This window comes from Rattus norvegicus, chromosome 1 (assembly GCF_036323735.1).
Source record: "Rattus norvegicus strain BN/NHsdMcwi chromosome 1, GRCr8, whole genome shotgun sequence".
NCBI lineage: Eukaryota > Metazoa > Chordata > Mammalia > Rodentia > Muridae > Rattus > Rattus norvegicus.
The window spans coordinates 143506987-143640101 of record NC_086019.1 but is presented as its reverse complement, the minus strand read 5'-3'; the positions used below and the strand labels follow the sequence as shown (position 1 = coordinate 143640101).

General features: G+C 47.5%; 6 protein-coding genes and 3 long non-coding RNA genes across 36 annotated transcripts in view; 3 read left to right on the top strand and 6 right to left on the bottom strand.

Annotated features, from left to right (window-relative positions):
• Positions 1-6935, bottom strand: part of Vps33b (VPS33B, late endosome and lysosome associated) — a 23062-nt gene extending 16127 nt beyond the window's left edge. Inside the window, exons 1-3 of one of the 4 annotated variants that reach the window (XR_010057140.1) lie at positions 6468-6935; positions 1874-1954; positions 1361-1422 (exon numbers count right to left, since the gene is read on the bottom strand). Coding sequence is in view for 2 of the 4 variants with exons in the window: in XM_063272731.1 (XP_063128801.1) it covers positions 1361-1422; positions 1874-1954; positions 6468-6563 (239 nt within the window). In the remaining 2 variants the exon portion in view is untranslated. Of the gene's footprint in view, positions 1-1360; positions 1423-1873; positions 1955-6467 lie in introns of those variants that run through there. The other 3 variants (XM_063272731.1, NM_022286.2, XM_063272729.1) reach the window with 3 other exon arrangements.
• Positions 6936-11492: 4557 nt separating this feature from the next.
• On the bottom strand, positions 11493-17608 carry Ngrn (neugrin, neurite outgrowth associated). 6 transcript variants are annotated; one of them, XM_039087627.2, is made up of 4 exons: positions 17157-17608; positions 16635-16745; positions 12745-12905; positions 11502-12498 (listed from the first exon to the last, which is right to left on the bottom strand). In XM_039087627.2, exons 1-4 carry the CDS (start codon positions 17318-17320, stop codon positions 12407-12409), a joined length of 528 nt encoding a protein of 175 aa, XP_038943555.1. In that variant the 5' UTR covers positions 17321-17608; the 3' UTR covers positions 11502-12406. The 6 variants fall into 6 exon arrangements, 3 of the variants coding, with proteins under 3 accessions (NP_001029072.2, XP_038943555.1, XP_038943558.1); XR_005490669.2 differs by having other exon boundaries at positions 12375-12498; positions 12735-12882; XR_005490672.2 differs by having other exon boundaries at positions 12375-12498; positions 12745-12882.
• Positions 17609-17757: 149 nt separating this feature from the next.
• Positions 17758-38325, bottom strand: Ttll13 (tubulin tyrosine ligase like 13). Of its 10 annotated transcripts, none has more exons than XM_063262665.1 (15): positions 32929-38325; positions 32177-32444; positions 31559-31599; positions 30251-30369; positions 27532-27662; positions 27003-27159; positions 26480-26623; positions 26049-26134; positions 25509-25740; positions 24521-24705; positions 21664-21849; positions 20224-20404; positions 19762-19941; positions 18876-19194; positions 17758-18498 (listed from the first exon to the last, which is right to left on the bottom strand). In XM_063262665.1, exons 2-15 carry the CDS (start codon positions 32431-32433, stop codon positions 18239-18241), a joined length of 2478 nt encoding a protein of 825 aa, XP_063118735.1. In that variant the 5' UTR covers positions 32434-32444; positions 32929-38325; the 3' UTR covers positions 17758-18238. The 10 variants fall into 10 exon arrangements, with proteins under 10 accessions (XP_063118735.1, XP_063118734.1, XP_063118733.1 ...); XM_063262664.1 differs by having other exon boundaries at positions 32941-38325; XM_063262663.1 differs by having other exon boundaries at positions 32945-38325.
• On the bottom strand, positions 37560-46723 carry Gdpgp1 (GDP-D-glucose phosphorylase 1). 6 transcript variants are annotated; one of them, XM_063262687.1, is made up of 4 exons: positions 46416-46537; positions 44064-44210; positions 40952-41060; positions 37560-40224 (listed from the first exon to the last, which is right to left on the bottom strand). In XM_063262687.1, exon 4 carries the CDS (start codon positions 40213-40215, stop codon positions 39058-39060), a length of 1158 nt encoding a protein of 385 aa, XP_063118757.1. In that variant the 5' UTR covers positions 40216-40224; positions 40952-41060; positions 44064-44210; positions 46416-46537; the 3' UTR covers positions 37560-39057.
• Positions 46724-46948: 225 nt separating this feature from the next.
• Cib1 (calcium and integrin binding 1) lies at positions 46949-52511 on the top strand. Of its 3 annotated transcripts, NM_031145.2 has the most exons (7): positions 46987-47083; positions 47214-47248; positions 49220-49328; positions 50928-51078; positions 51195-51313; positions 51393-51481; positions 52276-52511. In NM_031145.2, the coding sequence occupies exons 1-7, from the start codon at positions 47033-47035 to the stop codon at positions 52295-52297; spliced, it is 576 nt and encodes a 191-aa protein (NP_112407.1). In that variant the 5' UTR covers positions 46987-47032; the 3' UTR covers positions 52298-52511. The 3 variants fall into 3 exon arrangements, with proteins under 3 accessions (XP_038948276.1, XP_038948271.1, NP_112407.1); XM_039092343.2 differs by having other exon boundaries at positions 46985-47083; positions 51393-52503; XM_039092348.2 differs by lacking the exons at positions 47214-47248; positions 49220-49328 and having other exon boundaries at positions 46949-47083; positions 52276-52503.
• Positions 52512-53064: 553 nt separating this feature from the next.
• On the bottom strand, positions 53065-94375 carry Sema4b (semaphorin 4B). Of its 3 annotated transcripts, XM_039105603.2 has the most exons (15): positions 93720-94375; positions 81128-81369; positions 66619-66782; positions 66285-66347; positions 63778-63876; positions 63020-63131; positions 62623-62736; positions 62366-62517; positions 60301-60482; positions 60025-60175; positions 59047-59257; positions 58822-58937; positions 58421-58587; positions 55236-55318; positions 53070-54709 (listed from the first exon to the last, which is right to left on the bottom strand). In XM_039105603.2, the coding sequence occupies exons 2-15, from the start codon at positions 81237-81239 to the stop codon at positions 53970-53972; spliced, it is 2466 nt and encodes an 821-aa protein (XP_038961531.1). In that variant the 5' UTR covers positions 81240-81369; positions 93720-94375; the 3' UTR covers positions 53070-53969. The 3 variants fall into 3 exon arrangements, with proteins under 3 accessions (NP_001163933.1, XP_038961531.1, XP_038961534.1); NM_001170462.2 differs by lacking the exon at positions 93720-94375 and having other exon boundaries at positions 53065-54709; positions 81128-81305; XM_039105606.2 differs by lacking the exons at positions 53070-54709; positions 55236-55318 and adding an exon at positions 55328-55510 and having other exon boundaries at positions 93720-94201.
• Positions 94376-94565: 190 nt separating this feature from the next.
• On the top strand, positions 94566-95497 carry LOC134483744 (uncharacterized). Its single transcript, XR_010060629.1, has 2 exons — positions 94566-94617; positions 94959-95497. It is a non-coding gene; the product is annotated as an uncharacterized LOC134483744 (long non-coding RNA).
• Positions 95498-102338: 6841 nt separating this feature from the next.
• On the top strand, positions 102339-109716 carry LOC102548889 (uncharacterized). The gene is made up of 4 exons (XR_590356.4): positions 102339-102587; positions 104482-104622; positions 105362-105451; positions 109539-109716. It is a non-coding gene; the product is annotated as an uncharacterized LOC102548889 (long non-coding RNA).
• Positions 109717-120213: 10497 nt separating this feature from the next.
• Positions 120214-122343, bottom strand: LOC102548818 (uncharacterized). Of its 2 annotated transcripts, none has more exons than XR_350522.4 (3): positions 122254-122343; positions 121375-121539; positions 120214-120561 (listed from the first exon to the last, which is right to left on the bottom strand). It is a non-coding gene; the product is annotated as an uncharacterized LOC102548818 (long non-coding RNA). The 2 variants fall into 2 exon arrangements; XR_010060627.1 differs by having other exon boundaries at positions 121375-121700; positions 122254-122340.
• Positions 122344-133115: the final 10772 nt, after the last annotated feature.

The following is a 133115-nucleotide window of genomic DNA, read 5'->3' as shown; positions in this document are numbered from 1 at the left end:
TGGCAGATCCAGGAGTTGCTTGCTGTTCTTAAATATTTGATGATCCAATGAGCCAAAATTATATATTTTTTATTTATATATTATATATAAATGTATATAATATATTAGTATAATTTCTAAGTTTCTAATTCATAAATTATATATGTATATATTATCAATTAAGTACTAAAAATAATAAGAACTGGAATGTGTGTAGTAATTTTTACATATTTAGAAGTTTTTCAGGAAAACCTTAAGAAATGTATACACTACTCAAGTTTGGGCAATGTGTAAAAGAAATCAAAGCCCTGGAGATAGAGTGTAATGGTAGATGCTGCTCGAAGTCCTGGTTTGATTTCCTGCACAGCAGACTGTGAGTGCCTGGCATGCGACAGGACAATACAAAATGCCCTGGAGGAAAACCAACCTGGTCTGGAAGGGAGCTCCATGAAGCGTAGGAAGGGGCTGAAAGCCTGGTGCTCTTTATAGGAGTGAGGGGCAGGAGAGAACTCTAGGTAGAGTAAGTGGAGTGATGAAGGGCAGAGGCATGTTCTAGTCTGTGTGAAAGGAAGCACATATCCACAAAGGCCTGAAAGGATACATGGGGAACAAGACTATACGAGTAGCATCAGGCCTTGGAACCCATGATGTTCAACTGGACTACATGCAATCAATATGTATTATCTTGGAAGGCTTTCCCTTTTAACATTTATGTGTGTGTACACACACACGTGCCACAGCTTGTGCAGTCAGAGGACAACTTATGGAGTAGGTTCTCTTCTTCACTCTATGGGTAAAATTCAGGCTGTCTGCTAGCCATGCTGGGGAATATCTTTACCTGTTAAGACATCTCACTGGCCCCAGAGGTTCGTTTTATTTGTTTACTTACTTATTTATCTATCTGTTCACTAATACTGTATACGTGTGAGTGCAGGCACACATGTAGAAGCCAGAGGACAACTCTGCGGAAGATTCTCTCCTTCTACCTTTCCATGGACTCCAAAGGTGGAACCCTGACCACTGGGCTTGCACAGCGAGCGCTTTATCCATGAGCTGTCTACCAGCTACCAACCTTGGAAGTGGTTGATAGTGAAGGAATAATTTTTGGAGAAGGAATACTTTGAATTGTAGATAATAACATGGAGTAGAGAGGGGAGAAGGCAGAGTGAAAGAAACTGCAGAAAGGCGGACTAACAATCTGAGTGTGGTATGTGTAACAATCTGTGCATGCATGATGCTGTGAACACTCAGGGAACCGGGTCACACCACAGGCACTGTGGTTGCAGATCTCAGGCCAGAACAAAGCAAGGCAAACAAACATACCCCTCAGGGCCTCCTCAGGACCAGCCTGGAAGTCACACAGATGCTCCCAGACACTTACTGTTCATTGGAGCTGAGAGTAAGTTTGTTTTCCACCTTGTACAGCTTGTCTACTTCATGTTGCTACAAAGAGAACCAAACACAACAGTGAACAGGAGAGTTAGAAAAGCCCAGGCATGACGCAAAGGCAGGAACACTTAAAGGGTTAATCCTAGAAGTCAATATGTTTCCATCCCACTAAAATTTTTTACCTTACTGTCAACAGAAAAACCAAAAGTAAAACACAAGAAAACATCACCACCGGGTTGGGGATTTAGCTCAGTGGTAGAGCGCTTGCCTAGCAAGCGCAAGGCCCTGGGTTCGGTCCCCAGCTCTGAAAAAAAGAAAAAAGAAAAAAAAGAAAAAAGAAAAAAGAAAGAAAACATCACCACCATCCCTTGTGTGCCCACCCAGGTGAGCTGACTGTCTTCACCCTGTCGAGGGCACCATTCTTTAGGAATTAGCTATGTTTGTTAAAAGAAAAACTGTTCAAAGAGGAAAAGGGGCAAGGAGTTGCCCTGAAAATGGCTGATACCTTCAGGATAGAGACGTTAGCAATTCGATCCAAAGGGCTCATGAGATCTGCCTCAATGAACAAATCCTTTTTCCCAGGAAGCTGAAGGAGAGAAAGAATGATTGATCACTCAAAGGTCACACAAGCTTCCTTCAGCTGGGAATTTATGCAGTCACTCATTTAACAAAAACTTGGATCTTGAGTTAAAAGGCACCAGATATCTCGCTAAGCATCTTACTTACTGTCTGTATTCACCACTGACACTTCTTTGTATGTAAAAAATATTCTTTCTCAGCTTGGCTCCTTGTCAGTCAATTGTGAGTTTGGACACAATTATACTCCGCCTCATAACAGTTTCTCATGTCCCAATGAAGACAAAGTCAACAAACACCCACCTTGCATCCTGCAACCCCTCAACTAACTGCTAAATATCTTTTCCAGGAGCATTTTCCTTTTAGTTACAAATATGACACACTTAATGAAGAACTTTGAAAATCAGGGGAGGGCTGGATGTGTGTGTGACTCAGTGAGGTAGCGTTTGTGTTGCAAGCACGAGGCCCTGATTTCAATCACCACCCCAGCAGTGCTCACCCTATCTCCTCCCCCAGCAACCACCTCATGACACCACCTCGGGAAGTCAGCACCAACACTCTGCATCTGCTCTCTCATTTGTACATGAGAAGGAGGTCACAATTAGTGATATGGAGGGCTAAGTCCCTGGAAGCTTCCTTCCTTTTTTTTTTTTTTTTTTTTTCTGGAGCTGGGGACTGAACCCAGGGCCTTGCGCTTGCTAGGCAAGCGCCGTACCACTGAGCTAAATCCCCAACCCCGGAAGCTTCCTTTCAACTTGACATAAGGTTGAGAGTCGTTAGTGATGTTTATGGGACACCCAGCAAGGGTAGGTGTTGAGGAAGAAGGCTGAGCAAGCAATCCCGTTGGATTGACACATTTGGTGAGTGATGGCAGCAGTTCTCAGCTGGGACATTTGGCAATGCCAGCACACATTTTGGTTTATCTGGAACAGGATGTAGGGAGATATTGGCATCCGATGCATAGAGGTTTGAATGCTGCTAAGCCATCCATAGTATACAGGACAGGCCCTACAACACAGAGTTACTGCACACAGCATGTCTGCGGTGCCAAGGATTAATAATACTGATGCAAAAGAAATGGTGGGAAATAGGTTTGAAACAGTTGACTGGAGCTGAGCAATAGGTAGGGAATTTGGATTTGATCCTTTAAGAAAGAAGGAGAACTTCTTTTTGTATATTACAGCACAAAGCAGCCAGGAATTTTAGATGGAATGGACAACTATTGATAAAATGAAGAGATGAGAAACTGAAGGTAGGGGCTCATTTGAAAAGGTAATGGGGGCTGGAGAGATGGCTCAGCGGTTAAGGGCACTGACTGCTCTTCCAGAGGTCCTGAGTTCAATTCCCAGCAACCACATGGTGGCTCATAGCCATTTGTAATGGGATCCAATGCCCTCTTCTGGTGTCTGAAGACAGAGTGTACTCATATTCATTAAGTAAATAAAATCATTTAAAAAAAAAAAGAGGTAATAGAACAGACCAACCAAATATATATATGCATTTGGTTGCTTTTTTTTCGAGGCAATGTTTCTCTGTATAGCCCTAACCATTCTGGAACTTGATCTGTAAACTAGGCTGGCCTCGAAATCAGAGATCCATCTGCTTCAATGCTGATATTAAATGTGTGTGGCACCACTGCCCAACTGTTTTTTGTTTTAATATTTTCCCCTACACTTCCTAGAGTGTATGAATGTTATTTGCAAAGCCATGTTTGATAAAGTACCCACAGGACTCTGCCAGCCACCCAGTTAAGTATAAGGGAAACAACAGTCAAATATGACTTTGATTATGAAGCCTGAATAGCGGTATTCAGTAAAAAAGACATAAACCAGGGCTAAGTGGCTCAGATAAAGTATTTGCTGTGTAAGTATGAAGACTGGACTCCCAGCACCCATGGAAATGGCAGGTGGGGATGTTGGGCCACTTGTAGTCCCAGTACTCTCTAACAGAGGAAGGATCCTTCCAGCAAGCTGCCTTGCTAGAAAGTCTGTACCAGCAAGTTCTAGGTTCCACTGAGAAAACTTGCTTCAATGAATAAGGTGGATGGTAATGCAGAAAGACTACAATAGTCAACCCCGGACCTCCCCACACATGGCACATGTGTGAGTACCCATACACAGTTTTTTTTTTCCTTTTCTTCGGAGCTGGGGACCAAGCCCAGGGCCTTGTGCTTGCTAGGCAAGTGCTCTACCACTGAGCTAAATCCCCAACCCTACCCATACACATTTAAACATGCACACATATATGCCCCATGCACAGACAAAAAGAAAAAAAATCAAATTAGTGTGGGAGGACAATATTGCCCTGAGTCCCTCCGACCTTGAGTTACCCTGTGGTGCCTCTTCTGCCACACTGCTCCACTAATAAAGTTCTATCCTTAGTCTCTCCTTCTCCCTAGTACCTGTCTTTTCCACTTCACATACTTTTTGAAACACTTTCATGTGCAAATCTCTATGTTAGCATTATGGGACATACAAACGAGAAACCATATGGTCCTGTGTCCCCTAAGGTTCTTCCACTTTCCAAGTTTCATCCTGTCCTTTCTACTAGTCAGTCGCTCTTCCCTCTTTCTTCCCTCTTCCCTTCTCTCTTCCTCCTCCTCCTCCTCTTCCTTTTTCTCCCCCCCCCCGTCTCTGTCTCTCCCTCCCTCCTCCCCTCCTTCCTTCTCTCCCTCTCTCTACTCCCTCTCCAACGTAGGATTGAACCTAGGTTTCCAAAGGAGAAGAACTATACACTAAGGAATATCCACAGCCCCTCACTACTACCACTTTAACTTCACATAAGCTCCAAATTAACCAACTTCCTCCGCTTAGCCTCTTCCAAAGTGTGTGTGTGTGTGTGTGTGTGTGTGTGTGTGTGTGTGTGTATGTGAGAGAGAGAGAGAGAGAGAGAGAGCATTCATGCAAGTGTGCTTTTCTATTTTTTTTTCTTTTTTTTAAGATTTTGTTTATTTCATGTATATGAATACACTGTAGCTGTCTTCAGACACACCAGAAGAGGGCATCAGATCCCTGTTACAGATGGTTGTGAGCCACCATGTGGTTGCTGGGATTTGAACTCAGGACCTCTGGAAGAGCAGTCAGTGCTCTTAACCGCTGAGCCATCTCTCCAGCCCGCAAGTGTGCTTTTCATTTTTGTTCAATGTTGATATGTGCCTGACTCTAAGCTAAGTACATGACATTGGGCAGAACATACACTATTCCTATACCTGAGAACCTTCCATGAACAATAAGCAAACCATTATAATGACAGTGGCAACATTATTTTCCTAAAAACCCACATTAAAAGGTCAATAAACTTTGTTCCTTCCTCAACATTTACGACTAACCAATGTCTCTCATTTTTCTTTCACTGTACTTATAAATCTATCACAAGTCAGGGGTGCTGGCAAATTCCTGCAATGCTAGCACTTGTTAGGCTGGGTCAGAGGGTATCCTGGACTACATAGTAAAACCCAAAGAGGTTGGGGATTTAGCTCAGTGGTAGAGCGCTTGTCTAGGAAGCACAAGGCCCTAGGTTCGGTCCCCAGCTCCGGAAAAAAAAAAAAAAAAAAAAAAAAACCAAAGAAACAAAGCCAACAGTCAAAACCCACCATTTCTCTCATTTCTACTGCCACCAAGTTTCTGTAGCCTTTTATTACTTATTAAATCAGTATTTTCCTAACTAGCCTGCTGTTCATTTACTCTACTTTACAAACCACGATTGCAAACATTAAGTACTGCTTCACACTGTAATGGGTGTGGGTTAGCCTGTGGTGTAATTTGTTTGTGTGATTTTGGTTTTTGATTTTTTGAGACAATTTTTCTCTATGTAGCCCTGGCTGTCCTAGAACTCATTCTATAGATCAGGCTGGCCTCAAACTCAGAGATCTGCCTGCCTCTGCCTGTGTATGAATGAATGTACTGGGACTAAAGGTGTGTACAACCACCCCTTTCATTTCCATGGGGTGCAATGGATGAAACCTAGGACCCTCCACAGGCATTTTTTTTTTTTTACGACTGACCTGTCTTTCCAGCCTACATTGTAACTTCTGATAGCCCTTCCTCTGCTCAGGCTTCAGTCTTTCCCTGCTAGACTTCACATCAAGCAGCCCGACTACCTGAATGACGCACACTGTTCCTACCCCAGAGAAAGCACGTTTATTCTTCAAACTCCACATCACCTCAGCTGTTGTTTATTCTGAACTTTTCAGGAAGTCTAGAGTTCACTTACCACCCGACACCTTTAGGGGTCATTATTTCATAGGGCACCTCCTGGAATGTAACCAGTGACAAAGGTATTTCAACTGTATTTCCATCTCCACGGCCTGGCACAAATGTGTCTTTTTCATTTGCACGGAGGCTGGCAATTTCCATTTATTCTCTGGCCAGGTCGCAAGCAATTTGTTACCACTCTGGTTTTTCCTGTTGACTGCCCCATTGTGGACCTGCCTCGGAAGCTCAAAGGGACTCAGCAAGTCAGAAGTCACATTGAAGGGCCACACTGTTGACGCAGTAAAGGCGCCAGCCATGGCAGGCACTGACCTGTTCTAGCAGATAGATGAGCTGGTCCCGAGCCAGCCTCTTGAGCATAGAGAAGTCGGGAAGCTCAGGGGCGTCCAGTCGATGGGGGAAAGCCATGGGAGAGGTCACCTGAGCCACCGTGTGAGAGCAGCAGGATGGCCCCTGTTCTGAAAAGGCCGGCGACAGCCCTAGGTGACACCGCAGGCTGGTATCCCGCTTGCCTGGGCTCTGGGTTCCAGGACCCCCGAGGGGCCCTCGCTCGTCTGCCGCACTAGACGGATGAATGACCACCTACTGCACAGACGGCCACAGCGTCGAGTGACTCTCCTTGGCGACCTACAGTCACTGGTCCTACCTGGGTCCACTCAGCCTGTCAGCAGGATTCCCTATAACATCCGCACACTCGGCAGCGTGCCGGGAGAACCCCGCCTCCTACCTAGAGAAAAGCGACTTCCTAGACATCCCGGAAATCCGGTTCCCCTAGTCAGCACTTAGAGCACTGGGAGAAGACGGCGTCCGGGAGGGGACATTTAAAAACACGAGGCGACGAGTTAATTTTTTTTATAGGTTTACTTTTTGTGAATGTGAGGGATATGTGTGCGTGTGTGCGTGTGTTATGGGAGAAATAATAAGCTTGTGGCATAACCATGCTACAAAACAACTGAACAAATTAAAGAGGCAAAATACTGAAGCAATCAGCTGGTGGTGGTGCATGAGTTTAATCCCAGCCATTGGGAGGAAGAAGCAGGTCAATCTTTTTTAGGTTTGAGGACAGCCTGGTCTACAGAGTGAACTCCAGGACTGCCAGGGCCACACAGATAAACCGTGTCTAGAGAAACCAAAAGAAAACCAAAAACAAACAAGTAAAAACACAGAAATACATCTATATAGTGCTATTTACATAGGATTTTTGTTTTTGAAACAAGGTCACAGTATGCAAGGTCACAGTATGTGGCAGATAGGAGTTGAGGAAATCCATAAATGAATCAATGGGAGAAAGGGTCAGGTATAATACTTTCCTGTTTAAAAAAAGAAAAAAGCAGTCTGTCATTTTGGTGGGCGTCTGCAATCTCAACCCTTGGATGGAGATAGGAGTATCAGGAATTCACTGCTACTATGGGTAATACGAGTCTCTGTCTCCACAGAAGAAAGGGAGGGAATAAGTTGAGGGAAGCTGGGGAACAGTTCAGTGGGTAAAGGGTGAAGACTGGAGTTTGGACCTCCAGCACCCACAAACATGCTAAGTGGGTGTGGCAGCTCCTTAGTAACTTCAGCACTCCAAAGTCAGAGGCTGGGGATCCCTTAGGCAAACTGTCTAGCTAGACTAACCTAATTACATGGTTCTGGGTTCATCATTAGACCCTGCCTCAAAAGATTAGCTGGAGAGCTATCAAAGACTCCACCTCAACCTCTGGCCAATCTGTTCCCTGCCTTCCCAACTCCCACTCTCTCAAAGCAGGAATCTAGGACAAATGACCTAGCTTCTAAAAATAAATAGCAAGGGGGAAAGGATGTGAGAGGTGAAACTTAAGGCATAAGAAATATATTGAGACCGGGTGTGGTAACAATTTTGGAATTTTGGACTCTTTAAAAAATAAACAGAAATGTTTTTGTTTTAACCCTAGGTGTGGGATATGGGGCTGCTTCAGACTGTCCACATCAATTATGATTTGCCTCATCGTGCTCTGGCAGGGGCAGGATTTTGCCAGCCGCAGATAGTTTCTGTGACTGTGTGACATTGGGATTATGGTGACCTTTCAGAGGGTATATAAATGCTAGGGCCCCGAGAGGCATGATGGGTTGTTGGTTGTGGTTTGTTTAGTCATGAGTGAAGAAATTAGATGTCCTGACAGTAAAGACCAAACTTGCCCTAAGGAACTCATCACCCCTAATCAGCAGGAAGTGGTCTAATCCCTTCTGACTGGACTTTATTCAGGCATCTTTCTTTTCCTCTCTATCCTTTTTTCTCTATTATCTAGTGTTTGGGAGGAGGAAAGCATGAGAAAGGAGTGGAGAAGGGCGAAAAGAAAGAATCGACAAAGTAACCAAGAATGACTACAGCCAGACTGAGCAGTGGGTAGACAAAGGCAGGATCTGTGTGATTTCAAGACCAGCATGGTCTCCACAGTTGCAGTACAGCTGGTGCTACGGAGGCACTATCGCAAAAAAATTCATTAAAATGAAAAGGTAGCTACACAAGGGGGTAGAGTCTCAAGCCTCAAAACTACTTATATTAAAAGGTCTTGCCTCTTAAGCAATTGGATGGGGATCTTGTGAAGGGGGTTATGCTAGACTGTGACCCCAAATGGTCCACGGGGCTGGGGGGCAGGACTTTTTCATAATCAGTTTAAAAATACCATCTGGCACCAAAGGGGGATATTAGCTATTTTTGCCTTTATCCTATGCTGTCATCCCGTTCTGTGGAATAGTAAAAATAACACTTGCTTCTTCCTATTCTCTCGAATTTGTTACCTTCCTCTCCACAAAGGGTTAAACCGAACATACCAACAAAATGTAGTGTTACTGGATATGAATCCTGTTTATAAAGCCAATGGGATAAGTCACTTATATAAAGGACTGGGTGGTTCACTCCAGCCCCAATACAATAAATAAATAAATAAAGTTTTTTTTTTTTAAAGGCCTGAGCCCATAGTGCTTCATGCTTTGTCGACCTCTGCCTGACCTCATACCGTCTTAACCAGCACTGAGGATGGAGGTGGCCTAAGATGCCTTCACCCTCATGCTCCTTCTTTAGAGCAGCGAAGTATGCCTCTGTGGTGCAGTCCTCTGTGTTGTGGTCCGCCAACTCATGTTGCTCAGGTCTCCAGTCCTCTGTGGCTTTTTCTTCCCGCTCAAGTGAAGCCTCATTACCCGTTTCTTCCTCTTGTGCTAAGTGCAGTTCTATCTCACTCAGTGTGATTGATGTTCACATCAGGAAACGAGACGACCCCCAAACGAGAACATGGAATCCTACAACTATAGATAGTGGGTACTGAAGGGGAGAGGGGCTGGAGATGGTTCAGTGGTTAAGAGCACTGGCTGCTCTTGTAGAGGACCGAGGTTCAATTCCCAGTACCAGTACCCACACGGCAGCTCACAACTGTCTGTAACTCCAGTTCCAAGGATCTATGGCAGCAGACATGCATGAGGTGCACATAAGATGTTCATGCAGGCAAAATACTCATACACATAAAATAAATCTAAAAAAAAAAAAAAAAAAAAACCAAAAATCAACAACAAAAAAAACCACCACCTGGAACTGTATTAGAGCCTACATTACAGCCTCCCAGCCTAGGCTGTTTCCAAACAGCAGTGAGTTAACATCTGAGACAACAGGAACAGTCAGTCTGGAAGCGTACGTGCTAAGGTCTAGATGGGTAAGAGGGCAAACCTAAAAGGTAGTGCTTAGCACCACAGTGGGTTCTGAGTGTGAGGAACTTCGAGTCTCCATGGAGAGCTGGTAGTAGTGGGACAGTGATAAATGCATAGGTCTCTTCCTTTCACGGGGTCTTTATTCAAAACGAGGGAAAGTGAAGGATGCTAGTATTAACTTCATCAATTGCAGAAAGTAAGTGTAGGGTCACAGAGCATGCAGGGTGGCTAGGGAGCCTCTAGGGAAATGACAGAAGCCTGCAATCTCAGTACTTCCAAGGCTGAGAAAAAAGGACTGCTGTTTCAGGCCAGCCTGGGCTAGTAAGATCGCTATTTCAAAAACAAAAGATGCCAATAAATATTATTATTATTACTGTTACCAGCATTTCAGAAGGCTAGACTAAAAGACAGTAATGTCAAAGTTGGGACGTCCATGCTTTAAGTGCCAACAGAAATTCAGATACCAATTTTAGCCGGCAAGGTGTTCAAGTAAAACATAGGTAAAAACTGTTACTGGATTCTTTTTTTTTTTTCCTTTTTTTTGGAGCTGGAGACCAAACCCAGGGCCTTGCGCTTGCTAGGCAAGCGCTCTACCACTGAGCTAAATCCCCAACCCCCTGTTACTGGATTCTTGTTCCTGACCTGTTTCGTTTTCCACTAAAACATTTTTAGTGTAACTCCTAAAACAATGAGGAATTAGGTCACATCATGCCATATTGCTAGAATTTTAGTGGAGGTGTGGGTTCAAGCCCCGGAACTACCATTTACCAGCAGCCATCTTAGGGTCTGTTCATTTGTGGGGGGCTGGGCTCCTATAAACTCACAGCATCGCTAGGAAAAACCTGGCATCAACCAGGGTATCAAATACAGTTCAACCTTAGCATGCAGTTTCCGAGACTATGTTAGGAACTCTAGGCCTTTGACCAGTAAAGTTTGGAGTTGATGTTTAGCGGCTTTGTTCCAAAACTACTTTGTTCCCACTCCCAAATTAGTTTCAGAACCCTAGCAACTCAAGAGTCCAAGTTTTGGTTGCCATGGAAGTTGGTGGCATGGCTCAGCAGGTACAGGTTCTTGCTGCCAACCTGAGTTCTATTTCCCAGGCACACAGGGTGGAAAGGGAAAACCAATTGCTACAAGTTGTCTTATGACTCAGCAATGTGCACTGTGGCACACATACAAAATCTAACTTTAAAAGGATAAGAATGTATCACTGAGAAGAGTGCTATATGCACGAAAGTCTTTTGTTGGTTAGGATTCTTTTTTTTTTAAGATTTATTTATTATATATGAGTACACTGTACATGTCTTTAAACACACCAGAAAAGGGCATCAGATCTCGTTACAGATGGTTGTGAGCCACCATGTGGTTGCTGGGAATTGAACTCAGGACCTCTGGAAGAGCAGTCGGAGCTCTTTTTTTTTTTTCTTTTCTTTTTTTCGGAGCTGGGGCCCGAACCCAGGGCCTTGCGCTTGCCAGGCAAGCGCTCTACCACTGAGCTAAACCCCCAACCCTGCAGTCGGAGCTCTTAACCACGGAGCCATCTCTCCAGCCCGTTGGTTAGGATTCTTCTGGTGACATGTACCAAAATTTAATTTAATGACAATACTTTTCCTTTCCACCTTTTCTATTCTATCCCTCTCCACAATTTTCAAGTAAAATCTGCCGCAAAGAACACCAAGCATCAAACCGCACCATTTTACTTTATTCTGCACATAAGGAAACCAACTGATTAGACAGAGCAAGAATAGTGTTCAGGAATTAGAAAGGAAAAGAGGTCAAGAGCAAGCTTTCAACTTCCTCCCAACACGGTATCACAAAAATCCATGACAGGATACCTAGAATTCTTGTTCTCAACAGAAAGACCTCCAAGGAACAAAGATGAATGAGTCCTTAGATCCACAGGGATCCATGGGGCTTACTCCAGGAAGTCTGACCTACCTATAAGTAAGCCATCCACCCTCATCCTGGCCTCATCGACTCTTACTCCAAAGTGGCCAATGGCTGCCCGATGCTGGCAGCTTCAAATCTACTTGTCCAGCTGTGTCTAGGCATTTCCAAAATCCAGGCCCAGGCTCAAATTCTGTAGAGGAAGTTTCCGTTACTGTCAAAGAACTCACGCCCCTTCTGTACTACTTTGCTGCTGAAGTTCTGGTCACCTGGCTCCCCAGCCTCCAACTCTTCCAGCTTCTCCACACTTGGTAATATATGATTGTTGGCTCTCCTGTCAGCCTCAGAGTCATGGGTGGTGTATTTCTGAAGCTCTCTCTGATGACCCAAGGCTGTGGTGGTAGGCACCAGGCTTTCTGCCAAGACTCGGATTCTTTTATTCTTTTCTTCCCGTTTCTTCTGTGCCTCTGCGCTGGGAGCGTTTGACTTTACTTTCAAAGCTCTGCTGTGAGTCTGACTGTTAGAGGAGACTTCATCCCCTGGCATCAGCAGAGGGCCAGACATAGGATGGCCTGCACTGAGCGGCTTCAACGTATCTTCAGAAACAGGGAGCTGCCAAACCACTCGGGTAATCCCCGCTTTTTTCAAGACCTTTTGGTCCTGCTTCAGTTTCTGCTCTAAAGTGGGTATAAACTTACTTTTTAAAACCCTTCGGATAACATCAGTGCTGACATCAAAGCCTTCTGCCAACCTGGGAACTGACCAGGACTCTGCAAATTCCTTATGTAAATACCTATGTGGAAAAAACAGCAGTTTTTCAAATTACAAATAAGTCTCCTATGAGAAGAGCAAATTGATAATGCTAGCATTGACAAACAAGAAACAAAGAGCTTGGAAAACTCAAATGCAGTCCTTGGACTGTGCCAATTAACTCTGTACCTGTGTACAGACAGCAATACCTGGCCACTGTTAACCAAGTGCTGTCTAATGAGAACAATGCTAGCTAGGTCTGGGTAATAGAGAACTGACCTTCACTTACAACAGTATACAGGTGGGTGGTAGAGAAAATAACTAAGCACTGTAGCAAAGATGGAGACCGAGGGAGACCAGGAGCAGGGAATCCTACACTTGCAGTCTGACCCAGGAATTGCCTGAGGAAGTCCAAGATAGAGATAATCTAAAAGGATAAGGAGTAGAAAGCTGAGAGAAAACAAAGACATTACTTGTAGAGCAAATAGCATGGGAAGTATACTTCATATCAGCAATCAGGTCAATTGGCAACTTACAGCCATAAGCAAGGTAACAGCAGCATTAAGAACAAACCAGGAGGGGTTGGGGATTTAGCTCAGTGGTAGAGCACTTGCCTAGGAAGCGCAAGGCCCTGGGTTCGGTCCCCAGCTCTGAAAAAAAAAAAAAAACAACAACAAACCAGGAGGGAGCTGGAGAGATGACTCAGTGGTTAAGAGCACTGGTTGCTCTTCCAGAGGTCCTGAGTTCAAATCTCAGCAACCACATGGTGGCTCACAACCATCTGTAATGTGATCCAATGCCTTCTTCTGGTTTCCTCTGAAAACAGCTACAGTGTTCTTATAGATAATAAATAAATATTTTTTTTCTATTCTTTTTTTCGGAGCTGGGGGCTGAACCCAGGGCCTTGTGCTTGCAAAACGCTCTACCACTGAGCCAAATCCCCAATCCCATAATAAATAAATATTAAAAACAAAAAAAACAAACCAGGAAGCTGACAGGTTTGCTTCATGACCTGTTTTGTTGTTAAAATAGGGCATGTATTGACTACCAAGTAGTAACAGCTGAAAAGTTGAACAGTTAGTTAAAAGCTATTATTCAAAGTGGTAGACAAGCCAGACATGGTGGCACACGCCTTTAATCCCAGGACTCAAGAGGCAGAGGCAGGCGGGTCTCTGTGAGGGCCAGCCAGAACTACATATTCAGACCTGGTCTTCAAAATGGAAAGGTATTTTATATATTTTTAGACACAGAGAGACAGACAAAAGTGTAGAGCTGATGAATGGGTTGTATCAATGGCAGAGTACTCACCTAGCATGTTTGAGGCTCAGAACAGGATTCCCAGAACCTTGGAGTTGGGAAATAGTATAGTTTCCTAGGTATCCAGGACATGGTACAAAGTCTTGACCATCTGCTCTATTAGAGTCTTTCCCATGGATATGGGAAATGGTGAATTATCTAACATGGGGCAATTTAGTTATATTTATCAAAATGTAAGTATCTTCCATCTGGTAGATATGCAGCATACTAAAAATATAAAGCTGTTTACTCAAAGAATCTTATTATTTTAATAAATAAAGATTATTTTAATAATCTTTTATTATTTTTTATTTTTTGGGTTTTTGGAGGGGTTTCTCTGTGTAGCCCTGGTGGTCCTTAAATTTGTTCTGTAGACCAGGCTGGCTTGGAACTCAGAGATCTACCTGCCTCTGCCTCCTGAGTACTGGGATTAATGGAATGCACCACTGACACCAAGCCACCCTTAATTCTCCTCCCCAGCTTGGAGAACTCTTTGTAAGGGAAAGAATGAAAAAAACTCAAATACCTGTCATAGAAGACAGGTAAACTAGACTATGGCTCACTGAGCAGCTATAAAAGAATTAAGTGTTAAGAGAAAAAAAAAATCAGTGTGTCCGCTTTAACCCCAGTACTTTCGAGGCAGAGGCAGGCAGATCTCTATGAATTCAAGGCCAGCCTGGTCTATAGAGTGAGTTCCAGGACAGCCAGGGATACACAGAGAAACCCTGTCTCAAAAACCAAACAAAATAGAATTGATTGGAACTTTTTTTCCAGGTCAGGACAGGAAGCTGTTAGTTTTCAGGACTGACCCTGGGCCTCATGCATACTAGGTAAATTAGCTGAGCTCTGCCCCAGCCCAAGAGCTCACTACTGAAATGGAAAAGGCAAGTCTATAGTGAGTGAAAAAGGAATGTCTGGAACAGAATTCACAGAATGCTGCTTGTGATTTAAAAAAGTGAAAAACTGATACCTATATTTGTGGCTAAGAAAATCTAGAAAGATACACGAAACCTATTAAAAATAAGTAGAACAAATAATTCTCACAGTGCACACCGTGTTCCAGGTAGAATACAGGTAAGAATAATAGCACCCAAGTGCAATTCCAGGATTGGAGGGTAAGGCGGGAGGAACATGAGTTTCAAACCGGCCCGAAATACGTAGTAAAGGCTAAAAAGGCAAAGCAAAAACAAACAAGCAACCTTCGAAAAGACAAAAAGGGGGAATTTTTCAAGATGTTCAGTTGGTATGGGTTTGCTTAGCATGCACAAAACCCCAAATTCTATCCTGAGCACTCTATAAACCAGATGTGGTGTGGTGATGCATTCCTGTCAACCCAGACTCAAGAGGTGGAGGCAAGAGAATCAGAAAGTCAGTCATTCTTACTGAGATAACACATTTAAGACCAACCTGGGATATGTGAGCCTGTCTCAAAAGTTTTGTTTTGAGACAAGTCTCACTATATTCCTGGCTGCCCCAAAACTCACCATGTAGACACCAGAGCTTTCTACCTGCCTCTGTTCCATTCCCCAGCGGTGGGATTTCAGTTGTACGAAGGCCAAACTCAGCTTAAATAGGAATTAAAAAATGTGTGTGTTCAAGTACAAAGGGTGCGTATATGTGTCTGGGTGCATGGAGGTCAGAGGACAATCAAGGTTGGCCTTCTGACGCCTTCTAGCCTTTTGAGATACGGCCTCTCATTGGCCTGCAACGTCACCATACAGGCTAACCTGCCATCTAGCTCCAGACCATGCAGGCTAACCAGTCTTCCAGCCCCAGGTATGTGCCTGATTTCTGCCTCCCATTTCACCACTGCTGGGATGAAATTACAAGAGCATGATGCCACATCAGGCTTTTCCCATGGGTGATGCGGAACCAATTCAGATCCCATACTTGCCGGTCAGGTTACCAAATAAGCTATCACCCCTAGCTCCTAAAAGAGGAGGGGAAGAAAACACTTAATACTTAAAGAAATTCTTTTAAGACCTCTTTTAGGAACAGTAGTGGCTCATACACAATGTAATCCCAGCACTTAGGAGGCAGAGGCAGGAGGATTGCCAAGAATTCCAGGTTAACCTGGTCCACAGAGTGGCCTTGTCAAAAAATAAATAATAAATAAAAATCCAGGAGAGGATTGGAGAAATGGCTCAATGGTTAATTAAGAACACTGACTGCTCTTCCAGAGGTCCTGAGTTCAATTCCCAGCAACCACATGGTGGCTCACAACCATCTGTAATGAGATCTGATGCCCTCTTCTGGTGTGTCTGAAGACAGCTACAGTGTACTCATATATATTAAATAAGTAAATCTTTTAAAAACTCCAATGGCAGAGGCAGGAAGATAGGAGTTCAAGACTGTCCTTGCCTAAAATGTACTGAAGGCCAGCTGGGCTACATGAGGTCTCAAAAGAAAAAAAGTTCCAAGACTTCTAAGTTATAGTTCTCTTTCAAAAACAATGCACAGGGGTTGGGGATTTAGCTCAGTGGTAGGGCGCTTGCCCAGCAAGCGCAAGGCCCTGGGTTTGGTCCCCAGCTCCGGGGAAAAAAAGCACAAACCATGGAAAATTCCATTTCAGGGTCTCAGATTGAAAATATAACATTCTATTTAGATGTTAGGTGTTTGAACACTATAAATAACAAAACGGTTACCAAAAAAAAAAATCAACTGTCCATAAAGTAACATACTAAATCCCAGCCCGGTATGTAGTTAGGAGGTGATGACCTCAGTTGACCATAAACAAGGCCCTGTGTTGATCCCAGAATCGCAAAATAAACAAACAAAATTCTGGACAGTTTAGGGAGTTCCTTATTATGACGCTTTCTATTTAAAAGGCGATAATACTAAAATCCCCAAAAGGTAAACTCCATTTTGTAAACAATGTCTTACCGGATCTGTTCCATGGCTTCCCATGTCAGTGTTCTAGGTGGGGCACCTGGAGCCTCCATTTGCCTTCGAATTTTCTGGAATCGCATTGCTTTTTTCTGTCGTTTCAAAGCGCTGGGGGAAAGAACCAATGGCAAAAGCCATGCGTGGAAGTAATACGAGTGTTTCCAAAAGTCTTGGACTAAATCTTGGAGAGCCCAGCTCTGGTCAGCGGCTAAGGCAGCTCGGCCATGTCTGCCAGGTTAAAGCACTCTGTGTACACCGCCCCAGAAATCCTACACCTACAACCACCTGAGCGTTTAAGCATGCCGAACTCTCTAACGGGTGATGAAACACGTCACTAAGCAACGGGACCTGGGGTCTCAAGGGAGCTGACCACTTCCCCCTGCGCCCTAGACAAAGGTTGAAAATAAACTAGAGCCTCTGCGGACCTGACTGCCGGATGCCCGGAGCTACCCGGTACCGCAAGGAGCGACAGGGCGCGAAGTCTAGCTTCAGGCTGAGGGCCCGCCAAGAAGCAGGTACCTCTCCACTTCCTGGAGTTCCCGCTCCTCCGGCTCCCAGTCGGAATCGGGATCTGGCTCGCGGCTGATAGAACCCGGACCCGCCACGCCCTGGGACGCAAACCCACAGCGAGCGACAGCAGCGCGGACACGACCGCCCAAGAAAAGGCTCAGAGACAGCGCCATTGCGATGCGAGGAGGTGATCTACAGCTCGCGACCGGAGAGCACCGGAAGCAGGTAGGCGAACCCGGAAGCAGAGAGGAAGAACCGGAAGTTAGGCGGTATCACGAGCCTTTAGTTTACTGGGTGGCCGGGCGATGTCCTGGTTACTGTTCGATTGTCCACCCTTTCCGACTTATTTTGGTTTTGCGGTGCTGGGAAGCGAAGGTAGGTCCTTGTACATGCTAAGCTAGCTATTGCCACTGAGCTATCTCCGTAGCCATTAAAAAGAAAAAAATTATGACGGTCTGAGTTGTTCTAGCCTTGAATTCATCATCTTGCCTCAGCTTCCTAAGTAACTGGGATTACAGGCCTTAGTCAACAGGCTGGGCTGGACTTCCCTACTGTAACTATGAGGAGAGCTTGCCTCAGACGGGAGGATCGAAAGGAGGTACAGCACGCGCCTGGAAAACGACATAAACTTTAATAAAAAGACGGGTTCGGTTGCCCAGAGCCGCCCCTCTGGCACAGGCTGCCCAGGCCTGCCTGATTCTGCCACTGTGGCAGGAAGGGCGAACCCTCATCCATCTTCTGATGGCGACTACACCATACCTTGGGCTTTTGACTCCTCTGGGAAAGGAACTCCTTGTTGCCCAGTGACCTCCAGCCCCAAGCCACACCCAGGGTTCAGACGCATCGCTTAGGGATAAACTCAGTCTAAGGCTTGATGAGCAGAGATGCAAACAAGCTGGCCTTAGCTCTTCATCTTTACCGATCCCCAAAGAATCTTAGAATGTTGAAGAATTCTCGGTGTCTCCGTGTTTTGCCTTTTGCAAACAAAGGTCCTGGCCAGAGCTTTTCAAACGGGAACTTGATGGCAGTCTTTCAATTAGCAAAGATTGAAGACCATTTACTCTTTGGTTGATTGCTGGGCTTTCCTTCTTTTACCTGTGTTGGATGATGTTGAGGAGTGGGCTGGAATGCTGCAGTACTGGTGCAGAGGCAGGGCATAGGGTGAGATCCCCAGCCTTGGTTCCTCTGTGTTCAGAGTTTACCATGCAGGGCAAGTTACAGCATTCAGTCCATGAGCCATTTTCCTGTCTTTCGGGTTGCAGAAGATAACCCTGCTTTGGGGTTAAAGTGGGTGGCACTGATCCTGACAGGGCTCTGTTTATGGCTTCTAGCCTTCTGCTGGCTTGGCCTTCTGCAGTAGAAACATGGGTCCCCACTAAGTTGTAGTACTTACAGAGGAGATGTTCTCACCTCTTTCCCATCTGTGGTCGTTACACAGAAGACTAGCAACCCATGCTTCCCTCCAGCATCTTTACTACACTGTATTGTAATTAGTCTGTTTACATGTCCATTTCCCTGTTAACCTTTGTTGAGGGCTAGGACTGTTTCTGTCATCTCTATCACCAGGGTCACTAGATAGAAGCAAGTAAATAAACCAGTCCACTGCCTTCCCCCATTCCTACACTACCAGGAGTGACACTTTGTATTTTAGGAGCAGCCCAGCTGTAACATTTGCTACTGGGAATTTACACCAGTCAAAAGTGACCAAGACTACTTTTGTATACTTACGGCTAGTGAGCCTGACTCTAGAGCTGGAAAAATAGTGCCTCCCAGATTTCTTCACTGACAATGAACAGGGGCCAGTGGCTGCTGAATCTCCTATCCAGTTGAAGTTCTTGGGCTGAAGATGGTAGCGAGAGTGCTGTGCAATTGCGGGATTCATGCTTGATAGTGGCCCTAAGATCCTGGGGATCAATTCGTGGGGCCGAAGTGGTTGCAGGAAATGAGGAGGGATATGCTCTGAGGCAGCCCCTCTCAGGAACACCAATGGGACCAAATTCACAGGTTGCAGTTCTTGACTGCTCAGCCCGTCCTGGTGAAATCTAGGCTAGAGGAGAAGATCAACCCCTTACCATATTTCTTGTGAGTCTGGATAGAGTGTTGGAAGAAATATGTAACTAAAAAATAAAACAATATCTCCTAAGCCATAGCCATTGTTTAACTAGTTATTCTTTTGGGGTTCATCAAAAACAGGAGACCCAGTAGGTTTGCTCCTTGCCCAGGGAATAGTGAAAACGGCAGCTGTTTTGTTGGCCCAAGATTGTTTACTTAGCTCCCATTAGAGCCAGGGCATTGGCAATACTAGGGCAATTACATAGAAGCCACAGAGCATGGTGGTGGCCTTGTTATTTGTCAGTCATGAGTTGTGGGTTACTGTGAAACAGGAATAGAGACAAGTCTCTTGCAATTGAGGGGGTTGGGAGCTGCACTTGGCTGGATTGCAATACCAAACCCAAGGGAGCCTGGGAACAGACATCATGGAACCAACAGACCCTCTCTCAGGCTCCAGTGACAGATGCCATCATATAAACCTCCTTTGGTGAAACCACCACCACGTGTTGGTATCACAGCCCTTGTTCCCTTGCTTTGTGAGAGACTTCGCAGGGACCCTCACCCGATACTCATGAAGCTTTCTGTGGCTCCGGTGGCTAGGGTACAGCATGCGAGTGAGCTGCTCTACAATGCCCAGGCTTCGGATGAGATTCTCTCTTTGTAGCAGGAGCTTCATTCGCTCAAGCTCTTCCTCTTCCACAATGTCCTGAGGCTGCATAGTGTCCAGTTGTACTGGTAGCAGCTACAAGGTACAGGAGAGATACAGGATGTCCAAGATGAGTCTCATACCACCAGCAAGGATGGCTGCAGAACTAACCCACTCTACCTCCTTCCCTCCCCCATCCCACTGTAAGATTCCCTTAGCTGTCCATTCTCTCACCTTCTGTTCCAAAAGGTCAGATCCAATTTACTAGTCAGAGACTCATCTCTCTCAAGCAAGGAGAGAAGGGACAGCAAGGGTTCCCTTCCCTAGTACTCCCAACTTAGTTTCCTGTGAGGAAGTAAGAGACACAGCCCCTGACACCTCTTTCTCCTGGTTCCGGTTCCTGTAAGCCAGGTTGGTGGCAAGGACCCGTGTAGCTACTCTGGATCGGCTTTTCTCCCCAGCTGATTCTCCCTGGTTCTGCTCCTTGTTCTCCTTGCGCTTCTTGGTGCCTGGGTTCTCCTGCTGTTCCTGCTTTAGGCGAATCTCTTCCAGTTGCTGCCTGACAAGACACAGAAGCTTCAGACATAGGCGAGACCATGTGGGGAGAATGGGGCTGGGGGTGGGGAGAGGGAAAACAGGATGGGCTAATGAGAGGAACTCATGATGCGTTGCTGGAATTGGGTATAGAAAACAGTGAAGGAAAGAATCATTGAGGCTCTGTCAGTGGATTGGACGATAGCACAGGCACTCAAGTCCCTGAAAGCTTGAGCACGAGTACAAAAAGCTCCCCTCACTGGGGAGACAAAAATAGGCAGGTCCCTGGCTTCTCACTGGTCAGGTAGCTTAGCCTTGTTGGTGAGCTTCAGGCCAATAAAAGATTCAAAAAGTAGGGCTGGAGAGATGGCTCAGTGGTTAAGAGCACCGACTGCTCTTCTAGAGGTCCTGAGTTCAAACCCCAGAAACCACATGGTGACTCACAACCATCTGTAATGGGATCTGATGCCCTCTTCTGGTGTGTCTGAAGACAGTGACAGTGTAGTCATATACATGAAATAAATAAATCATTTTTTAAAAAAAGATTCAAAAAGTAATAATAATAAAATAAAGTGGGCCAGACATGGCGGGGGGTTGGGTACTTTTAGTCCTAGCACTTGGGAAGCGCAGGCAAGCAGAGCAAGCCTCATCTACACAGCAAGTTCCAGGCGAGCCAAAGCTATACATGGAGACACACTTTTAAAAACACAAAACTCTAAGTATATAAAAGTAACAACAAAGTGGGACTGGCAAGATGGCTCAGCTGGTAAAGATGCTACCACCACACCTGACTGCCTGAGTTCATTTGCTGGAACCCACATGGTGGAAGGAGAGAACTGACTCCTGAAAGATCTTTCAACTTCCACATGTGCACGTGGTATCCATACTATATATACAATTAAGTAAATGTAATCTTCTTTTTTTTTTCGGAGCTGGGGATCGAACCCAGGGCCTTGCCTAGCAAGCGCTCTACTGTTGAGCTAAATCCCCAACCCCCAAGTAAATGTAATCTTAACCTATTTAAAAACATACAGGGGGAACAGCTACAGAACAATATCCAAGGTTGTCCTCTGGCCTCCACATACATATGTGTGCACACATGTATTGCATACATACACAGCATGAATTCAAGTGAAGGCATGCAGGTGTGTGCCTGCTCACAGAAAGGACCTGTTCGAACTTTTGCTCTTAAGTGTATGGCCTCCTCTTCCCTTGCTAGGGAGCAATTTGACTTCAGGAATTGCCCCTAACCCACTTGTATAGAGGAAAATGCAGCCAAGGTACCTGGCACACTCCTCCCTGGCCTTGGAGGCAGCAGTCTCCTGGAAGAGGGAGCCATTGTGCTTGAAGAAAGGTGCATATTTCTCTGAGTCAGGCCCTGGGTAGATTCGCCGGTATCCCCCTAGGTGGGAATCTTCATAAAGTTCCTGGTCATGCATGGCAGCCTGGGACGACTCAAGCTGTTCTCGCCTATGGAAACCAAGCTCAGGGAAGTCAGAGGAGGGGTGTGAGGGAAAGGAATATGGCTAAGGCGTTCAGTTTCAGTACCGCCTGCTGGCTGCCTGGTCTCCCTGGCCCCTGCCTTTGTAGGGAAGCGCCCAAGCTCATGGCCAGCCCCACCATGTAGGTGTGCTTTCCAGAATTCTTTTTTTTAAATAGGATTTTGTAATGCATCCCTGGATGGTCTGGTACTTTTTTTTTTTAATATTTATTTATTATATGTAAGTACACTGTAGCTGTCTTCATACACACCAGAAGAGGACATCAGATCTCATTACAGATGGTTGTGAGCCACCATGTGGTTGCTAGGATTTGAACTCAGGACCTCTGGAAGAGCAGTCAGTGCTCCTAACCACTGAGCCATCTTCCCAGCGCGCTTTCCAGAATTCTGATCCTCTTCCTAAGTGCAGAAAGTGATCTATTCATAAGCAAACACTCTAGTTACCACAGTCTTTTGGGTTCCCAATTGTAAGTGTAATACCCATACACTGCAGAAAATGTAAAAGACAAGGATTAAACTAGATGTGCTACAGGCTTATACTCCTAACACTGGGAAAGCAGAGGCAAAAGGAACTAGAGTCCAAATCCACCCTCGGCTCCACAGTGAGATCAAAGCCAGCCTCAAAAAAAAAAATCAAGCTGGGGGTATAGCACAGTGGTAGAGCACATGCTTATTATGTGCGAGACACAGGTTATTCCTCGACTGTAAAAATGAAAAACTCATAATTTAATGAGTTCAGCAATGAGTCGAAACAATTTCTGGCTAAGTTGAGTGGCTGGTCTTGAGCTCATGATCCTCCTGATTCTACCTCCTAAGTGCTGGTGGGATCACAGTCCTGTATCACCACTCCAGGACCACTTCTGGCACTTATGTGTGCATGCAGACAGAGCACACCTATACATAAAGTAAATGAATAAATAAATCCTTTTTAAAAACAAGGTGGGCTCTCTTGTTCTTACTCTGCTCTGCTTTGCTCTCATGCCCTCTTCCCCTTTGTCCCTTCTCTCCCCATCACCCCCTCCATGTGCTCATGCTGGCCTTTACTTCTCCCCTCTTCTACTCTTCTTCTCTCATTAAACCTTTCCATGTGGGGGGAAAAAAATTGGGAGGGTACATCTGGAAGGAGTTAAGAGTTGGAGTCGGGGGTGAATGTGATCAAAATACATTGTATGCATCTATGAAGTTTTGAAGAATAAAAATATTATAGTAAGAAAAAAAAAGTTATGGTGCACCACTAGTTCAAGGCCCACCTGTTCTACAGAGTTCTACCCTGAACTGTATATAGCAAGAATCTGTGTCAAAAAAAATAGGGGTTGGGGATTTAGCTCAGTGGTAGAGCACTTGCCTAGGAAGCGTAAGGCCCTGGGTTCGGTCCCCAGCTCCGAAAAAAAGAAAAGAAAAAAAAAAAAAAGAAAAGAAACAGAGCAAAACAACTAATCACACTACATAAAGTTCTGTATGCCCCCTGCAAGAAAAGCTACGGAGTGGGATTTACTTAACAGTCTGCATAGACAAAGAGAAAATATTTTTATTTTATTTAATGTATGAGTTGTCTGCTGCATTGTACACTTGTGTGCCAGAAGAGGGCATCAGATCCCTTTTTATAGATAACTGTAAGCCACCATGTGGTTGCTGGGAATTGAACTCAGGACCTCTGGAAGAGCAGCCAGTGCTCTTAACTGCTAAGCCATCTCTCCAACCCATTTTTTTTTTTTTTGGTTCTTTTTTTGGGAGCTGGGGACCGAACCCAGGGTCCAACCCATTTTTGTATAAACACATCTAGACTTTTAAATGTTTGCACAAGTCTAAGCAGTACTGTAGTAATGAGGACCAGCTAACAACTAACTCACTGACAATGGCATGGAAAGACTACTCAATTTATTTTTTTTAAATGTGTCTATATTGGGGCTGGAGAGATGGCTCTTCCAGAGGTCCTGAGTTCAATTCCCAAGAACCACATGGTGGCTCACAACCATCTGTAATGAGATCTGATGCCCTCTTCTGCTGTGTCTGATGACAGCTAGTCTCGGTGTACTCATATACATAAGATAAGTACATAAATAAATCATTAAAAAATTAAAAAGGGTTGGGGATTTAGCTCAGTGGTAGAGCGCTTGCCTAGGAAACACAAGGCCCTGGGTTCGGTCCCCAGCTCCGAAAAAAAGAACCAAAAAAAAAAAAAAAATTAAAGAGTATTTAAAAACTGATCAATGCTTTGTGGCCTCCTTATTCTCAGGAAAGTAATAAAAAAAGAAGTCAAGTTGTACAAGTAAACACCTACCAGAGCCTGCACGGCTCAGTGGGTAATAGCACTTACTGCCAAGCCTATGGACCTGAGTCCAGTTCCTAGGACCCAACACCGGTGGAAGGAGAGAACCAACTCCCACACATTTTCTTCTAACCACAGGTCTGACATGCCACATGTGCAGAAACACACACACACACACAGAATAAACATGTACTGTATTAGCTTAAAAATAAATAAACCGGGCATAGTGATACACACCTTTAATCCCTGCAGCCAAGAGGCAAAGGCAGTTAGATCTCTGAGTTTGAGACCAACCTGGTCTACACATGTAGTTCCAGGCCATCCAGAGACCTGTCTTAAATAAACAATCATTTATCAGATACCAGGCACACCTGGCTTCTCGTGGCTGTTGGTGGCACGGAAAAAGCCTCTCTTTGACTCGACGTTTCTCTTCTTCAATCACCTTCTTTTTGTCACAGCCCCGGAGGTTGATAAGGTTCATAGCATCACAGAGAAGTGCGTCTTTCACCTCTCGATCCAGGCGGGAGTCTGTGGTGAAGCTTGGGGAGTGGTTTACCTGCCAAGAGGAGTCCTTATTACCCCTTTCCTAGACCACCTGAGCCAGTGGTGGCCTCCTGCAGGTCTAACTAGGGGCCTGGGGGAGAAACAGCTCTGGCCTGTGGCCCCAGCCAACAACCAAGAAGAGATCTGACCGATATACAGGCAGGCTAGTGAGAGAAAAACCAGACAGTTTGACTGTGGATACAGGGTCCTTGAGGGCAAGACTTACTCAAGCAGCACTGGAGAACCCTAAACATGGATTGCTATGCTTGCTTGCTTGCTTGCTTTTCTTTTTTTTTTTTCTTTTTTTTTTTTTTTTTAAGACAGGATTTCATAAAAGCCAGGGTAGCCTCAGATTTACTCTGTAGCTGAGGCCTGGAGTCATGATCCTCCCCCCACCCCTTTTTGTAAGATTTATTTATTTCACATATGTGAGTACACTGTCACTGTCTTCAGACACACCAGAAGAGGGCATCGGATCCCATTACAGATGGTTGGGAGCCACCATGTGGTTGCTGGGCATTGAACTCAGGACCTCTAGAAGAGCAGTCAGTACTCTTAACCACTGGGCCATCTCTCCAGCCCTCCTTCCTTTTTCAAGGAAGATGACACCTGAGATGAGGTGCCCAGTCTAAACTACTGTTGAAAGACTATGAATGTTTGTCTCAGGAATTGATAGAAGTCTTATATTTTCACCTGGTTCTTCCCTACTATGAGATTTCTACATCCCCTGACCTCACTATTCTACCAGTTAGGTGTACTCCTTCCACGGTGAAGCCTCTGACTTTGACCTTGTTGAGTACAGGAAAGAAATCTTACCTCTAGAAGCCAGGGCTTGAGCTTGTGGTCCAGTAAGATGTCAAACCCCAGGATCTCAAAGCAGGCGCATGTACCTCCACACAGATATTGGGGGAAACAGGTTCGGTAGTTGTGGCGAAGCACAGAGTGGGCTGAGATGATGGTTTTGATGATGATGTCCTCGATGTCCCCCCACAGCTCTCGGGGATCATGGCTGTGCTCTCGCAGCCAGGCATTGAGTGTCGACAGCTTCCTGTGAGGCCCAGTGCTCAGAGGAAGGCCAGTCTCCATGCCAGCAGGGCCTGGCTGCAGGTACAAGGCTCCCTGACTTAACCCCACTTCCATTTCTGGGACCCTGGGCTTCAAAGCACTGCTAGCAGCTGGGAGCTGAGATTAATTATTAGGGTTATGGTTACAGAGTCTGCACTTAGAGCTCAGATACAGGATTAGGGTCTTCAAAAGCAGACATTCCTGGGAAATCAGCTTCCCAAGAGCCATAGAGGCTCCTGAGGCTGTGGGATTAAGGGTAGAGGAAGCAAGGAAAAACAGAATAGGGGATACCTCTTACTGCCCACAGCATCATCTCGGACAAAATTCTCATTGTGTTTATTGATGGCATAGTTGGTCAGGTGCATGCAGACCTCCTCCTGTGAAGTGAACAGCCCTATATTGGCTTACACTGCCTGTCTCTGCAGCTTCTCCAGCCCTTCAGTGACTTCTTATTACCCACTGCTCTGCCCCAAGATTGCTCAGTTCCTGGCCCTCTTCACCAGACTGTCCTGTACGATCCTGGCAAAGAAGAGGTGCTGGGTAACTCCCTTAGAACCATTCCTCAGTCCCACCCAGCAAGACCCTCCCTCCCCCCGGGGTGCTATGGCTTTCACTGGTTTTCTTCCTTGGTCTTAGCTGACAAACTTTTCCACCATGTTTGTGCCCAGAACCAAGGCACTCATGGCAATGGAAGAGAAGAGGGTGCCACGCCGCCTCCTTACCAGGTTGTTATGGCTAGGTTCCACATACGGCATGGTAGCAAAACGGGCCAGGCCTTCCTCGTACATGAAGATACGGAGAGGGTCACAGGAAGTGATCAGAACATAGATTCTCATGTCAAACTTGAAGCCATCAATGAGGAAGGGCTAAGAGCATGCAAACCCAGAGGGAATACTAATGAACTTATGAAGTGCTTTTTACATGCAATATATGGTTATTACAGATGCTTCTAATAGGTAACACATTGAATCCTCACAGTAATCATAATAATAATCGTGTTGCTACTTTCATTTAACAGTGATGAAACAAGGCCAGATAACTGCCCAAGATCATATGTCCAGGAAACAGGAAAGCTTTGAATCAAACCCAGGCTGGCTGGCTCTGAACGATGGCTATAGTCTGTCTGTAAGAGAATGAAGACAGCAGAGAGGGCAGGAACCTACAGTTGAATTCTGGCCCTGGTGTTTGTGGGATACGGCATCCCAGTGTGGGGAAAGGCCTGGGGGGTCCCGAGGTGGCCTTCACCTTGGTGATGTACTGCTGGCAGATCATATGCTCTCCTGGCTTGATTTCCTTGGGGGTTCTGGTGATAAAGATGCCACGCCCCTGACAGCCGCTATCTGGCTTGCAGATATAAGTGCGGGTTTTCCGCTGACGACCGTAGGCCTGGAAGTCCCCATAGCTACATGCAGAGAGAGGCTGGTCAAAGGGTTTCTGTGCATCCTGCCTGTCCTGGGACCCCCATGGCTATCTTCTTGTTATCTACCTCCAGGTTCTGCCTGGAGCAATTAGCTTTGGACCCACTTTGCTTTGGGCAGCTGAAACTTTCTCTGTTACCCTGGCTATCCTGTACTTGCTATGTAGTCCAGACTGGTCTCAATTTTACAGAAATCCACCTGCCTCTGCCTCCCAAGTACTGGGATTAAAAATCTGAGACACCACTCCCAGCCAGCTGAATCTTTCTTGGCCCAGTTCCAACCCTCTGGAACACTTCTGGGTCATTAAGACCAGAGAGTGACTCCTCGTCCTGCCCTCAGGACCTGGGCTCACTCACTCTGCAGGGAGGCACCAGGTGCGTGGGAAGATGTTGTACTCAGTGGGGTAGAGCTTCTGCATGCGGTTGAGGTTCCGAGCCAGCAGATCTTTGCGGCAGATTTCGGTCATGCCAGGGAAGTGGTTGATTTTCTGAAACAGAGTCAGTGGGTTTTTCAGCCCCCGCTGTGGCAAGTGGCAGTTCCTAGAGCCTGAGCATCCCAGGAAGCCATGAAAAGGGCTGGGAAGGAAAGGAAGATATCAGAGTAGATGGTGGCACTGTATCTAGTCAGCAAGGGTGAGACAGGAAGCTTCCGTAAGGCAGGAGGGAAATCCACCCAGCACATCTATGTTAAAGCTGAGAAAGGAAGGACAGTTGGAAAGGTGTCCAGTGCTAGGACCTTGTGCCCTCCAGCCACCTCACACCTCTCAGTCCACCAGAATAACTATGCTATAAGGCCCAGTGGTGGGAGTGCTTGCCTAGCAGGTATTAGGTTCTAGGTTCGATTCCCAGCAACACACACACTCACTCACATACACACCACACACAAACATATATTCACTCACACACATACTCATATACACACACCACACAAACACTCACACACATACTTATTCATACACCACACACACCTCACACACACATGATACACACACTCACTTGCACACAATGACACACACACCATACACACACTCATACACACACTCACCACCACCACCACCACACACACACACAAACATGCTCTCATACTTTTAAAAGAGGAATAATGAACATGATAGCACAAAGAAATAATAAGAAAACACATCTCCTTGAAAACACAAAGGAGTAAAGACAACTATAAGAAGACTGTAGGAGGTGCTGGAGAGATGGCTCAGAGGTTAAGAGCACTGACTGCTCTTCCAGAGGTCCTGAGTTCAATTCCCAGCAACCACATGGTGGCTCACAACCATCTGTAATGAGATCTGATGCCCTCTTCTGGTGTGTCTGAGGGCAGCCACAGTGTACTCATATACATGAAATAAATAAATAAATGTTTAAAAAAAAAAAGACTGTAGGTCTGCTGACATTGAGTCTGCTAATGGCTGTAGCTGTTCTAGCCCTCAGGGATGGAAGGCTAGCACAAGACAGCTGATGCATTCAGCTGGCTTCCTCAATCACTAGCTGTGTGACTTTGTGTTCTGAGTCTTCCTGTCCTCTTTTTAACACAACAGCTCTCTGCTACTCAGGAATGATAAGGATTTAATGAAGAAGCAATACAAAATCACCTAACAGTGTTTGACCAATGCACAAGAATCCCTCAGTAAAAGCTGTTAATTACTGGTCCTCGGTAATCCTTACCTGACATCTGCTCCCTGCATATTCCCTTCTTTGAAGCTTCTCCAGTGTTTAGAGCAGTTGCTCTCTCCCTCCCTTAAGACTAAGTTAGGACAAGTTACAGGGTCTGGATACCCATCCTGGATGTCCCCAAAGAAGCCCACAGGCCCTTTTTAATTAGCTGCATACCCGAGGGTAGTCTAGAAAACTTGAGCACCTGCATCTCGGCAGCCATTTGTTTAGTACACTTGTGATGTTCCCACAACAAAAGTGCTTACCAACCCATTCTTTACGACTCTGTTCTCATCAGCAAATGGGACATGACTTCACCAGACATGATAACATGCTCCTGTCTTTTTTTGTTGTTGTTGAGCCAGAGTCTTGACATAGCCTAAGGCATATAGCTTCAAAACCTCATCCTCTTCACTGAGTCTTCTGCTGGCTGGGATCACTGCCTTGTACCCATTCATACCGTGCCTAACCCCATGCAGGTGATTGCTGGCTGGTTTGCTCTCCTGCCCTCTTCTCTGTCAGATTCCCCACTTCTCCACCGTTTTTTGTTTGTTTGTTTGTTTGTTTTCTTTCTTGAAACTGATCTTTTTTTTTTTTTAATTTTTTTATATGAGTACAGTGTAGCTGTTTTGAGATGCACCAGAAGAGGGCACCAGATCCCATTTCAGATGGTTGTGAGCCACCATGTGGTTGCTGGGATTTGAACTCAGGACCTCTGGAAGAGCAGCAGTCAGTGCTCTTAACTGCTGAGCCATCTCTCCAGCCCTTGAAACTGATCTTATGTAGGATGGCCTTAACCCCTCCTGATCCAAGCTTGCTTCCACCATCACTTGACTGACTTCCACATTGTTTCTCACCAACTTGGTTCCTCGACACTTTCTTGGTAGATGTGTGATACTAAGCTGCTTAGATACTAAACCATCCAGATGACCTAAACTTTAGTCCTCCAACCCGCATTTTATAGATACGGGGAAATTGCCTTCTTACTGTAGGCAGGCACAGAGCATTGAGCACTGAGCTACAGGCCTAGCCTTCTGCTCTTAGCTCTGAAGCAGCTTTCCAGTCTTCGCTCCAAGGTGGCCACACCTGCTCTCAAGGTGGGCAGGCTGGTCAGATGTCACCAGTGAGAATAGATAAGGTGACAAGGGTGTGCCCACCAAACACTTCCCATAACACAAGCTCTAAAGAGCCAAGAGGAGTATATTTTTTTTTAAAGTCTTTTTTTTTTTCCGGACCTAAGGACCGAACCCAGGGCCTTGTGCTTGCTAGGCAAGCGCTCTACCACTGAGCTAAATCCCCAACCCCAGAGGAGAATATTTTTATTGACGCAGAAGACCTGGGGATGGCCTCCCTGTCTGTATAAGGTACAGCAATGGAAAAAAGCCAGGGTGGGAATGGGCCAGGACATTTGTACCTGAAACCTCTTCATATCCATGACTCGTTCCAGTGAGACAGAACAGTCCGTCCAGTACACAGTCCACTCTTCATCCTCTCCTACTTCCTTAAGGCCACACATTTGGGCTGCCCGGCGCACTGTAGAGACAGGGAGATCAATGCTGCCAGCCTGGGCACCAGCCACAAGCCACAAGGAACTCTAGCTGGAAGGAACAGACCTGACCAGAGAGCAGATTGTAAAGGCGTGTGGTTCTTATCTCAGCATCTTAGTTACCAGTTTGCAATTCTATGTTCATGAGGCTGGCAGAGAAAACAGGGCAGACCCTCTGCTGCTCTGGGTCAGGACTGTGTGGGTGTGCTGCTGATTCTAGGCCTGGAGCTCTCGGGCACCTAAGGCTCTGAGTGGCTCTTTGCACAGATGTCAGTGGGGAGAAGGGGGGAAAGATGGAAACCCTGACCTAGCTGGGGATATTGTAATCGTTGAAACCTTTTGTTTTTGTTTTTGAGGGGCTGGAGATCAGAGTTAGGGCCTTTTGCATGGTAGGCAAGCCCTTTACCAGTGAGATCTATTCTCAAGCCTCCAAAAGCAGCTGTTTTGTTTTTTCTTTAAGATTTTCATTATTTTTAATCATGTGTATGTAGGTGAGCACATAATTGCCAGATCATGCATGTGGAGGTCAGAGGACAATTTGTAGGAGTCTCCTTCTACCGTGTGGGTCCCCAGAACTGAAGCTGGGTTGTCAGCCTTGCTGGCAAGTGCATTTATACAATGAACTATCTTCCCAGCCCCAAAGGCAGTTTTAATTTTGCCTTATGTTCCTTATTTGAAGGACATTCAGTTTGTTTGTATGTATGCTTCTTTGCTGTTTTTACATGTAATCCAGGCTGTCTAGGATAATCTCAACTTCGCATCAACTGGCAGTCATCTTGCCTGTCATTCACTGTGAAGGCCAGGACAGCCTGGCACTCATAGAAATCTGCCTGCCTCTGCCTCCCAAATGCTTGGCTTGTGGTTTTGTTTTTAATTAGTAGTAGTAGTAGCAGTAGTAGTAGTAGTAGTTGTTGTTGTTGTTAGTTTTTTGTTTGCTTTTGTTTTGCTTTTTCTCTTTTGACCAGCTGACTCTGGCCCCTCCCTACCACTGAGACTGACTGCAACAGCCACATCTCAACTGTCAGCATCGAAGTCTGGGAAGACCCAGGAACCTTGGTTCAGTAGGAGGTCACCTAGGAAGGAGCCAGCAGCTGGGAGAACAGTTGTGACTGTCCCCGGAATAAGAACAAGGTCCCTCTTGCACACGACCTGTGAGCGCTGAACCATAGTGCTTACCACTCTCGTACTTGCAGTTGGTCAGGTTGATGGCCAGGGGTCTGAAATGGAGGAGGAATAGAAATCAGGCAGAGTGGGAGGGAAGCACAGGCGCCAGGCTCCCAGGAACCCAGGTGAAGAAATATCTAACAGACATCACACAAACTCATTTTCTCCAGAAGCATTTATAGACCAAACCAACATGCTAAAATTCCAAGTTTGGCAGACCCAAATGATCTGATTCTTTTTCTGTTGCAGCAAAGGTTAATACTGCTCCAGCCTTCTTTTTAGATTTCTTAGAGAGGATTTCTGTGTAGTCCTAGCTGCCCTGGAATTTGCTCTATAGACCAGGCTGGTCTTGAACTCAGAGATCTGCCTGCCTCTGCCTCCAGAGTGCTGGGATCAAAAGCATTGGCCACCACAACCGTCTTTGTTTTATTTTGTTAATGTGAGCACTGAGGATTCAAACTCAAGGCCCTCATTCTTGCGCAACAAGCCCCCTTCTCCAGCTGAGCCATCTCATCAGCCCATAGTCATTTGGGTTTTGATGGAGGATCTTACACTGTAGTCCAAGTTATCTAGAACACTCAGTAATTCTTTTGTTTCAGCTCCCCTAGTGATGGGATTATAGGCATATACCTTCGTTTCCGCTTTCTTTTCCTCCTCCCAACTTCCAAATCATCTGTGTCTGTTGTACTTAATATTTTCTTTGGAATATTCTTGGCTACAACAGATAAAGCAACCCCATTCTCAAATTCTTTATAGTCAGCCTTTCCAAGTGCCTGCTGGCTAGAGTTAGGGGTGGTAGATTCCTCTCTAACACACTCTTCCTCAGATTCTTCTTCCTCAATATCATCTTCCTCAGATTCACTGGTCTTACACGCATTGGGCTCCATCCTCTCAGATTCTAAGGGGAAAGGGATAGGAATAAATATTTATCAGACATTTTCTCAAGCACAGGAAGTCCTGCAGGAATTCACCCAGATCCCCTTTATGGTGCTACAAGGAAATGTTGCCCTTTCAGACAAACCCTACTGTAGAATAGGTTGTTTCCAAGTAGAGGGCTGTGGGAGGTATGGGTGCTGATAAGATGTAAAGTTCTTAACTAAAAGAAACCATCATCCAGGATCTCTCCGGACATACAACACCCTGCAGTGCATGCAGAATAGAACTGGCGGGAACCACCACCGCGGCTGTTTTGTTTCCTGAAGGGGAAGAGTGGTGGCTGACAAAACGAGAGAAGTCTTTACTTTAAAATACAGCTGAAAAACAAAGGTTATCGGACCGGTGATTTCCCTAAGGCAGAACTCCGTTTCTCTATGTGAACGCGTTGGGGTCGGACTTTTGATAGCTAAGACTCTTTGGGTTACAACAGAGGAAAGGAAACCCACGGCAGACACTGCCCACCCGAGGTTTTGAGGAGAGCTCAGGGGCTGCTGGAGCTGCCCCTAGCGGCCTGGGGCTGGACTCAGCTGGTCGCTCATGGCCGCCGCTCGTTCGCTGCGGCTCTTCCTGGGCGTTGCTGGACGTCGGGGACCGTCTCGTCGTTCCACAGGACTGTCTGTCCCCGCCGTCGCGAGGGGGAGCCCGCTCCCCCTCGGGGTTAACTCCTAGCTCCGAGATCCTGGCGGCGGCGGCGCCTTCTTAAGCAAGCCGACGGCCGCCGCCGCCACCGTCGCTATGGACACGAAGGCGGCCCCTATTGCAGTAGCGTTCTGGGGGCGTGGCTTTCCCGGGAACCACACCCACTTTGGCGCCAGCAGAAGCCATCTTGGTCCCCGGCTGTCTGCGTTTACCTGGTGCGTCTGGAGGTCCGCGTGTCTGGGAACCCGTGAATGGCCAAGACGTATTCTTCCAAGGCATTATGGGACTTGTAGTCCTCCCGTATTAGCTCGGGTTAGCACCTTTTCTGCTCCACTTTTCCTGGAATCCTATGGCCAACCCAAACAAGTCTGTGTTTGGGACAAATAGCTGCTTGTGTTTCTTCTACACTTTAGAAATGGTGCTATGAAAAAATTCCCGCCCTTAACAGGGACAGCAGTGATTAAAGCAAATGTCTTCCAAGGTTTCACCTGGATAAGCTGAACCAGCTCCATTAACTAATTACAGAATAAGGCCAGCAAGGTGGCCCAGCGGGTCAAAATGCTAGCTGACAATCCAGGGGATTTGAATTCGACCTCCAGAATCCACATGGTGGAAGAAGAAAACCAAGACAACAATTGTCCTCTCACTTCTACACCCACAACTTGACGTGGTACCCACAACTATAAATAATTACTTTTGTAACTTAAAGAGAAGGAAATAATAGAATGACCTCATTCAGTTGCTCTGTCATTGTCACTTTCCTATACTTGGCATCCCTGCCCCCTACTTTGAATTCCACAAGCTTTCTTTATCAAACCCAGTCCAACATGTAATTCAGATTATTTTGTTGTAGCAAAATCCAGAGAAGAATTGACACCCCCCCCCTTTTTTTTTTTGCAGAAGGTACATTGAAGTGGAAATTTCTGGTTTCTTTGGGGACTTAGTTACGTCATATGTTTTTGCTGAAGCAGAGACAGCTGAGAGAAGGTCTTTCTGAAGCAGACAGGGGAAAGGATGTGTGATGGTTGGAAAGAATATAAACATACTCCACAGACAGTGTGACAAGGCTCTTGCATTGGGTCGCCTTGCACTGAGTCGCTGATCTTCGCTTGTCTTGACTCCATAGGGACTAGCTTGCCAAAGAACTTCCTGGGACATCCAGGTGGCTTCTTGCCACTTCTGCTGACTCCTGCTGATCTGTGGCGCCTCTCAGTTTCTTCTGGATCTACTGCTGCTACTGATTCCTGTTTGATGTTTGCCCATTGGACTGGACTGCTGCTACTGACTCATGTCTGCTGTCTTAGACTGGACTGCTAATATCCTGACACAGAGATATCCCAATCTTCCTAAAGAACTACTTCTAAACCCTTCCATAACCCTCAATTCCTATTAGCCTTTCTTTTCCCTACCTTGGTAGTTGGACTAGAAGGATGTTGAAGCTTTCAAGAACCCTAATTAAAGTAGGTTTTGAAAAAAGTCTAAGCCTCCAGTACAAGGATATGAAATCTTCTTACTCTGTAGTACTGAAAGTTTGCTAAAGTAACCAGTTATACAGAAACAGGTTTTTCAGCCTTTCAAAAATTTAAAATATTTGTATTTTATGTGTATAAGCTTTTACCCACATGTATGTATGGGGACCACATTCTTGCTTGGTGCCTGTGTAAGTCAGAAGAGAGTGTCACATCCCTTGGGAGTGGAGTTATACATGGTTGTGAGCCACCATGGGAACTGATGGGAACCGAACCTAGGTCCTGTGCAAGTTCAACAAGTGCACTTAACCAGGAGGGCATCTCTCTAGCCTTTTTATTCTTTTAACATTCTTATTTTAGGTGTGTCTGTGTGTGCCTGAGTGCATATGTGGGCACAGTGCCAGAGGAGGGCAGAAGACGGTGCTGATTTCCTGTAACTGGAGTTACAGGTGGTTGTGAGCTGTTATGTTGGTGCTGGGATCTGAACTCAGATCTTCTGGAAGAGCCAGTGCCTATAACCACTGAGACATTTCTCCAGCCCCTCTTTTATTCTTTTAAAGTTGTATTTATTAATTTTTTGTAGATTTTTTTTCATGCTTTTATGCCTGAGTACCATATCACGTGTGCAATGCCCTCAGAGGCCAGAAGAGGTGATCAGTTCTCTGGAACTTGTGTCACATGTGGGTGTTAGTTGCCATGTGGGTGTTAGGAACCAAACCCTAGTTCTCTACAAAAGCAGTTAGTTAAGTGCTCTTAACTGCTGAACCATCTCTCCAGACTCTCCTCTTTTATTTTTAAAATCATTATAATATTTTTAAAAAGAATTTTTGTTCTTTGACAAGTTCATGCATATATTTTGATCATATTCACCTTGTAATTCTTATTCTCTCCCACTGCTTTGGAACGCTTCTGCCAAACACACCCCCCTCCTAATTTCATTTGTTTTTTTTTTTTTCCCGGAGCTGAGAACCGAACCCAGGGCCTTGTGCTTGCTAGGCAAGCGCTCTACCACTGAGCTAAATCCCCAACCCCTCATGTTTTGTTTTAATAACTGAGTTTAATTAGGGTACCTTGCACGTACACCAGTGTGGAGTTATTTACTAGGTCCTGAACAACTTTCCACCCATTACAGTCAAGAAAATTAACTCCCATTTTCCCAGCAACTATCAACTGCCAAAAAGCTACTCAGCTAGAGGGGGTGCCTCATGTACCCCACCCCCACACTGGAATGTTGACATGAACTGCCTTATGCAGGTCTTTGAACCAGTCTCTGTGAACTCATGATTTCGAGTGCAATGTCATGTCTACGTGACTGCATTTTACAGGACTCCTCATCCTCTAGTCCTGCCTTCTTTATGTCTCTATGATCCCTGGGCCTTGGAGTGTGGACGGAGGAATCTATGTGATTTTCTTTTTGTACATTCAAGAATATTTGTATTATAGTCAACAAATCTGCTGTCTTGTTACTCATTAAAGGGGTTTCAAATGAATAGACAAGCATACATTACACGTGCAGGAAAATTGCACCCTAAGGTTATGTTACCCTTGACATCTAAGCTTTAAACATATATTTTGTCTTCAATAGGGCCAGTTTAATACATGCTTATTTATTCTGAAACCTGGATCAAGCTCTTCCTTTAAATTTAAGATGCTGTTGAGAATATTTTTTTGGGAGAATGAGTCATAATTTATATGGAAGCCTGTAAGATATATATGCTAAGTGTACAACATCGTTTGAAATTTATACCTGTAACAAGATATGGTTATTAAAAAGGGAAAGTATGTATTTAGGACTTGATGTATCTGGCCAAGCTCTTTGCTACAGTTCTCAAGATCGTTGTCACTGACTCTGTAATGTAATCTGGTAGTAACTTCATAACTCATATGTGATGGTTTGTATATGCTTAGCCCAGGGAGTGGCACTATTAGAAGGTGTGGCCTTGTTGGAGTAAGGGTGTCACTGTGGGGGTGGGTTTGGAGACCCTCCTCCTAGCTGCCAGAGTGTGCTCAATCTGTTCCTGGCTTCCTTCAGATAAAGATGTAGAACTCTCAGCTCCTCCTGCACCGTGCCTGCCTGGATGCTGCCGTGCTCCCACCTTGATAATAATGGACTGAACCTCTGAACCTGTAGGCCAGCCCCAATTAAATGGTGCCCTTTATAAAACTTACATTGGTCATGGTGTCTGTTCACAGCAATAAAACCCTAAGACATCATATAAATACATTTGCATAAAAAAATAAGGGTGGGGCTTTAAGACAGCTCAGCAGGTAAAGCAGCCAAGCCTGATGACTTAAGCTAGCCTCCGGAATGCTAGGATATGAGTAATCAACAGTGACATCTTTAAAAACTTCGCGGATTGACTCAACTACAGGTTGTACAGACTTAGTTGTAGAAAGATCCCTGGGGTCCATCAACTGTTAAAGACAGCACTACCACCGTGAGAAATGCCAACTGGAGAGACCTCAGTATACATTGTACCAGGTCCGGCATCTCACTGCTGCCTTGACTCTGTTATTAGCTGCCTGACCTAAGGACGTGACTGTGTCACATCATTTCTTCATGTGTCAAATGGAAGCAATAAAAGGACCAGCTCTTCTTTAAGAATAGTAGCTGACTGTGGCAGCCCATGCCTTCAATCCCAGCATGGAGGAGCTGAGGCAGTTGGATCTCTGTGGCTTGGAGGTCAGTCAAGGCTAAATAGTGGGACCTTGTCTCGCAAAACACAAGACTTACTACACTTATTTGGTGCAGGTGTGGGAAGTGAACGATCCATTTGCGGGACTTGGCTCTCCTTGAACTAAGTGGGTCCTAGGAATTGAATGCCTGTCATTGTGTTGATGGCACAGGGTGTTGAAACCCCCTGAGCTATCTCTGTGGTCTATGACCAGCATTTTTAAAACAATTTTTGAGGTAATCTCAGTATATGGCCCAAACTGCAAACTGGCTTTGAATTCACTAGTCAACTCTGTTACTGGGAGCTAGAAAAAAAGGATCGATTTTTCTTTATTTTTTTGAGAAGTTGAGCTGGATGAAGCAGTGTCAAATACACGGGGGTAAGGGGCAAAGTCAGTCAATAAAGCAGCCATAGGCAAAGCTGGAGCCCCAGAGATTCAGGAAAACTAGGACAGGGTTCTTTGATTTGGAGAGTCTGAGGGGAGCTTGGGCTACTGAGCTTAGTGGCTCACACTCAGGAGGCAGAGGCAGGCAGAATCTCTGAGTTCAAGATCACTTTGGTATACAGGGTGAGTTCCAGGACAGCCAGGGCTACACAGTGAGACCCTGTAAGAGTCAGTGGCGCACAAAGGGACAAGAGCAAAGGTAAGACAAGGTAGCTGGCTGCATCCATAACCAAAGGTGAAGAAGTCCAGATAGCAACCGGTGTAGTAAGAAATCTAATGGAATCCTTAGAATCTAGGGTAGACATCAGAGTGGCTGTTTTCCAGAAGTACTTTGAAGAAATCGTTAAAGAGAAGACTGATTGTTTTCTACTGTCTATAGAACTGTTTTCCTGAAGGAGCTTTGCGGTTTTCCTAGACGGTCCCGGCTCACTGGAATGTGCGGTGTTGGGCACTGCAGACGGCACATGGTAAGGACTGAAGCTGCAGGGCATGATGGCTTCCTTCAGGAACAAACAGACTAGGTTTGGCATGAGAACTTTGTCTTGTCCAAAACAAAACAAAACAAAACAACACAAAACAAAAACAACTTTTGTGTAACAATCAAGAAATATGCTTTTGGGTGGCTGTTCCAACATTGAGGCTGGATGTCCTTGCTGCCCACAAGGTCATATTTTATATTGGAGGGACCCTCTTTCTTAGATCGACCTAGAAGTCTCAGAACACTGACAAACCAGGACTTTAAGACTCTCACACTCTCCATTTAAATTTTCTTTTCCTTAGCAGGGTGGTGGTGGTACAGACCTTTAATGCTGGCACTCGGGGGCAGAGGCAGGTAGATCTAGCCCACAGAGCTCCAGGACAGCCAGGTCTGCACTCAGAAACCCTGTCTTGAAAAACAAAACAAAGCAAAATTCCTTTTTACATTTACTTTTTAAAAAAATCTTGTTTTGAGATACATTTGTGTGTGTGTGTGTGTGTGTGTGTGTGTGTGTGTGTGTGTGTGTGTGTGTGTGTGTGTTGTGGTGCACATGTGAAAGTCAGAAGACGACCTTTACCCTATGGGTTCTGGAGGCTGAACTCAGGTCAAGAGATTTGGCAGCAAGCACTCCTCCCTCTGAAAAGGTAGGAGCTGGCCCTTCATGGTACATCTGTTACACAGGGGCTTCTCTAAGAAGAGACGTGAGAGGCAGCAGAAACATTCATGAGAACACATTCACTCAGTGCTTTCTTTGCAGTCCTTAAGTGGGAGGTTGGAAGGCAGTCATGACCTGAAATACACAAATGGACTGACCACAGTCTTTGGGAAAAGGCCTCGAGTCAGTCAGCAAAGAAAACGCTTCTGAAGGATCACAGCTCTTCCTGGGCCATTAGGGCCACCAGCGCTGCCTGTACCTCATCTGCCTGAGTTTGGGGCAGCAGACAGTCCTGAATGAGGGCCACTGCAGCTGCCTCGGTCAAGCTGCTGAAGTCCTGAGATGTTTTGACAGGGAGGTGGCCGGCCAGCTCACAGAGGGCAACATTGAAAGCTCCACTTTCCTTAATTCCAAAGCTGGACTTCCGGGCCCACAGAATGACTCGGATCCCACTGAGGTCTGAGGTAGATGATGCCTGCCCGGGTGGAGCTCCCCGGGTTACAAATAAGTTATGGGCAATCTCATGGTCACTCAAGTAGTCAGTAGCTTGGCATACCCTGCTAATTAATGCTTCCAAATCAGGCCCTGGCCCACTCGTGTAAAAGAGGAAGCCAGGAGCTGGGAGGGCTTGCAACAGATGTATATAGCCTTTCGGGTCCAGGGGTGTGCTTGGTGCTCCCTCCACAGGCAGTGGGTGGGCCAGGTAGTAGCCATGCAGGTGAAGATGGTTCACAGAGGCCAGACCTCCCAGGCTGTTGAAGCCGACCCGGAAGCCTGGGTGCTGGCTCAGTAGTACAGCTTCTAACCCCACCCTCAACACTCCAGGTAGCAGCCTTTGAGGAAGCCCATGAGCAGGTGTGGGTACCAGCAGCACATGGCCCCACTCCAGGGGGCTGACATTGATCACTACAAGGACATCCTCTTGCTTTGGAGCAGCTGGGCCATTAGGCTCCCTTTGCATACGGAAAAGGACTTCTCCAGGTCGGATTTTATTGAAGTTAAACTGTTCCGGGTCAAACTCCTGCCTCACACTTTTGATATTTTGGGGGCGCCTCCTCTGTATCCCTCGCTCTATATTCAGCTGAGCTACAAACCCCACGGAACCAGGGAGGATTTGGGTCTGCAGATCTTCGAGGCGGTATCGAAACAGGCCCAGCTCCACCCGCTGCCTCCATGCAGAGCAGAGGGCAGAGTCAAAGCGAGACAGTGGTAGTGAGTTCAGAGCGCTGGGTGAATTCTTTGGCCACTGAATTTCCTTGCTGACAAGATCCTTCTGTCCGTAGACAAAGTCGGGGATGCCCTGCTCCTCCCAGTCCTCAGGATTTGGAGGCAGCAGATAGGAAGTTTCCTGAGAACGATGTGGAACGGCCATGAAGGCTACCTGAAACAGATGAGAAGTACATAAATGCATGAGGCCAGCTCGTTTCCAATGACCATCTCTGAATAATCTTCCTATTCCGATTATAAAAATGATAGGAGTCTGTCACCATGCCTCAGAAAATTGTGGAGGTCAACGATTTGCTGCTCACAGCCAGGCCAAAGGATTCCAGATCCTTCAGATGGAGAACAGGGATAATGTGACATTCAAGGTTCAATGCAGCAGGCACCTTTCCACCCTGAATGTCACAGATAAGGGGAAGGCAGAAAAACTGAGTAGTCCCCAAACCCACACAGCCCCTGGTTTGGAAGCAAAGGAGATGAACCAGACGCCCTCATTTGGACTGTATTTAAAAATCCTGAAATGTCAAATGAAATTTAAAAAGTAATAGATAGAGTGACCTTTGTAAAATATTTAGACAGCAGAGACATTGTTCTTAATTCTAGCATCTGCAAATGAGGGTGTTTTTACTGAATTAAAAACATATTCTGGGGGGCTGGAGAGATGGCTCAGTGGTTAAGAGCCCCGACTGCTCTTCCAGAGGTCCTGAGTTCAAATCCCAGCAACCACATGGTGGCTCACAACCATCTGTAATGGGATCTGATGCCCTCTTCTGGTGTGTCTGAAGACAGCTACAGTGTACTCATATATAATAAATAAGTAAATCTTTTTAAAAAAAAAAAACATATTCTGTGGGCCTTGAGAGATGTCTCGGGGTAAAGGCACTCACCCGCAAGCCTGGCAACCTGAGTTGGATATCCTAGATCCACATGGTTGGAGAAGAGAACCAGCTCTTGCAAGTTGTCCCCTGACCTCCATGCGTGGACTGCACTTGCTCACTGACAAATATATATAATACAAATATAAGAACACATTTTGAGCTGGCTGTGGTGGCACATGCCTTTAATCTCAGCATTCAGGAGGCAGAGGCAAGAGAACCTCTGTGAGTCAAAGGCCAGGCTAGTCTACATATTGAGTTCCAGGGCAGCCAGGACTACATAGAGAGATCCTGTCTCAAAAATCAACCAGCCAATCAAAAATACATTTACACAAACACAGAGAGAAAAGGATCTCTCAAAAGATAAAGATGAAGAGACTGGCAAGACAGCTCATGGAGTAGAGGCACTTGCTGCCAAGCCTGATGACTTTAGTTCTGTACCCTGAAACTCCATATTAAACAGAACAGACTCCTGCCAGTCCTCTTAGTGTCCATGCCCATCCATACACACACCAGTAAGTGTAAATCTAAGAACATTGTAAATAAAGTGATCAGTTCAAGGGAGACACTTGGGTCTTCACATGCATGTAGGTGTACACATACACACAATTAGAAAACAATGAATGTATGTATGTATGTATGTATGCATGCATGTATGTTTGAAGGAACTGGAGAGATGGCTTAGTGGGTAAAGCGCCTTGCAAATGTGAAGAACTGAGTTTGAATCCTACTTTAGTCAGGGTTTCCACTGCTGTGAAGAGACAGCATGACCAAGGCAACTTTTATAAAGGCAAACATTTAATTGGAGCGGCAACCGGTTCAGAGATTTCAGTCGATTATCATCATGGTGGGAAGCATGGCAATGTCCTGGCAGACATGGCACTGGAGGAGCTGAGAGTTCTCATTACAAAGGCAACCAGGAGAAGACTGTCCTCCAGGCAGCTAGGAGGAGGGTCTCAAAGCCCAGCCCCACAGTGACCCACTTCCCCCAACAACGCCACACCTACTTCAACAAAGTCACACCTCCTAATAGTGTCTCTCCCTGGGCCAAGCAATATTCAAACCACCACAAATCCCCAGGACCTAATTAAAGGTGATCACATGATGTGGCCATAATATCAGTGCTCCTACCATAATACATGTGGTAGCAGGTATGTGTGCACACCCACATATGTATCACACACAAACGTCATATAAACTCAACATCCTCTCTCATACACACACACACTCACACACACGCACACGCACACACACACATGGCTGGGGATATAGCTCAGTTCATAAACTACTTGCTTAGCATACACCAAGCCTTGGGTTTGATCCTAGGACTGAATATTCTGGGTGTGGTGGCACATAGCTGTGAACCCAGCACTTGGCAGATCTGAAGTTTATTGAGCATTGCGTTGACTACATAGTGAATCTGGGGCCAGTCTGAGCTACATGAGATCCTTTCTCAAAAAATAAAATAAAAATCAGACTGAGAGTCAGGGCAGTGATGCACACCTTCAATCCCAGCATTTGTCAGAACCACAACAGCCTACAGAGTAAGAATCTGCAGGAGAGGGGCTGGGGATTTAGCTCAGTGGTAGAGCGCTTGCCTAGGAAGCACAAGGCCCTGGGTTCGGTCCCCAGCTCCGAAAAAAAGACCAAAAAAAAAAAAAAAGAATCTGCAGGAGAAAGAGAAAGAGGGGAGATAAGGAGGGAAGAAGGGAGGTAGAGATAAAGAGGAGAGGGAGACAGAGGTAGACCAGCTTCAGTCTAAATGTGTTTCCCTCAGTTTTGCTGGTCTAGACATGCAAACTGGTAAACCAGAAAAAGAAAAGAAAAAAAGATATATAGAATTCAACCTAAGTTTTACAGGTCAGTTTTTCTGAACTAAAATACAAATGGCCAATATTTTTTAAAGTGTTCACTATTTTGGCCATCAGGGAAATGCATATTAAGATGCTCTGAGGGGGGCTGGAAAGATGGCTCAATGGCCAAGAGCACTTGCTCTTTCAGAGGTTCAATTCCTAGCATCCACATGGGATCTGACGCCCTCTTCTGGGCTATAAGGGCACCATGCACCATGCGATGCACTGACATACATGTAGGTAAAACACCCAATCACATAACAATTAAATTTAAAACAGAGGTGGACCATGACAGTGCACATTTATGATCCCTGGGCTGGAGAGGCAGGAGAATAAAAATGTCAAGGCCAAGGGACTGGAGACACAGCTCTGTAATTCAGGGGACTTGGTGCTCACAAGGACTGGGATTCTAATCCCAGATCAGGTGGCTCCCAACTGTCTGCAACTCAAGCTTCAGGAGGTCCAACATCCCCTGGCCTCCACGGCACCTGCAGACGCATGTGTGTACACATTCAATTCACAGACACACAAAATAAAAGTATGAAAATTACAAGAAAATTAAAAATAAAAATAGCTACAGCTATCTAGCCGGTTCCAGGCCAATAAGAACCACACAAACCTATTTAACAATAACCAACCAAAAGAAAAGACCTGTCCTCATAGAAAAATGACTGCTTTGGGCATCACCATGGCCTGCCCATCACTTAGTTTCTAAATGTCATGGAAATCACTCATGGAAGTAGTGATGAGTCATACGCAGATGGTTACTTCACTACACATGCAGGGAAAACTGTCACTCAGTAAACACTCACTGAGCGAGTGCCATTGCTCAGCTCCAGGAAGGAGATCATGGCTCTCAGAGTTCCTCATGAGGTTTGCAGAATGGAGGAGAAAGACTTTATCCCAACAATAACCAGAGTCAACCGAAACTGCAAACATGAGGCACAACGTGTGGGACAGTGCTGGATCCTCTATGTAGATCCTAGGAGGCTTGCACAAAGAACTGAGAACGCACAGTGGCTCGAATGTGGGGAGCCAAGAGGAGCAGAAAGGAGGAAGCCTGGTCACAGAGTGCCAGGATTGGGGCTTGAAACCATTAGCCATGTCTGTGCTGTTTTTGTAAACCACCTTCACATTTGTAGTGACAAATTCCAAAACTAAAGTCATTTGGTTTCTAGAACTAAGGTGACTTGTTTTTCTAGATTCCTTCCTTCTGTGCCTTATGCATACCCCTCAACCCCAAGTAACGGCTGGCCGTGAAAGATACTTACTGATCACCTGACACAGATTCATTTCTTACTCCAGGCAATGGCCAGTTGTAGGCCAAAAGAGGAAGGCTTCCAACCAGCCTCCATGCCAACCTTTTCTGTCTCAGACTGTCGGCCTATCCCTGGGCAGTAGTTTTTATTCTTGCAGGTCTGTCGTAAACAAAAGACTGTTACTGCTGTTTATTCCCTTGTCTGTTTTCCTTGTCCCCCATCTTACTGAGACATAATATGTTTTCTCCTTTCTGTTCTTGTTTGACTTACTTATTTTTGGGTACCAGGAGATTGAAGCTAGGGCTTTAACATACTGACTGAGTTACAAACAGCACTGGTTGTTTTTGTTTGGTTTCGGTCAACTTGACACAGACTGAGACCTATCTGGGGAGAGGAAATCGCAACTGAGGGGCTGACTCCATCAGACTGGCCTGTAGGCAAGTCTGTAGGCATCTCTTGATTAATGATTGACATGGGAGGGGCCAGCACACTGTGGGTGACAGTACCCCTGGGCATATGGTCCTGGGTTGAGTAAGAAAGCAGTTGGAGGGGTTGGGGATTTAGCTCAGTGGTAGAGCGCTTGCCTAGCAAGCGCAAGGCCCTGGGTTCGGTCCCCAGCTCCGAAAAAAAAAGAAAAGAAAAAAAAAAAAAGAAAAGAAAACAGTTGGAGCAAGCTATGAGGAAGAAGCCAGTAAGCAGTGTTTCTTCATGACTTCTTTTTTTTTTAAGATTTATTCATTTATTATATATAAGTACACTGTAGCTGTCTTCAGACACACCAGAAGAGGGCATCAGATCTCTTTATAGATGGTTGTGAGCCACCATGTGGTTGCTGGGAATTGAACTCTGGACCTCTGGAAGAGCAGTCAGTGCTCTAACCCCTGAGCCATCTCTCCAGGCCTCATGGCTTCCTCTTAAGCTCCTGTTTCCAGGTTAACATCTAGACTTTACTCAGTGATAGAGTTAACCTGAGAGTTGTAAAATGAAATAAACCCTTCTGCAAGTTGCTTTTGGTCATGATGTTTTTATCACAGCAATAGAAACCCTAAGACACATTACTATCCCCTACATCATCATCATCATCATCACCACCACCACCACCACCACCACCACCACCACCACCACCACCACCACCATCATCATCATACAAGTCTACTAAGTAGCTGGGTTTACAGATCTGTGCCACCAGGTCCAACTTATTTATTTAATAACTTTAAGCTATACATGCTCAGGATTAATAAAGCTCAGAATTAGAATGAGTTAGAAGGATCAAGAATAAATCTGTGCACTGGGAGTCTCACTGGGTATACCAAGCACACTGCATGCAGGCAGTAGATGGCCAACTCAAAATGAACTCAGTGGTATTTTGGGATTATTCATTTATAATCTTGCCTTTTACTGATATATCACGGGTTGGGGGTCAAGGAGAATGAATTTGTATTAGCTTCTACAGCGTTTCTCAACCTTTGAGTCATGACCCTTTCACAGGGTCACCTAAGACCATTGGAAAACATGATGATTCATAACAGTTGCAAAATTACAGTTATGAAGTACCAACAAAATAATTTTATGGTTGGGGGTCACCACAACATGAAGAACTGCATTAAAGGGTCACAGCAGTAGATGGGTTGCAAACCGCTGTTGTTAGAGGAACAGAATTGATGAATATGTATTAAGAGGGGATTTGTTAGGGGTTTACTCAATATGGTCTGGGCTGACCAACAGCGGCAGCTGCTCACAAGAGTGTCTCAGCAGTCCCAATCCGGTGCTGAAGGCCTGGAGGGTTCCTAGAGAGCTGTTGGTCTTCAGTCTGAGTTGGCAGCGGAAGACGATGATTCTAATGTCATCAAAGGAACTCCTTAGTGGCAGGAACAGGATAGACACTTATCAGGAAGCCAAGGCAAACAGGCCAAAAGCCGAGTTTCCAATCTTCCGTTTCCCTTTTGTAGAGGTGACCACCTGAGCACAATGCGCAGTGGGTCTTCCTGATCAAGAAAATCCCTCACAGGAGTGCCCAGCAGTTTGCCTTTTACTTGACTCCAGATCCAGTCAAGATGACCATCAAGATTAACTGTCACAGAATCCACGTTTCCTCCTCCCAGAAGCTTGGACTCTTTCACGAAGTGTAAATACGTTCATTCATACAAGCATCTGATAATTATTTGAATGTCCTGAAGGAGAGAAGGGCAATAGACCAACCTTGGTCCCTACTGCTGGAAGTTCGCAATTTATGGGAAGGATCAAAGACACGTCAGCTGTGATGATAAAACAGCACTGGGGACCTGTGGACATAACTGACCTCTAAATGCCCGAGTCCCGACACATTACTGATATTGAGCCTATGTTTGTAAAATGGAAGCCTACCTTGTCAACTGTTCCACGAATGGGCGATAACTGCACAATCCAATAAACAGCTTCAAGAGCCACTTCGAGAGCAAGCTAAGCTTCTTGTGGAAGAGCTGGCACGGTGGCAGAGGCTGCAGCTCTTGTCCAGTGAGGCGGTCTAGGACTGCCTCTATCCGCAGAGGGGCACCGGATTTCCTCCAGCCCGGGAGCGAGTCTGGAGGTTACCCGCCTCCACCCAGGGCTTGGGTCTTCTGCATTTGCTTTAGGTGAGGCGGATGCATCTGAGGGCTCTGAGCACAGACCGGTCCCGGAACTCAGCAAGGTGTGGGGTCCGCGACGCAAGCGCAGTCTGCATCACGTGCGCGAGGCGGGGCTATAAGGCCTGGGCCCCGCCCCGGCGCGTCCGGCTCCTCCCCGGGCCCTCCCTCCAGCTCTCCTGGGCCCGTGGGGAGCCGGGACTGGCCCGCTGAGCGGCGCTGAGGGTGCCTGGGCACTGTAGGCAGGGGCGGGCCCGGGGGCGGAGGCCGAGCAGCGGTTGCTGCGGGGACTGGGCGGGGACGCGGCCCCGAGGACGGAAGTGAGAAAGTTGCCGGCGTCCCGGGGAGAGTTGGCCGAGCTGTGCGCGCACCGCGGCGATGGGAGGTTCGGGCAGTCGCCTGTCTAAGGAGCTGCTGGCCGAGTACCAGGTGCGCGGGGCGCTAGATCTCGCGGAGCTCGCGTGCGGGCCCGCGCAGGGGAGTGGGGTTCGGGAACAGGTGGCGGGTCGACCGTGGCTTTCGGGCGGCTTGCAGACACTTGTCTGGATTTGCCTTTCAGGACCTGACGTTCCTGACCAAGCAGGAGATCCTCCTGTGAGTGTTGCCCTGACCCCCAACTCGGGATTGCCGTGGGGAGGGCTTTGCGGGTGATTTTTCTAGCGGGACAAGTACTGGACGCCTCACCTCCGAGGGCGGGGCCATGCTTCAGGGACGTCAGGATCACTGGTTCTGGGATCGTGCCTCACCTCTGTATCATGCAAACACTTCTGTGTATCCAGGAAAAGTTGAACTGTTTGAGCTGCGCTAGCCTCTTCACTGCCGAGCTTCCTGCTCTCGTCCGAAAGAAACTGCTGTGGCTCATGCGCACTTTGCCCTCCGGCAAAAACAAAATGCCTTGAGCTCGCAACAATCCCAACTTTACCTGTTTAATTCAGTAGCCGTTAACGTTTACTGAGCCCTTACTCTGTCCAGAAGCTGCTGAGTGATTCCCACATTACTTAAGTCTTCAGGAGGAGGTTACAGATGAAGGAACCAGGTTCAGAGAGTTCTGGTAACTTGACTATAAAGCACACTGTAAGTTATCTGATCGCCAGGACTCTTGAGTTAGTTTCCTAGTCTCCCTGTGGCTATGAAATTCCATTGAGAAAGAGGTGGTGGCTGAGAGGAGTCACTGGAGTGAAGGTGAAATGTGGTTTTGTTTCTGTAATGTTAAGAGTCCAGAAACTAGGGGTTGGGGATTTAGCTCAGCGGTAGAGCACTTGCCTAGCAAGCGCAAGGCCGTGGGTTCGGTCCCCAGCTCCGAAAAAAAGAAAAAAAGAGTCCAGAAACTTGGTCCACGCAGGCAGTCCTAACCAGCTAGGCTTCGCTACCTGCTTTCCACTAGGCCAATTAATGGGACAGTATTGAAAAGCAAATGTATTCAGTGTGGCCACAGTGGGGAAAGGAGCAAAGCGGTCCAATGACCGCCCCTCCCCCATCTCTAAGTCAATCTTCAGGTCCAGCTGATGTGAGGTATTTATTTCAATGCAGGCCAAGAGGTATGTATAACTAAGCAGCAGCCCTGGTCAAGATGTAGTCTCACCATCCTTGTCTCAGCTCCAGTCCCATGAAAGACCGTATGACAAGTTATCAGAATAGTGAAATCTCCTCATGGTAGACATTTCCTCCTTAGTGGACAACAGGCTTCATCCTTCTTTCAACAGGAGATTATGGGGGAATGCCAGTTTCTCGGTGACATTGTTTCTGTAGTCTGATAGCCAGAGGGACTACAAAGTTTCCTGCTGGATTGTTACAAAGAATGCCTGATACGGAAAGGGAAAGATGGCTCCAGGACTCCCAAGACCAAGTTCTCAGCATGAGATTTATTTGCCGTAGAGGGACAGAGGACAGGGAATAAGAGACATAGACAGGAGATAGAGGACAGGAAGAAGGGGAAGGGAACAAGGGAGAGGGGCAAGGGGTCAAAGGACTGCCTCTGGATAGAGGAGACAGACGTGGCTCATAGGAAAATGACAATTTATAAAGGTACAAGGGGGAAACCCATGTTAGGATGAGGTGCTGAATTTTTAGTGGGCTTGTTAACTAGGTGAGTCAAAGGAGGCTTGTGATGGCTGGACTTCAGCACTTTGACAGCTGGACCTTGGTAGTCAGTCTCAGGAGGAGGAAGTGGCCAAATGAGGAAATAGATCTTGGGGATTAGCTTTAGGAATGTAGGTTAGTAGCAAGGTAGAAGGAATTGGGCCTTGCAGAGGGAGCAAGGCCGGCCAGAGCTGTGCTCACCAAGCTCCAGCTAGCCAGAGACCCTTCAGATACAGTGTCTGCAGAGACAGGTTAAGTTCTTTGTAAATACCAACCCTAAGAAGGGACTCCAAGCCTCTGCTGTTTTGTGACTTGCCTCTCTTTGGCTAAAGATTGCCCAATGACTGGAAATCCCCAGTATGCGACTTAATTTCACAGCTGGTATGCAGAATGGGGATGTAGTAGATACAGGGAATACTGCTTGAGGACACCAATAATTTCCCCTCTGCCAGTGCCCACACCAATAAGTTCCCCTCTCTCTGCCAGTGCCCACAGACGCTTTTGCGAGTTGCTTCCCCCAGAGCATCGGACCGTGGAAGAGTCACTGCATACCCGAGTATCTTTTGAGCAGATCCTCAGCCTTCCAGAGCTCAAGGTTCAGTCCTCTACCCACTTTATCCACCCACTATCTGCTGCGTTCCCTAAGTCTCCCCTGTGATTGTGAGCACATGCCACCACTCCCTGGGGGTTTTCTTTTGATGATGATGGCGTGTAATTGTGTGGGATGTGGACACATGTAAGTGCTGGTGCTTGTGGAGTACAGAAGGCAAGGAACCCCTGGTGCTGGGGTTATAGGCAGTTGTGCTAGAGACTGAACTAGGGTCCTCTGCGGAAGCGAATGGGCTTTTCATCACCGAGTCATCTCTTCAGCCCACTCTTCCCCTTTAAAAACAGTGGTTCTGAGGATTGAATGCAAGCCTTTATATTTACCGGCTGAGCTAACTGGCCATTTTCTTTTTCTTTTTTTTTTTTTTCCAGAGCTGAGGACTGAACCCAGGGCCTTCCACTTGCTAGGCAAGCGCTCTACCACTGAGCTAAATCCCCAACCCCCATTTTCTTTTTCTGATGTGGGCTTTTACTACATAGCCTTGACTGACCTTGAACTTGCTTCAATCCTCCTTTCCCTACCATGTGAGCACCAGGATTGCTTGCTGTTAATAATAATAATAATAATAATAATAATAATAATAATAATAAAAAAACAACACCAATCATAATTATAGTTGTTGTTTTTTCCAAGACAGGGTTTCTCTGTGTATCCCTAGCTGTCCTGGAACTAGCTTTGTAGACCAGGCTGCCTCAAACTCAAAGATCTGCCTGAGGTTAAAGGCATGTGCCACCATCGCCTGGCTTATAATTGTTATTTTGAGACAGGTTCTCATTGTGGAGCCCTGGATGGCCTGGCTGGAACTTGCTGTGTAAACCGGGCTCTCGTTGAATTCTTAGATCCACCTGCCTTTGCCTCCTCGGTGCTAGAATGAGAACATGCATCATAACACTTGTCTGCGATTCTTCCGAAAAGAGCCTGACTGTAACAAAATAATCCCGAGTTAAGTATATTTAAAAATGACCAGTGGTCCAGCCGAGCAGGTTAGCAGATAAAACACTTGCCTTGGGCCAGGGGGTGGTGGCGGTGCACACCTTCAATCCCAGCACTTGGGAGGCAGAGGCAGGTGATTTCTGAGTTTGAGACCAGCCTGGTCTGTAGATCCAGACTTAGAAGAAAACGAAACACTCGCCTAGTAGTCCTGATGACCTAGGTTTGATCATTGGGACCTATGGCAGGAGAAGGAAATTGTCTATGTAAAGTTGCCCTTGATTTCCCCTCGTGTGTAGTGGCATGTGCTCACATGTAATCAGCTCCTCTTCCAGCTGTGAGTCTACTTGTGTCGTGTCTAGTTAGACTCCCAGGAGCCTCTGTGCCTTCCCTGGCTGGCTTAGTGGCCCTTTAGTGCCCTCCATGTCCTGGTCTCAAAGCCTCCCCTCCAAGCCTGAGCTCCTCAAGTTTCCAGAAGGGAATCAGGTGTGCTGGTGCACACCTGTAATTCAGTATCTGGGAGGTAGAGGCAGGAGGATCAGGAGTTTGAGGCCAGCCTGGGTTTATGAGATCCTTCCTCAAAAGAAGTCTCCAGTTGAGCTGGCTGAGTAACCCAGACCTGGTCCTGTGATGTTCACAGAAGGCATTCTTATGTAGGCCAACCCCTTCAAGGAGCGAATCTGCATGGTCTTCTCCACGTCGCCTACCAGAGACAGCCTGAGCTTTGAGGACTTCCTGGACCTCCTGAGTGTCTTCAGTGACACAGCAACCCCAGACATCAAGTCACACTATGCCTTCCGCATCTTTGGTAAGCACTGTGAAAACTACTGGATCCACTCCTTCCCACACAGGAAGTGAGGGCGGGTGCGTGCCTGGGGACTGCCTCTGAGCATGTCCTTGGTGCTCCCTGTGTCTGCTGCCTAGACTTTGATGATGATGGAACCCTGGACAGAGAAGACCTGAGCCGGCTTGTGAACTGCCTCACGGGAGAGGGCGAGGACACTCGGCTCAGTGCTTCTGAGATGAAGCAGCTCATCGACAATGTGAGCTGAGCTTTTCGCTAGGCTGCGGGTGTTGGGTGGGAAGGGTTGGAGCTGAAGCCTAAAGCCCTCCTTTCCCCAGATCCTGGAAGAGTCGGACATTGACAGGGATGGGACCATCAATCTCTCCGAGTTCCAGCACGTCATCTCTCGCTCACCAGACTTTGCCAGGTGTGACAGGAGCGCCTGCATTCTGAGTACCCATCTATCTACTCTGGGATGGTATTAGAGGGATGGTTCAGGATATTCTTTCAGAGGGGACCCAGCCCACTCCATTTATTTATTTATTTATGTGAGTACACTGTAGCTGTCTTCAGAACACCAGAAGAGGGCATCAGATCTCATTACAGATGGTCGTGAGCTGGGATTTGAACTCAGAACCCCTGGAAGAGCAGTCAGTGCTCTCAACCTTTGAGCCATCTCTCCAGCCCCAGTTTTGTTTTTTTCAGACAGGATTTTATGTTGCTGAGACTGACCTTAAATTCCACCTGCCTCTGCCTCCCCATTACTGATATAGAAGGAATGCACCACCACACCCAGCCTGGGATTTTGGACCTCTGGTTTCCTTTCCTCTACCTGGAATGTCTAGTTTTGTGGTACCAAGAATTGAACAGTTTCAAACCTGTTGTGCAGGCACAACACTGACACCTATGTCCAGCTCCTCAAAGGAATCTTGGCTGTGGTGGTGCAGGTCTGTAATCCCAGCACACAGAAGGCAAAGGCAGACTTGGTGCCTATTCAAGACCAGCTTGGTCTACAGTGAATTCCATACCAGCCAGAACTTGCTTCAGGGGGAAAGAAATGGGTGTGATTAGTCAGGTCTGTACCACCCCTTTCGATCAGAAAACCCCTGCGCTGGGATCTAGCAGTGGTGGAGTGTGCATGTTTAAAAGGTGTCAGGCCCTGGGTTCGATCCCCAGAACCAAACCAAAAGGCCAAAGCCAACTCACTCTTCCCTTGTGCAGCTCCTTTAAGATTGTCCTGTGATGGCTTTCAAGTACCAACATCCTGTCCAAGACCTTTCCACTGCTGAGATGTGGCCAAGGTTATGCCTGCGGTGTCAGGGCCAGAGCCGGCCCAGCCTGGAGAGGGCGCTGCAGAGTCTGGCCCCCTGGCAGGGGAGGACTCTCCCCCTTGTCACTGCTGTTGCCATCACTGTTTTTACTAATTGGTAATAAAGGTTTAGAAATGTTTGACTTCCTTGTATGACAGTAGCAGCAGGACTGGACTTGTAGGAGCCTGTGATCATCCCCACGTCGGAGACACTCAAGTTCATTTCCACATGTGTGGGAACTTACAGAATGGTTCACCAAAGAGAGGTCAGTTTTCCCATATCATCTGAAAACTTAAAACACTAGAGAGTAAAAAAAAAAAAAAATCCTGTCCAGTACCCTGAACTGGGTGCAAAGGAAGGGAATTCATCTTGGTAAGGCCACACTCTACCAGGGAAGAACTCCCAGACAGATAAAACCCGGCGCCAGGCTGGGGAGATAGCTTACTTAGTCAAGTATCTGCCTCACAAGCTTGAGGACCTCAGTCCTTAAGTCCCAATGCTGGGGAGGCAGAGACAGGAGGATCCCTGGGCTTACTAGCTAGCCACTCTATCCTCAGGGTGAATGCTTAATGAGACCCTGTCTGACAAGGCAGTTCCTAAGGATGGTACCTAAGGAGAGCCTCTGGTCTCCACATGTACACACACATGCATTCATGTTACACACACACAAAGCGAAGTTCTTCAAGAGTCTGGGCCACAGTTAACTATAATTTGCTGGACTTTATTTAAAAAAAAAAAGAAAGTAAAGTGCATCTTATTAAAAAAAAAATACAAAACCCATGTAAATTCAGGGTCCTCGTGATGGGCAGTGTCAGTATCCCTTAGAGTGGTGGGCAAGGGCATGGTGAGCTAGGACAGGGAACAGGGAGGATCCAGAAGTCTGTGTTGGAATTAGAAAACAGGGCTGATGAGGTGGGTGGCGACACAGTTCCTCAACTGGGAAAAGGACAGCAGGCAACAGTCTTCTGTCACAACGCCCCCTGGGGTCACTCCCTTGCTTTCCAGGCCACAGCCTGATACAGGCTGGAGAAGTCTGGGAACTGGGACTGAGCCCAGGGTCTGGTGAGGAGGGCTGCAGAGCCAGCCTAGCCCTCTAGTCCCTGAGGTGGTGGGGTGTCAGCGGTCACAGACATGTCCTTGGTTGGCTGAAGCTGGAGCAGGGCCCTGATTCTGCAGTGGCCTCAGCAGCGGAGTAAGGCGGAAGGTAGAATGAATAGTCCAGTGGGGGAGGGATTCCCAACTCCAGCTCACAAAGCCACTTCAGAGAAGTCCCCAAGAGCCCAGCAGGCTGAATTGGAGTGGCTGTGCCGTACAGTCTTCCTTATCTATCTCTCCTTCCTCTCTCTCTGGCTTCACATTTGCAGTTTTAAACAAAGGGCTCAGTTAAGTAGCAGAGTTCTGCCATCCAGACAGGGACCCTCTGGCCCCTGGAGGCAGCCCTTTTCGGCCAGACATTGGAACCGGCTGGCCAGGCTGTTGGTGCTGTGATACCAGCTGCCTCCCAGGCAGGGTACCATGGTTGTGTTCTGTGACAGCAGAGGTAGCTGACCTCCACTGAACATTCACAGCCCCTGAGGTCAGGGTGGCTACATCTAAAGTCAGTTCTCATACCACAGAGTCTCGGATCTCAGAGCCCAGTCGAACTCGGGGCCGGGGACACACAGGAGACACCTCCACAAAGCTGTCCTGGATACTCAGTGGCCTCTTCTCTGACTCAGTAAAGACTCGGGGCCCTGGGGAGCTATCCGACAGAGCCTGGTAGCCTCGGTGGTCAAGGGGGGTGCTGGGAGGGCCAACACCATTGAGTGGTCGGGTCTCAGGTGGGAGCACTGCAGGGCGAGTCTTGGGGTGCACACTGGCACATTCGCCCTGCTTTAGGAAGAGCTTCATGCCATCCCGATTTCGGTAGAGAAAGAACAGAACCAGAAGCACCACAGCAAGCCCAAACAGAGTACACATCACCAGGAATTCATTCCAGTATGACTTGTCTGCACCCCAGCTGGCCCTGCCACCAGCAGGTGCACTCACTCGTGATGTGTTGATAATGACCGGGGTGCCATCACTCTGGTCATTTTGGTCCATTACTCCATCCTCCTTCACCTCTGGGCAGTAGCTGGCCACCAGCTGCCGGAATCCTTCTTCTATGGACCAACACTGGAACACCCCCAAGCCCTGCTGGCTGCCTACCAGCAGCAGGTCCCCACTGGGTAACACCCGGCAGGAGGCAGAAGCATTGACAGGAGCCCCATTGTGCAGCCAGAGCCGAGTAGCCAGGTTTGAGAGGAGTGGGCAGGCCAGGGTGTTCACTGTGTTTGCTTGGATCTGGACTTGTTTACATGGCTTACCTGTGGGCAGAATAAGCATGGGGTAGAAGAGGCCGTTGCACAGAGCAGCCCCAGGCTTAGTCCCGCCCTCCTGCAATCTGGTGCAGATAGTGTGGTAGTTTGAATGAAAATGGCCCCCTTGTTGGAGGAAGTGTGTCACTGGGGGTAGGCTTTGAGGTTTCAGATGCCTAAGTTAGGCTCAGTGACACTCTCTCTCCCTGCTGTCCATTGAGCCAGAGGTAGAACCCTCAGCCACTCTCCAGCACCATGTCTGCCTGCATGCTGCCATGTTCTGACAATAATAGACTAACCTCTGAACTGTAAGCTAACCTCAGTTAAATGTTTCCCTTTATAAGAGTTGTGGCAATCATGGTGTCTCTTCCCAGCAACAGAAACTCTAAGACCAATGGTAACTTAGGTGATTTGTTAAGTGATTCATGATCTGGACCCTACTTTGTAGGGCTAGAGAAATAAATCCATACGCACCTAAAAATACCTAGAATTGTTTTCCAAGCAAATACAGCTCACCTTTTCCAGGGCATCTTACCTGGCTTAAAAGACCGGGCCTTGGCTGAGGAAATATTGCAGAGTTCCTTGGTATTGGCACCCTCAATATCCTGGATCCATGGCCTGGGTATAAGAGAGTCTTAGGTAGAATTCCATAAGCCAGTGTTCCCTTTTCCCTCCAGAGTTGGTCCCAGGCAGAGAACCTGGTGTGTAAGGACCACCAGGTCCAAAGCAGGTGCAAGAGGCTCGCCTGTAGAATCTCCACCACCACGGGGCTCACTGGGTATCTCCAAGAATCATAATCACATGTGCGTGCTAATGTGGAGGTTGGAGGAAAAACTTGGTGTCATCCTTAGGAACACTATCCAACTCCTTTGAGACACAGTCTCATTGGCCTGGAGTTTAACAACTAGGAGAGATCAGATGGGCAGGGAACTGTAGGGTTCACCCGTCTCTCTTGCCACCACCATGCCTGGCATTGTTATGTGTGTTCTGAAAATCAAACTCAGATGCCCAGTTGTTGAGGCAATTACTTCCCTGACTGAGCTGTCTCCTGAAATCCCTGTCTACACATTACTACAAATAAAAGTCACGTACAACCTCCTTTTGCTCTAAAAGCAGAATGTGCCTAGCACTTGGGAAGTATTCACAGGAGGTACAGAAATTCAGTTACCTTCCACAACACAGTGAATGGAGGCCAGTCTAGACTCCATGAGACCCTGTCTGAATTCCCACCCTCCTACAGAAAAACCAAGAGGCTGAGGCACGAAGACTGCCATAAGTTGCACATCAGTCCTGGCTACAGAGCAAGACCCTGTTTTGGGGGTAGAGGGGAAGAGAGTGGGGGGGGGAGAGAGAGAGAGAGAGAGAGAGAGATCCTTTTATTCTTTAAAAAAAGAAGAAGAAGAAGCTAGGACTTGAAAAGAAAGATGAGGGGTTGGGGATTTAGCTCAGGGATAGAGCGCTTGCCTAGCAAGCACAAGGCCCTGGGTTCAGTCCCCAGCTCCTAAAAAAAAAAAAAAAAAAAAAAAAAAAGAAAAGAAAGATGAATTCCATGCACCTAAAAGTTAGAAAACTCAATCGAGCAGTGTAGTGGTGTGGTGCACATCTTTAATGCCAGCACTTGGGGAAGCTGAGACAGACTTCTGTGACTCTGAGGCCAGCATGTTCTATGTAGTGAATTCCTGGCTAGCCAGGGCTACAGCGAGACAGTCTCACCAAGCATAAAGAATAAAGGCAGGGGGTTGGGGATTTAGCTCAGTGGTAGAGCGCTTGCCTAGGAAGCGCAAGGCCCTGGGTTCGGTCCCCAGCTCCGAAAAAAAAAAAAAGAACCAAAAAAAAAGAATAAAGGCAGTACAGAGGGTGCTCAGAATCTGCTCTGAAGCAACCAAGGTAGAATCTTCCATATATCCCTCAAGGAGTTACCGCTTCTCAGGTTTGCTGTTGTTGCTGTTTTGTTTGGTTGGTTTTGGTTTTGTTTGTATGGTGGTGGTGGGGAGGAAAGGGAGGCTTTTGTTTGTTTTTGTTTTTTGAGACTGTGTTTCTGGACAGTCCTGACTGTCCTGGAACTCAATGTGTAGACTAGGTTGGCCTCAAAACTCATAGAGATCCACCTGCCTCTGCCTCCCAAGTTCTGGGATTAAAAGCATTTGCTATAGTACCTAGCTCAAAAAGGGTCTTATATATCCTAGGCTAGCCTCAAACTTTATATAGTCAGGATGATTTTGAACTACAGATCTTCCTGCCTCTACCTCCCTAGTAATGGAACTGCAGGCCACACACACAAAAACATCCCCAAATAGGGAAGTTCCAGAAAAAGTTTAAGAACAGGCAGCAGCACACCACCACGAGACAAGAACATGGCTTTGGGTGTGTACCACTTCTGTGCTTTAAGCATGCAGTAATTCCCGGCCTTTTGCTGTAAACCACAGAACACTACGAATGAGACAGACCGTGTGTATTAAACACTAGGACCATTGGTTTTACCTGTTTAGGAAAATAGGATGTAGGTTAAAATCCAACCCACTGATAGGGCTGAGGGGCTCCACTTCATGGACATCCCTCTTAAAAAAATATTTAATTATTACTTTTATGTGTGTGTCTTTGCATGTGCCTAGGTGAATTTATGTGTAGCAGGTGTATGGAGGAAGTGAGTTAGAAGCACTTGGTTGGTTATAAACTGCCTGATATGGGTGCTGGGAATGGAACCTAGGTCTTCTATGAGAGCAGGAAGTGCTCCTAACTGCTGAGCCGTGTCTCCACCACCATCCTCTTTGTGAGACAAAGTCTCAGGTATCCTATGCTCTCCTTGAAACTCATCACTTTGCAGAGAATGCCCTGGGACTTCTGAACCGCCCACCTCTACACCTTCTGAGTGGAAGGATTATATACACGGTGCACACCAGGTCCTGGCCACCCTATTTTCTTCTAATCCTCCACCACTATACACTGAGTTCCAGGCCACACCAAGACTACTCGAGACCTGCCTGTCTCAATAAAGCAAAAAACAAACAGTAAGGGTAAAACCAGGCTCTGGATTACAGACACGCCCCACTTCAACCGACTCATCCCTAGTTTTGTTTTTTTTTTTTTTTTTAAATTAAGGCAGGGTCTCATTATGTAGTCCTGGCTAGCCTGGCAGAAATCTTCCTGTCTCTGCTTCCTGCGTGCTAGGATTGAAGGTGTGTGTCACTATGCCAAGTAGCCAATCCCTATTTTCTTTTTTTTTTCTTTTTTTTTTGGTTCTTTTTTTCGGAGCCGGGGACCGAACCCAGGGCCTTGCGCTTCCTAGGCAAGCGCTCTACCACTGAGCTAAACCCCAACCCCCCCCTATTTTCTCAATAGACATCTCCAATCCAAATGTTACTCTAACTACTTTTTTTTTTCTTTTCTATTTTTCAAAGCTGGGGACCGAACACAGGGCCTTGCACTTCCTAGGCAAGCGCTCTACCACTGAGCTAAATCCCCAACCCCCTCTAACTACTTTTTAACAGCCGTACTTACAATAAGCTATGTTCTCATGCAATCCACATTTTGTCTAAAGCTTTACTAGATGTTCCTTATTCTGGCAAACCCTGTCTATTTGTCCCATATAGATTTTGAGGGCTACAGAGAACGGAGAAATAACCATGTGCAGGTGCGGGTAGAATGAGACCTTGCAGGGTCCCAGCAAAGACGCAGTGTTCAGAGATGAGGAGGAGTCACTTGGCCTGTGGGAGTTCTCACCTGGAGGCCAGATCAGGCTGGTAGAGACTAAGGAGCTTGCAGGTGGAGCCGTTCCAGGCGCAGTAAGGGTCTCGAGCCAGGAGGCAGTCTCCACAGGTTGGGTACAGGCTGCAGTTGGCTACGGGCACTTGCACTACCCCAGAATGGGAGGAGGCATACAACAGTCCCTACATAGCCAAACATGAAGAGTAAGAGAGAGGCACAGGCACCAGGACACTCAGTCACACTACCCTCCTCACATGGTCACTAGTCACCCCAGGGAACCTCTGACAAGATCTGCCACACATCCTTTTGATGGTCAGAAGCCAGGGCTCTGTAACTTCCCATCTTGCTTTGACAAGGGGTGTAAAGCTGGCTGGTTGACAATCAAAGTGGTCAAGTTCATTCCACGGCCCACTCACCCCATGGCTGTCCAAGAGCAGGTTCTGCACAGGCTGTCCTTGAGGGAAGACCTGCAGCTCCTCAATGATGTGCACTCTGGAGTCCAGGGTCACTGCCTTGTGCAGGCGACCATCACCTGGAATCAGGAACATGACTTAGGCCCTGGCAGAACTCACTGCCCAGGATCTGCCAGTCACATATGCATTCCCGTCCTTAACCCGATCCTGGGGACTGCTAGCACTCACCAGTGCCCAGAAATAGTACATCATACGTGCTGTGCAGGCCAGGCACTCGGTGCACGGCCACACGCTGGTAGCGGGCTTGTGGCTGGAGCAGCAGCAGGCGGCTGCGGACCTGCCCATCCATCAAGAAGTGATCCTTGAGGAAGTTCAGCACTCGGTCCGGGAGCTGCAGCGACGAGTTGATCTTCCGTTCCCGGGCACTGTTGGTGATACACTGAAAAGGCAGAAGCATGAGGAGCAGGATCAGCATGGAGCATGCCCCACAGGGACAGTAGCAGCCCCTGCCCCACTAACTATGCTTCAGAAATCATGGCACATCTGCCTTTCTGCACAGCGCTGGTCCAAAGGCAGATCTGACGTGTGAGGAAAGCAAGGCCCTGGTTTCCTGCTGGCCTATGGCCTTCTGATCCTTAAAAATTTGCACACAGCCCTCAAAAGGTGTGACTTATTTTGCCTGGGGTCTTACCCATGAATGTTACCCTAGGGTTCTCGGCATCATTATCTCAGCACAGCTAGCCATACCCAATTCCCACACCTACCCGGGCCCTGTTTCTCTCTGCCCAAGGGTTTCTCTGTGCACAAGGCTTAGCTGGGTGGACAAGGTAAGGTACAACAGTAGTACAGTCTTGTGCAAAGCTGGATGCAGTAGCATTCTCCTGTACTCCTAGTACTTGGGGTGGAGGCAGGAGGATCAGGAGTTCAAAGAACCTAGACCACACGAGACTGCTGTTGTTGACAACTAAAAACAATCTACACCACTGTACAGAGGTCAGGCTGACAAGACAGACAGGACTGATGGCGTTTTGTCATTCACGGGCCATCTTCTTTGGTAAGGGTCTATTATGCCCTATTTCAAAGATGAGAAATCAGATTCAGAGAAGCTTCACAGTTTGTATGAGACCATACAGCCTTGCTCTCGGCATGGTCCAGGGACCAAGCCTGCCCAGAAGCCACTCTGAGCACAACCCTACTGATACCTACCGCTCCCGGCCGGGGAGTGGGCACTGGGTGGGTCTCAGTATACCACTGCTGTGTCTCTCTGTTCACTTTCTTATACAGACCATCAAAGGCCTTCTGCACGTCATTCATGGTGAAGACGCAGATGGCAGAGCCTTCTGTGGTCCCTCTGTGCCTGCGAAGGAAACAACCAAATTAACTCTGAGTTCCGAGTTGATAAGTGAGGTTGAAGATGCCATCAGTGGGGTCTAGCCACTCTTTACCCACCCTCCTGTCCCCTGCTAAATCCTAGCATCTCACCACTGGGAGGTAAAGACCCCATAGAAAAGGGTCTTGCGCCAGTCCTGAGGGTTGGGGTTCAGGGTGAAGACATCTTGTAGCACGTTAAAGGGAAAGCCATCATCGGGCCGGGAGCACAGGAGCTGAGCCTTGAGGAAGGAAGTCCAGCGCTGCTGCAACACCCGCTCTCCACCCTCATCGCCCTAGAGGAGAAGAGGGGCACAGCTTAGTCACAAGCTGAGGGAGGGCCATTCTCAGACTCCAGTGTTGCCTTGCCAGCCCTCCTCAGCATAACTGAGACACACAGGAATGGAGACAGAGAGAGAACCAGGACAAATATGCATCTAAACAGAGAAAACTTAGGGAGGAAGGTATGCTTTCCATCACAAAAGTATACTCCCTACTGTGGACGATGAGCAAACAAGGACAGAGGGGAAACCATCTAAAGAGGGAAGGGACAGGAGGGAACTCAGGGGCCAATGCTTGCTATCTGGCATGCTAGCACCACTGGCCGCTTCAGCTTACTCAGGAGGATAAGGCAGGAGGATTGCTAGAGTCTAGGAGTTTGCACCCAGCCAGGGAGTGAAGTAGGAAGGACTTCAACACAATGAACACATAAATGAATAATAGGGAAGGTGTCCATGATTGACAGGTTATTGAGCAAACAGGGAGAAATAGCATAACTCAGGTTTGTAACTAAGTTAATACAGATGCATTAGTTTAAATGGATCAGTAGAAAACACAGTGGCTCCTCCTTGTGAGGATAGCCGGGACCCTAAGAGCTTTACACCACAGAACTTAATTCATGTGACAGCTAGTGACACCATCCCTGCCATTTAACAGTTAAGGAGTGGGGCTGGAACCTGGAAGTTCCAACTCAAGAATCTGGCTGTTGTCTGTTTCCTATAGATCACTTCTAGGTGCACGTTCCTGGGTTTCCAGCTCATGAGAAAGCCAAGGACTTCTTTTCCAAATAGCTTATCCCTAGCCCCATGTAAATAGGGTGGGATAACACGTGCAGGACCATCAAAAGTTCAAGGTTAGCCTGAGTTACACAGGAAATTTGAGGGCAGCTGGATTACTCAAGAGACCCTAAAAGAGGAATGACTATTTAAAATGTTAAGGTAGAATCTGTGGGCTGAGGCAGGTGAATCTCTGAGTGGAGCTAGCCTGGTCTACAGAGAAAGTTCCAGGATAGCCAGGACTACACAGAGGAACCCTGTCTTGGAAAACAGACAGACAGGACCTTGTTAAGTTGTCCAGGATAGCCTTAAACTTGAGATTTACCACTCCCCGGCTCCCTGAATGTCAGGATTTTGGGTACACACCTTCATACCTACTTTTAATGTAAGATTTTCTCAATTAAAAGAACAGAGGCCAACTAGGAGTGGTGGCACTCTCCTTTAATCCCAGCACTTGGGAGGCAGAGGCACATGGATGTCTGTGAGTTTGGGGCCAGCCTGACTTACAGAGTGAGTCCCACAATGGCCAAAGCTACGTAGTGTAACCTTAGCTCAAAAACCAAAAGAAACCAGCAGTGGTGGTACAAGCCTTTACTCCCAGCCCTCAGAAGGCAGGAGCAGGAGGATCTCTGAGCTTGAGGCCAGCCTAGTCTACAGAGTGAGTTCCAGGATGGATAGGGCTACACAGAGAAACACTATCTTAAAAAAACAAAACAAGGGCTGGAGAGATGGCTCAGTGGTTAAGAGCACCGACTGCTCTTCCAGAGGTCCTGAGTTCAATTCCCAGCAACCACATGGTGGCTCACAACCATCTGTAATGAGACCCGACGCCCTCCTCTGGTGTGTCTGAAGACAGTGACAGTGTACTTATATACATTAAATAAATTTAATGTAAAAAAGAATTTTTTTAAAAAAACAAAACAAACCAAAAAATAAAAGGGGTTACCGCACAGCATAGAGACACCAGCTCAGCCCTGGGAGGCACACTGCCCTGAGCCCAGACACCCAGATTCAGGACAAGGATGAGGAGGAAGAGGAGAGACAGACTGATTGCTGGTTGAGCTGCTGCTCCCTGGAGGATAATTCTGGAAGGTCACAGATGGGGGTGCTCCCCTCGCACTCACCTTACAGACTCGGGCAACTCTGGAGACAATGGTGTTCTCAAAGAACTCAAACTCCTGGCCCGTCTCGCTGAAGAAGAAGTAGATCTTATCATCATCACCTATTGGGCTGCCCAGGCTCTCAGGAACATAGGCTGAGGCCACAAAGGCAGGGTCTGCAGAGACCAATGGAGGATATGCAGTCAGTCCAGGAACCCCTGAGACAACACCCCCCCCTTAAGGGTTAGACAACTGCTCTGTGGGTCAAGGCAGAACTCCACCTTGCAGCCAGTTGAGGGAGCTCTCAGTCTTGGTGGGGCGGGGACTCTGGCTCCGGGAAATGGCTGGGTCGTTTCCCTGGAAGCTACTGACTGTTCCAGTGTACAGCTCACCATCTGCCAAGAGAATGCTCCCATGGGAATGGCTCCCTTGGCCCAGGGCCTGTGCCCTACTCAGGGCCCAGAGTGACCACAGCCCCATCCATCCTGTCTAGATGGAAGCAGGGACTTGGAAGAGGGCAGCCCGCGGTCACTCGATGCCCCCACCCCGAACCAGCACAGCATGCGGGACACCATCTTACTTCTGGAACCCACACTGCCCAGAGCCCAGACACACCCCAGATTCAGTCGTCCTGAATTCCACAGAGCACAGAAGCACCCAGCCTGTGCCACCACTTACCAACCACCAGAGCCGTGGACTTGAAGTTGGGGTCAAAGGGACACCGGCCCTTGCCATCCTCTAGGAGGACACTGCCAGCCTCGTCTCGGGCTAATGTAAAGCTTGCTGTGTTCTGTGGGGGAGTAGATAGGTGGCCTGCTCAGGACTGAGACATGGATGAGGGAGTGTACAGCAGGGAAGTAAGTGTGTGTCCTCCTCACCCCATGGTCTGTGTGAATGCATGTGTGCAGTGGGCCCTGATCCCCAGTGAACAGGAAGACGTGTGGCTTAGAGCCAGGGAGAGCAACACCATGCAAACCCAGCAACTTCTGACTCCAAGTCCTGTGTTCCAAAACGCAGCCTTTATGCCACCCTCTGCTAGAGCGTGTTAGGGTGTACAGTGGGAACACAGGGTGGGCACATGCTGAAGGTGCACGAGGTGACCCGGAGCATCAAGTATAGCAAGGGAAGGAAACTGGAGGGCAGGAAGCCGGAAGTCAGACAGGATCTCTAGACAAGGTGGCTGCATGCACCCCTCCCTGCCCCTGCAGGGAGACCTAGTAGGAGCTGGGTGGCAGCCAGGATGATGGGCTCAGGGGTCTCAAGACTCTGCTGCTACCTAGAAGCCTGCCCTTAGGGTCTTCCTTCACCAGGTATCAGGGTGAGAGAAGATTCCCCCCTGGCAGGAAGGCTGTGCCCCAGTCTCCTGCAGCAAGGCTGCAGGAGAGAACTCACAATGTAAGCACACAGGGGGCTGAAGGCTGCAGGAGAGAACTCACAATGTAAGCACACAGGGGGCTGAAGGCTGCGGTGCCACAGGTGAGCAGATGGCTGCTGTTGAGGGGCAGAAGGATCTTGATGTAGTTTTGACAGTCACGCTGTGGGGAAGGAGAGCATGTCAGGTCCACATATGCCACCAGGGGGCAAAGCAGAGGCCTCCACCCCAGACCCAAAACCAAGCCTTCACTGGGGACCTGGTGAGTAACAGAACAATGGACCAGGCTCTAGGCCAGAGGTTGGCTGGCAGAGCTTAAGCAGGGTCTGCACTGGGGCTCAGCTAGTTTCTGGATTGGCTAATGTTCTTCTCTGTGGTGAAAGGCACCCCAGAGGGAGGAATTCCACCTTTCAGAGTGTCTTAATCCTCTTGAGAGGATTCTCCAACCCTGGGGGAGACAGGAGGTAAAGCAGAAGAACTGCTCAGCCCTGAACTCCTGGCACAAATGCCACCTCTACAAGGTATCTCATAGGAAATTTCCAAATTGGTACCGCCAACACCCCAAGGCCCACTGAAGTCTTTCCATCATTCCAGTGGGAGGCTATGGCCTGGCTGTCTCTCAAATTCCACACCTTCCTGGATGCTAAACCTTCAATAAACAAAAACCCAGAATCTGATAATTTTTCACCCCTTTATGGATAGCACCCTGCAAAAGGCACTATCATGGCCTGACCCACGATGGCTTCCTTGTGTTCAATTCCAGAGAAGACACTATCATGGACACAACGGGACCCATTTGTCTGTTTTTATTTATGAGTTTCACCACATAGCCCAGGCTTGACAGGAATTAATAATCCTCTGCCTTACAAGTGCTAGAATTACAAGGAGGCACAAACATGGCTGGCTCAAAGCCATCTTTTTAGAACACAGGCAGGATAGGTCTGGTGGCACAAGTCTATAATTCTACCTACTCAGAAGGCTGAGAGAAGAGGATCACAAGTTCAAGTCCAGCCTGGGTGAAAAAGCCAGTTTAGGTGACAAAGTGAGAACCTGCCTCTCAGAAAGAGGGTCGGGGATGTAGCTCCGTGGTAGAGCACTTATCTAACACATGTGAGGCCCTGGGCTTAATCTGGAGTTCTGTAAAACAATGCAAAAACAGACACCCATGCCACTTCTCTGCTCACCTTTCTACTGGTTTCCAAAATGATTCATTCACGCAGAGTGAAACCTAAGTCCTGCTTAGTGTCTGGGTATCTCACAGTCACATACCTTACCTTCCTCTAGTCTTTGCACTATATAAATGTCTGTCTGTTTTGGTTTTTTTTTTAAGATTTATTCATTTATTATATATAAGTACACTGTCGCTGTCTTCAGATACACCAGAAGAGGGCATCAGGTCTCTTTACAGATGGTTGTGAGCCACCATGTGGTTGCTGGGAATTGAACTCATGACCTCTGGAAGAGCAGTCGGTGCTCTTAACCGCTGAGCCATCTCTCCAGCCCCCAGTCTTTTTTTTTTTTAAGACAGGGTTTTTCTAGGTAGTTTTTGCTGTCCTGGAACTCACTCTGTACACCAGGTTGGCCTTGAACTCACAGAGATCCACCTGCCTCTGCCTCTAGAGTACTGGGATTAAAGGTGCGGCCACCACAGCTTTGCTTTCTTGTTTATGTGCCTGAGTGTGGATCTCATTGTGTGTCAGGTGCCCACACACGGGGGCCAGAAGAGGGAATTGTGTCCCTGGGGACTGGAGTTACAGAAGGTTATGAGGTGTCGTGTGGAACAGGCCGGTCCTCTAGAAGAGCAGTCTGTACTCATGACTGCTGAACCAGTTCTCCAGCCCTGGTTTTTCCTTTTTGTCATAACCACCGTACAAACTGATTTTTCATTAGTTTTTCTTTCAATTTTTTTAGCTCTTTGAAATGGTGTCATGGTGTTCAGTCCATCAATCTGCTATGTAGTCCAGGATGATCTTGAACTTCTAACCCTCCGGTCCAGGTTCTGAGATTACAGGCATGGTTTTACTCTTTCATAATGTCTCTAGTAGCTAACAGCACAGACCAAGTGCTGAAGAGGGGCTGAGGTGTGGCTCACCACCAGAGCGCTCGTCCAGCCTGTGGGAGGCACAGTGTTCCACCCCACACCACCAACATGCACTTGTTGACTGTTCACAGAAGTAAGTGTGAGTGGATGGGGACATCCAGAACTTAACCTGAAGACCTCTGGGAATAGCCGCAAGTCCTACAGGAGAATGCTGGATTGGACTGGACCAAACTAGAATCTGCCAGACTTGGCTGTCAACTAGAGACCCTTGACAAAGACATAATCACCACCTCGCCAGGTCATATTGGACTAAGACTAATGGGACACTGTTTTAAGTGTTAGGGGCCAGGTTTATCCAGGGTTGCAGTCATATTATCCCATCGTACAGGTGAGAACAGCAAGGCTCAGCCAGAAGAATCTATCCAACATCATACAGGGCTGGGGCTGGGTCTCAAGCCTAGTGCTGGGTATGTCCAGGCCATGCCTTTCCCATACAGCCATATCTGCTCAGTGTTCTGCCCAGGTCTCACCTTTGGGTCCTTGCCCTTGAAGCTGCACTGCTGCTTCCTGTCAGGATCTGCACTCCACAGCAGCTGGGGAAGGAGAAGGAAAATAGGTGTGCAAGGGCACAGAGGGTATGCAGAGCCACACTCCTGTCCTGTCCCGTCCAGAGCATCCTGACCAGCAGGCCAGCTTCCCGCACACACACACACACACACACACACACACACACACACACACACACACAGATACACACAGACAGACAGACAGACAGACAGACAGACAGACAGACAGACACACACACACACACACACACACACACACAAAACCACCCACCCCTGGCCACCCTCAAACATCTCTCACCTCTTGGTACTCCCCGCCCGGCAAGAAGCTGAGGTTGCTGTTAAGGGCAAAGAGGGCCTCTCGGGCCCCCACATACAGCGTCTTGCCATCTTGGCTCAGCAGAAGGGCCGTGTAGTTGGAGATGTTTTCAGCTTCAAATTTTCTAATCAGCCTTTCTTCAGAGTCTGAGGAGAGAAAATCGGACATGCCTGAGAATCGCCTTTTCCGTCCATTTTAGGAATGATTGCATTTAGTCTAAGGGAGATCTGCAGGACAGTCAGTAGCATGGACCCAAGGCAATAGGTTGGTTATAAAGAAGAGTATCATTCCCGACACTCAGACATAAGATAGAGATGCACTAAGGTACACGGAGAAGAACATTAATTACAGCTTTTTCAATCATACGATTGGAAAACCAGACTGGAGAGATGGCTCAGTGTTAAGAGCACTGGCTGCTCTTCCAGAGGTCCTGAGTTCAATTCTTTTTTTTTTTTTTTTTTTTTTTTTTTTTTTTTGGTTCTTTTTTTCGGAGCTGGAGACCGAACCCAGGGCCTTGCGCTTCCTAAGCAATCGCTCTACCACTGAGCTAAATCCCCAACCCCTCTGAGTTCAATTCTTAGCAACCACATGGTGGCTCACAACCATCTGTAATGGGATCTGTTGCCCTCTCCTGGTGTGTCTGGAGACAGCTAACAGTGTACTTATACATTATAATTCTTTTTAATAAAAAAAGTGGAAACCTAAGAGTCCGAGGTAGGGTGAGAATAGATTATAATAGTCCACTCAATGGGATATAACCCAGCGTGCAAAAGCAACATAGATTAGAAACTCCAGAAAACACACAGATAAATTGTGTAAGAGATACAGACTCTAGCGAGGTGTAATGGTACACACCTGCAATCCCAGCACACGGGAGGATGAGGCAGGGGAATTAGCAGTTTCAGGCCAGTCTGGGTTTACTTAAGTGAGGCCCAGTTTTGAGAGGGGCGGGGAATATGAAGCAAATTAAAATATACAGTGATGGGTGACAAGTACGTAACACACTGTAAGAAAGAGCAGGCTCGGTGGGTCAAGATGCTTGCCACCAGCCTTCCCACTTGAGTTCAATACCCAGGCTCCACACGGTAGAAGACAGTGACTCCCACATGCTGTCATCTGCCCCCTCCCTCGTGAGTATGGCAGAGTGCACGCACACACAAATAAATAACTGTAATGCAGAGAAGGGCTGAAACATTTAACATCCTCCTTTTGCACAGCATCTGACCAACGAAAGGAAATGCAGGGGCAGCCCTCTCCCTCTGATTCTGCCTCCAGCCAGATCCCCTGTTGGGGAGTGGTAGTGGGGTGGAAATGAAACTCTGCTGTCCCTCCTAGGAGCAAGGAGGGTCACAATATGCTGTACGAGGCTAACAGGGCTTGGGTGTGGTCCAGTACATGCTTATCTAACATGTAAGTGTCTGGGTTGGGTCCCTAACAGCACACATGACTGTATGTCAGATACACACAAGTGAGGATTACATCAGACATTGAAAATAAAATGTTAACGTGTATTCTAAGTGTGCTGTTAATTTGACTGTGGATGACCCAGCCTAGGCCGCTGTGAAGTATATAACCTTAGCCAAATGGAATTTGCTTTGCTTTTTTTTTTTTTTTGGAGCTAGCTCTGTTACACAGCCCAGACTACTCTCAAAATCATGATTCTCCTGCCTCAGCCTCTTGAGTGCTGGGTGACAAGAACGTGTCAGCCTGCCCAGGCAGGGTATTATTGTAAGTGGCAAGGAGGGGAAAGCGCAGAACGTGAAGGGATGGGCAAGGAGGACGAAAAGCCTCATTCGTCCCTGCAGTAAACTGAGAGATGAGAGACGAGAAATGGTGGTGTGAGCATCTCATGACATTGTCCACAGGAACACTGGCAGGGTGGGAACTCTCGATGACCCAGAGAACCAGGTACAGAACGGCTGACAGTGTGGGTTCTTACAGCAAAGCCTCTCCTGCTTAACATCTAAAGGAGTGTGGAGTGTGTACATCAGAGAGCAGCTTCTGGGAATCGGTACCCTCTTCCACCATGTGAGTCCCAGAGACTGGATCTGACTGGCAGGCTTGGCTAACCGTGGTGCCTTTACCCACTGAGCCTTCCTGCACTTACTTATATACGGATGCACAGACACACAGACACAGTACAACTCGAGAAAACTTTAGAACCTGTTCATTGCTGCAGAAGATGTACTTATTAGAAGATAATAATTATTAAGTAAAAGTGAAGGTTACAGAATGCCTGGGCAGATTATTTCCCTTTGTGGGAAAAAAACATGAATGAGAAAACAACCCAGACAGGGGACACTGCAGTGAACCCGAGGAGCCGTGAGCATTTCCCTCTTGTATTATTCTGAGGTTTCAGGGTAAGCAACTTATTCTTACGTAATGTAAAAGATGAGAATTGAAGAGGGAAAAAGAAACAATCAACGCCCACTGGCCCATCAGTGTGTTCAGCCCAATGGCTAGTCAGTGTGTTCACACTCTGAACAACTGATGGGCTCAGAGAGAAATTATTTAAAACAGACCCAAAACAAACAAACAAACAGCACCAAGCAGAAAGCAGCCCCTGACCAGTCTCAGGCATGTCCCAACTGACCAGTGGCTCAGGACCATGCAAACAAACAGACTCACAGAGCTGGGAAGCCATGAGGCAGCATGCCAGCCAAGCAATGTGAGGATGACTCCATGTGTGTCTGCAAGTCCAGTGTTTTTACATACCCTCAGCCTGCTTCCAGGAAGAGGTAAGGAAACGCAAAGACAAGAAAGTGTTGAAAGAGAAGCATTAAAATCGCAGGCCGAGGAAAAGCAATCTGAAGAAGACATCTAAGCCAGAGAGACAGCAGTCACGTAAGCAGGTCATGGGATCTTCACACAGCTATTGGGGTGGGCTGCACATTTAGCATCAAGACTCCTGGGAGCCACAGAGAAAGGGGAAGTGAAAACACTTGGTTCTCACACTGTTCAAGAACAGGAAACCACACCAACTCTTTGACCGAAGCTCAGCCTTTTACCACACAGCACAGGATGCTGAAGAAGCTCTCAGGTAGGCTTCCCCAAGCCTGCTGAGACACATGGGATAGGTAACACCTCCAGTCACTAGACAGTAGGGGCTCACAGCTGCTCCTGGAGAGGGATGTGGTGCAGAAGGTTGAGGAAATGTGTGTGTCTCTGTGGCTGAAGTTTTGTCGTACTCCTAAAACCCAGAGTTACACAGGGAGCTGCACTAGAACTTAAGGAACAGTCCTGCCTGAGGCCAGAGCCTGAATTCTGACACTGCCACCACAGGTAGTCGAAACCCAAAGATGTCCTTCTCTCTTTCTAAACTACCAAGAGCCTCTTCTCAAACTCTTAATTCTTGTAGCACCCGAGACTTCCAACCCTTAGTACTGAATACACTGGGAGGCCAAGGAAAGTTCCAGTACCAATCCCAATCTCCCTAAACAGTACCTTGACTCCAGGCCCTCCCAAGAGATTCTGAAACTGCTGGTCTGAGCCTCTTGACCAGCTCTCAGTAACTTAGAAGGAGGTGGCCCAAGGACTACTCTGAGAAGGTCCAAGGAGGCCCTTCCATATGATACCCACTGAATTCACTGTGGCTTCTTGTGTCTATCACAGGGACGAGACAAAAAGTGCAGCTCACAGGAGCCTCACGAAGGCTCAGCGACATCAAGCACACAGCTCCTGTACCCCTTTATCTCTTGTACCCCTCAAGGTTTTCTGGAAACGTAGGCTGCCTCTGGTTTGCCAGAGCTTATCTGCCTGCTCCGGAGGGCATTTCCACCTGGGTGGGACCTACAGCTCTAAGCGGGAAGCCACCCTTGGATTCTGTCCAGATACAGAAATGCCAAGAGGCCAAGATAAGCACAAGTTCCAGGTGGCAGCTCAACATCCCCTCCACTTTTGCCTGCGTGGATGGCAAGCTGCCCAGGGTCCCTCAGACAGAGTCAGGCCAGGCTGGAGGGGAAGCCTGGGTGCCAGCGGTCCGAGACTTTCCGTATCTGCTGGGAACACACTCAACAGAATGACCATGGGATGGAAAGTGAGCACAGTGCCTTCATAACATGCCCTCTCATGCTGGGACCGCCCTCCGTCCCTGCCCTCAGCCCTCCTCCCTTCCACCCTGTGCCTCAGACTTAAGAGTCACGGTGCGCTAATGATCCCGGCTGTGGACTTCACTATTGGCCACTGGTTATCTCACAAGGCAGACTGAGACCATATACTGGAGTCAAAGACCTGGTTCAAATCCAGCCTCTGCCGCTCATAAGGACAAGACACTTAACCTCTCAGAGCCCCACTTTCCTTATCTGCAAAATGGGGACAATAATAGCCCTCTGCCTCATGGAGCTGTTATGAGAAGGAGCAAGATTACGTATGTAAATAACAATGTACATAATAACCCACACTTACCGAGAGCTTCACTCAAAACAACTTTACACACGCTCCCTGCGCTGGCACGGTGCCTGGCACACGATCAACACTCGAGTAGCTCAAAAACAAAATCCAAAAGCCCTGCAGGAAAATCCAGCCAGGCAAGCCACAGAGGGCAGGGCAGGGGGTGCGGCCTCCCTGCTGAGAGCTTACAGCATCAGTCCATTCACTCCACCAGAGTCTGAGTGTGGCTCACAAGGGTCTCAAGCAGATTAGCTAGAAACAGGATGTGTGCTACAGGCATGCATTGGGTGCTGTGACTACCCAAACTCCCATGTGTCTGGGGCCACCTCAATAGAGTGACTGTGTAGACGTCTGTGCAGAGGGCCCTGCCTGAGCCTGCCCATGTCTGTGTGTCTGTGTGCCTATGTGCACGGAACCTCAAGGCCTGTCCAGGCTTGTGCATGAGTTCCCGGTGCTCTTTGTGCAGAGGTGACTGGAGAGGTAGAGGTGTGTAGGTGTGTAGGGGTGTGTGTGTGTGTGTGTGTGTGTGTGTGTGTGTGTGTGTTCTCTGTTGTGCCAAAGAGCATGTTCCACCTGGTCTCCTGGTTGTGAATATGGCTCAGATACTCTCCCTGTTCCCCTACCTGGGTTTTAGCCTCTAACTACAAACTATGGCTGCTGTCCCAATCAGGATGGAACCTCTCTATGGGCCCCGGGCAACTTGAGCCAGTGGCTGCCCAAGAGCTGGGACTCCCCCAAGGGCCTGCTCCCCATGAGTACCCCATCCTTCAAGAAAGTAGAATAGGGCTATGATTCTAGGGCAACCACCTACAAGGTCCCACACCCCAACCTAGCAGGAAGTGATGTGGGAACTCCTCAGCCCCCAGCCTCACAGAGATTCTCCCTACCCCTGTGACTCAGCCGGAAGCGTGGAACTTTCTGAGTTAAAACAGGAATAGGGTTCAGCCCCACCCTAGACAGTGCTGACTCAAGAGTCCCACCCCACTTTGCTCTGCTCTGTGACTTCCGAGCCACCAGTGAGATGCTGACCTGGCCCTAGTTTCTTGTCCCCCACAGGCCCCAGCAGGATAAGGCCAGAAAATACCAGCCTCCCTGCAGAGTCAGAGCAAGGCCTCCTGGGTGTCTCAGGGACATCATGAACCTTGAACCTGCTTGCTACAGTCAGCAGCAAACTGACCTATATGCACTTCCTTTCTCCACACCACCCAGTACTGAGCAGGAAGCAGCCACCTTGTCCCCAGGCTATGTAAGTGGGGAGCCAAGCAAGGGAGACATTCACTGGGCTAAGGTCAGGACAAAGTCCACAAAAGAGGGCTAGTCCCAGTGTGGTGGCTAACAGACGGCTGTATGCCAAAGTCTCCCCTGGACTGAAGTCCTCAAGAATCCATTTGTTGGCTCGGTACAGTAGTCAGTAATCCTAGCACTATGGAAGGTAAAAGTATGAAGGATCAGAAGGTTGAGGTTATCCTTGGCTCCAAAGTAAATATGAATCCAGCATGGACTACACAAGACTATGTCTCAACCCGCTCCCTCACCCCTCAAAAAAGAAAGCATTTATAGCATTTGGAAGACTGAGGAAGAACTTACTAGGATGTTCTAGGACGTCTAGAACTTAAGGACGTCTAGGCTATACCTCAAGACCCTGACCCAAAAGCAAAACTATTAATAATAACAGTACTAGACCAAAGCCAGAGCAAGAGCGTGAACAAGCTCTGTTCATGGGGTGCGTTTACTCTGGGAAGCCATCCTTCCAACTGTCCCTGTGTCAACTGGCCAACCCGTCAGAACCCCAAAGCCACAAGACCTGTGTCCCAGCTACACAGGCTGTTCCAACACCTACAGGCCTTGACCTCGGCCCAACCCCTCTACCCACGCAGGACCATGGTCAGCTCCTATGTCCCTCTGTTCAGTGGCTGGCCACTCTCTCTCTTCTCCTGTGTTGACTCAAGAGTCCCACTTTGCTCTGCTCTGTGACTCCTGAGCCATGTGTGAGATGCTGACCTGGCCCTAGCTTCTTGTCTTCCACAGGCCCCAGCAGGATAAGGCCAGAAAACACCAGCCTCCTACCCACCCACCTCCTTCCTTCCTCACGGAGGTCTCCAGTTTTTTCTGAAGAAATAGGGGCCACTGAGTACAGTGACCTTAACATCCAGTTTCATCACACATGGAGGCCCTCCCTTTCAGAAAGCACTTCTAGAAACTCCTCCAGAGAGCTTTCACCTTTCTTCACCTCCCACACACTCTTCCAGGAAACTGGCCTCAACCAGCCCATACTTGGTGGGTGAACCCTCTAAGACCCAGGAAATGTCTCACTTGATAACAGTAGACCCCATGGCCTGGCCTCCAGGTGTCAGGGCTCACAGGCTCAAGGGTCAACTCACGTCTTCCTCACATACCCTGGGCTCTGCAGATTCAGTCCCACAATCCCCTTCAAGTGGGGTAGGGGTAGGATTGCTCTCCGCTTGGGTATGTGGTAAGAGTGGGACAGGAACCTGTGCTGCCCAGCTCCTGTCTGTGTTGCTAACCACTCTTTGGCCTCTCAAGCTTTTCCCTCATGTATTACTCTTGGTCGTCTCACTCTGAGACGGGCCACATGTCCACACTTAAATTCTGGTGAGCCCCTAGGCACAATGGGTTACTTCAAAGACATTCTCATGTGGGCCCCTCTCATGCCCCTTTGTGCCACTCACCCTGTCTTGGGATCTAGTATCTTCCTACCATTCAGCTCAGCCACATGTCACCTCTTCTTTGAATTTTCCTAATCTGCCCCACATCACTAGTCTACAGCCACAGTCCTGAACAAGGCCCTTACTTCTCCTACCCCAGCTACTACAGTCTCCTGGTGCCCCCTACTATAGCTGAAAGGCTCTCTCTCCACGAATTACCACCACCTCACAATGCCTGCCACAGTGGAACATCACCCAATGCCCCCATCCATTTAGTGAGTGACACAGAACTGAAGTTCAAGGGTGCTTTAGTCACGGCCAGTTCTGTGCTGCTGTCTCCCCTCTGACTAAGCTGTATTTATGGGTTCCTCTATGGCCTTCTTGAATCTCCAGCCACACAAGAGTATATGGCTGGTCTTTGGCTACTCTTTAGTTCTTCTTTCTTCCATCCTTTCAACCGCCTAACACTAGATAGGAGAGAAAAAAAGGATAGAGCGAAAAGGAAAGAGATCCCAGAATAAAGTTAAGAGGTTGGAAAAAGGGGGCAGCATTTTTTTTTCTTTTTTTAGGAGCTGGGGACCGAACCCAGGGCCTTGTGCTTGCTAGACAAGCACTCTACCACTGAGCTAAATGCCCAACGGGGGGGGGGGGGACATTCTTGTTAGACAGACTACTTCCTGCTGATTAGAGGCATTACGTTTCATGGGGCAAGTTTGATCTTCACAGTCAGGATATCTGATTTCTTCTTGTTTCTTCTTTGCACACAACTACTTAACAAACAACCCACCACACCTGAGGGTCCCTAGCATTTATAACCCTCTGAAAGTGCCCAGAATGCCAATCGTCACACAACTGCAGAAGTTATCTGTAGCTGGCAAAATCACGCCCCTGCCAGAGCTCGAGGCAAAGCATAGTCAGCTGCCATGGACAATCTGAAGCAGTCCTACCTCCCATACCTGGGACTAAACCAAAAGCATATTTTTGTAATATTTCTATGCTTTTTAAATAAACCAAAATTCCAAAATTGCCCACACTCAGGAGGGCCTGTCGTACACCTCACACTTGTGGCAGGCTCAGGAGACACTGTTTCACATTTGTAAGCTTCTGGCTCTGACTGCCCCACCCAACAGAAGGGCAGTCAGGGTCAAGACTAAATCTCATTGCTATCCCATACACACATCACCTGCTCAGGTGACTTCCAAGGAGGTGTGTTACGAATGTTTGTTGACTGAGCAAAAACAGAGTCCCTCATTTAAAGGTGCTTCCACCCAGAAAGAAGCCCTACACTGATAGGGGTCAGCACGTAGGTCCTAAAGGTTCTTGTTCCAAACTGTGTGTGAGCCCTCCAATCACCGGCAGCTCACTCAGTCGTCGCACCCAAAGGCCACAGAGAGACAGGTGGCAGCTAAAAATGGTGCAGGAAGTGGAAAATGAGCCACAGAGATGCAGGGTAATGGGTAGGAAGTCCTAAAAGCCACAGCACATCCTGATGTCATCACTGACCGTTTGTGTAATCTGGGGCCAGCCACCTGCCTCTGAGGTGGAAGGCCTGCAGGAGGGCATCAATGACTAACAGACTGTTGCTGCAGCACTCCTCTTCCTGCCCTATTGTCCTTCCTTCCTTCTTTTAACCTTTTCACACACGTGTAGCAGGCTTTCTGTGTGTAACATCTGCGTCTCTGGGGCCACCAGGGCAGGGGAAACAGAACTGGTATGAATGTAACCATATGGGCATGAGGTCCTTGAAAGAGGAGGTGGCTGCTAAGCCCCAGCTGCTTATTGCTAGGAAAATGGGGCCCTGTGTTGCCAGAGTCCCCTACAGCCAGAAATCTGGATATTTATACAAAATTTCCTAAGTTTTAAATATCAATATCAGCCACTAATTAAAAATTTCTAAGTCACTTGGAAGTCAAGTGAAATATATCCACAGGCTGGCTTTGGCCATCACCCCTAGTGTGCAAACCTCTGATGTGTGCCCCTCATTCCCTGCCAAGTCCACTGACATCCAATATGACAGTGCCTTCAGGGGCCTCAGCTGGCTGCCTTGTTCTGTCTGCTCTGTCAAAGGATAACCTCAACAGACTTCTTTACCAGATGGACTCACACAGCTGATCAATTACTAGAGGGCTGAGCTGGGCCGCTGGGCCACTTGGCTGCTTTTGTGTAACTGGTAGGTGAAGCCAGAGGTAGCTACTGTTCTCTAAGAAAGAATGAGGCTCCCGAGTCAAGAAACAAACTGGCCCAAGCACAGTCTCTTATCTTTAGTGACCCATCTCAACATTTTTCTACGCTGGGTAAAACAATACAACTCCACAGGTCAGTGTGAGCCTAGCCCAGTGAGTACTGGAAATGGATGGTGTCTTCCTCTTCCACAGAATGAGTGAGGAGAGGCCAGGGCTGGGCGGTAGCTCAATGTCAGTGTTTCCTTAGCAGATAGGAGGATCTGTGGTCCTGGGTTCCGCTCTAGCACTGGGGGTAAAAATAAGTCCCAAAGGTAGCCACTGGCCACTTTAGCCACTCTTATGAAGAAAAGAGGAACGAGGGCTCCCACCTATCACACCTACCCCAAGCCTCTCCCTGAGGCCTCTCCTAACTTTCTAGATGACGGGCTTCCAGACAGGCTCTAGGTAGGATCACAGGCTCAGGAAGGAGCACCCTGAAGTGGATAAATCACTCCCCTCTGTGACCCTCAGCTATACCCTTCACTTTGCTGACTATCTCCTAGGTTCCCAAGGCTGAACACCAGCTATGATCCTGATTGGTTGTAGGCAAGCCTCGTGGCAGAGATGATCACATAAGTATGGGGCTAACAGTGACCCAGGAGACATCTGAGGGCAAGTGTGAGCAGCAGAAGAAAGGCTTGTGGTCATCAGAATGGCAAGCAGCAAGTTTCCTGTGACAAGACACTGTCCCCCCTAGGGGAGCTGGCTTCTTTCCTGATGTGGCAAACTCTTCCAGGACAGGGAGGGCAGAGGTAAAGAGCAGGGAGGGCCAACTGGGGAAAGTGGCTATACAGTGCAGTCTTATGAGATAGTGCTCTCCAGGATGCTGACTGGAGAGAGGGCAGGCATGGACCACAGGACTAGTTCCGTTAAACCTCTTCCCCTGGGGTGCAGGGGGTGCTCCACCTCAAGTTTCTGAGCCCTGACACAGCCTAAGCAGCCACAGAGATAGGACAAGGGGATAACAGGGAGGTGTGAATGGTGACATGACTTTGCGGAGCCTTTTTTTTTTTTTTTTTTTCTTTTTTTCGGAGCTGGGGACCGAACCCAGGGCCTTGCGCTTGCTAGGCAAGTGCTCTACCGCTGAGCTAAATCCCCAACCCCTTTGGGAGCCTTTTAACCAGATTCATTCCATCAACCAGATGATGACTACGCTACGTGGTGTATGTATCAAGAAGCTCCACCCACACTCTACAAGTGTAGGAGGCATAGCACCAGCCGAATGACTTCCACAGATCACAGAGCAAAAAGAAGCAGCAAAAGGCAGGCAGGGAGGGTTGTGAGGCAATCCAGTCCCAAGCACTGGAGGGTCTTGAGCCACAGAATAAAAGAACTAGGAGCTCTTGAAGTGGGGGCAAACCTAAGCAAGTCCATGGGAATGACCTCCCATAAACCCTTGGGACCTGGGCTTGTCTCTCCTCCCCAGGGCAGAGCAGGCATCCCGAGCAGTGCTGAGCATCCAACTCCTAGAGTAAGGCTTGTAGGTTTGAGCAGGGTGGCATGCAGTAAAAGCTGCTGACTTCCACTGGGCAGGCTGCGTGTGTCAGGACCCTTGCCAAGCACCTTACATATGCTATTTCCATAATCCTCTCAGGAGCCTGGGAGATGGGCCCTGCTCTTCTTCTGGTTCTGTGGATAAGGATACAGGCTTAAGAAGGCTATAGCTTGCTATTTGACGTGTCCTTTGATGAGAGTGGTAAGCCAGTTTTCCCAGCCTGGCTCTCAGCATCCATTTCTGAAGCTCTCCACTGTCCACGTGCCTCTGAAGAATCACGAACAGGCCAACATACAAGACAAAACTACAAAGTCTCACGCTGAGCCGAGGTCATATAAGGCAGAGGTCAATAAGCAGGCAAGAGGGAACGAGAGCAGCAGCCAGCACAGGGGCCGCTTGGGCATCCTTGACTCAGACGGGCAGCTGACTCGTGCCAAGTGCCTTGTTCTCTGCATTCAATGGGGTTTTGTTAACTGCATTTTGCAGGCCTACAGATTTAATTCCAATCTGGTTCATACACTGTTTCCAGAGCTTTTTAGCAGGATGTCTCTGGGGCTGGGAGACATTAATAACTCTTTTAATTACCCAAATAAGGTGGTTCCACCAGACTTCAGTAGGCTGTGGGAGCAGTTTTGTTTTGCTTCTTCAAGGCCAGATTCCTGCTCATACCCCACATTACCGGCCCTGGAGTTTTCATGTTAAAAGAACCCAAATTTCATGCTCTTCTCTGAGGCAAGGCTTTCACAGACTTCCAGTTGGGTTAGGAACCCTCATGGCTGCTCCCCAACTCTCACCCAAAATGTCCTGGGTCTTCCTTCCCTCTACTGACCATTAGGTGAGGTTACAAGTACCCCTCCAAGCTCAGAGCTCCCAAGAACCATCAACAGGAATGAGAGTTCTCCATGAGACCCTAGATGCAGAGTAAACTAGACTTTCCACTTCAAGCGACTTGGTTTTAGATCACAGACAGATCCTTGGGCGTGAACCTGGGTGTGAATTCAGTTCAGGTGGTGGGAAAAGGGGTGTGGTCTCAGTTGTGTGCATTCCCTGATAGGCCCGAGTCTGAAGAATGAAAGGCCCTGGGCCAGGCACCCATGGTCACTATGGGCCTGCCAAGGATGGGTACACTGCCAGGAACATCTAACGAGCCCCCAGGGATGAGACAGGAAACTCTCACGCCAGACTCAAAGAGTGAGCCTATTCTGTCAGCAGGGCATTCCCCATTTGGGACTCCAGCCACAGGACCTGCCAGTAGCTGGGAGGTAAGGGAGTGGAAGCAGGTATCAAGGTTGCTGCGCAGGCCCAGGAAGCACTGTGATAGCATGGTAGCTCAGTCACGTGTGGATGCACACCCAGGGTTTAGGTGGCTGGGCATTGCTGAAACATTGCAGAGTTTGGAGAAGGCTGAAAAATCATCTCCACTCCCCTGACAGAATCAGTCCTCCAAACACAGTAAAATCATGTTCCTGGACTGCAAGCCCTTGCAACCCCTCAGCTGGATACCTCTGTAAAGTGCACAAGTTATACCTTGCCCACCTGTGGCAGCCCTGATTGATCACCAAATTGTGGAAGCTGGCCAGGTCCTGGAGCTAAATAACTAAGCAAAGACTGACGTTCTCCCAGGAAGCAGGGCCTCTCTACTCTCCTATCAAGTCTTCCCACCACTCCCTAAGACACAAGACCTACTGTGTTTGGCATGGCCCCAAAAAGCTAGTCCTGCCTTCTCAAGGCATAAGTGGGATGTGAGTTCTCATCTCATAGCCCTTGCCTTATCCCGAAGGCTGAGAGGGTCTAAGGGACTGGGACAGCAGTTCTCAACCTGTGGGTCTCAACCCCTTTGGAGGTCAAATGACCCTTTCGCATGGGTTGCCTAAGACCTTTGGGAAAACATATATTTACAGTTCATAATAGTAGCAAATTTACAGTTATGACATAGCAACAAAAATGATTTATGGTTGGGAGAGGGGGTCACCGCAACCTGTATTAAAGGGTTGCAGCATTGGGAAGGCTGAGAACCACTGATCTTACAGAAGCAGGGAGGGGTGTGTATGGCTCAGAGGTAGAGCACATGTCTAATGAAAGATGGGTTCCATGCTTAGCTCAGATGGGGTAAACAGGGAGAGGGGCTCATGGGAAGATGGCTCATCCGGGAAAGGGATTGGACACCCAACCTGAGATTCTGATCTTAATTCCTGAGCTCCACAAGGCTGAGGGACAATTTTGCCAGTTGCCCTCTGACCTCACTGACCTCCACATGTGTTTCGTGTGCTCACACACCCACACATAAGCTAAGTAAATGTTTTAAAGCAGCAGAGCAAGAATCCTGGGTTCAGATTTCAGTCTTTACTCACTCCAAGAACGGAACTCCCAAGGAGCTGCAGTCAAGCACTCAGGAACCATCCCCACCCCAGGGTGAACCATCCAGTTCCATGAAGGAGTGGTCCAGGTTTAACATAACAAGAAGGACAGCAAACACCCGCAGAGAGGTTTCTGTACCAAGCCCTATCCTCAGGACTTTGCAACTGGTAATGAGTTGAGCCTTGAGCAAGGTGCTAATATCCCTATTTTGCAGATGAAGAAATCAAGGCAGAGAGAACTTAAGTTGTTACTTAAGGTCACAGGTGAACTAAGCAGCGGAGGCAAGATTTGAACTTGAGCTACCAGTAATGTTTCTGATAAGAGACGGAGATCCAGTTGCGGGCCTTAATTGAAGAGCTGATTCCATCCTTTTGCAAATGGGATGCTTTTAGGGGTGGGGATGCTATAAGAAGGAAGTCTGCTAGAGTTTTAGTCTATAACCTCTAATTTATGCAGTGCCTCACACGTGACAGTTTGCAATTTAGTGGGGTTTGGCCAAGCATTGTCTGTTGGCACCTATGTGCCTGATGCCCACCCAATGCACCAAGTTTCATAAATTTCCCGAGATGGCTTTGCAAGGTGGCTAAGCCTGAGGTGACTTTGCAGGTGAGGAAGCTGGAGTACAGGTAGTAGGAAGTACTTGCTGGGCTTAAGACCCAAGTCCCTAGAATTCCAAAAGTTGAGGTTCCCAGAAGGTTCCTGGGCGATCAGACTAAGGGAAATAAAGAAAGACAGAAGGATTGGAAACACTGGCAGCCAGGGGCAGATGGGAAGCGCTAAGAAAGGAACCTGTCCCACCAGAGTGGTACCCTCAGGTCCCTCTAGGCAGGGTATAGATGGGTCTTCATAATGTCAGTTTCCAAGTCCCGGTGTTTGGGGGTGGGAGGAGTGAATTCTCCAGGTCGATCAGTCAGAGACCGGCTGGCTGGATGGAAAGACCTGGCAACCACCCGCCGAGCTCCAGGCTCTGCTGTGGCTGCCTGAGAATATCAAAAGTCCAGAGTTTATAGCAAAGCCAGCAGCAGTGCCTTCAGCCCCATGCCGTTGGTGGCTCCACGGTTGACCCTGGTCAGCATCAAAGACAAGTAGATGAGTCGGCAGGATGGCTAGCACCTGAGGCCCCCAAACAGTGCCAAGTGTGACCGAGCAGGAGAGCGGCCCTCACCGAGTCCAGATAGAAAATGGAAGAAAAGGGCTCTCAGCTCCCTAGCTTCCCTCTCCTTTCGCTTTGACCACAGCACTTGGGAAAGGGAAATGCTTTCCTGGTCCTAGTGGGTCTCAACCCTCCTTTGTCGTGGCCATCCTACCAAGCATCTTGCCGGCTGCACTCCCGTCCCTCTGCCGCGCCCCACAGCACTTACCCAGCGGCACACTGATCCGTGGGCCGAGCGCCCGCGCCGTCGTCGTCCGCAGCAGTAGCAACAGCAGCTGCAGCGCGCTCAGCAGGTCGGCGGAGCGGCTCGCCCGGCCCATCGCGGCGCGTGGAGCTCGGACCGCGGCAGGAGCGGCGTCCTCCGGCTCAGGTTGCTCAAGTGGAGTCTCAGGCTGGAGCCCCGCCCCGCGGTTCGGCCCGGAGTCCTTCCCCTGGCCTCCGCCTCCGGACCTGGGGTGGGCGGCAGGGAAGATGGTCACGTGGGTCGCCACAGAGTAGGATCCCTCTACCCAGTCCTGCGGGGTGGAAGCCCCGCGCTCCCGCCGCAGGGAGGAGGGCGCGGAGCAGGAAGTCGGCGGGTAGGCCGGCCTCCTAGCTAGTCCTCGCCCAGCTCTTTTCCCTTCCTCCTTCCTGGGCGCTAGAGTACGAGGGGCGCTAGATCGGGACACCCGACTTGGGGCACTCGGGGTGGAACAGAGCCTGGGGATCCGAAGCCTGGAGACCGAAGAGCACGCTAGACCGCTCGGACCCGCCCTCCTTCCGGCTCCCGGGAACCCTGCCCTACTTGCCCCCTACCCACCCCCACCCCCGGCTCTGGGAGCTGTGCAGACACTGAGACTGGTAGCTTTCCAGTCTTACTTCCGTGAGAGGTCTGCATGGTCTAGAATCTAGATACACTGCTGGGTTGTCCATGCTTAGAATTCTGTCCACGCGAAGCCCGGGGGACGGCGCAGAATTAGTTCAAGTGGGATAATAGGATTTCATGGACTTCACTGCCAAGGAGGCTAGATCTTCCCCCACAACCAGCACGTGGCTGAGCATAGGAAAGGATTCCCTAAGGCTGGAATGAGAGGTATCCACCCGCAAGTACCCCAATCTGAAGTTAATGTGGTGGAGCCCCAGCAAAGAGATGGAGGGAAATAAGGAGGGTGAGATGGGGAGATCAACAAAGAAAGACATCAAGGTTTTGGAGACCCGTTTCAGCTTTTCCTAGGTGCACTGATAAAATTAAAAACCTGAAAATATGTGTCCATTGTTCTTGTGGCAATGAAACCACTTTGCCCAGAATTTTCTTAAATTTCGAAGCTACACTGCACCCGCTGCCAAAGTAGGCAGTTTCAGAGCCACATCTTTCTCCCCTCATCTCCACCCCCACAGGTAGGTGGCAGTCAGAGCAGACAAGCTCTTGGTTGGTCCCAGACTTCCCCATGTCCCACAATTCCTGTGACCACCCTGACATCCTTCTACACTCTCGTGTCATTTCTCTTACTCCTCATGTCCAAATGAGCTAGTTACTCCATCATCTGAAGTTTATTGCTTTCTCAGACCCACCCTTGCTCTCCTGGCTATGAGGCCCCTCTAATTGCTTCTTCCTTTTTTTCTATAATCTCAAACACAGTAGACAGAGTCCACTCCACAAGTTGTGTCCTCTGATCTGTGTGTGTGACACAAAATAAATATATATGCAAAACACAAATGCACATTAAATAAATTATCATTTTAAAAACGGCTTCAAAGTCTGGCCTTTAATCCCAGCACCTGGGAGTCAGAGGCAGGTAGATCTCTCGAGTTTTACAGAGCCAGTTCCAGGACCACCAAGGCTACACAGAGAAACCCTATCTGAAAATTTTTTTTAATATTTTATTTATTTATTATCTATGAGTACACTGTAGCTGTCTTCAGATACACCAGAAGAGGGCATCAGATTTCATTACAGATGGTTGTGAGCCACCATGTGGTTGCTGGGATTTGAACTCAGGATCTCGGGAAGAGCAGTCGGTGCTCTTAACCACTGAGCCATCTCTCCAGCCCGAAAAATTTTTTTTACATGTATCTGTCTATGTGACGTGTCAGATCCCCTGGAACTGGAGTTCCTGATAGCTGTGAACTGCTGTGAGGGAATTGAACCCGGGTCCTTCAGAAAAGCAGCCAGAGCTATTGCTGAACCATCTCTCCAGCCCCCAATTTCATTTATCTGTCTGTCTGCCTGTCTGTCTATTTAGATACTGGGTTTCACAAAGATCCTTCTGGCTCTGACCCCCAAGTACTGGGAATAAAGGCATGTGCCACCACTGCCCAGATGAAAATAAAATTTAAAGTCAGCTGGAAAATGGTGGCACATTCCTTTAGTTCTAGCACTTGGCAGGTGGAGGGAGGGAAGATCAGGAATTCAAGGGCAGCCTTAGGTACATAACAAGTTTGAGGCCAATGGAGACTACTTGAAACTCTGTCTTAAACAACCAACGAAAGTGAACTTAATAAATACATACATAAATAAAACAAAAGTGCAGGTGCAGCTTCCCCTGCTCAAACCTCCCAGGCCCCTGGAATGGAACTTGTATACAGGACAGGCAGGCCTTCAATAAATGTTGGCTGAAGGGATGACTGGGTAACTGAGTGAGGATGGCAGGCGTCAGGCTGCTACGAGCTCTTGTTGGCTAACAACCTGGAGCATCTTTTGATGCCAATTTCTGTCTAGTGAAGAGTGTCCCAAACCTGAAATGATGCAATAAACTTTTTCAACTGAACACCAGACTTCAAAATTATCTCTCTTAAATCTATTGGTTCTGGCCCAGATCTCATCCCACAGAGGTCGTTTTGAATATCGATTCTATTATCATACATTTGGCACCTCCTTTCCTAGTTTTGAGTCATCGTAAATTTGGCTAAGCATTCCTTGGACCTTTAATCAAGTTACTGATAAAAATAATGGGTGTGCAGATTTAGCCTCCAGATCTTGGTTTCTGCACGCCACTCCTCTGTAAAAGCAGAGAGATCTCCTTGGAGAATGAGGGAAAGTACGAGGTATACAGGACATGTTGTTGGGTCTGAAAGCAAAGCAAAGACTGATGAGGCCATGCCTAAAGAACGGAAGAGACAGTTTGCTGAGCATCAGATAGGAGGCAGCCGGATGACCATTTGGTTATTAAATGGCTTAATCAGTAATGGATTCTAATACAGCAAATGAAAATTCAACCCATTAGTCAACAGTGTGACACAGAGAGAAAGGTAAAGAGAATGGAAGGGAAGGAGATTTCTTTTTTTTTTTAAACATTTATTTTAATTTATGAGTACACTGTAGCTGTCCTCAGACACACCAGAAGAGGGCGTTGGATCCCATTACAGATGGTTGTGAGTCACCATGTGGTTGCTGGGATTTGAACTCAGGACCTCTGGAAGAGCAGTCAGTGCTCTTAACCACTGAGCCATCTCTCCAGCCTGGAAATTTCTTTATGTACAAATGCTGCCTGCTAAGTGTAGAATAGAAGGATTAGAAAGAACACTTAGCAAAGACCACAGCTGGAAATAAAGACTGAGAGAACAATGTCTGACAGTCTGTCCCACAGAGGACCTCTAACCCAAAGGCAGATGTATACCTGCCAATGAGATCTGGTAGCCACCATCTTAACCAAGTGGTCATCCGCAATAGGAGTCCACTGGAATTTTTGCTCGCCTCCTATATGACGCCCTGAGAACCTCACATTATCAATCCCTGTGGTGTTCCTACCAAAGAGTTAACCCACGTCTAATAATAAGGATGGAAGCGGATATATCCGGCACAAAGAGCATTCTATGAGATAACTAGCCTGGGTCAGTCTGATCTTAGGGGTGTGTGTGTGTGTGTGTGTGTGTGTGTGTGAGAGAGAGAGAGAGACAGAGACAGAGACAGAGACAGAGACAGGTAGAGGTTCCAGACCAGTGAGAGACCCTGTCTCAAAAAAGGGAGGGAGGGGATGGCTCCTGAGGAATGACATACAAAGTTGTTCTCTGGTTTACATACATACATACATACACACACACACATACATACATTCAAACACACACGCATGCCTGTGAATACATGCATGAGATCTCCTATGTGCACACACATATCCATGCATATACATACACATGCACACACATCTTTGTCAAAAATCAATTTTTGCTAGCTACAGCACTTCCTTCTTCTGCTCCACACCCCAGTTTAGAGCAGTGCCTGACCTATGGCTCACCTGCTCAATTAGCATTTATTCAGAGCCCGAATCTGGGGATCAGTAGCTCCTAAAGTGGCAGGAGATTGGTCTGCTCTTATGTCTTGGCAACAAAGGGCTTGTCTGATGGCTGTGCTCATCCCTGAGGAGAGGAGGCAGGGGCTGATGCAGCCTCTCATGGTTGTTAATTATATCCTGCTCATGTGCTTTGAAAGTATGTCGTACGCCAAGTGGGCAGCAAGCCCCTTAGAGAACAGTGCCAGGTCTTCTGACCCCTCCCCCATGCCTAGCAAGGCACCCCAGTAGGAACCACACAGAGCTATCTACGTGAGGGTCCTGACTCTTGACCTGAGAAAGCACCCTCCAATCGACGTGCATGGCAGCCTTGCTCCTGGGCTCCACTGTCTTCTGTCCATGTGCTAATGTGGTTTCTCATGTGCTCTCTCTGGGACTGGAAAGAACAGAAGGGCAACTGACAAAGAACTGCCTTTGAATTGACTTACTTTAGGCAAAAGAGTGGTTCCCAAGCCAACGATGTGTCTCCTGTTCCCCTCTGCCACGCTTGGATGTAAGCAAGTGTTTTTCAGCCAAATGTCAGTGTTTACAAAGAACCGGGGTGGGAGGGGTACTTGGAAAGAGTACCAAAAAACAGAACAAGAAAAAAGTAATACTTCCTCCATGCCCCAGCCTACAAAACAAAGACATCCATAAGTCTGCTCCCTGTCCACCTGCACTCACAAGCCTTCTTTCTTCCTCCCATCCGTCTATCTATCTGTGCTTCCTCCCACAACCTACACACACACACACACACACACACACACTTTTTTCACTAGTGCAAGGATGAGAAGTATACTGTTCATAAGAATATATTATAAAGAAGTCCAGACAAGCCTGGTGGTGGCGCACGCCTTTAATCTCAGCACTTGGGAGACAGAGGCAGGGGGACATCTGAGTTGGATGCCAGTCTGGTCTACAGAGTGAGTTCTAGGCCAGACAGGACTGCATAGAGAAACCCTGTCTGGAAAAACCAAGAGGAGGAGGAGGAAGAGGAGGAGGAAGAGGGGGGGAGGAAGAGGGGAGGAGGAGAAAAAGGGGGAAAGGAAGGGGGAGGAAGAAGAGGAGGAGGGGGGAGGAGGAAGAAGAGGAAGAGGGGGAGGAAGAGGAGAAGCAGCAGCTACCCAGACAGATGTAATATATGATGATTGACGATGTCAGAGCCCAGTGGGCACATGCCTCCTAGGCAAATATAGAAACTTTAGAGATGACTGATTCTATATCTTGATCTAGTGTTGGATTTTCAAGTATTTACAAATGTTAGAATGTACTGAGCTGGGGTTGGGGATTTAGCTCAGTGGTAGAGCGCTTGCCTAGGAAGCGCAAGGCCCTGGGTTCGGTCCCCAGCTCTGGAAAAAAAGAACCAAAAAAAAAAAAAAAAAAAAAAAAAGAATGTACTGAGCTTTATAATTTTTAAGCCTTTTGTTTTAGATAGTCTCACTTACTTAGGCCAAGGTGGCTTAAAACTTGCTATGTAACCCACACTGGCCTTGTACTCTAGATCTTATGTCTACCTTCTCAACGCTGGGAATGTAGTCTATATCCCGCTAGAAGTGTATATATTATACCTGTCAGCATGGGAGAAAAGGAACGAGGAAGTAGGGAAGCAGACCATGACTGAAGAACCAAGCAGAAGAAGCACAAACTGATAGGTCAGTAGGAGAAAGCCTGAAAAGAAAGAGGAAGTAAAGGCAAGGAAGAATGAAAACAGAAAATGAGTGAACACATCTGCCTCCCTTAGCGCTGCTCCTCACAGCCAGACTATCACAGTCAACACTCGCCCCTCAGCCTCTGCCCAGGTGCAGGCAGGAAGATGTCCTTGGTCATGCATGAAACCTGTCAAAGGGCTCTTGCCAGGTCTGACCCTCTGACTCCCACCCAGGGGAGCTAGGCGCTGGACTCCCACACCTCTACTCTGGAGTTGTAGCTTTGTTTGAGGCTATGAGGGGGAGGAGCCTCCTGCCAAGCTCAGTGGAGCTTGAATCCAAAGGTCCCGCCTACCCCTCCTTAGGCAACATTCAGGCTCCTCCCACCCCTTCCCCCACCACCGGGTACTGACTGGCAGGCTGCCTAGCAAGGTCTCTCAGACATGAACTGGCTGTGGCCCAGCTCCCTAGGCCCTGGCCCCCTGCCACGATCCCCTCGTAGCCCCAAGCCCTCTTCTTCTGCCAACCTGCAGCTGCGGTTCCCCACCCTGCCCCGGTTAAGCACGAGGCTGTGTCTCCTCCCCAGGGGCCAGGCAGCAACTTGGGCAGCAGCGGCAATACATTTACATGAGGAAGTCACAGCAGCAGACACAGTCCGTGTGTGCTTTTATTTTATTTATTTTTTTTTTTTTTTTCGGAGCTGGGGACCGAACCCAGGGCCTTGCGCCATTGAGCTAAATCCCCAACTCCGTGTGTGCTTTTAAATCGGCCAATGATTGCCAGGCCTGAGTGCTGAGCACTTTCTTGGGAAAGGCAGCAGCCCTCTGCAGCAGAGGACATCCACCCAGGGTCAGAATTAACACAGCCTTCAGCTCTCTCAGGTAGCTTTCAATAGGGTCCGGCAACTGCCTCATCTCTTCCCAAACCAGCTTCTTCCTACAGGCCCTTTGCTGTGCTCCACTCCCTACCCAGAATATGTGCTCCGTTAAGTGACAGAATTCAGTGGCTGGGCATACAGTAGAGAACTCATCACTACCCGTTTTATACGGGTCTTAAGAGGACTATAGTCCCTCTAGCTGTTAGCTGCTTCTCCCGTGATAGTAATACTATAGTACTTTATGGCGTGGTTAGGGAACGGGATAGAATCTATAAAGCACAGTGAACGCCCCATGTTCCAGACTAGTACGGCCTCCCTCTCTGTCTGAAAGGAACCCCAAGGTCGCAGGAGAGTAAACATCTTAGAAGCCCTTCCGGAGAAGCCCCTTCCTAGTGCTCCCTCAGGTTCAGCTGCCGCCTTCACACGTGGTGCTGAGGCTGCAACTCCCCTGAAGGGAAGGAACCAGCCTGCTCAGTCTGGGCCCTGGGTGTGCCTACTGTGGCAAGCAGCCCACCACACAGCGCCGCCCCCACTGGGCCTGTTAGGACCTGAGTTGGCCACTCCCTGGGAGGGGATCCCCCCACCCTACAGGGCTGTGGTGCAACCAGCAGGGCTCAGCCTGTCCCTGCCCAGGCAGGGTGGAACATGAAGTTGCCACTGTCACTCCTGTGCTCCCCACAGGAGTTCAGGAGGTGCTGAATGTGGCTATAGACCTGCCCAGTCAGGGAGACTAGCCTGGCAGACCTGAAACTGACTGACTGTTCAATGGCTTTGCTGCTCTCAGATTGCAGCAGCCATTCACAGGTGGGAGGCAGGGATGCTAGGCCAGGTGGGGATGGGGTCAGAAGGCTGAGGACCTAGCAGGGGACTCAGTGTCCAGTCCAGCATAGGAAACCATGTTCTCTTCTCAAGATCTCAAGTCAAGAAACCAGGTACAGGTACAGGCTTGTAATCATTGAGAGGCTGAGGCAGGAGGATTCCTGTAAATTCCAACGCCAGCCTAGGTCACAGATTGAGTTCCAGGCGGGCTGGAACTCCTTCGCAAGACCCTATCTCAAAAGAGTAAAGATTAAAAGAAAAATTAAAAACCTCTTTTCCAATTTGCCATCAAATTCTCCCCCTCTTAAATCTACTCCACTCTGACCCCTGTGCCTCTATCCCCAGGGAACCATGTTTCCTCCCCAGAGTCCTTAGGCTCCCCATTTCCCTTTTCCTTCCCACTCCAAAGTTCATCTTAAATCACCCTGGCTGACACACCTCCCACAGCTCTGCTCTTGGCTGACATACTGGACCAAGAGAATAAGCAGGGACAAGTGATTCCTAGGAGCCTGGTGGAGATGGAAGTTGAGTTGCTACTGATCACCTGCAATTCCAACATCAACCATCGACCTGTCTTGCCAGGGTGGCCACACCATGAAAGTGTGCTCACTGCGGTCCTAACGAAAGAGTCTCAGGTCATTCATGAGGAGAAGGTAAAGGTAACACCAAAGCCTCACACTTGCATGGGTCCCTCTGTCAGTACTAGAAAACCCCAAGGATTCCTACTGTCAGATAGCACCCTGTGAATGAGGCATCCCGGGTCTCTGGGGCTTGGACCCAGCAGAAGGAGCTTGGAGTAGGCTTATGGGCCTGCCACTCTCCCCTTGAAAGAGTAGATGTAGACTTCCATCATGATACTGTGATGCTCTGGTTCCTCTCCTAGGAATATGGCCTTAAGCCTTTCAGCACAGCCCATGAAGCAGAGGCCCTGACTCCACAGTGGTATTCAGGGCACTGGGAGCCCTAAGGGTGAAGTTCTACTTCTGGAGAACAGGTATCAGAGCTTTCATCTAATGTCAGAAAGATCCTTGTCTGGGCTCCAGAGGTGGCTCAGTGGTTAGGAACACTTGCTGCCCTTGCACAGGACACAGGTTTGGGTTCCCAGCACTTGCAGAGGCTCACAACCAACCCTAACTCCACTTCAGGGGCTCCAACACCTTCTTCTGAAGGCCACAGGCAGCAGGCACAAATGTGGTCCCCTTATATGGAAAACACTCATATACATAAAATAAAAATTTTAGGGGTTGGGGATTTAGCTCAGAGGTAGAGCACTTGCCTAGGAAGCGCAAGGCCCTGGGTTGGGTCCCCAGCTCTGAAAAAAAGAACCAAAAAAAAAAAAATTAAATCTTAAAAAAAAAACCTTGGGTTTGGGGATTTAGCTCAGTGGTAGAGCGCTTGCCTAGCAAGCACAAGGCCCTGGGTTCGGTCCCCAGCTCTGAAAAAAAAGAAAAGAAAAAAAAAAAAAAAAAAAAAAAGAACCTTGACGAGGGCTAGGGATGCAGCAGCATAGTTCTTGGAGTGCTTGCCTAAGGAGCAGGGCCTTTGTCATGCACCCTAGAGGTGCCTGGTCTTGCAAGGCACTTAGTCAGAAGCAAGTGGATCTCTGGGAGTTTGAGGCCAGCCTGATCCACAACTTGAGTTCTGGATCCACCAGGGCTATGCAGAGAAACCCATCTCAAGACCGGGGGTGGGGGTGGAGAGAAGAACCTGTCTTTTCTTTTTTTTGTTTTTGTTATTGTTGGTTTTGGTTCTAAGTCAGGGTCTTACTATCTCAAACTGACCTTGAACTTGACCCAGGCAGACCACAAACTTACTACACTCCTTCCTTGGCCTTCTAAGTGGTTGGAATTGTGGATGTGTATCACCACACCCTGCTACAACAATTTCTTTAAAAATGTGTTCATCTTCAGAAACAAGGAATTTACAAAACAAGCCCTTACTAGGTAAAAAGAAGCCATCCTTCACTTGGAATAGCTATGTAATTTCCACAAGAAGTATTTGGCAAGCCCCCCTACCTAAATCAAACTTGACAGTCATTCAGGTAATATTTTCCTTAGTTCTAACTATAAGGGAGGTAATACGCTGATCTTTTCACATTTAACAATCTGTAACCCCCACAGCAATGGGAAATTCCACTATTCAGATAACAAGCTGCAGAGTTCAGGGGCTTCCTAAGGCCACATGTATGCCAGGTGAAGACTTGGGGCCAAGGGATCCAATGGCTCACGTGGTCACTATACCAAGAAGTGGAATTTCAACCAGGTTTTGTCTCAACTTGCAAACCGGCTCCACTTTTGATGGTACGAGTAGCTGTCTTTCTTTTCTCCCTCCCTCCTTTCATCCACCCATCACTACTTCTACTCGCTACCTTCGAAGCACAGGACAAACTGACAGAAAGGACCAGGACTGCTGCAGACAAGGACTTCATAATTCATCAGGATTCATCTGTTTCTTTGCAGAGACATCCCATCCTGGACTACATTTCTTTAGCCACTTTCCCTCACTCATTCCTTTGTCTCAGACTGAGGTAGTAGCCACAGCAAGCCTGGCAGGACTCCAGAAGGACTCCAAGCCGCACAGACTAGATTCTGCTGTTTTCAACACATTTCCGGAGTTGCTCTTCTGGGCTCCTTCTGCCCTTGGCTTAGATTTCCATTAAGGCACTCATTACTGCAGTAAAGCACTCATTTACGAGTCTCATCCCTCTCTTCCCTACCCTTCCACAAGCTTCTTGATTGCATAGGCCAGACCTGCCTACCTCAGGTTTTTAAATGTCCAGCCCCAGGGCAGAGCTTGGAAACATGAGGCACCCAGTAAATGTTGACTAAATGAACAAATGGGTTTTTCTGCTCTTGCTGAAGGTCTCAAAGCATTTCCAAGTGATTCATTCCGGTGTTCCTTCCCAGGTGCTTCCCCCCACCCCACCCCACCCCCACCTTTCTCTTTTCTTTTCACAGAATGTGAATAAGAAAAGGCACCAAAGAGGGCCAATGGCTCCAGTTCCCTAATCGAGGTTGCCTTGCTCTGAGTCTTCTCAGCTGCTCTGTTGGCTTCACCAGAGGGAGGATGTTTGAGTGTTCAGATCCTACTGGGTTTCCTGGGCTTGGGGATGGAGCTCAGCCAGTAGAACGCTTGCTCATGCACAAGGCCCTGGATTAGACTCCCAGCACTGCATGAAACAAGTCACAGTACATGTGCCTGTAATCCTGGCACCCAGGATTATATGATATCAAAATGCATATGATGATTTATGATATACATTAGATATATACAATAAAGTGATGATGGGGACATTGCAGATGGCAGCAAATAGAGAGGCTTGCCCCAGGTAGAGCTGAAAGGCTTCCTGCTCTATAAGTCTTGTGCTCTGGGGCTCTTGGGATCTTTCATTTGTTTGGTTTTTGTTTGAGACAAAATCTCATGGACCCCCAGGCTGGCCTCCAACTTCCTGTGTCTGAGATAACTCTGAACTCTTAATCTTGCTGCCTCCACCTCTGAAGTGCAAGTACAAATGTGCACCACACAAACCCAGCCCTCACTCACCACCACCACCATCATCACCATCACCATCATCACCATCATCACCATCATCACCACCACCACCACCATCATCACCACCACCACCACCATCATCACCATCATCACCACCACCGTCATCACCACCATCATCACCACCACCACCACCATCATCACCATCATCACCACCACCGTCATCACCACCATCATCACCACCACCATCACCACCACCACCATCATCACCACCACCACCACCATCATCACCATCATCACCACCACCACCACCATCATCATCATCAATTTCCTTTTGGTTCTGGAGATTAAATCTAGGGCCGTACACATGCTACCAAACATTGCACACTACCACCAAGCTACCCTGGCTTCATCTCCATCGTTTTTCAAACATTTATTTATTTATATGGGAGGGAGTGAACGTGTGTATCATGTATGCAGAGGTCAGAGGACAACTGGGAGTTCATTCTCTTCCTTCCACCAGACACAGGTCATCAGACATGAAGACAGGCACCTCTATCCCATAAGCCACTCTGCCACACACACCCCACTCCATCTTCAGATACTTGTTTCTAAGAGCTCAAGACCTTAAGTGCAAAAAGATATACAACTCCTGTTTCTCTGAGCTTCAGAAAAAAAAAATTACTCTCAGTCACAGCCTGAGTTCACTCAAGGAGTCAAGAGACAAAGTTCAAATCCTGACCTTTCCACCAACTCACTGAATCACCCAGGGTAAATGAATGTCTCTGGGTTCAGCTTCCGTGAAAATAAGGGGAAGGGAAACTGATTTCTAAATCTCAAAGTATCCGGTTCTTTTTGCGGTGGACCCTTATGAGAATGCTGATTTATTGTGTGTTTGTGTATGTGATGGCCGTATGCATGTGTCACACTGCACTGTGGAAGTCAGAGAACAAGATGTAGGAGTCAGTGTCCTCTTTCTACCATCTGTGTCCTGGAAACAGAACTCAGGGCCTTGGGCTTGATGGCAAGCTCCTATCTACTGAGCTATCTCACTAGCCTTTCCAGTGATTCTTTTTTTTTTTTCCCCCGGAGCTGGGGACCGAACCCAGGGTCTTGCGCTTCCTAGGCAAGCGCTCTACCACTGAGCTAAATCCCCAACCCCTCTTTCCAGTGATTCTTAAACAGATTCACATGACAAGTGAGGGATTGTAAACAGAGGTTCGATGACCTTCCCGAAGTGACCCAGGCCTCCTGAACCTCTGTTCTAGTCTACTAGAACAGCTAAGAAGAAGCTAAGACCTCATTCCCAGGACCCCAACTTCCTCCTCCTCCTCCTGGCCTTTAATCCACCTTGTTGTTCAAAAAGAAGAAAGAAGCCATGACAAAAGCCCTAACTCAGAGGTCACAACCGCAGACGTTCAGAGGAGGGGCTCGAGGCCTTTTTCCTAGCGATTTTCCCCTGGGCTCAGGGAGTAGGGGGCGGTGTTGAAAGACACTGTTAAAGGATTCGCGCAGAGGCCCCGGGTGGCCATGGGAACGTGGGCCCAACCTCCTGCGCTGCCATGGCAACAGGCTCCCCCACTGGCCCCGGCTGGTGCCCATCAGAGCATGCAGGTGGCGCCCTCTTAGGAGAGAGGGGCGGGAGGAAGGTCGGGGGCGACGGCGAAGGCCCGGGCCTGTCCAATCACTCCCAGACGTTGGTTCCCACCTCGTTCGGTCCCCTACCTGGAAGAAGTTACGTCCCACGACAAGGCTGCCTCTGCGCAGCCCCGAAGTTTCACCGACTCACTCCAGCTGCCAGGCCAGCCCGCCTGTCGTCGTCCCCGGGGACCCGGAGTGTCCCGTGAACACCCTGCGTCCTGTGCGGTGTCCCCGGAAATGCTGGGCAGCAGCCAAGCCCCGCCCCTCCCCGCTGCTCGGGTTTCGGGAATTGTCCACAGGCGCCCTCCTTGGCTCCGCTGCCACCGCTCCGCGGTCCCCTAGCCTTTTCCAGCAGCTTTGGATACGATGCTACCCACGTCGGGCCAGAGCCTCCCACCGTTTCACATACTGTCCACGTAGGCTGAAGTCCACTAGGCTGCACCCTCTCTGACCTTAGCATGCTCGGCCTGGCTGGTAGTCTCCCTAACTGGAATCCACTCCTGCCCAGAGTTGGAATCCAGGTCCCTGTGTTAACTGGATTAACTGGCTGTGTCCGCTAAGGCAAGTGTCTTAACCTCTCTGAGCCTTAGTTCACCTGTAAGGTGGGCATGAAACCAACAGGAACCTCACAGCGAGAAGCAAACACCTGGCACTTGGTCAACTCTCAATAATGATAGTATTGTTTACAGTGAAGGTGAGGGAGGGAGGGAGGGAGGGAGGGAGGGAGGGAGAGAGAGAGAGAGAGAGAGAGAGAGAGAGAGAGAGAGAGAGAGAGGAGTGCAGAGCTGCCTCTGAAACCACTCACGGCTCCTCACAGCCAGTTGGAAAGGGTTAAACAGAGAGACAGGAGTATAAATATAGACAGCATCTATCAAGTGACCTTGGCCTGTCCCTCTCCCGCTCTAGCATCCCGCTTCTCCTTATCTTCCAGAAAAGGACAACAGCTTTCTGGGCGGTTCCTGAAACAACCAGTTCTACGCTTGTAAGTGGCTGAGCTGGCCAGAGCTGGCTGGTTTAGAGAGCAGGAGAAGCTGTAGGGCAAAGGCCAGATCTTCCGGGGCCTTAGGAGTCCTAAGAGCACAGTCCCTCTGCCTTCTCTGGAAGAGCTCCAGCAGAAAAACAAAAACAGTAGTTACTTTGACTCATCTACAAAATCTGTTACTATCACCCCGTGGGGGTGTGGGGGCATTGTGTGTGTGTGTGTGTGTGTGTGTGTGTGTGTGTGTGTGTGTTGGTGTGGGTGTCGGGGCGGTGTCGGAACTAGAGTGAATTTGGGGAAAGGAAATGAGAAATGACTTTAAATTTTGATCCCCCTACCTCCAGTTCCTGGGATGAGGGAATGACAGAAGATCAGCACCACAACTGAGTTATAGGACACTGAAGATGGAAAACACGCTTCATGCATGCTAGACTCTACCAATTAAGCCACACACACAGTTTTTTGTTTGTTTGTTTTGTTTTGGGTTGTTTTTGTTTTGTTTTGTTTTTGTTTTCTTCGGTTTTTGTTTTTGGGGGATTTTGATTGGTTGGTTGGTTGGTTTCTTTCTGTTTGTTTTTGTTTTGTGTTGTGTTGTGTTGTGTGTTTGTTCTACATAGCTTCTTGCTCTGTAGGTCCTGCCGGCCTAGAGCTTCCAGGATCCTCCGGCCTTTGCCCCAGAGGCTAAAAGTGTATACAACCCCCCACGATGGAACAAAAAATTTTAACAGGGTCTCTTCTATGAAGCATTAAGATTCTTAAGTAACATGGAGATGAGCATCCTTGTCAATAAACCTTTAGGTACTTCCTCCATTATTTCCTTTTGCTTCCCTCTCAGGGGCAGGCCCTTTAACCGTAAAATAAAATATACTGTGTTTATGGCTAAGATAGTGAGAGCACTTAGGCAAATAGCTTTGGAAGTCTTCCCACCCTCTCTGCTATCACTGGCTTCCCAGCAGTGCAGCCGGGAAGTCTATCGGTCTGGTCTCTCGTTGGGATACTGCAAGCACGGCTATATTAGAGGTCTTGTCAAAGGTCATCGTGGCCCTGGAGGCTATGTAAAAAAAAAAAATTAGTACTTTCCATTTCCCGAGCACCCTGTGAGTGCCAGCTGCTCAGGAAAAACACCAGGAATCCCTGCTCCTTCCGGGCTTTTGGACTCCAGCTAGCTCCTGTGTGGTCCCCTTGGTTCCTTTATTACCCCACGGCTCTGGAGAGAATGTACCCTACTCCCTAGCTTCTTTCTTCCTCATAGTCCTTTCTCCTACTTCTTTTCCAGCCTTCCTTTTATTGGGTGAAGAGGGAAATGTTTTACACCACTGGGGAAAGACCCCATTAAAATGAACCTGGTCTGGTGATTCACCCCTGCCAACATCTGTCAGTACCCACCTTCCCACTATGTGACCTCAGGTGCGGGGAGGTTGGAGTTAATAACATGTCAGTTCACCACACACAATCACCACTGGCCTGACTGCAAACATGCCTTGATTAGTAGCTGTGGTCATCTGTCACTCTCTTTCCTCCTCCCTTACCCCCACAGACTACTGGTCCAAGGGGTTTAATATGCTGTCTTAGTTAGGGCTACTATTGCTGTGATGAAATACCAGGACCAAAAACGGGTTGGGGAGGAAAGGGTTTATTAACCTATGCTTCCATATCTTAGATTACTGAACGAAGTCAGTACAAGAACTGAAACAGGGCAAAAACTGACAAATGGCAGCTGATGCAGAGGCCATGGGGGGCTGCTGCTTACTGGCTTGCTCAGCCTACTTCTTATAGAACCCAGAACCACCAGCCCAGGGATGGCACCACCCACAATGAACTGGGTCCTCCCTCATTAGTCACTAATTAAGAAAATGCCCAGGCAGGACTGTGGAACACAGACCTTTAATCCCAACAGATGGGAGACAGAAGCAGGTGGATTTCTATGAATTTGAGGCCAGCCTGGGCTATAGAGATACTTAAAGGACTGCCAAGGCTACACAAAGAAACCTGTCTCCTGTCTCAAAAAACAAAACAAAAAGAGAAATTAAAGAAAGAAAGAAAGAAAGAAAGAAAGAAAGAAAGAAAGAAAGAAAGAAAGAAAGAGAAAGGAAGGAAGAAAGACAAAAAAGAAAAAAGAAAAAAGCACCCTACAGGCTTGCCTAACAGATCTTATGGAGGCGTCTTCTCAATTGAGACTCCATCCTCTTCAATGACTCTAACCTATTGTCAACCTGACAAAAAGTTGCCAGAATACATACATACATGCCTCCTCCTCCTTCTCCTCCCTTCTTTTCTTCTCCTCCTCCTCCCCCTCTTCTTTCTTCTTTCTTTCTTTCTTCTTCTTCTTCTTCTTCTTCTTCTTCTTCTTCTTCTTCTTCTTCTTCTTCTTCTTCTTCTTCCCTCTTCTCCTCCTCCTCCTCTTCTCCCCCTTCTCCTTCTACCTTTCTTCCTCCCTCCCCCCTCCCTCCCTCTCCCCCCCCACACTCCCATCGCCCCCTCTCAGAGACAGGATTTCCTTGTATAGCTCTGGCTGGCCTCTGATTCCCTATGTGACCAGATGTACACCTCCACACCAGGCCATGCTTTTCTTATGTGTTCCTATAGAATATATATTGTAGAATTGTACATATCATTGTTCTTTTTACTGTGTATGTTATGTACTGAGGACCTTGGGTACATTGGGCAAACCTCCACCACTAAGCTATAACAACAACGCTTCTCTTTACTATTTTATTTTTAACTTTTTTAAAGAATTATTTATTTATTATATATAAGTACACTGTAGGGCTGGAGAGATGGTTCAGCGGTTAGGAGCACTGACTGCTCTTCCAGAGGTCCTAAGTTCAAATCCCAGCAACCACATCATGTTTCACAACCATCTGTAACGAGTTTTGATGCCCTCTTCTGGTGTGTCTGAAGACAGCTCCAGTGTACTTATATAATAAATAAAATAAATATTAAAAAAAATAAGTACACTGTGTCTGTCTTCAGACACACCAGAAGAAAGCATCAGATCCCATTACAGATGTTTGTGAAACACGATGTGATTGCTGGAATTTGAACTCAGACCTCTGGAAGAGCAGTCAATGCTCTTAACTGCTGAGCCATCTCTCCAGCCTCCTATTTTATTTTGAAATAGTTATAGACTCCAAGGAGGTTGCAAAAACAGAACATATTTTTTTCTTTTTTATTTTTTTTTCGGAGCTGGGGACCGAACCCAGGGCCTTGCGCTTGCTAGGCAAGCACTCTACCACTGAGCTAAATCCCCAACCCCAAAACAGAACATATTTACCTGAAAAACTTAGAATTTTTTCCAGTGGTGACATTATATAAAATATAGCAGAATCAGGCTGGACATGGTGGCACACACCTTTAATTCCAGCACTCCGAAGGCTAGAGGCAGGGGGATCTCTGTGAGTTCGAAGCTAGCCTGGTCTACAAAGCAAGTCCAGAACAGCCTGTTATACAGAGAAACCCTGTTCCAAAAAACAGCAACAACAAAAATATTTTAGAGTCAAAAAATGACATTGGTTCAGTTCAGTTAGACTCCAAATCCCACTGTCAAGTTTTCACCTGTTTTAATGCACTTGTGGTGTGTGTGTGTGTACATATGTATACTCATAAACATAACATAAAATAGCTTCTTTTAATGGAAAAAGAAACAAGAAACACAAGTGAAAGTAACCCTGCAGGCAGTCTCATTTTGCACAAAGGGTGAAGGGTGAGCCATGACCCAAACTGCCCTCTGACTCGAACTGATGGGAACAGGACCTTGAAATCAGATGTGATTGGCCAATCATCGGAAAGGAGAAGGGTGTGCCAGAGCTCAGGAATGTCTAGGAATGTCTTGGAGTTGAGTAGAGCATAGAAAAATGGGGAGGGTTAGGACTATTGGCCTTAACAGATTATCCACCTTTGGTAGAAAAATCCCCATTTCTCATACTTTTGAACAATAATCTCCTGAGGTATATATGTTTCTGATCTCTCCCCCCACTCTCTTTCCCCACTGCTCTCCCCCTCTCTGTTTGCTTGTTCTCTCTCAGAGTCACGTGTAGCCCAGGCTAGCCTCAAACTTGCTATATATATAAGGATAGTCTTGAATTGTTTTTTATGTGCATTGGTGTTTTGCCTGCACATGTGTCTGTATGACGATGTCAGATCTTAGAGGTTCAGACAGTCATGAGTTGCCATGTGGGCACCAGGAATTGAACCTGGGTCCTCTGAAGAGGAGGAGTCAGTGCTCTTAACCTCTGAGCCGTCTCTCTCCAGCTCCATCCTTGAATTTTTTTTTAAAGATTTTTTTTTAAGATTTATTTATTTATTTTATGTGAGTGCACTGTAACTGTTTTTGGACCGACCAGAAGAGAGCATCTGATCCCATTACAGATGGTTGTGAGCCACCATGCGGTTGCTGGGAATTGAATTCAGAACATTTGGAAAAGCAATCCTAACTTCTCTTAACCACTGAGCCATCTCTCTCCAGCCCCCTTGAATTCTTGGTCCTTGGAATCTTGGTGGATTCTGTGGTGGATCCTTCTCCCCCCACATGGAGTCACTTGAGTTTTCTCTTTGTGGTGCTGGGATAAGAACACAGGACGTGAAGCATGTAAGTCCACTGGGCTACTACAACTCTCAGCCTGTCTCTTCTGTTCACAGTTACTCATTTACTTCAATTGTTGGGTGTGCAGACAGAGGAACACTGGGAGAGCCGGTCTCTACTTCCCGCATGCATATTTGGGATGAGTCATTGAAAGAAACAGTTCTCAACTTAAAGGAATGAAACATGTGACATCCTAGAGCACAGATGAATGACCGTGGTCCAGAGAATATACATTTAGGTCTCCCCAAATATGATGTTCCAACATGGAAGCAGTTTCCTGGAGTTTTATAGCTTTACAGAACAAAGTCAAAGAATCAGGACAACTAAAAGTACATTGGTGACAATTACATCAAGATGGGATCAGGGTGGAGGAGCTTTTCTCTAGGTCTTCGGATGTTGTCTGGTGACAATATTACCTTTGGACTTGGGAGAAGCTGATAGTCTGTTAATAGATTTCCAAAGGTCTTTCTCTATTAGTTACAGGTTGTTGGTCATGAGAGGTGGGTGCCGAATGGCTGAGGGGTCAGGGCGAGCTAATAGCAGCTGAGATAAGGTAAATTAACCTCTGGACTGCAATATTCCAACCTCTCCACAGGACTGCGGTTCTAATCAGTCTCTCTCTGGACACAGTGCTCTAGGAGTCTTGTTCACGATGGAACTTAGCAGCAAGCACCTTTATCCACCAAGCCATCTTGTCAGCCTGATTTCTTAAGTCAGGGTCTTCTTGTTCGTTGACTTGTTCGCATGTATGTTTTGTTTTTCAAGACAGGGTTTCCCTATGTAGCCCTGGCTGTGCAGGAACTCACTCTGTACAACAGGCTGGGCTTAAACTCACAGAGGTCTGCCTGCCTCTGCTTCCTGAGTGCTGGAATTAAAGTCATTCCTCCACCACCATCTAGCTCAAGACAGGGTCTTATCATGAATCTTACTTAGTATGGCCTTGAACTCAGACTGGTCTCAAACTCAGAGCGATCCTCCTGTCTCAGCTTCTAGAGTGTTGGAGTCAACAGTGTGAAACACCACACCCAGCCATCTGGACAGGTTTATAAATAAATGAGAATTTTCCTTTCCCTGGGTGTATGGCTCTTTATCTGGTTAGCTGTCATGCTCTTCCCCATAGCTGTTTCATTCCTGTGTCCACCAGGAAAGCCTCGGGAATCCAGTTCCCAGACCCTTGGACATTCCGTATCATTGTTATTTTAATTTTACCCCCGGCGACGGTCTCACCATGGTTTGAATTTGCATTTCCCCCAAAAGCCCTCAGTGTTTAGTATCTTTTCATTTGCACATCTATCATCTATCTCCTCCCCCCCCCCCCCATGATGTCAGTACTCACGACTTAGGCTCATTTCCTAATTGAATTATTTGTTTTGTCTTTAATTTACATAATTAACCTTTTGTCAGATGACTAGACTCGGGTTTCATTTTGTAGTTTGTTGGGGAGTGTTGTTTGTTGTTGGGACAGAGTCTTCTTGAGTAGCTCAGGCTGGCATCAGACTTGCAGTAATCCTCCTGCCTCAGTCTTTCCAGTGCCGGGATTCAAGGCATGCGTGAGCACACCAAGCCTGTTTCTTAGTTTTGCATTCTCCAGGGTGGGTACACTGCTCTCCGTTCATCTTCTCTGTGACTTGTGGCTGCTGAGTTCGCAGCATTGTGTGTGTCCACGTCTCCCCACCCATCCCCACCCCCAACTTCCCACCTCTCCCCCTCCCCCCCAACCCCCCCACACACACACAGCACAGAGGAGGCCAGTACAACAATTCTGAAGGTAACTCTACAGAGTAGGCCCTCTTGCCTCTCTGCCTTTTGGTTCCACATGGCAATCCACGTCTTAGAGTTAAACTGATAGCCCATCTCTCCCCGAGCTGGGGACCTACATGCTATGCTGTTATCTGGCACTGTCCAGTTAATTTTTTTTTCCAAAATTAAACTATCACTTGTCTTATTATTTTTGCCTAAAATGGTATTTTCTCAAGATACAATGAACATATAATTCACAATTTTGGGGGTACACTTCTTTTTTTTTTTTTTTAGATTTATTTATTCATATGAGTACACTGTAGCTGTCTTCAGACACACCAGAAGAGGGCATCAGATCTCATTACAGATGGTTGTGAGCCACCATGTGGTTGCTGGGATTTGAACTCAGGACCTCTGGAAGAGCAGTCAGTGCTCTTAACCACTGAGCCATCTCTCCAGCCCCCAGGGGGGTACACTTCTTGATAAGTAATAATGAAGTAAGTACAACCCCACTGAACACAGGAAACAATTCTGTCACCACTAGAAACCCTCCCTGAAACTTTGCAGTCATTTGCCTTTCTTAGCTGATCTAAGAACCGCCCCGAAGTGGAATCTTACAGCGTGTGTACTCCTTTGGGTCTGGGCCCTTGCTTTTATATATATATATGTGTGTGTGTGTGTGTGTGTGTGTGTGTGTGTGTGTGTGTGTGTGTGTGTGTATGTATATGTATATTCTTGTTTTGTCTTGTTTTGTTGGTTTCTTCAAACAGGCTTTCTCTGTGTAACCTTGGCTGTCCTAGGAGTCTGTAGAGCAGGCTGGCCTTGAACTCACAGTGACCGCCTGCCTCAGCCTCTGCAGTACTGGGACTAAAGGCAAGCATCGGCGTGGTCCAACATGTGTAGTATTTTAAGGGTCTGTTTCTTTGTCCCTTTTCCTTTGCTTGCTGAAAGCACCAACAGCTACACACTAAGCTGCCCCATGGCCGTGCTTTCCCTGTCTTGATGGACTCACATCCTCTGAGAATGCGAGCCACAATAAATCCTTCCTCCTGGTTGCTTCTGTCATGCATGTTGTCACCACAGCAGTGAGAACAGTAAATGAATACAGTTTACTCCCTTGTCTCAGAAGGGCTTGGGGGGCTTAAGAGCATGTATATTACTCTCAATTATTCTTACCCTGAAGACGGAGAATGAGACTGTTGTGATGAATCGTGGCTCGCATCTGGAGAGACCACACTAGGCCAGTGCAGTTCCGCGTGAGAGAGGGCGATGGAGACAAGGGGGGAAAGAGAGAAGAAGGGGCGAAGGTCAGGAAGCATCTGCTTTTTGGGCTGTGATGTAACTGCTCCCAGGTAAAGGCAGGAGGTAAACCCAATGGATGCTGGGAATGTAGGACAATTGCCATGGCAACAGATGGGGGCCGTGACGCCTATGGGTGATGTCATCACTGGGTTTGGACTGAAAGCTGGTTCCTGATACCAACAAAGACGGCAAAGGCGGACTGCGACCCAAGAAAGCGCAGTGGTCACCAGTGCCTCCTTGCGGCAATTCACAAATAGTTAGACATGGTCTAGCTCTAGGAGGTCTGGTTGAGGCTGGCACTGTCGCAGCTCTTTACTCTGAGGGATCCTCTGATCCTCCTGAGAGCTAGGTAGGTATTGGGACATCCCCTCTGCCATTCCCAGCTCACCCCCAACTCGCCCCAGCTTCATCTGACACCCTAGCTAGTAAACTCATCATGAGACAGGGTGCTAGCTTCTGCAAAGCAGCCTCACTATCAGGGGTGATGGCTTGTCTCAGGGCCTGTAGCTTACTGCTGGACCTGTTGGCCTTGGAACAGCAGCCTGTGAGGTACATCCTGCCCAAAGAAACCCGGAAATTCTGTCAGGACAGAGACTATCAGTGACCCTGACACTATTGCCAGGTTAAGGCCTTCCCAAGGCTAGGCCCACTTCCTTTCAGTGGTCTGTTATTGAGTAAGATACCGTCCCACAGTAAATAAGCTTTCCATGTGGGAAAAAAAACTGAATCCAGCAAAAGTAAGAAGTCGGGGGTTGGGGATTTAGCTCAGTGGTAGAGCGCTTGCCTAGCAAGCGCAAGGCCCTGGGTTCGGTCCCCAGCTCCAAAAAAAAAAAAAAAAAAAAAAAAAAAAGAAAAAGAAAAAAAAAAGAAAGCTTGCTCAGCATTCGTGAGTGAGGCCCCGATAGGATCCTTGCATCTCACAGATGGTTAATAGGTAGGTAGGTAGATAGATAGATAGATAGATAGATAGATAGATAGATAGATAGATAGATAGATAGATATAGACACAGACAGATATAGATCCATCAAGTATAGTGGCTCTGGTTATAATCCCAGCATTTAAGAAGGAGAGACAATAAGTTTGTCATGAGTTTGTGGCCAATCTGAGTGACATAACTGGTTCCCAGGCCACAGAATGAGATCATGTCTCAAAAGCAACATCAAAACCCAAAATCAAGCCAGGTGTGATACCACATACCTGTTATGTCAGCAGTGGGGCTGCCCCAAGGGAGGAACTTTTGGCCACTTAATCGTCTTCGGTCACACACCGGTCTGTGTGGTTTGATTCTCTCTCTCCAGTGTAGGACATGTATACTCACAAGCCCACCAAGCCCTTTGAAGCAAGGAAGTATACCGTGTTCATTAATCTTCCCGTTGCTATAGCAGAGTACTGGACGGAAACAAGTAAAGGCAGAAAGGGTTGATTTGGGCTCACATTCTAAGGGGACACGGATCCATCATGCCGGGCATGCCATGGTATCTGAAACAGCTTGGCATATGACTGACAAGATAATACTAGTAATATGACCTTCCAAGTCACAGGCTCTTCTTGGCCAGTTCCAGGGATAGGTCTCACTCCTATGAACTGAATTTTCAGTTCCTTAAAAAAAAAACAAAACAAAACAGTAGTTGATTACTCTGAATCATTTGTGCCACTATGGTATAAGTGGATATAGCTTGTCAGATTGGTCATTATTGTAGTTTGCTGGGCAATACTGTTGGTAACTTTGTTGGTAACTCCCCCCCCCCCCCCGTGAAACCTTCATGTCACCTTCTAGTACTATGAGAGATAGTCATCGGGGCGGAAGCTTCCAGGTCAGTACCTGCTTGATTTTTCTGTGTCCTTCACCAAAGTGTGTGGTATCTGCACCATAGGCTGTTTTCATCAATGGTGGGCAAGGAAGAGCAGTGGCTATAGCCTGTACTGTTTTAGGAGCCAGACTAAACCCTCAAAGGCCACATAGTGACCCATATCTAGCAGTTAGGGACCACTAGGTGTCATGTCCCCAAGGTTTCATAAGGTCCCACTGCAGCACCTGTTGACTTAGATGTCACAAATACGTAAGCTTGAGCAGAGACACCCAGGTCTGAGCAATCACACTGGTTGATGTGGGGTTGTTGGTAGAAAGTAGAAACTTCTTGGACTATAATGTAGGACTCTGTCTCAAAAAAAAAAAAACAAACAAAAAACAAAAAACAAAAACAAAACCAGAATGAACACAAGAAGTCCATGTCTGTTCCAGAGGTGGCAAAGATATTCCTCAACATTTTCCAGTACACCAATGCACATCATGGTTTTCTGGACACCTCTCCGTCTCCAATGTGCGTGAGCGTCATTTTTTCCAAGTGGTATTCAACTTTGTCTTCTTCCATGGAGTGAGCAGGTAGTGTATTCCAATGATTCTCAGACTTGGGGAGTGATCAGAAAGATGGCTTAAGCAACAGTTCCTGGTCACATTCGTCATTTCCTTTCCTCACTTCATTCAAATGAGATTCACTGTCCCACAGCCCTGGCCATCTCAGTTCCCGCACCCCCGTGGCGCTGTCATCCCTGCTTGGCAGATCCCCAGCCTCCACCAGGCCTTCCACAGACCGGGCTGCTGTCCTCTTCAGGTCTCCAGCCACTTCATTCTCACTTTCTGGGCACCTTGCTTGTTTCCTTTCTTTCTTTCTTTCTTTCTTTCTTTCTTTCTTTCTTTCTTTCTTTCTTCTTTTATTGTTTTATGTGTATAAGTGTTTGACCTGCATGTATGTCTGTGTACCGTGTACATGCCCAGTGCCTGTGGAAGCCAGTAAAGAGTACTGGATCCCCTGGAAACAGGATCACAGATGGTTGTAAACTGCCTTGTGGGCACTGGGAGTGGAACTTAAGTCCGCCGGAAGAGCAGCCAGTGCTCTTAACTACTGAGCTATCTTGCCTCATACAGCTCTTTTTTTTTTTTTTTTTTTTTTTTTTTCTCGGAGCTGGGGACCGAACTCAGGGCCTTGCGCTTGCTAGGCAAGCGCTCTACCACTGAGCTAAATCCCCAACCCCTTCATACAGCTCTTTTAGACCTTCTCCCCCACCCCAACATCCCATGATCCTCGCAGCCCTTTACCTCTGTGTGTGACATCTCTTTACAGTGTGCTCATTGACTTGATCAGAGACACAAAGGAAAAGAATCAGACCTGTTTCCAAGTGACCGAGACAGAACCACAAAAGAAAAACACGAGGTAAATGTTCCAAGACATGGGATTCATGATGAGAAGCCATAGGCTACTGAGCAGATTACACAGTCTTTTTGAGAAGGTAAATACATTACCTTTGTCCATATTGCGGCAGGCCCAGAGGATGAAGTCACTATTACAGAACTGTAAGTCAGCTATTTTAATAAATTGATTTGATCAGTTATTAAAACAAAACAAATCAAATGGAGCTGACTGACCATGCCTTCACTCCCAGCACTGCAGAGGCAGAGGCAAAGGCAGAGGAGGCAGAGGCAGAGGAGGCAGAGGAGGAAGAGGAGGCAGAGGAGGAAGAGGAGGAAGGGGATGCAGAAGAGGGAGAGGAGGATGAGAAGGAAGAGGAGGCAGAGGCAGAGGAAGAGGCAGAGGCAGAGGCAGAGGCAGAGGCAGAGGCAGAGAGGTAGGCAGATCTCAGTTTGAGGCCAGCCTGGTCTACACAGTGAGGCCTTGACTTAAAACATAAACAAACAGCTGGGTGGTGGTAGCCTTTAACCCAGGAGGCAGAAGCAGTGGATCTTTGTGAGCTATGAGGTAAATTCCAGCCTAGCCTGGGCTACATAGTGAGACCCTTTCTCTACAGGAACAGATGAGAACAGACCGCTAAGCTCATGCAGGTTGCCTCCACAAACACTAGTGAGCAGAGGCAGGAGCCAAAGCTTAGGTTGTGCTTTATCCAAGAATCAGCAGACAAAAAGACAGCAAATTAATACCTGAAAAACCAACCAACAACAACAACATATCCCCCACCTTGCCCACCCTGTGCTCCATCTCTTGTCCAGCCAGCAGGCTTTAAGGGGTTGGGGGGGGAACAAAGAAAGTCAGTCACTTCAGAGTTGAGTCTTGCCTCTGCTCAGGTGTGCCTCCCTTCGTAACGTCTCTTGCGGCGCGCCCTTGATTCTCCGGGTACCTAGGCTTAGCACCCCCCCTTCTTTCTGAAATATCAGCCTGTTTTATTTTTACTTAAAACACATGCATGCTTAACTGGACAGTATCTTGAAATGAAGCCATGGTCGGTCCAGCACTTTTGAATCTAGTTACTATCTGGCAGTATCAGTTTCCAGGAATACCCGGGCTGGGTGGGAATTGACTCAGAATAAACAAGCCATTAACCGTGTGTGTTAAGCTATTAATCACCATAAGTACCGACTCCTTTCTGCACTGTGGAGTAGAAATGGTGCCCTTATAAAATAGGATATAAAAAAGAACCTCCAGCTGCTTTTCTCTATCCAGGCAAAACCCAGTAAAACAGCTGGGCATACTGGCTCAGTCCTTTAACCCCAGCACTCAGAAGGCCGAGGCAGGTGGATCTCTGAGTTCAAGGCCAGCCTGGGCTACATAGTAAGTTCCAGCATAGCCTGGGCTACATAATGCCTCTGCCTGCCTCCTTTGCCTCTTCTTCCTCTGTCTCCAAACAACACCAAAAATGGATAAATAATAAATCATGAGCTAAAAGAAACCTTTTCTCCTATGAAATGGTTTCTCTCAGGCACTAGTCACAACAGCAAAAGGCTGCCCAGCACACTCCTCATCGGGAGAGACTGATTGTGTCACTGGAAAAAAGGACTAAAGCTGAACAGCACATCCAAGTGGATGTTGTCACAGACTGCCACCTCTTCTGGCCACACACTCTCCCCTCAGCTGCCTCCTCCCTTCTCTCTACTATCTAGAGAGTGGGATACAAATGGGTGTCCGGTCTCCCCTGGGTTGTTGAGCACTAGGTTTTTGTTTTGTTTTGTTTTGTTTTACAATACAATGTTTCCACATATAGAATAACTTTGTCTTTTCTTTGTCTAATGTCGGGTTTCTTCAGCTCTCATTCACTCCTGCTTTCCTTCCTTGCTTTCTTCTTTGTCTGTTTGTTTTTTAAGATGGTCTCTCTGTGTAGCCCTGGATCTCCTAGAACTTGCTCTGTAGGTCAAGCTGGCCTCCAACTCATGGAGATCTACCTGTCTCTGCCTCCTGAGTGCTAAGATTAAAAGTGCATGCTACCACCGTCCATCCTGCTTCTGCTTCTTGAATGCTGAGAATGTAGTGTGCAGTTAACACACACACACACACACACACACACACACACACACATTAGAACGTTAAGTGTAGATGTGGGATGTGGACACTGCACGCTTGGGGTGAGGTTGAAGGCTGCATTTGAACTGACTTCTGGTCTAGCACCTGCACAGAGCTCTGTCTCCCTGCAGCAATGCTGTAACACCTGCTTTAGGGCACCCCAGGAGAGCACCCCTGCTACTCTCAACTCTAGGATTGCTATTTATTTCTTTTTACACTAGATTGTAGCTGAAAGGCCAAGAAGCAATTATATCATTTAAAAGATGATTTTGGTCTTTTGGAGTCAAGGTCTTGTGATGCCTTGAGGCTGGCCTCAAACTCATGGTGGTCCTCCTCTCCCAACCTCCCAAGTGCTGCAATAAAAAGGAACACTGTCACACAGGGCTCTCCCCAGACATCTTATCACCCAGGAAGCCTCCATGGGCAGCACACTCAGACCCCCCAGGTACATCATTCTGCCTTCTGCTGAAGGCTTCTCCCTTCAACACATTACCCAGGAAGGAAATATTCCTCACATTTCAGTCTGTTCTCCCTGCACTCTCTCCTCAGCCCTCTCTGGCCTGATCCCCCCTGGCTTCCAAAGCTCCAAGCCCTGTTCTTTCCTGTGTGTAGCTCAGAATGCTATAAAAGCTTCAGTCACTGAAACCAGAGCCCTTGGGCATAACAAGAGCTGTGCCCACCCTGCACCTCTTTGAATCTGTGGGTCATGTGATTTAATTTAAGGCTCAGTCAAAGAACCTACAAGAGTGAAGGGGAGCCACCTTTGTTCCCCTGCGTACTGTCATTGGCTGTTGTGTTTGTGGTTATTCTACCTCAGTTCACTCACCCATGCAGTGAGCACTCCAGGAAGGCACCAGCCTTATCTTCTGGGTTTGCTCAACACCGGCCCTCAATGGCATGGAATATGGGAGGTGCTCAGTAAAAATTTGTAAGACGCAATACAGGGCACTGTGGCAAAAGGTGAATGGTTTCCAGGTCATCCTGGGTAACACACCAAGATCCACAAGTCGAAACATAACAACAAAACATCCAAACAGTATAGGGTGAAGGAGTAACTTTAACTGTGTTACTCCGTCAGTCAAAGGAACGGTTCCTATTCCTTGTGTAGCAGACTCTCTTGTCTTCTCCTTGCTTCCCACTCCCGGATCTCAGTGGAGCCTCTGGCCAGCCCCTGGATTCTCCTTACAGCCACTCTGCTCCATTTGAGCCTCCTAGGTGCCCTTCTAGAGCCTCCTGAGCTAAGAGTGAGATCTAAGAAAAGTACCCAGGAGTTCCCGGGCTGAGTGCTGCTGCCCTCACAGCCAGCTAACCAAAAAGGCCAAAGGAATCTGTGTAGCTCCTGGAAACAGATTTTTCTCCCTCCTCACCTGCCTCTCATCCTTGCTCTGGGTTTCACTGGGAAGAGTTAAATCATTTACAAAAAGCTGGAGGCTCCTTCCACACTTGAGGGCTCTAGAGATGCTCTGTAAAGGTCAGATGTTTCCAGACTCTCAACAGACAGGCTATGTCTGTTTAAATAGAAAGACGAAGAGTTCCTGGCACCCAGCCAACCCTCGTGGGCAGCTCTTGCCTGGTTTTACAGGCACCAGGCCAGATGCCAGGACAAGAGCAACCCACCACTCTCCTCCTCCTGACAGCCAACGGCAGGCTGCAGTTTTCTGAGTCTCGGCCCAGAGTCCCTAAGCCTAGGCAAGGTTAGTGCCCTATACACAGGGTGCGCGCACAGCTCTCCGAGCCTGGGAATCCTGGGGGTGGCAACTTCTTGCAGACCTTGAACATTTTCAGCTGGAAGGGATTGTACTCTGATGGTGTCGTTTTTAAAGATGAGGTTCAGGACAGGGCAGCTCTGCAGGCTGTAGAAAAATCTGGACCCAGAGTATGAACGCCGGGCTCCCATCCAGCCTCTGGAACAAGGGACTGTGGGATTCTGGGTGTAATGGGCCCTTTCTACTGGTGTGTGTGAGTGTGGTCAGAGGACAACTTGCAGTAATTTGTTCTCCCCTTCCACCAGGTTCATGTGGGAACCGAACTCAGGTCCTGTGACAAGCACCTTCATGTGCTGAGCCATCTGTCCACCTCAACCTAAATATCCAGCCTTAGAGGATTAAACAAACTATTGTTTATCCAACTAGGAAAGCATGTAAATCAGCTGAAAGTGTTGAATAGAATAAAAGCAGTATGTAAAAACATTTGCATTCTCTGATTCATCGTTTTAAAAAAGCATGGAAGTTCATTGAGGTTTGGCCTGTTGCTATGTGCTGGAATGCTAAATTCTATTCCCAAAGGTCTGGACCTAGGAGTGTGAATTCCCATGTGTAAAGCTTTTGCTGTGCAAACCTTTTTCCTTGGTTTAAAACTATTGGTGAAATAAAATTGGCTACAGCCAATTACTGGAGGGATTAGAGGGAGGTAGGGAGTGATAAGATTGGAGGTGAAGAGACCAGGGGGAGAAAGAAGAAGAAGAGAGAGGAGAGGAAGAGAGAGGAGAGAGGAAGCCACCTTAAGGTTAAAATGGACGAAGAGCACATGAGGAGAAACATTGGGTGTCTGGGGTACACAGCTGAGGAAGTAGCCAGGCCAGCAGTTAGAAGAGTGGATTAGGGGTGACCCCCAAGTAATTGTCAGAGCCAAATAAGTAACCATAGTGCGCGTCTCGTGTATGTGCAAACTTGTCAGGGATAAACTCCATTCCAATTGCTTGCAGTACAGAAGCCTAAACTTTGGAAAAAAAAGAAAACCTGGGCTCTGGGGCTGTAGCTCAGAAATAGAACGCCTGCTTCCCAGGGTTTGATTCCACATCCACATCCCCGTTATGTGCAAAAAAGTAAAGCAAAACAAAACACTAAAGGAAGGTGTGTTGATCTCACCCGTGGTCTCAGCATCTCGGAGATAAAGGGAGGAGGGTCAGGAGGAGTTCAAGATCATTTTCAATTAATGAGACTCTGAACTAAAGAGACAAACAGGTCTTTTTTTTTTTTCCCCGAAGCTGGGGACCGAACCCAGGGCCTTGCGATTGCTAGGCAAGTGCTCTACCGCTGAGCTAAATCCCCAACCCAAGACAAACAGGTCTTAAAGGACAAGAACTGGTTTATTGCCGGTTCTTAATTCTATGAGCCAGGAAAATAGATTCCTTCCCCCTGTGTACTTCCCACAGCTCATAAGTAACAAAAGACCACGTTTATATCTTCTTGTCTTTTGTCTTCAATTGCTTCTTTTCTTTGTTTTAGTTTTTGGTTTTTGTTTTGAGGCAGTGTCTCCTATGTAAGCCGGGCTGGCCTAGAACACACAGAAATACAACTACCTCTGCCTCCCCAGTCACGGGACTCAGGTATTTTTATTTTCTATCAGAGCTTAAGGGAATCTGCTCTCAGTGAACAGGACCTGAGAGACGGGAGCCTGGGAACCCTAGAGTGTGGTCTGTGACTTTGGGCAAGGCAATGGGAAGGCTCAAGTTATATTTTAAATTACTGTTCTTAAGAGATCTATAAAACAAAAATTTCCCCTAACTTGTAGGTCCTCCTTGCCCAAGGACAGATAACTTTCTGGAATGCTGGGGCTGTTGTTCATGTAAGTTAACAAGCCATGTATTTTCCCTTCTGTAAACAAGCTTGGTTGCCCCAACTGCCCAGGATGTGCTTGAGCACACACAGGCAGGAGGTGTGTAGGCAGGAAGCACGTCAGGATGTGTGCTTGCCCCTGTTTAGACAAAGGTGGGTAGTACATAGTGTTTTCAGTTTTGTCTTTATAAGCCCCTGACTAATATAATTGGCCTAGATACTCTGGGAATCCCAGGTATGGACTTAAACAGTACCCATGGTCCTGGCCAGTATTTAATAAAACCTGTTTCAATTTGTTTCAAAAACTGTGATAGTGGACTTATTCTCACCTGGTAGGAATAACAGTAAGTAGGGTAGAAAGGAATTACTTGTACCAACATTTTTTTTTAATTATTTATTTTATGTATATAAGTACACTGTAGCTGTCTTCAGGCACACCAGAAGAGGGTATCAGATCCCATAACAGATGATTATGAGCCACCATGTGGGTGCTGGGAATTGAACCAGGACCCTGGAAGAACAGTCAGTGCTCTTAACCAGCGAGCCATCTCGTATACAAACACTACTCTTTTCTCAACTCCTCTCAGACCCCTTCCACTCTGTTCCCCTCCCAACATCCTGTGTATTGAAATTTTCTCTTTTCTAACTCACTGAGCTCACTTAGTGCTTCCCATATGTGCATGAGTGTAGGAGAACCATTCTCTGACACTAGCATGCTGTTCATGAATGTAACATATGTTACCTTCCTAGTAACTGGGAGAGATTAACTAAAACCTTTCAGGTGAAAGGAGTCATGAGCGGGAAACATTCAAGAAATACATTTTTCTAAACAAAAGCTACTCTCCAACAACCTGATTGCCAGATTGGATATTACGTTAGGACTTCAGTAAGATGCCTTTTTTTTTTTAATATTTTATTTATTTATTATATATGAGTACACTGTAGCTGCCTTTAGACACACCAGACAAGGGCATCAGATCTCATTACAGATGGTTGTGAGCCACCATGTGGTTGCTGGGATTTGAACTCAGGACCTTGGGAAGAGCAGTCGGTGCTCTTAACCACTGAGCCATCTCTCCAGCCCCCAGTAAGATGCCTTTTGTAAAGGCCGTGGCTACTTTACCACATCTACTCCTTGTGTGGACACAGGAAGCACGTGCTGGGTGCCACTCACCCAAGGGTTCTTGTTCCCAAACTCCTACAGAATCCTGTATATACTAGAATTTGTCCTATGTGTACATATCTATAATAAACTTTAATTTATTAATTAGTCAGTAAAGAAACTAATATCTAATGACAAAACTGACTTAGTTAGGGTTTTACTGCTGTGAACAGATATCATGACCAAGGCAACTCTTTTTTTTTTTTTTTTTTTTTTTTTGGTTCTTTTTTTCGGAGCTGGGGACCGAACCCAAGGCAACTCTTATAAGGACAACATTTAATTGAGGATGGCTTGCAGGTTCAGAGGTTCAGTCCATCATCATCAAAGTGGGAACATGGCAGCATCCAGGCAGGCACGGTTAAGGAGGAGCTGAGAGTTCTACACCTTCATCTGAAGACTGCTAGCAGAATACTGACTTAAAGGCATCTAGGAAGGAGTAGGGTCTTAAAGCTCACACCCACAGTGACACACCTACTCCAACAAGGCCACACCCACTCCAACAAGGCCACACCCACTCCAACAAGGCCACACCTACTCCAACAAGGCCACACCTACTCCAACAAGGCCACACCCACTCCAACAAGGCCACACCTACTCCAACAAGGCCACACTACTCCAACAAGGCCACACCTACTCCAATAAGGCTACACCTACTCCAACAAGGTCACACTACTCCATCAAGGCCACACTACTCCAACAAGGCCACACCTCCCAACAAGGCTACACCCTGGGCTGAGCATCAGGGATGCAAACCATCTCCCCTCAACCCCTGTCTTGCTGTGTAGTTCAGGCTGGCCTTGAACTCCACCATACTCCTCTGTTCCAGTCTTCTAAGTGCTGGGATTATAGACTTTTATTTAAAGTTTAGGAACTGGTGGGTTTTGCAACTTTTCATTGAATATTTTTGAACCACAGTTGACCATGGGTAATGCAAACTAGAAACTATGGATGCAGAGGACGGAGAGATGACTCCTTGGCTGAGAGCACTTGCTGTTCTTCCAGATGCCTAGAGTTCAGTTCCCAGAGCCCACGTTAAGTGGCTCACAACTCCCTTCATTATTGTTGTCATTGTTGGTTTCTTTGAGAGATAAGGTCTCACTCTACGGCCTTGACTGGTCTGGAGCTTGCTGCATAGACCATTCTCTCTCAAATTCACAAAGATCCAACTGCCTCTTCTGGGATAAAAGGCATTACCATAATGCCCATTACACAACCATCTTTGATGCCAGCTCCAATGGATTGATCGCTTCTCACCCCCAAAGGTACCTGCCCTCACATGCATATAGACACACATGGCTACACAAAATTAAAAATAATAAAAATTAATCTTCGAAATAAGAGGAAAAAGTAAGTATTGAATAATAATAGAAAGTTCGGTCAGAGATAGGACTGCCATACAGCTAGGAAAATTGAATCTTGGAAGACAAAGGGTCTTATTTAAGGGGACATAGTGGATCAAGAAGATATTGGGGGTTCAAGCCTATGCTAGACTATAAAACCTATACTGTATATTTAAATCATGATAAACTTCTATGTACATTAGTGTGAACAAAGCCTCCTGGAAGTGTGTAGCAGTTGCTATTTCCCTCAGGGAAGCGTGTGCATGCACGTGTGTCAGAGAGTAACTCTCAGGGGTTGTTTCTCTATTTCCATTTTGTGGGTTCTGGGCTTAAACTCAGGTGATGAGACTCAGCAGCAGTCACCATTACCCGAGGAGCCATCTTGCTCACCCCGATTGAGAAATTTAGAATTGTTAATACAGCATAACCTAGCCTATCTCCACTGATGCAAGTAGGTACTGGGAAGGTTTAGCACAGTTTTATGCTAAACTATGATGTGCTTATCACTAAAATTTGTTATCTGTTTGTGTGTTATGGATCTTTTATCTGCATGAATGTCTTTGCACCACACATGTGCCGTGATAACAGAGGCCAGAAGAGAACATTGGGTCATCTTGGCTGAAGTCACAGATGGTTGTGAGTTGCTGCGTGGGGAGCGGGAATTCAGTGGTCATCTGGAAGAGCAGCCAGTGCTCTTAGCTGCTGAGCCATCCTTCTAGCCGCTTATCTTTTGATAATAAGAAAAATTTCTGGCTATAACTTTTCAAACTAAAAATAATCACAACTGATATCTCACTCATCAGGAATGTTGAGGCAGGAGAATCACTGTAAGTTGAAGGCCAGTCTAGGCCACATAGAACATTCCAGGATAAATGGGGCCAGAGAATGAGACACTGTCTAAAGAAGCTAACTAATTAAGGAATAAGAAACAAGGGGTTGGGGATTTGGCTCAGTGGTAGAGCGCTTGTCTAGCAAGCGCAAGGCCCTGGGTTCGGTCCCCAGCTCCGAAAAAAAAGAATTAAAAAAAAAAAAGGAATAAGAAACAAGAAGGGGCTGGAGAGATGGCTCAGCGGTTAAGAGCACTGACTGCTCTTCCTGAGGTCCTGAGTTCAAATCCCAGCAACCACATGGTGACTCACAACCATCTGTAAAGAGGTCTGATGCCCTCTTCTGGTGTGTCTGAAGACAGCTGCAGTGTACTTATAATAAATAAGTAAATCTAAAAAAAAAAAAAAAGAAACAACAAGAAGAGGGGCTGGAGAGGTGGCTCAGTGGTTAAGAGCACTGACTGACTGCTCTTCCACAGGTCCTGACTTCAAATCCCAGCAACCTTATGGTGGCTCACAACCATCTGTAATGAGATCTGATGCCCTCTTCTGGTGTGTCTGAAGACAGCTGCAGTGTACTCATATATAATAAACAAATTAATCTTTAAAAAAGGAAAAGGAAGAAACACAAGAAGAATAAATAGTAATGGAGCCCATCTTTACAGCAAATAGCTAAAATTCTAGTCCTTGGGAGGTGGAGGTAGGAAGATGGGGACTTTGGGTCACTCTCAGCTGTATTACTGACTAAAAGACAGGACAATCTATCTCAACAAAACAAAACAAAAACCTGGGCAGTGGTGGCACATACCTTTAGTCCTAGCACTTGGAATGCTGAGGAAGGTAGATATCTGAGTTCAAAAGCAGCCTGGTGGGGTTGGGGATTTAGCTCAGTGGTAGAGCGCTTGCCTAGCAAGCGCAAGGCCCTGGGTTCGGTCCCCAGCTCCGAAAAATAGAAAAAAGGAAAAAAAAAAAAAAAGCAGCCTGGTTTACAGAGAGAGAGAGAGAGAGAGAGAGTTCCAAGACATCCAGGGGGCTACACAGAGAAACCCTGTCTCAAAAAACCCAACCGGGGTGGGGAGTAGTAAGAGACATCTATTATGTAATTTTACCCACCACCTATCATCAGAGTCTTGTATCCCAGACTGGCCTTGAACTCCCTGCATAGCCAAGGATGAACAAGAACTAGTCTGATACTCCAGCGTCCTCCTTTTAAGGGCTAGAACTGCAGCAATGTGGCTCCGTGCCTGTTTTATCTGGTGTTTGGACTTTCCAGATGACCAGTCTACCAACTAAGCAACATCCCTAGCCTCCTCTTACTCTTAAAATGGATAATTTTCTATGCCCCTTTACATATGTTCTACATAAATTCTTTTCCTTTCCCCCAGTATTGAGGATTGAACTCATAGCCTTTTTAGACAAATGTCTACCATGGAGCTAAACCCCAGCCCCTTCGTGCTTGTAATTACATACAACAGTCTTCTCTTTAAACACGCTACAGTGGTTTTTTCTTTGTTGTTTTGAGAGGGGGGTCTTAACTATGTGGCTTTTTCTTGACTGGAATTTGCTATGTAGATCAGGCTAGGCTCAAACTCACAGCAATCTGCCAGCCTCTGCCTATTGATTGCAGGGACTAAAGGCATGTATGTCCCCCACATCAGGGCACTGCAATGTTTTCTAATGGACCTAGCCTGAAGAAGGTATTCAGGGAACACATGCTCTAAGCTACAGGTGTACTATTGCAACACTCACAGGAAAGGACATTCGGGCATTCATTTTCCCTTTTTTTTGGCTCACAGCTGACATTTCCGATCCAACATCAGCATTCAAGAGGTCGGCCAAAGCCTCCTGTGGATGGATGGATAAGCCAAGCATACTCAGCCCTCCCCCGTCATGGCTGAGGTGGCCTGTGGGGTGGGTCACTCTGGCTGGTGGTGCACAGCTGAGAGAGCAGGGTGGAGGGCATGGGCACACCCCCTGGGCTGACTGGTCCTGACTCACAAGCTCAGAAGATAAGTTAACGGCCTGGAAACTCCACAGCTCTGAATGACTTCTGACTCATCAGAATTATCCGTAACAGCTCATTTCACTTCTCGGGCTGTTTTCTTCCATGGCCAGCACACACTCCTTGGGAAGGGCTTGGGGCATTAGTCAGTCAGATTTTTTTTTTTTTTTTTTTTTTTTGGTTCTTTTTTTCCGGAGCTGGGGACCGAACCCAGGGCCTTGCGCTTCCTAGGTAAGCGCTCTACCACTGAGCTAAATCCCCAGCCCCCCAGATTTTTTTTTTAAATTTGTGTGTGTGTGTGTGTGTGTGTGTGTGTGTGTGTGTGTGTGTGTGTGTAGGTCAGAGGACAACCTTGTCTCTCTCTCTACCTTGAAAGTCCTGGGGGTTGAACTCAGCTTGTCAGTGACCTTACCCATAGACCCATCTCACCAGCCCAACCATTCAGATCAGAAGAAAACAGAAAGCTGGTCCAAGAGACCTCATTCCTCCAAAGACATCTTGCTCTTCGTTACCTAACAGCTTGACTTTCCGACACAGAAGGTTCATGAACGGCCACGCATCCCGTCTGCATCCAACCCTACAGAGAGTTGACTGACATCAGTCACTCCTAGACGAGGCTCGCCTCCAATTCCTTTCTCTAATCCTCAGGGGCTCTGTTTGAACCTTTTCAAAGTGAAAATACCTTTTGTCAGTTTCTTCTGATTATAAAGGAAGGACCTCCTCATTCTAAAATTAGACTTAGGGATTGGGGTTGTGGTTCAATGGTAGAGTACTTGCCCAGCATAGATGAAGCTGGGTTCAAAGCCGGCATTGCAAAAATAAACGAAGAAGTAAAATAAAACAAACTTCAGAAATTATCAAGAAGAATAAAGAGACTCCCTGGGGCTGGGGACATGGCTCAGGAGTTAAGAGCACTCGCTGTTCTTTTTTATATGAGTACACTGTAGCTTCTTCAGACACACCAGAAGAGGGCACTGGATCCCATTACAGATGGTTGTGAGCCACCATGTGGTTGCTGGGATTTGAACTCAGGACCTCTGGGAAGAGCAGTCAGTGCTCTTAACCACCAAGCCATCTCTCCAGCCCCCACTTGCTGTTCTTTTTGAGGACCTGAGTTCAGTTCCCAAGACCCACATGGCTGCTCACGAACCTCCTGTAATTCCAGTTCCAGGGGATCTGGAGCCCTTTCCCGGACTCTGGAAGTAACCACAGCTATGACATAAATTCACATCAACACAAACATATATGTGAATAAAAATAATAAAAAGAAATCTGAGGCTGAGGGGCAGGAGGATGGCGATAGACTTCACGGTCCATATTATAGCTACAGCTCTTAGGGGGCTGAGGCAAAGGGATTTACAGTTCAAGGCAAGCCTGTGCTATAAAGTGAGATTCTGTCTCTAGAAGATTAAATAAATAATTAAAAGAGTCAGGAATGGCGACTCATGCCTATAATCTCAGCACGCAGACTCTGGCAGGAGGACGCCAAGGGACCCAGGGCAGCAAAGGCTACAGAGAAACTCTGTCTCAAAGAAACCCCAAATCATCCACAAGAGCATGTCCAAAGCAATGGCATTCTAGAGCACATCCTTACAAACTCTGCACACGCCTTACTATGGTGCACACAGACCTACAAAGTTATTACTGTGTGCGGTTTCTGGTTTCCTTTGGAGGGACTGCCCTGCCGTCCATTATGTGGGTTCAGCTGGAGCCTCTCGTCTCCTCCCTTTCTGCTGCAAGGTGTAGCAGAAGTCAATAGTAAGGACTTAATTAGCCTTTAATAGGCTTAATAAAGGTACCTAAACATGGTGTTACGCTTTTAACAATTTAGCCACGGAGAGCTCCGTCCTCCATGCGGCTGGATGAATTCGCCTGCAGATAAGCATGATGGGAAAGAACACCCTGCTTTGGAGTCAGACTGGCGGGAGTTTCTCGACCTGCTTCTGTCATTTTCCTGTGTGGGCAAGTCCCTGCACCTCTCCCAACCTCACGTACAGCTAAATAGATGTCAAAACTGGGTGTGAAGAGAAAAACGGAATTCCCGGTAGACGGTGATTAACATAGAGACCCACAACTGGCAGAGAACGAAGCCCTGGATTGTGGCAGCTCAGCTCTAAAGGGGATCTGTATTACAGCCCCGCCTCCGGGGCTTAGGGATCACTGTAGAAGAAGAGGCAGAAAGATTGTAAGACATGGTGGACATCTGTAGCAAAACAGTATTTGCTGAGCCTAACAGGGCTGTTGTAGTCATGAACTTACAGTGGTCGTTGACTTAAGACCTGCGTGAGATCAAGGCAGACGAAGTCAAACAAGAAAAGATGAGGGCACACAAAGCCCCAGCCCTGGTTGAGCAGCTATAGGCAGTTGTTGGCTGCCACAGAGCAGGGTTCTTCAGTGATCCCAAAGAGGCTACTCAAACCGCACAGTGGTGGTGTACACCTTGAATCCCAATACACTGCAAGTGGGTCTCTCTGAGCTCGAGGCCAACTTGTTCTATAGAGCACGTTCGAGGATAGCCAGGGCTATAGAGAGAAACTACCCAGATTCAACTTGACTACACAGATTCAAAGGGAGGAAATGAAGAGGGAACAGCCATGGTCCAATCCAGAAAGAGGGCAAGAAATTTAAAGTTTCCCTCGACGTTACTTACAGCTAATGTACACACAGTCAGCCTTTTATATCTCTTGCTTCTGCATCCATATGTTCAATCAAACGCAGACAGAAAAATGATTTAGGGTCTAGCTAAGTGGTTCATGCCTTTAATCCCAGCACTCAGGAGACAGGCAAGCAGGTCTTTGTGAGTTTGGGGCTAAAGAGGTCTATATGCAGTGAGTGCGTCCCAGGCCAGCCAGGGCTACACCGTGAGACCTTGTCCCAACAATAAAAAGGATAAACCAACAGTGGATGCATCTGTGCTGAACCTGTACATAATGCAGTATAACAACTATTTACATAACAATAAAGGATGCTGGGCAGGGAGAAGGGGATAGAAAGAGCCATTTGCAGACAGTTGCTCTCCAGGCTCCATTTGGGACACAGCATTCATCCTTTCCGGTTTCATGTGGTTCAAATGGCAGGCCAATAAGACCCTTTCTGATGCAGAAGTGGGTGTTTCCCACATTGAGAGACCTGCGTAGGACATAGGATGACATCCTCAGACCAGCACAGCATGGCGGATGGCTGGGGCCATCACCCCCTTTATAAACCGCTCACTCGGTCAGACCATGATGAGATCTGTAGGAGCTTCTTATGCCCAACCAAAGCTGAAGACTTAGCCTCCTGCAACCAGGAGAAAATGCTGCCTGCTTTCTTAACCTCCTGCCTCTGCCTCCTTCAGCAAATCCTACCGGTGTGCGCCACCACAACCGGCACTTTCTTAACCTCTAACTCCAATACTATAGGTTTGCTTCTTTCGAGACAGGGTCTCACTCTGCAGCCCAGGCTGGACTAAGTCTCACTATATAGCCCAGGCTAGTCTAAAACCCACGACAATCCTCCTGTTCCAGACTCCCAGTCACTGGAACGAAAGGTGTGAATTGTCGTACACAGCTGTGACTGTGCCTTTTCTCTTTTCTCCTTCATTTTCTTTAACCGCTGCTGAGCTTTCTCCAGTTTGTCTGTATTATGAACCAGCAAAAGGAGCCAGGTTGGTGGTGGCGCACACCTTTGATCCCATCCCTTGGGAGGCAGAGGCAGGTGGATCTCTGAGTTTGAGGTCACCCTGGTCCACAGAGAGAGTTTCAGAACAGCCAGGGCTACAGAGAGAAATAGTCCAAAAATAAAAAATAAAATAAAGGCCTGCAGAAGGAACTTTATTCCCCAACATTTATAATGGTTTTGCTCTTACTTTGGTTGTGAAACAGGGTCTCTTTCGTGGTCTATGCTGGTCTTGGACACATGATCTTTGGCCTTGGCCTTCTGAGTCCTGAGACTACAGGTATAAACTGCCCCACCAATGTTTACATTAAACCAGGTGCTATAAGCTATCTGGAAACAATTTCAAGTATGTGAGCAGATGTGCCCAAGTGCTGTGCAGATGCTCTATATTTTATGTAAGGGGCTCGAGCATCTGCAGATTTCGGTGTCCACCGGAGTCTTACAAGACAGTCTCTTCTCAGACCCTTTAGGCTACCTTTCTTCTTTGACCTATTTAAAAAAAAAAAAATTAGATCAGGAAAGTTCAGGTGAGATTACTTATCCCCCCCCCCTCTCTCTTTTTTTTTCCCCCGGAGCTGGGGACCGAACCCAGGGCCTTGCGCTTCCTAGGCAAGCGCTCTACCACTGAGCTAAATCCCCAAACCCCCCCCCTCTTTTTTAAAAGAGATTTATTTATGTATTTATTTATTTTATGTATATGAGTACACTGTTGCTATCTTCAGACACACCAGACGAGGGTATCAGATCCCATTACAGATGGTTGTGACCCACCAGGTGGTTGATGGGAATTGAACTCAGGACCTCTGGAAGAGCAGTCAGTGCTCACAACCACTGAGCCATCTCTCCAAGCCCTACTTATCCCTCTTAAAGTAATTCTAAATATACTAGTTCTATATAGTGACCTGATAGAAAATGGTTTTAATGTGTGGATTGTTCCTCCTCAGTTATTCGTATGCCTGGCTTGGTGTCCTGGGAATGGCTTCCTAACTCTTGACCCTTGGTTATCTGAGGCCAGTGGTAACCAGTGGCCAGTGGGCTTGGGCAAGTTCTATAAGCCTCTGGGTGCTTCCATTTTCTTGTGTGTGAAATGGAGTTTATGATCCTGCCCTACCTGTCTAGCAGAGCTACTGAGAGGTACTGATGACATACCGCCTATGAAAGTGATTTGGAAACCCAGGTTCACACCCACAAAGCTTTCACATCATGACTCCCGGCCCCTGCCCAGAGCAGTGGAGACGAAAGGGTCAGCAGGGAAACTGGATTCCGTGTGGAGACTACAGAGACCTGCAGGTATCTGGATACCTGTGCTGCTAGGCACTCCTCAGGCACCAGAGATAATAAAGAGCAGGGATGCAGACATCGTCCTTGAGCTGAGGTTCCCAGGAGAGGGCAGGCAGCAGCCGGAAGGCTTCCTGGGCTCTGGGCACAGCTCGGCAGTACAGCAATTGTTGAGCATGAACACGGGCCCTGGGTAAGCATGGAGAGGGAGGGGCATCAGTCAGGTGACTTTGCTGCTGCAGACCTGTAATCCCAGCACTCAGGAGGCAGACGCAGGCGGATCTCTGAGATCAAGGCCGGATTGGTCTACAGAGTGGGTTCCAGGACAACCAGGGCTGTACAGAGAAACCCTGTCTCAAAAAGAAAAAACAAAAATAAGTAAGTAAATAAAAGAGGTAACACCGGAGAACATGCTTGAGTTGCTTAGCGAGGACAGCCGCAGGAAGACCTGGGGCACCAAGTGTTCCAGACAAGGGGACAGTGAGTAAAAAATCCCAGGGCAACAAACTCTGACCACGTGAGCACGGTGCAGGCTGATGGCTGGGAGCCCATTGGGGTGGGGCTGGGGTAGAAGTTGGGGGCAGGGAGCAGGCTGGGACTTGGAGGAGGCTTGAAGGACCTTTCAGATTTGATTGAGTTTATGCCCCACAAAGATCGCTCTCCACTGGGGCTGGACGTTTCCTTCCCTGGAGGCTTTGTGCGGGACACAAGGGAATTTGCAAGCCTGGCACAGTCATTAGCCACGAACACCCCCAACCCCTTCAAATAAAAACCCAACTAAACAGTAGGGAAGCCAAGCCACAGAGAGCCTGGCTGGCTGGCCCTAGGGCACCCTGCTGCTCCATTCTCCAGCTGGCATTGAAGCACCTTCTCTGATCCCAGCCACAAAGCCCTAGTCTTTACCTCCAAAGCCAATCCCCAGAGGGTTTACAAGGCCACTGAGCAGGAAGGAGAATCGGCAAGGGGTGCCTTTCTGCCCCAGGACTTACTGCTTTGGCCAATGAGATTGATCCCAGAGAGGAAGTGCAAGTCCAAGTTGGGTCCGGCCCTGCGTCAGCAAGCCCTGCCCTTAGCCCTCAGTTGGCAGAGGCAGGGGCACGGAAGAAGGGTAAATTCCCTGAACCTGAGCATGAGCAACCTGATCGAGCAGGAAACTGGCCTCCAGCCAGCCACGCATTGGCCACCTGAGCACCTGGAGTCTTTGTTCCCTTGAATTCACTGTAAACATTCCCAGGCACCTGTGCTGAGTCTTAGGAACAGCTGGGCTGGCAAAAGGGGCTCCCACGGGATCTGGTTCTCTTGGAACAAGGAATGGCCAACTCATGACCCTGTGGGAGGTCTCATGATATAATGTCAACAATACCTTAGGCATCTACTGATGATAGGATGGAGCCGGTCGTTTTCTGAAGCCTTATAACAAACCCGAGACAGATGTCACGATCACTCCCATTTTACAGATTAGGAAATGGAGCTGCAAACAGGTTAGGTGGATCAATCTAAGGTCACATGGTGCAAGGAGCTGAAAATATAATAGATTCTGGAACCAGTACATCTTAGCCCTGTGACCTTGGGCAAGGTATTTAAACTTCATCCGATTCTTGGAACTAGAGACATGGCTCAGTTGGTCAATTGCTTAGCCAGCATGCCAGGAAGCCCCAGCTTCCATCTCTGGCACCCTAGAAAACAAGTGTGTCACCCACGCATGCCTATAATCTCAGCTCAGAAGAGCCACCAACAGCAGTAGTCAAGGACATCCTCAACTACTTAGTAAAGTCAAGACTAGCCTGGGCCACTTAAGACCTAGTGTCATAAACAAGTGAATAGGGGGTAGAGAGATGGCTTGCTGGTTAAGAGCATTGGCTTTTCTTTCAAAGGACCTGGGCTAGATTCGCAATAGAGCACATGGTTGCCTGAAACCTTCTGTAATGCCAGTTGCAGGGCATCTGACACTCTATTCTGGCCTCCGTGGGTGCCAGGCACACACATGGCACACAGACACATGCTGGCAAAACACTCATACATATAAAATAAATAAATAAATACATGTTGAAAGCAAACAATAACAAAAACCTTCAACTGATTCTGACTTCTGAAAACTATTATGTGGACCAAATAAGTGGGCTGGGCCTGAGGCTCACTGGCCTGCAGCTCACTGACCTGCAGTTCATAGACTGGACCTGTGGCTCACTGGCTGGGCCTGTGGCTCACTGGTTGGGCCCATGCTTAACATGTAAGGTAATGGTTTCTATTCTCAGTGCTTGGCTGGATAGAAGGAAAAGCTCAGCTGACGCACATCTCTCTTGTTGCCCTCCTTCCCGCTTCCCCTAGGAGCACTTGACTTTGAGCACAATGCCAACCACACCTGAGCCTAGTTTCCTCATCCGGCATGTAAATATAGTACTATGACTTACCAAGACCATTGAAGTCCTGACACTACACCTCTGGGGCCATCCAAGAAAGTGACATTTACAGTTTTACATCTGCTGATTTCAAAATTGTCCTTCCTGCTTTCTATCAAAGGAACACCATTAGAAAAACTAGACTTAGTAATTGCTCATTTAACACACACACACACACACACACATACACACACACACACACACAGAGAGAGAGAGAGAGAGAGAGAGAGAGAGAGAGAGAGAGAGAGAAGCCAGTGTTACACTACAACGGAACTGGGTTTGAAGGATTTTCTCAGAAGAAAAAGCAGAAATGACAGCTCAAGTCATCACCTAGCTGCTAGGTTTGTCTCTAGCTCCACACCCTAGGGCAAGGCACACAACTCTGTGGCAATAGCTCAAGGTGACAGATGACTTGTTGGTTCATGGAGAGTCTGGAAATCCACTAAGCGATTCTGGCCCTAAGAAAGAGAGAGAGAGAGAGAGAGAGAGAGAGAGAGAGAGAGAGAGAGAGAGGATGAGAGAGACAGAGAGAGAGACAGAGAGGAGGGGTGGGCTGGAGAGATGGCTCAGTGGTTAGGAGCACTGACTGCTCTTCCAGAGGTCCTGAGTTCAATTCCCAGGAACCACATGGTGGCTCACAACCATCTGTAATGGGATCTGATGCCCTCTTCTGGTGTGTCTGAAGGCAGCGACAGTGTACTTATACATAAAATAAGTAAATACATCAAAAAATGCATTTAAAAAAAAAGAAGAAAGAAGGAAAGCAAATAAAGATTCTTTTCCTATAAAAATTAGCCAAAGTTTATCACTCTCACAAGTAAGGGGACCACAGGCCTATCCAATAATGGGGACTAGGAGCTGATGCTGTCACTCAGTTTGTAGAGTGCTTACCTAACATACCCAGGACTGTGGACAGTGTGTGGCACATTCCTGAAATCCCAACACTTAGGATGTAGACTGGAGAGGTTTGGAAGTTCAAAGTCACCCTTGACTCTCTAGTAAGTGTAGAGCCAGTTTGGGATACATAAAACACTGTCTCCACCCCCTACCCCCACCCCTCACCCCACCCCCAAAGAACAAATACTATCTATCACAGACACCGGTGTGTGGCCTCAGCTCTTCTCTGAAGACTCATCTATGCCCTCTTACACGGTCTGGAGATCCATTTCTCTCTCTGGTTATCCAAGTGGGGGCTGCCACTACCTTCGGTCACAGTGTCTGGTCCATAAGAAAAGTGAGTGATCGGGGTTGGGGATTTAGCTCAATGGTAGAGCGCTTGCCTAGGAAGCGCAAGGCCCTGGGTTCGGTCCCCAGCTCCGAAAAAAAGAACCAAAAAAAAAAAAAAAAAAAAAAAAAAAGAAAGAAAGAAAAGTGAGTGACCTTCGCCAGCCTGGGTTTTAGATTTGGAACTGAGGGGGAAATTCTTATTGGGTTATTGGTCTGGAAGGATTCAGATCCAGCACTATAGACAGCCATTCTCTAGGGTAAGAAAGGCTGTTTGCAGAAGCAGGTGGTGGTGGAACCTCAGAGAGAGAGAGCGAGAGAGAGGAGAGAGGCCCATCCTCCAAGCAGAGTGTCCCTGTCTTCCTTCCTGCCTCCCCGTTTTGCAGTGAACGAGAGACAACTAAAGTCCTTGTTGTTGCTCCCAACTCCAGAGCCCTGCTTAACCACACAGTCCCAAGTGGTAATAGACACAACAGTTAAGTAGGAGAGATGCCATGGGCAGGACTGGATGGCTTGCCAAGTGAAAGTTTGGGGCAGTCTTGGCTGTGAAGTCAGAGGCAGACACGATTGCCTCGTTCATCCAGTCCAGTATCTCCTGAGCTGCTCAGGTGAGGTGTGGATTAGTCAGGCGAATAGGGCCGTAGTGGGCAAGAAACATAGTCTCCCTTTCACTTCCTAGAGCTGGTGAGGCTTTGAGAGAGGCGCTGAAGGAAGGTCAAATCTGAATAGGCAGAGAGAGGAAAAGGGGAATTTTTCATCAAGGGAAAAGTCTAAAGTAAAGATGAGGCAGAGCCATAGGCCCAGCACTTGTAAGGTTGAGGCAGGAGGATCACAAGTTTGAGGTCAGCCTATACAAAATAGGGAGAGGTTCTCAAAAAAAAAAAAAAAAAGGGGGGGGGGGGTACGACCAGGACTGGAGACATAGCTTAGTGGTGGAATGCTAGCTCTGAATGAATGGTGGGCTGCTGCTTCTGGGGGAAATGATAGAGTCAGAAGACTATAGTGTCTTGGACCATAGCAACACCTCGCAGCTACACCGCAATACACACTCAATAAGTGTTTCATGTGTGTATGAATAGATGAAAGAAGGAAGGAGAGAGGGAGGGAGGGAGAAAGGAAGGGAGGGAGGGAGGGAGGGAGGGAGGGAGGGAAAGAAGGAAGGAAAATCTGTTAGTTGGTTAAAACCTGGTCTTTGAAGTGGGCAGAAGAGCTGCCTTCAAAGAGAGAAAGGCCATGGGGGTGAGACTGAAGCCAGACCACAGACATGCGTGCTAAAAAAAAAAAAAGGTAGATTTTGCCTACATCATACTGCCCAGTCCCAGTTCTGGTAGGCCTGAGGGCCGCCGTGATCCGAGATCCCCGCCCTGTACTGCCCCAACTCTGTTGTGGTTGTCACACCCACTCCTGGCCCTCACCAGCCGGCTCCACCCAGCACTTTAACCCGCATGGCAGTCTTCAGCAGGTCATGCCCCAGACACCGCCTGCCCTGTTGGCTTCTGGGCAAAGTTGCCAGCACAGCACTCCGCCTGATCTGTAATTTAAACATGACCTCCACCCCACAGCCTCTGCACCCCAGACACACATTCAGCTGCTGGAGTTTCTGAAGTAGAGGAAGTGGTTGTGGAGGTCCGTGGAACCCCTAACCCACGGTTTCCAGACTATCTCTTTTATTTCTGTTAGTCAGAATGCTGGACCTAGTCACAGCCCCCATAGTGGGTTCTCAGCCTAGGACTAGGGAGAACACGCCCCACTGTGGCCAAGAGCTGCCCAGCACCTTCCCATTCACAGAGATTTTTGTACCTTTGTTCTTTGTTTTAAAAACAAAATAAAGGGCCAGCAGGATGGCTCAATGAGTGTAGGAACTTGCCACCAAGCCTGATGACCTGACTTTCATCCCTAGATCCCACACTTGGAAGGAGAGAACCAACTCCCAGAAGTTATCTTTTGATGACTACACGGGTTCACCCTCTGAATGAATGAATGAATGAATGAATGAATAAATAAATAAATAAATAAATAAATGAATAAATACAAAACAACAACAAAACCATAAGCTATTTAAACCATACAAAACGAGGATTTGGATGGTACAGCTCATTTGTAGAGTAGATGAGGTTCCAAACAGGACAATAAAAGCCTTGTTTGACTCTTGAGGAATTTCATAGTAAAGACTTGTGAGGTTGGGCTGGAAAGATGGCTCAGCAGTTAAGAGCACTGGCTACTCTTCCAGAGGATCCAGGTTCAATTCCCAGCATCCACAAGACAGTTCACAACTGTCTGTTCCAGGGGATCCAACACCTTCATAGATACATGCAGGCAAAACACCAATGCACACATCATCAACATAATAATAATAATAATAACAATAACAACAACAACAATAATAATAATAATAATAATAACAACAACAACAACAGATCATTTTTTAAAAAGACCTGGAAGGTACTCTAACTTTTCCAAAGCCAGATTTCCCTCTTTCCTCCCTTCCCTTTCCCCTCCTTCCCTTTCTCTTCAAGCCCTGACCTTGATTTTGTCTTTTTGAGACAGGGACACTATGTAGCCCTGACTATCTCGAAACTTTAGGCTATGTAAAGCAAACTGGCCTCGATCCCACAAACATCGACCAGCCTCTACCTCCTGAGTGCTGGGATTAAAGGTATGTACCTCCAAGCCTACTCAGCTAGAGTTAGAGGTCTTTCCAAAATGCTTGACTCGGATGCTGGGACTTGAGCTCAGGTCTTCTGGAGGAGCTGTGTTAGCACCAAACTATTGAGCCATCTCATCTCTCTAGTCCCTAATCCTTTCACCGCTTGCCAGTAAATTGGAAAGCTATGATATTTGAAACCCCTTAAATGGCTAGTGCACGTGCACACACACACACACACACACACACACGCACGCACACGCACACACTAAAATGTAATAAAAAGGGCAAATTGATTCCTCTGAGGTCAAGTGAAAGGCAAAGAGTTTCTCGACACACATTCCTCAGCTTTGAAAGCCCAGCTTTCCACCTATGTAATGCCTGTTTGCAGTGGGGCAAACCTATGTCTGTGGTGCTCATTTATTTACAAGCATTTTTGTCTGGGCTAGGTAATGCCTGCTGTGCTGGTAGTTATCAGGTAGGTGTGGTGGGGGAATGAGATCCCAGAACCCAGAAGCCAGATCCCGATCCTTTAGGTACAACAAACATGGAGGACACACCTGCAAGCCATTACAACACCACAGCAGTGTCACCAATCGTGTGTTCACAGCAGTCATCTGAGTGGGAGCAAAACTGATGGCTGGGAACACCGTTGGAGAGGAGTCTGGAAGAATGCCACGACCAGAGACTGGGCCCTGGGAGGGCATAACCGATGTCAAGGGGAACATCTGCACATCTCTGGAGATGCAACTGTATGTCCCCAAAGCACTGCGGCTCATCTGCCACCTTCTCAAGCCTGGAGAGGTGGCTCATCCTATGTCCCCAGCACTTGGGAGGCAGAAGCAAGAGAACCACAAAATTAAACTACACAGCAAGAGCCTGTTTCAAAACTTAAAAAGTGGGCTGGAGAGATGGCTCAGCGGTTAAGGGCACTGACTGCTCTTCCCGAGGTCCTGAGTTCAAATCCCAGCAACCACATGGTGGCTCACAACCATCTGTAATGAGATCTGATGCCCTCTTCTGGTGTGTCTGAAGACAGCTACAGTCTACTCACATATATAAAATAAATAAAATCTTAAAAAACAAACTTAAGGGGCTGGGGATTATAGCTCAGTGGTAGAGCGCTTACCTAGGAAGCACAAGGCCCTGGGTTCGGTCCCCAGCTCCGAAAAAAAAAAAAAAAGAACCAAAAGAAAAAACAAACTTAAAAAGTGCTCTCTTCTTCTCATCCTCATCTTCTTCCTCTTCCTCCTTCGTCTCCTTTTCTCCTCCTCTCTTCTCTCTCCTTCCCTCCCCTCCCCCCCCTTTCCCATGATCACTTCTCTGGCCTCGGGGCCAGTGAACTCACTTGCCCAAGAGCAGCTCCCCAATAAACTTGCCTTTAGTATAATCTAAAAAAAGAAAAAGAAAAGAAGGCAAGCAAACACCCTAACATCCTCCCTACCTTCTTTGGATGATACTTTATTATTTGTTTACTTATTTATCTACCTTCTCACCTTCTTGATCCCACTCAGGGTGAAGTGTGAACCAGTTCTACCAGGCTACATGTTCACCCATTCCTGCCCTGAGGATCTAAAACTGCACCGGGGTATCAGTGAGCCCCACAGAGCACACCACTGCAAAGTCCCACTGCTATTATTCTCTCTGGTCTCCTTATTTGGAGGGAGCAAAGCCAGTCTTCTAGATCCCCAGAGTCCTGTTGTGAGGGCCCCAGGAGTGGGGTGTGTGTGTGTGTGTGTGTGTGTGTGTGTGTGCGTGTGTGCGTGTGTGCGCGCGCTGACTGACTGCCCTTGAAGCTTGTCCTCCTCTTCCAGGCTCAGTCAGATAGTGTATGACTTCTGAAATTAGGTCTCTAAAGCAGTGTATCTTTTTTTTTGTTGTTGTTCTTTTTTTTCGGAGCTGGGGACCGAACCCAGGGCCTTGCGCTTCCTAGGCAAGCATTCTACCACTGAGCTAAATCCCCAACCCCTAAAGCAGTGTATCTTAAGGGCAGGAGTAAAAGCAAAAGTATTGTTTTATATCAAGTCTGAGAGCAGGAAGGTCACTAGTGAGGAACACTGTCTGCACAGGGTCGGGGACTCCACCAAGCCTGACCATGGCTCACTGTAGTTTTTCATATGGCAAGAAGAATGCCCTTTACCCATTCACGCTGTGTGACACTGCTACACAATTCAGAAACACTCAGAAGGGCAAACCTCGGTTTTCAGTGACTGGAAAGTTAACTAGAGCCTAGAGTGCAGCTAGGGTGAGAGATTGTGAGTTAAAACCCCAGCATCAAAGCCACAATACCACCACAAAAATAAATTAAAAAAATCCAAGCAATTCAACTCATGACAATCAAATGGCCCAAAGCTAGTTATAGCCTGAGATGGCCCAAGGCCGCCATGTTGCCACCTAGCTTTGCACTCCTGGGAACTGTCTTCTACATCTGGATGCCCTAGGACTTTTAATGGGAGGGATGCAAACGCTCCTGCGATCACAAGGAGTGGATTGAACCCTAGGTAGCTGCCCACCCACTGCCTTTGGAATGGCTCAGGTTCCATTCCAATCCTGCTGTCAGCGATGAGCTCAGCCTTTGGACTTGAATGTGTTTGTCTTTGGCTAGGCACTGGATGACCCATTTGGATGCCATATTCTGGCTTCTGGACAAAACAACTCTGCTCTTGGACATGGGGTGGGAGGCAGAAGCATTATTTGGCTATTTTTGGTAGAAGGCAACAAAAATTCAAGTTGCCTTAATTGGTACATGATTTATTTTCCTCATTGCTGAGACACAACATCAAGTGAAACAGTCTTAGATATTTATTTATTTATTATATATAAGTACACTATAACTGTCTTCAGACACACCAGAAGAGGGCATCAGATCTCATTACAGATGGTTGTGAGCCACCATGTGGTTGCTGGGAATTGAACTCAGGACCTCGGGAAGAGCAGTCAGTGCTCTCAACCGCTGAGCCATCTCTCCAGACCCGAATGAAAGAATCTTAAGAAAGGGTTTCGCGGGCTGGAGAGATGGCTCAGCGGTTAAGAGCACCTGACTGCTCTTCCAGAGGTCCTGAGTTCAATTCCCAGCAACCACATGGTGGCTCACAACCATCTGTAAAGAGATCCGATGCCCTCTTCTGGTGTATCTGAAGACAGCTACAGTGTACTTATATATAATAAATGAATAAATAAATCTTAAAAAAAAAAAAAAAGAAAGAAAGGGTTTCGCTGGGCACATTGAATCCCAGCACTCGGCAGGCAGAGGCGGGTGGATCTCTGAGGTCAGCATCACACAGAGAAGCTATGGAGTCAGTCATCTGAGGTGGCTGGTTCCACTGCACTGGCTGTCAGGAAGCAGAGAGAAAGGCAGGCTGGTACTCAACTTGTTTTATCTTTTTATTCAGTCCAAACCCAGTCCATACTATAGAGCCATCAACACGTAGGGTGGGTCTTCCTGCCTCACTCCAGTCTAGAAAGTCCCCATGACTTTTTTTTTTTTTTGTTTTATTGTGATCCTAAATCCCGTCGTGTGACCCTCTAGATTCAGCACCACAGTCATCAAGGGCACTCACCGTGTCACTTGCTAGGGAGTCCCTGAAGAGTGGGCTTCAAGTCCATCAGCTCGATGAACCCAGAGGTCCCCATTCCCGGGGTTCCTTTCTCTTGCACATGGTCTGTGTTACTGCACCATTAGTGCCTGGGGTTCCTGATGCTCCAGAGCCTAACCAACAGAGTAGGGGTTGGTTTCCCCGGTCTGATGAGTGAAAGTGCTCTGTGTAACAGGCTTGCTTTTATTTTACTTCATCATGTGAATAAGGTTGATGTTACAGATTAAATCTGAAAAGGTCTGGGTTTGGAGAGATGTCTCAGATGATAGTGCCACTGCTCTTGCAGAGAACCCAAGGCTACATAAAGAGGCCCTGCCTCCCTAGAACCATAAAACAATTTAGGTGTATATGGGCATTTGCACATGCGTTTATGTGTGCTGTGTGCGTGCAGGGTCCAACAGGCAGAAGCCGGTGGAGAATCTTAGATTCCCTGAGACTGGAGGTTATATGCTGTTGTGAGCCACTATGTGGCGTCTGAGGACCAAACAGTGATCAGGGTCACTCCTTTCAGATGAATTTACATTTCCATAAGTGGAGGCTTCGCTGAGTGGGTTCTTGTCCTTGGGACACCTTTCCAGTTTAGAACTTAGGGTTTTTATTTCTCTTAAAATTTACTTATTTTCACTTTGCGTATGTTTTGCCTGTGTGTATATAAATGTATCATATGTTTGCAGCGCCTGCAGAAGCCAGAAGAGGACATTGGATCCCTTGGAGCTGGAGTTGCAGATGGCTATGAGCTGCTATGTGGGTGCTGGAACCCAGGCCCTCTACAAGAGCAGCAAGAGCCATTAACTGTGATTGCAGACAGTAATCTCTTTAGTAATTGTGGTGGTTTGAATAGGAATGGCCCTCATAGACTCAGGTGTTTGAACACTTGGCCCTTGGGGAGCGGTACTATTAGTTCTTACCTTGTTGGGTGTGGCCTTGTTGGAGTGGGTGTGGCCTTGTTAGAGTGGGTGTGGCCTTGCCAGGGTGGGTGTGGCCTTGTTGGAATAGGTGTGGCCTTGTTGGAGGTATAGCCCTGTGCTACTGCTATGCTTCCCACGATGATTATTGATTAAACCTCTGAAACCAGCCTCTCAAATAAATGCTTGCTTTTATTTATTTATTTATTTATTTATTTATTTATTTATTTGTTTATTTATTGGTTCTTTTTTTCGGAGCTGGGGACCGAACCCAGGGCCTTGCGCTTCCTAGGTAAGCGATCTACCACTGAGCTAAATCCCCAGCCCCAATGCTTGCTTTTATAAGAGTTGCCATGGTCATGGTGTCTCTTCACAGCAGTGGACACCCTAACAAGACAGTAATTATAGCTGCTTTTTCCACACCCTGCTTGTCTGCAGCTTTAAGCGCACTCACACTTATTTCTGTATTTTCTGCTCTTTCTGACAACAAACCTGACTAAGAACAGCCAGTAGTAACCACGCCACAAACCAGACGGTATGTGCTTTCACTTTCTTTCCTCTCCCAAGCAACACAGTTCATTATTCTTTAATTCAGGCTTATTCGAAAATTCAGGACAAATTCAGGTCAAATGCAGGCAGATTCTTTGCCAGCATGGAGCATGAAACGGCTTTGGTTTGATCTGTAATGAAGCCCATGTACCTAAGACCTTTCATATTCATCATTGTGTTACCCCTATAGAGTGGAAACAATGACGGTTAACATTTCAGGATGGCATGGCTGTTAGTTTCTGTACAGTGCCAACTCAATGCCTTATACTGGGGTACTGCATTGATTGTTTTGAGACACGATCTCACTTTTTTTTTCTTTTTTCTTTGTTTTTGTTTTTTGAGATAGGGTTTTTCTGTGTAGACCTGCTCAATCCTGGAACTTGCTCTGTAGACCAGTACGGCCTTGAATTAGAAGATCCTCCTGCCTCTGCCTCCCCGGTTCTGGGAT

Bases quoted from the DNA above. Each gene is read 5' to 3' on its own strand.
- Ngrn (NM_001033900.2), bottom strand. From the start codon at position 17,320: ATGGCGCTGTCTCTGAGCCTTTTCTTGGGCGGTCGTGTCCGCGCTGCT. The intron at 16,746-17,156 runs GTACCTGCTTCT...TCTTTCCCCCAG, and splicing joins GAACTCCAGGAAGTGGAGAG to CGCTTTGAAACGACAGAAAA. The intron at 12,499-16,634 runs GTAAGACATTGT...TTTTCCACATAG, and splicing joins GAAGCCATGGAACAGATCCG to GTATTTACATAAGGAATTTG.
- Ttll13 (XM_063262665.1), bottom strand. From the start codon at position 32,433: ATGGAGCCCAATGCGTGTAAGACCAGTGAATCTGAGGAAGATGATATT. The intron at 19,195-19,761 runs GTGAGGGTCCCT...CTTCTCCTCTAG, and splicing joins GAAAGCTTCATGAGTATCGG to CCTAGATTTCACCAGGACGG. The intron at 18,499-18,875 runs GTAAGTATACAA...TTTCTACTGCAG, and splicing joins TAGAGTCAGGCTCACTAGCC to AAGGCCAAGCCAGCAGAAGG.
- Gdpgp1 (XM_063262687.1), bottom strand. From the start codon at position 40,215: ATGGCCGTTCCACATCGTTCTCAGGAAACTTCCTATCTGCTGCCTCCA.
- Cib1 (XM_039092343.2), top strand. From the start codon at position 47,033: ATGGGAGGTTCGGGCAGTCGCCTGTCTAAGGAGCTGCTGGCCGAGTAC. The intron at 47,249-49,219 runs GTGAGTGTTGCC...TCTCTCTGCCAG, and splicing joins ACCAAGCAGGAGATCCTCCT to TGCCCACAGACGCTTTTGCG. The intron at 51,314-51,392 runs GTGAGCTGAGCT...TCCTTTCCCCAG, and splicing joins TGAAGCAGCTCATCGACAAT to ATCCTGGAAGAGTCGGACAT.
- Sema4b (XM_039105603.2), bottom strand. From the start codon at position 81,239: ATGGGCCGGGCGAGCCGCTCCGCCGACCTGCTGAGCGCGCTGCAGCTG. The intron at 62,518-62,622 runs GTGGAGTTCTGC...TGGTCTCTGCAG, and splicing joins CTCCCTCAACTGGCTGCAAG to ACCCTGCCTTTGTGGCCTCA. The intron at 55,319-58,420 runs GTGAGAACTCCC...TCTTATACCCAG, and splicing joins CAGCCTGATCTGGCCTCCAG to GCCATGGATCCAGGATATTG.